The sequence below is a fragment of the Macaca thibetana genome, chromosome 7 (genome assembly GCF_024542745.1).
Source record: "Macaca thibetana thibetana isolate TM-01 chromosome 7, ASM2454274v1, whole genome shotgun sequence".
In the NCBI taxonomy this organism is placed as follows: Eukaryota; Metazoa; Chordata; class Mammalia; order Primates; family Cercopithecidae; genus Macaca; species Macaca thibetana.
In genome coordinates this window covers 55,887,975-56,032,153 of record NC_065584.1, presented here as the reverse complement: position 1 = coordinate 56,032,153, position 144,179 = coordinate 55,887,975, and the positions used below count along the sequence as shown (strand labels likewise).

Here is a 144,179-nt window from a genome sequence, read left to right as displayed (position 1 = left end):
ATTGATCAAGTCTAATGCCAGATTCTTAGGGTTCCGTCATAAAATTCTCTACATAAGTCAAAATATTCAGATTATGTGGTATGGTCCTATTTTGTGTAGAAAAGGGAAATAATACTATAACTCTCAGTTTTAAAAAAGTATATCTTCCCCAGTTCCCAGGATTAGAAATTGTTAAACATTCTGCAGGACTTGGAGAACAAAGCATTCCAAGTTGACTCGGGTGTTTGTTTTTTCAGTGGTCAACTGATGGAAAAGAAAATTAGAAAAACAACTGATGGCTATGACTTTGACTTTTCTTTCAACCTATGGTTGTGCCATTGTGTAGACAGAAGCAAAGTTTCCAAATCCCCTGACTTGCTTAAATACAGGCATAAGAGAAATTGGATGTGGGTCTTGCAAGCAGGAGAATGTGCCAGAACAAATACAATTATTGAGAAGAAATCGAGTAATCTTTCTATTGCTTCTTGGCTCTGCGATACAGGAAAACCAGGCTTTGTGGTTTCCAAGCAGGATCTCCAGAGAGTCTCAAGCCAGGAATCTCTTTGGAGAGAGGAAAAATGGAGAGGAGGAGCAGAAAGGAAAACACAAATGGGAAAGATAAAGAAATTTCTTAACTTAAATTTCCTTAGAAGTATTGTAGGGTCTTATCTTACCAGAACTTCCCATAGAAATTCAGAGTTCTTCCTAGTAGAAAGGATTCTGGCACTAAGGAGAATGGCTGTATAAACATCATCTAATCAGTTTGAGGTAGGGATTCTGTTTCTTCTTCTATGGCTCTTGAACACATTGAAATAACCAGGGCTGCTTTAAAAAAGAGTGATGCATGGATCCCACCTCTAGAGATTCTGATTTATTTAGTCTGGGGTGTAACCTGGACATTAAAATTTTGAAGATCTTCCTAAAGTACAGTCAAGATTGAGAATCACTGTTTTTTTTCATTTCCTCTTAGACTTTACTGTGTCCACAAATCACCCAAGGATCTTACTAAGACACAGATTTGAATTCAGTAGGACTAGGGTAGTGCACAAGAGTCTGCATTTCTAACAAGCTTCCAGGTGATACACATGCTATTAGTCTGGGGCCCACACTTGGATAAGCACAGGACTAGAGATCTCTAAGGTCCTTTTGAGCTGTTAATACTGTCATACTACCAACTTGCTGGATTTTGTGCCTTTATATGTCACTTTATCAAACAACTCCAAGCATTATGCCGTGAGTAGCTGATGGACTATTATGTAGCCATGAAACGTTGTGCTAATGAAGATTATATAGTGATAATGGGGGAATGCTTATGTCATGATGTAAAATGAAAAGAAAAACTGTGGCAGAAAAATGTCATATGATCACAAATATGTCAAACAAAAACTGCATAGAGAAAACCAGGAAGAATTATATCACATTTTAATAGTAATCTTGAGGTGATCTTTTTCTTCTATTTATTTTTATAGTTTTCTATTATTCCATAATGAACACCAATTATTTTCATAACAAAATATTTTCAGAAGAAATGCCTAAACATCTGCAAATTGAAATAATATAGTACACTTAATCCTTTCATATATCTAATTTTATGTTTACATCCATCCTTATTTTATATTAACAATAAATACAGGTAATTTAAATCTCTCCATTTAGTCAACTCTAGATGAGACTAGAGTAACTAGTAATTCACAGAGCAAAGGATAAAACCAGGCTCATTATCATAATATGGTTCTTCCTATGGAAACACTTCATCTATTTGTATACAATACATCATCGTTGCTTCTGCTGAATAACTCAGGGAATGCTGCAAATTGTAAACAGCAATGTGAGACAAGGGAAAGATGCCTAGGCCAACTATAAGAAGACCTGAATTCTAATTTTATCTTGCCATGTAACCAGCTACATGACCTTGGGCCTAAATTGCTTACATTCACTGAGGCCTCATTTTTCACTTCTGTAAAATGGGTATTAGTAGAAATGCCTACTTCAAAGGTCATTATGAAGATGAAATGAGATAGCAGGCACTCACTGAGTGATGACTCAACCTCTGTAGGTCTCAATTTGCTCATCATGGAATGAGAGGGCAGACTAGAAGACCTCTAAGGAGCCTTTAGTCTCTAACTTATAAAGTTGGAGAACTGTACTTTTGAAAGATCTGCACAAACAAGACTACTTGGAATTTCTCTGGATATTAAATAAACTCCTACCAGTTCTCAGCACTAGGCAGCAAGGACAAAAAGTCACAGTCAAATAAATTCAATATAACATGATAGATATGTGCCATAATGGGGATAGAGTGCTGTGAGAGTCCAAAACTAGTTATAGTTGAGCTAGTGATAATGTGGGGTTTGAAAGCAAAGGAGAGGAAAAGGAATTCAGGCAAAGGGACACACAGGTACAATGGCTTGGAGGCATGAAAGAAAACCATGGTGTGGCCGGAATGTATATGGGAAGGAGAGTGGAGACGAAACCAGAATTGAGACAGTTTATGGAGGACTTTTTGGCCAAAATGAGGAGTTTCTAATTTAATCTTTGAACCAGAGAGTAATATGATCAGATTCACGATTTTAAAATGAACTGTAACAGCTGTGAGAAAGACAATGTGGAGAAAGAGAGGCAAGTTAGGAGGTTATGACAATTATCTAGGCAGTGGTGACAAAGAAACACAAACAGGTATATTCAAGAGACTGATGGGTCTTAATGATTGTTTGCATGTGTGGGTGTGGTGAGGGAATAAGGAGAGGAGGAATTCAGAGATGCCTGTGACCCAGATAGAAAATGCAAGAGATGGAGCAGTATTGGGGTAAGAGGTGCTAATATGTTCAATTTGTAGGTGAAGAATCCAAGAAGACAGATTGAGCAGATTTGGGGATATGTGTACTTCTAAATCAGGGGGGAGAGATGTTATGGAGTCTGTGTGAGTGGTAAAGTAATGAATGGGTCAATGTGTATCTGAAAACACCAGCAATGTTAGAGGTTTCCCAGGCAGCACAACTCCAAATGTAATCCAAGACAGTTTTGCCAGCATCACAGCTCCCTGGCACTGGTCTTGATTCAAGGCCCACTGAGACAGCATATGCAGCCTGAAAGATGAGCATTCACATCTTAACAAGTCCCTCTTTGCTCTAAGAAAAAGGGCCCTTTGAAAAACTGATGGAAGCCGTAGACCCAGTACCATCCAAGAGAAATATAATGTGAGCTACATACGTAATTTTAGTTTTTTTAGTAGCCATATTTTTTAAAGTAAAAATATATAGATGAAATTAATATTAACAATATATTTTATTTTAGCCAAATACAAATATTATTTCAATATTAATCAATACAATAATTATTAATGAGATATTTTATATACTTTTTATCACTATAGCTCAAAATCCAGTGTGAATATCACATGTACCACACACCTCAATTGAAGCTACCACATATCAAACACTCAATAGCCACATGCAGTAGTGATCATTACATAGGACAGTGCAGCTACAGGCACTTCCCACTCTTCTGCCCTGAAAAAATACACATGCACACAAAATGTTCAAGAATTCTGGGGATTCTCATACCTCATGAAGCACATCTGCACTTGGTTAAGAACTCTTTTTCTAGGAACTTTGGGTTGGTTGTTTTTTGTTTTTTTGGTTTGTTTTGTTTTGTTGCCTGATTCTGGAAATAGGTGACTTTTCTTCAATGTTGCAAGGCTTAAATATTCTAGTCACATAGAATACAGGGTAACATACACTGTAGAATGAGAATTCAATCTTACAAAAAAAAAAAGATTATCTTTTTGTTTCATAATTCTACAGTGGACTGTCTACTCTAAAAGATAGATTCTTACATTTTCACCGGTCACACTATTGGTTGCAGATTTGGTTTATTAACTCTGTGGTTATTGTTTCTAGGCTAAACAGAAACAGAGAGTTATATGCAATATTTTCTGGGTGGATAATTTTAAACAGGATTTTCAATTCAGTGAATTTTTAATTGGTTTTTGTGGTCTCTTTTCCTCATGTATTGGTTATATACACATTTCAGATAAATGTCCTGAGGCACTACCACCTTCAAACTCCCATGTATGATTCCTTTAAAGCAGCACCCTCTTAAAGAATGCTTTTTTCTGGATCTCAGGCAGAATTATTTTTAGAAGCAGCATCATGTTGTAGTTGAAAGAATGACCCTTCCTGTAATTGGACTGCTGGGATGATTTGGTTGTGGTCTCACGTAATTATAGACCTGTGACAACAATCTAAAACCATCAGCATATTTCCAATGCCTCTAAATCAAGGGTCTGTGGTTAATTGCTCACAGGTGTTTTCTTGTGCTTATGAATACATGCAGTCTATGAGTTTTACAAAACTTGGCAGAAAGAGAGGCCATAAGGTTGAGGAGTTTCTTAGATTTACTCAGTTAATTAATCAGGCAGAGTAGGGATTTGACTACTCTACAGAAGGGGCTAAGCATTTAGAATATGACTGAGGAGTAACCTGTACTGTACTTTTAAAGGAGAGTTTAAGAGGAAAATAAAAGGAAACAAAAACTTTTAGCAGCTGCTGCCACTAAAAGCTCAGTGTAGTGGCCCAGCCTGTTCTAGCTGCTCTGCAGAGGTAGGTCAGCACTGCCCAGCTGCAAAGAAATGGTATTGGATTCTAAAAGAAAGCAGACTGTGTTAGGATATGAATTTTAATTTCTAAAACTGTATGTAAGAGACAAGCCACATTGTTGATTCTTATTTCTTCTGACTATTACTAATCATTATTGTCAGAGCAATGGCCTTAGAAATATGGAGATGCTAATGAGAAGATTCATATATTAGACTTGTTTATAAATTCATCCTAAGCAAGTAAACATGACATTATTCTGTGGCATAATATAAAATCCCAAATAATGTCCCAAGAATTGCCCCAGGTAACTTCTATAGCAGTTATCCATGGAAATAAAAGCACAGGGGCCTGCAGAAATGAAAATCACTTACAGCCAGTTAGACCACATCATCCTGCCCAAGAAGCTAGGTGGAAATTGTTTTATATTCACTTCGACAAGCATATGGTGAGCCAGGTACTGCTGTAACAAAGGTGAAAATGACATGGTTCCTGCCCTCAAGGAGCTGATGTTTGAAAGGAGAGGAGGGGAAAATCAAAGGAAGAACCTCACTTGAAAATAATGCACACAAGGGTCATGATCCACCCAGTGAATTCTAGAAACATTTCATGGAGGATGTAGCAACTGAGTCAAGTTATAAAAGATTAGTTCAGCTAAGAAGGCGTAGTATTCCAGGGAGAATATAACCAGAGTACAAAGAATTAAGTGGGAAGTAGTTACATGTGGAACTAGAGACACAGGTAGAGGTGATGAGTTCCAAAAATACCTTTCTAAAGATTCAGGAGACTTAAGCTTGCTTATAATCTGAAAGGAAAGATCCAGTTGAAAGGAAGAGATTAGAGATAAAAGCAAGTCCTGGAAGATCTTGGAAGATATGGTTATAAAGGCCATAGTTTGAAGTGTTATCCTGAAATAGAAAGAGGGACATACCAACCGCTAAGACTGAGGGAAGGACAGCAGGTTAAGGGTGGATGTAGAAAGGCGGATGAGAGGATAGGAAGTTGAGATGTCTGTACTTTATAGCCTTCCATTTTCTGATGAAGTGGGAGGTGATGTCATTAGCTTAAAGTAATGGCTGTAATCCTCGGCTGTACACTTACCGGGGTTATCTAGGGAGGTTTTAAAAAGTACTGATGCTTGGATCCAGTGCCAGTGAATACAATTTAAGTGTTCTAAAATGCAGCCTAGGCACTGGGATTTTTAACAGATCCTGGAGTGACTGTAATGGGTTGCCCAGGTTGAGAACTACTGGCTTAGACTAGATTAAAGGGTTTGGGACAGTTGTGGAGGGGAATGGTAAAGGGAGCTGAGGATAAGCCACATAGCTGTGAGGCTGTCTTCAAGATCAGGTGAGTCTGAAGATCATAAACGTCTGAGAGTCCCAATCTGCAAGGGCTGCTCCTGTTTTCCTCCTCAGCAGCACTGTTATGCTGGTGAAGGAAGCTGGTTGTGGGGCTGATCCTAAGGTGGGGTTTACTGGGCTGGGGTGGTGAAGAACACAGGCTCAAGGGAACTGATGCATGAGAGGAGGTTCCAGTCACTTTTAGGCATTCTAGGCTGAGCCTGGAAGAAAACAAGACAGGAAGAAGCCCATCCAGTTCCACCTTAGTCCTGTATTTCTGCTAATGGAAGTTCTAATGAACAGGAATATGAGCCAAAAAACAAAGAAGTAAACAAGCCACTTGGAAAGCAAAGGAGCCAGATATTCTACCACCTATGTAATTAGCTGAGTAACCTAGAGGTGACTTTGTGTGCATGCTTACTATGAATATGTGTGACATTACATGTCAAGAACTGCATTTCATACACTTCCCTTTTTGAAACTCACCTCATATGCTCATGAAACAAAAAGCCAGTATATGGTTTATGATGGGTATGGCTTTCCCAATTGTCATATGAAGCTTCTATAAAGCATCAGGAGTGCCATGTGGTAGTCTCCTTGTTTTCCATAGGGACAGGCAGTGTTGCTCTTGCTAAGGCAGTGACCTATTATTGAACCGTTTTGCATGTAACACAGTGAGTCATTGTTCTGGCAGAATTCCCTGCTCTCTACACACATTTTTACCTACCTTTGGAATGTGGGAACACTGACCTTGTATATGATAGCCTGGCAAAAAAAGTAGCTCTGTCACAGATTTTACTACTGAACAGCAGGGAGTAGGGGGAAGAGAAGAAAAGGTAAGAGAGAAGGCAGAGAGAGCAAAAGGGCTGGAGAAGTAGACGGAAGACAGGGAATGATGACCAAGAGGAACCAGAAATCATTCTTCCAGATGCAATGTTGCTCATAATGGAAAACCTGGTTGAGAAAAGCTCAGTATGTTAGAATTGCTTGTCAGTGAGATAATGAACATGAATGTGGGTCTATTATGCAACATATATTTAATATGATATATTGCTGTGCATATATGTTTGAGACCTTGGGCAAGTTACCTAACTAATTTGTACCTCCATTTCCTTATTTGTAAGAAAAGGATGATTATAATGCTACCTACCTCGTAGGGTTGTTGAAGGGATTAAATGAGTTAATGTTATTGGAACACTCTTGGCATATAATAAGAGAACAATAAATTTTAATCATTATAATTATTATTATTTTCTATGAATTAGGCAGCTCTGAACTCAAGGACCTTAAACCACCTTTCCTAACTTATTTTTCTTCTTTAAACCTGTTTCACTGTCTGTAGAAGGGGGATAAAATCATCTGGTCAATATGTGCATGAATTTAGGGGTATTAGAACACTAATGCACTTTAAAATAAAACATGCAATAAACAAATGCATGGCAATAATGATCCATTTACTCACAAGTATTTAAAGAAAATTTATTATATGCCTGCACTGAGCCAGCACATATGTGATATCTGCCCTCAGGGAGCTTACAGTCTATGAGTGAAGTTAGGCATTATATATATGGAATTATATATCATATATACTAATGCACATTGCAGTGAGGGTTTTGAAAGAGAAGAACCAGTTGTTATCTGTGAGAATAACAATTACATTCTCCGGGTACACTGCATTACTTGCATTGGTCTGAGTGTAAAACTTTTCTGAGGATTGACATTTTGTTAAGACCCAAGGATGAAAAGAAACTAGTCAGTGTCTAGGGCAGGGTTCAGAGGAGGGAGAGGAAGGAAATGTTTCAGATCATTTTCAATACCAAAAGAAGTCTAAGGCAACTAGAGTATAGGGAGCCAACGGAAAAGCTGCAAGAGACCTAGAATTATGTGAAGGAAGTTGGAGACAAGAGCACAGCTTGCTCATATTATTTAAAAGGTCATTCTGGTTGCTTTGAGCAGAACAGACTGGAGAGAAACAAGTATGGCAGGAGCGAGACCTGTTGCGAGACTACTGATGAGTGGTCCAGCAAAGAAATGATGGTGGCTTGGGAAGCCTGGAGTAAACGGAGATAGGAGGGAAATAGGCAGAGTCAAAATATATTTTTGAAGTGAAATAACAGGACTTGGTGATAGGTTGAATGTGAAGGCTGAGGGCTGAGAGGTATCAACAGTGACTCCCAGTTTTCTAGGCTCAGTTGTTGGGTAGATGGAGTAGCCCCTGGCTAAAATGAGGAATCTATAGGAGAAACAGGTTTGGGTACGAAAATGATTACTTGTGATTTGCTTTCAGAATCATTCAATTGAAATAGAAATTATTTTAATCCCTTGCATTCAGTAAATTATTATAATACAATTATAAATGTATTTCTATGAAGAATTGACAGTTTCATCTGATGGTGAATATATATTATTATATATATTTCATATATAATATATAATTACATATATTATAGATGTAATAATAAAGAAGTTCAGATGATTCTTGGTTTCCATATGTTTAAAGAATTTCAAATAATTTGTTGTAAGACAAAAAGTATAATCAATCATTGGGTGATTTAGAATTCCCTCAACTGTGTTTTTGGCAGTATTTCAAAATTACTGCTCTGCACATAACAGAAGTTTTTCATGACAGAGGTTTTATACAAAAATGTCCTGGTCTTGATTCAGTAAAGCCCAAGTCTTCTTGTATTTACATGAAAACATGAATATACATAGTATCTATACAGAAGCTGAACAATATGAAGAAACATTTATTTTTAATACATGTGCAGGAGGCCAGAGTTCAACAAGTGCCCAACGGGTAGAGTATCACACAAAGACTTCTGTGGATGTCTGTTTATTAAGTTAAATAGCATAGCTGGGCTTTAAGGTATGAAAGAGGAGGAAGATAAAGGAAAAAAAAAGAAGAAAGGAAAAGAAGAAGAAAGGTCTTGGCTTTCACCTCTAACAGATCCAAGGTCAGCACGTAAACAAATAGTTACCCTTTGGAAGAATTGTCATAAATATGACCAAAAAGATTTCTTCCCAAATACCTAAAACAAACCTTCCTACATCACCACCTCACAGAACCTTCCCCAATGACTCTGAAAGTACCAGAGACAGATGAGAAACCGTAGACTACTCCACACTAAGAACATAAAGGCTTTTTGCTAGTGGACAGTGTATGACTGGAACCTAGGACCAGCTCCATCCAGATGTTTAGGGAGTTTTGTGCCTTCTAGCAGCTGGTCCATGGTACCTACCAAAATGAGGTCAGCTACTTTGTATGCCCTTTGGAATATCGGAAATATCTCAACAGCTGGATTCCATGTGTTTTCTTTAGGGGTATAATATTACTCCATGAGAAAAAAAAAGTGAGAAGTTGAAAAGAAAAATGAACTTGAGAATAACAGACAAGGCCCTTCCTTATGATCGCTGTGTTCAAGGTGTCGCAGAAGGCAACTGGGTAATTCCCCTGTAGTCTACAGAGCCACCCATACCTTTTTACTTTCAGAGGTGACCAGCAAATAGCTGTGAGATAGGACAAGTTAATTCACCTTTATAAACCCCAAGTGCCTTGTTTGTAAAGTGAGGTGACTAAACTAAAGGTCTACGTGAGATTTCTTCCAGGTCTGTCCTTCTACTACTTTGACTTACCACCCTGGGAAATGCTGTGCTTAAGTGCCATGGGAATTGGCTTGACTTGCTCTGTGGAGGTCATCCAAACCTGATTTCCACTTAGCTTGGTCTGTGAATTCTACTTTTAAATTGGCCTGGGAATGTCTCCTCTAGAATTTACAACTGGATGAAATAAATCCATCAAGGGCAGCTAATTAGCACAAATACAGCTGCCAGCAGTAACTCATGAAGGAAGTTCTGTAGGGATGAAGGGAAAAGATTCCCCAGAACCACAAGGAAAATTCCACTGATTTGGTGCATGGTTGGGGATTGGGCACCAGAATGAAGGAGAGAGGGGTGATGACTGAGTCCTCACCGAGAAAGGTATGATTCCAAAGTGGAAAAGGATAAATGGGCCCCTGTGTCCTTTTATGTAGAACAAAGTTAGACTACACCAGTCAGACATTTGCTTGGGCCCATTACCACAGTGCTTCTAGAGCTAGCAGCCAAAAACTACCATCTCTTGACCCCTAGGAACATTACCTTTCCCAAGAAGTCTTGCCCACTCCACCAGCCTTTCTCTGGAGGGATGTCTTTGGCTTGGTGAGCAGTGGCAGTCCAGCCCCAGCAGGACCTGGTAAGACATGGCGATGCACAGACCCAAACCACTGACACTCCTATGGGCCTCGGCTGTTTCCAAGGGCTCTCTCACTGCAAACTGCTATGGGCCAAGGTCCCCAAGCCATGCTGCAGACATATCATTGGTTGCAAGCTGGCACCAGCCTTAGAGTGCCAGGCAGTGCACCACAGTTGTTTTCAAGTTCTGATGTTCCCAGAGACCGTTCTCAAGTAGGAAGTAGTGAATTCAGGGAGAAGCATCCAGGCTAGCTGATTTGCCAGAGTTTGCTGATAGAATCAACTTTGTTTGCTGCAATGGGGCTTTCACATCACCACATTCCAGGGCTGATGTATAATTACCTTAAACACAGAGTGGCATTTAACCACGCCACTGTTTATGTGCCCAAAGCAGCACTCAGAGGAAGCTCCCTTTTAAACTTTAATTTTTTTATGATGAACTCGACATTGCATGTGACTTTGGCAGGGAAAATAAGCCTGGTTGTTTGTGCTTGATGTTATAACTCAAAGGCTCAGAAGTGGTGGAGTTGGATCCAGCAGCCAACCCACAATAGAGCTGTCTTGACATCCTCACCGGTCCAGCCATGCAAACCAGCTTCTCGTGGGGTGGAGCTTTTCTGCTTAGCTTTTCTGCCTTTCTCTTATAGTGATGAACTGACACAGTGTGACCACCAAGGGCAAGTTATTGCCCAGATACACTTCCTTAGCTCCACCATCACATTCAGATGCAATCAGCAACCCAAGGACAGGTAGCCAGAAGATCTTTTTAACTAGGCCTGAATGTCCTGCTGTTCCACCCTGCAGGTTGTTTGAGAAGATGGGTGGATCTTCATGAAAGCATAACAGAGAGGACTACATTTACTGGATTAGATGGTATTACTTACAGATTCTTGCCTCTCTAAATGACAGGCGCTGTACACACCAATGACTGGTTTTTTAGAAAGTCTAATTTATATGATACCAACACAATACCTTTAAAGAAGACAGAAAAGCACAGCAGAACAGAACATTCTTGCAACCCACTGTAAGTAGGTCAATATGATTATCCCTACTTTAAGATTGAGAAATAGATTCTACCAGACCCAGCTGGGGCAGAAAGCCAGTGAGGGTACTAAAATTATAACTGAAACTCCTCGTCTGGCCCCAGCTTGTGTGGTCACAGAGGGGACCAACATAAATAGGTGACCACATCATTTATTGTGCAAACAAAGACTGTTTTTAGAAAGGGAATTATTAAAATGTAGACAAGAGCAACAGGCATAACCCAAGACTGTTCTGGCAAACCAGGACTTTTATCCAAGCCATCTTCCTGCAGCCTTAATCAGTGATACCACCTCTGGTTGAACGAGGAAGCTGATGGAGTCTAAGCTTCAGGTTCCTCACTTGCACAGATCCCTGTGAGTGCTAGGAGTGGCTAGGACTTGTAGAATGTTGTCTGTGCAAAACAAAAGCCAGATTACAATAAGGAAGTGTTTCTATGTAAGCATGTCTTGTAAAGATATTTTAGAAGTCCCAAATTTCCAAGCCTTCAGCAACCTGTTGTGATTTCTTTCCTTGCTCTAAATAATTATTCAATTTATATGTAATTTTGCATATATAATTTTTTATTCTTTTTCTTAAAGAGCATCCCCCTCCCCACTCCCTCAACTCCGCCCAAATTGTGTAAGTTTCAGGCTTCACACCTTGTGAAGTAGTCTGGAGAGAGAAGTAGGAATTTACACCAACAGGATGCAAATCAGGCTATTTCTCACCCTCACTACATTTATACCAATGAGATTAGGATAAAATGGTCACTAAAGGTAGCTCCAGAGAAGGAGCTGAGGGTCACAGATAAAAGAAATGGGGCAGAAGCAATCCTGACTCCTAGTCCTTGGTTATAGGAGGAACTAAAGAAGAAAAAGGTTCATTGTATGTTTGTGAGCTTCAAGTTCATTCATAGTACCAACTGGTAGAGTTATTTCCTGCCCTAGAGCTTCACTTGGAGTCAATCCCTAACCAACCCCCAACTCACATGCAGAGTGCCTGCTCAAGTCAAATTGCAGAGCATTTACTCTTATTCATAGTATCCTCAACATTCATCCCAAACTAAGCTTTTGGCAGTCCTTCAATCTAATAATTTCTCTGCACTGACTCATTGTGTGGCTTTGTTTTTGTTTTTTAAGACAGGGTCTCACTCTGTCACCCAGGCTAGAGTGCAGTGGCACAGTCTCAGCTCACTGCAGCTTCGATCTTCAGGGCTCAAGTGATTGTCCCACCTCAGCTGGGACTCCTAAGTCACTGGGACTACAGGCACGCATCATCATGCTCGGCTAACTTTTTGAAAATTTTTTGTAGAGATGAGGTCTTGCCATGTTTCCCAGACTGGTCTCAAACTCCTAGGCTCAAGGGAGTACAGGCTTGTGCCACCAAGCAGTCATGGCTTTGTTATTTGTCATAAGATCCTCTGTTTTCTTGGATGTACAATAAAAACAAATAATACTTGCTCCTCAAGAAAATAAGAGATGGAATTTTAAAATCAACTGGCTTCTGCACACACTTTAGAGCAACACCTTAGGTATATGGAATGTGAGAAAGGAATAGGTGGTTGTTAAGACAAAATAAAATAAAAATAATCTTGGAATTCTTGATCATATGTGAAGAAATGAAATGAAATTATCACATTGGAGAATCTCCGCCTCAATGAATTATGCATTTTGAACCAGCCTGTCATTATTTTTCCTGACTGCTAATCAAAGAAGTGGTCTTTAAAATGGAATCCTGAATGTCACAGATCCAAATGATTAGATTACGAAATCTAGACCTCTGGTTGGTCACTCTGAAAGCTGTAATTCTGCAAATTACTCAACTGTCTTCCAGCTCTGTTACCTTTCATATTTTTGAAAAGACACAGATTTTTCTCATGCTTCTCTGTGTTTGGACATGCTGTTTCTCCAAGTAGAAAGCCACTTTACATCTCAACCTGGATGGCTCCTCATCATCCTTCAAAGTTTTGCCAGATATCACAGTTTCCTGGAAGATCTTTCTAACCATTGTTGCCCTCCGTCACCATTCACACCTTGTTCCATTAGCATTATTGGTATCACAGCACTCTACCATGTGTTAGTGAGTTTTATTGGCCTGTCTCCCCGCACTAAGCTATGAACAATCTGAGTGTAAAGCTTGTGTTTACTATAATTGTAGTAGACATTCAATACATGTTGAATAAATTGAACAAATGAATGAAAGCAAGATGCTGTATGTCAATTATAAGGCAAGAACTGTGGTTTAGTGGTCCTGGAAATAGATTCAAAGAATTTTCTGTGAATGTGGTACATATACATGGACTACTATGCAGCCATAAAAAGGAACAAGATTATGTCCTTTTCAGGGACATGGATGGATCTGGAGGCCATCATCCTTAGCAAACTAATGCAGGAAGAGAAAACCAAATACCACATATTCTCACTTATAAGTGGGAGATAAATAATGAGAACACATGGACACACAAAGGGGAATAGCACACTGGGGCCTACCAGAGGGCAGGGGATGGGAGGAGGGAGAGGATCAGTAAAAATAACTAATGGATACTAGGCTTAATACCTGGTTGGTGGAAAAATCTGCAAAATGAACCCCCTTGACAAATGTTTACCTATGTAACAAATCTTCACATCCTGCGCATGTACCCCTGAACTTAAAAGTTAAAAATCAATAAAATTGCAAAGAATTTTATCTGAAACTTACTCTGGTGTTTCCTAGCTTAGACACTGTAGCCCATACTGGGAACATCATGTGAAAAATACTATTCAAAAATTAGATAAAGGAAGATTCCAAGGGTCTGGACGATCTGAGTGAAATATTAAAAGGGTAAATTGCACTCTCCAATTTCTGAACTTTCCCCTTCTTTTTTTCCTGGCTTTTAATATTGCTGACTTCCTAAAAACAAGATGAATTTGTAGGGTGCATGGTATGAGCGTATGATCTCATTGTGGAATTTCTGTATCTAGCCCATTGCTATCTTTTATAAAATGGCCTCTGAACGGCTCTGCTTAGCGAGCAGACAGGAGTATGATCTGGAGTGGCTTCATTCTAGCCCCTGAAGCTCAGAGGGATGTTTTTTCACTTGCCCTTCTAAACTGCAGAGCTGAGATAGCTAAACACCAGCACCAAATTGTTTATGCTCAGCAAGTTAGTAAAATGAGTTTTCTTAAGTCCAAACCGGAGCTGAGAGAGGTTGGAAAAATGTGTCGGGAAGGCTAACTTGACTGCTTAAAACTCACTAAAATAACTGTTCACCCCAATCTTGTACAAATTAAAAACTATGTAATTAAACATCTTGGGAAAATGTCAAGTTGTCCAGGTGGAAGAAAAATTGTCATGATAATGAAAGTTATATTGTATCTAGAAACCATACTTGAAGACTGCACAGTTAACACTCTGTTCCCTGTTATGCTAAAAGGTGGCAAAATTATCATAATTTTAAAACAACATAATTTACTGCCCACTCTGTCTTCAGCATAGTATAAGCCAGAAGGGAGTGAAACAGGGCAGTTTGGGGGCACCTTCATGACCTAAATCTCCATTTTGAATACTTGGCATATTACCTCCAGCAATCTGCATACTTAGAATGGGATGAATATGTGTGTGTGTTGGAGGTGGTAGTGGTGTTGGAGGGGGTGGTTATATATTTTTCTTACTTAGCAGAAACTAATTCAGAAGAGGTCCAATAATTTCTACTGTTGCATTTTCAGAAAATAGATGAGTGAAACTAAAAACAGAACCCAGGAATAAATTCAGATTTCTAAGCCTATGTGTGTCCCATGGCCCTTTTGGGATTCCCCTTATCTTTTTGTTGTTGTTAATGATGGTGAAAAAAACAGACATATTTCTACTCACAGCAGGAAGCAGTACATGGATAACTTTTCCCTGGACCCTGACTGGAACTGATTTTCGTTAGTATCGCAGTGAGCTGCTGGAAGATAAATTGATATAGCCTTCAAATCTTTCTGCTCCCGAGCGCAAACCCCATCACTCTATCCAGGTCCTCGTTGTTCCCTGATCCAACACGCTCATTCCAAACTCGAGGTCTTTGTAGAATGTTCTTCCCTCACTTCTCTGCTTATCCAAACCTTGGTCTACCTAGATCTCACATCATTTGAGGAAGCTTTCCCTATTCTTCTCAGCTCATGTTAACTGTGCCCCTCTCTAGATTTCCCTAGCATTTACTGTCTGAATAATTCTTTTTAGAACTTAGTACTCCACCATGTGTTAGGGAGTTTTACTGACCTGTCTGTCTCCCCCGACTAGACTATGAACAATCTAAGTGTAAAGGCTTGTGTTTACTATAGTTGTAGTAGACGTTCAATAAATGTTGAATAAATTGAACAAATGAATGAAAGCAAGAAGATTGTGTATGTCAATTGTAAGGCAAGAACTGTGGTTTAGTGGGCCTGGAAATAGAGTCAAAGAATTTTCTATGAAGGTGTTACATATACACCATAGAATACTATGCAGCCATAAAAAGGAACAAGATCATGTCCTTTGCAGGGACATGGATGGAGCTGGAGGCCATGATCCGTAGCAAACTATTCTATTCTCCTTTTCTCTTACTGAATTTTGAGGTCCAGAAGAACAAGGTCCATGTCTTATTTTGGAGGGGTTGTCATTTCCTAGGTTCCAGCTAGGTATTAAATAGGCAAGATAAATATTTGTTCAAGAAGCTGAAAAGTCATCAAATTCTTGGTGGTACTCCACGGTTTGATGAAGAGCATGACAACATGAGGGAAAGCACATGGATTTTGAGTCAGACAGAATCTTCTAATTCCCCTTGGTCCCAGTTATGTTTGTTTGTTTTCTGCTCTTTTTTCCTGTAAATAGGAATACGAATACCTACTTTGTCAAGTTATCATGGTTAACAATAATAAACGTGAAATGCCAAATACAGTGCCTACTATATAGCAGGCTCTCAATAAACAGAAGTTGCTATTTAACTAAGGGTGACTATTTCTGAAGAATATTTATTATCCTGATGTCTAGTTAGACCCATGGAGTAGGGATTGAGGACACTGGGTTTGGAGTCTGAAAGACCTGGGCTTGAATCCTGGTTGTGCTACTTATCAACTGCCACTTTGAACAGAGACCTCTTTATGTCTTTTCTCATCTGCAAAATAGATAACTATTATACCTACTTCAGAGTCATTGTGAAGATTAAATAAGGTGTCTGGAACATCACAAGTACTCAATAATTATTAGTTATAATTTGTAAAGTACGATAAGCTTCAGGAAAAAAAGAAACGTATATAATTCTAATGCCAATTATTCAACTGGCAGATAGGCCTGAGAGGGCATTTTCAGTTTTAAGGAGGTTTTAAAACTACTTTCACTTTTAAAATGTACCATATGCCTAATGATCTGATATTTAGTTGATTCACACAATTTCTGATTATTTTTTATATGCCTTTAGAACTACAACCACCAGTATTACAAATGTATTATATTTATCTGCATGAGATAGTGCGTTCTCCCTCTTTACAATCTTACTCTGAAGTACTGTGACTGGATGAAGTTGAAAGGGAGCATGATTAAAATGTCAAGCCCTGTGCTAGCCAAACCTCCCTATTCTTTGAGATCCTAAACCACACTTATTTTCTTCAATAACAAATTGCAAATTGATAATCTCAACTTCTTATGTATGTTTGTGGATGAGACTAGAAGGGCATTTTAGAAGTGACTGAAAAGCAATAATTGAAAGATAAGGTTTTCATTGGCTTGAAATGTTGCATATAGGGATTATGCCATGTCAGAAGAAGGACACTCTAGCCAGAGAGGACACCCTGGTATACAGGTGACTGAGGGACCAAGAGATGAAGCAGCACAGCCCAGAGGAGACCAGAAATCAACACAAAACAGGAGTGGGAGAGCACTAGGCAGAGACAGGCCGCTGGGCCAAGAGAGGAAATGGCAGGATGGACACATTGGGTGCTCGTTGTCAAAAGATCAAGCAAAGCAAGCACACTCCATTTCCATTCCTGATGCTTGAGAACAGAAGCAGCTTCTGGCCTGTGATCATCTCCCTGTGCTCTCTCTTTGGTTCTGCTGTTACCCGACCTGCCTCTCCCCTTCACTCACTGCTCCATGCCTTACCCAATTAGAAAGTTGGAGCACTGGGGCTGTTTACCATCAGAGTCACAGGACAGTGAATAATCATCCCTCTGTATCCTCTGTATCCTCCGGGGATTGGTTCCAGGCTCTCCCCTCCCTCCCGCAACTGCAGATACCAAACTCCACAGGTGCTCAAGTTCCTGATATAAAATGATATAGCATTTACATGTAACCTACACACATCTTCTTCATATACTTTCAATCATCACTAGATTACTTATAATACTTAATAAAACATAAATGTTATGTAAGTAGTTCTTAAACTACATTGTTTAGGAAATAATGACAAGGAAAAAAGTCTACATGTTCAGTATAGATGCAATTTTTTTTCCAAATATTTTTCATCTGCAGTTGGTTGAATCCACAGATGCAGAATCCATGCATATGGAGATCTGACTGTATTGGAGCTAAAAAGTAGATATGTGCCTATTTCTAAGAGTACAATCTATGATATTCTCCAGTCTCTGGATGCTACTTTTTATATGAAGATCATTTTATGAATTATATAACAATAAATATTCTTTAACAACTTCAGGTATAATTGACATACTATAAAATTTATCCATCTTAAATGTATAATTTAATGACTTTTTAGTACCCTTTTAGAGTTGTGTAATGATCACCACAATCCAGTTTGAGAACATTTCCAACATTCCCAAAGTAACTCTCATGCCTGTTTTCAATCAATCCCCATTCTAATCCCCAGTCAACCATTAATGTACTTTCTGTCTCTATAGATTTTAAATTTAAATGGCTTGGGTGTGATGGCTCATGTCTATAATCCTGTAATCCCAGCACTTTGTGAGACCAAGGCAGACAGATCACTGGAGGCCAGGAGTTCAAGAGTAGCCTGGCCAACATGGTGAAATGCCATCTCTACTAAAAATACAAGAATTAGCTGGGTGTGGTGGCACACTTGGGTGGCTGAGGCACGAGAATCACTTGAACCCAGGTGGCAGAGGTTGCAGTGAGCCAAGATCATGCCACTCCACTCCAGCCTGGGTGACACAGTGAGACTCTGTTTAAAAAAAAAAAAAGCAACATAATTCCTAAGAGCAAAATACCTAGGTAATATAGGTCTAACTTTTTAAGAAACTACCAAATTGTCTTCTAAAATAAAGTATATTTTACATTTCTACCAGCAGTGTATGGGGGTTCTAGTTGTTCCACATCCTTGCCGACACTTCTTATTGTCTGTCTCTTTAATTATACTCATTCAATGGGAACATAAGTATTCTACGGTGACTAGAGTCTACTTTTCTGAAACATGCCCTTTGATGTCTGTAGAAGCAGAAAGGGATGCTTAGTTGCTGTTTCTTGTGTTGGTTAAATAATTACAATAAATAAAAAAGAAATCTGGCACTTCATGTGGGCAGGCACACAGGCTCAGTGCTGACTAGCAGTCTTCTTTCAGCCAGCTGGCCAGTTGCTACTAGTTAGTGATATGTAACCTGGTAAAGCCACATAATTGCTTCAAGCCTCAGTTTTTTTTCATCTATAAAATGAGAACATTGGATTAAATTATCTATATGTTTCCTTCCAGCTCTAAAACAAGGAGTCAATTCTGATTATTCTTCTTCCAGAGGCTACTGGCTGTTAAGCTGATGTTGCTGCTTTCTTTTTTCAAATGAGACACAGGGCCTTGCTATGTTGCTTAGGCTGGTCTTGAACTCCTGAGCTCAAACTCCTCCTCTGCTCCAGCATATTGAAGTAGATTCCTTTAGGATAAACCTCTCAAGGCCTATGATATTATTTCAAAGGAAACAAGCAAAATCAAGAAAGCCTTTATTCTTTATTTTCTTCTCAAAATGATGGGATTGGGTGGTAAGTTATATATGCAGAGGAAAAGAGAGGAAGGCAAAGAACCCAACATTTGTTAACTGCCCATATACTAGATATGAAGTAGACATTTTCATGTTTTTAATATCTTGAAACTCATAATCCCTGAGATAGTTCTATAATCACCACTTTACAGGTAAAGAAGCACAGGCACAGAGCGTAGGCAAATTGCATAATGTTACACAGATAGTGAGTGAAGCTGGGATTCAAGCCCATGTCATCTAGTTCCAAGTTGGATTTTATTTCATTATGCCAACTGAGAATTAAAAAAAAAAAGAAGAAATATTTTAGGCTGAGTGCAGTGGCTCATGCCTGAAATGGCAGCACTTTGGGAAGCTGAAGTCAGGGAACTGCTTGAGGCCAGGCATTTGAGAGCAGCCTGGGCAAAAAAGCAAGACCCTGTCTCCAGAAGAAAATTAAAAACTTAGCGAGGCATGGTGGCATGCGCCTGTAGTCCCAGCTACTTGGGAGGCTGAGGTGGGAGGATTGCTTGAGCCCAGGAGGTCAAAGCTGCAGTCAGCCATGACTGCACCACTGCACTCCAGCCTAGGTGCAAAACGAGATCCTGTCTAAAAAATACATAAATAAATAAGCCTTAATGAGCAGGGGGAAGGCACATGTAAATGTCAACTAATGAGAAAATGTAACAATGGGATTTTACAATGGGCAATTATTACACCTAAATTATACAACCAACAGTTATCTTGTAGTACAAGGCTTCCACTCATTTCCACACTGTGCCGTCATGCTTCAAACCCTGAGGACCAAGAGTCAAATTGGCAGTTTCAGGAGGAATGTAGAGGAGTGGGATTCCTGCTTATTGAAAAGGCATTTTGATTTTCTCCCACTAAGAAAGGATTGCTCATTCTGAGTCCTTGCCCAGATAGTGCAGAGAAAATCCACAGAGACAGTTTTGCTACCCAAGGTGAGAAACTGAGAAGTTCCAGAATTAAACTGGTACATTTTTTGAGTAATAGTTCTGCTTCCTTGGGTAAGACGAATCTTTACTGATGTCATTGCCACCCACCACCACCTGGTATCTCTGCATGGTGGAAGCCAGAGCAATATATAGAAGGAATGGAGCACTTACAAGAAGTTACAGGGCACTTGGAGGAATTCTCCCACACACACACATTCGCAGATTCCACAGTGAATGCCTCCTTAATCTCTGCCTTTAGGAACATTTGATTTATGTGTCTCACACTCCATTTTTTTTCAAAATGTTTATATGGTCATCAAAAGAGGAAAAAGTAATACTTTTTATCTTTAGAATGTCTACTTTCATTAGTTTTGTTCCTTCTAGAATCAAGCTAAGGAAGCTAAGGATTGTTCATGCTTAGGTAAAGAAGGTGGTAAAAGGGACAGGGAATGGGAGGTGCAAATATGAGTAATATGCTGTGAAATCACTTTTTCTCTTTACCATTGTCAACAAAGATTCTGGTAATTGGGGATTATTTGAATTTTTAACAACTCAAATAAGACTCAAGTAAGATTTTTAAGTCTTCAAATTTTAGGGCTTTAAATGAAATCCTAACTCTGGCAGTAGATTTTACTCAGCTCGTATCATGTATTTAATATCACTTACCTTTGAATGGGAATAAAAATACTAGTTAACACTACAGGGTCTAAGAGTGAGAGGGAAAATTAGCAAAAGTGACTACATAGTGTTTTGTCACAACAAATTCTGATTGGTGTCCCTAAGAAAAGCAGTAATAATATTAGCATAGATCAATGTTCTTCCCAAACTATGCTCCCAGTGATATGACTTGGCTGTGTCCCCACCCAAATCTCATCTTGAATTGTAGTTCCCATAATCTCCACGTGTGGAGGGAGGGACCTGGTGGGAGGAAATTGAATCACAGAGGTGGTTTCCCTCATGCTTCTTGTGATAGTGAGTTCTGACGAGATCTGATGGTTTTATACCCCTTTGTTTGGTTCTCATTCTTCTCCTTCCTGCCACCCTGTGAAGAAGGATGTGTTTGCTTCCTTTTCTGCCATGATTCTAAGTTTCCTGAGGCCTCCCCAGCAATGCTGAACTGTGAGTTAATTAAACCTCTTTCCTTTTAAAATTAGCCAGTCTTGGGTACGTCCTTATAGCAGCGTGAGAACGAACTAATACACAAGAGATATTAATTCAGGTGATCTGCTTCGGATGGAACACAACTCCATAATCAAATACATTTGGGAAACACTGAGTAAAATTTCTTTGTGGAACTCCAAAGAGTCTTTAATACAGCATATTCAATGTGCATGATGAGCCTCCAAAAGGGAGAAGCTGTGTGGTGTACCACTTGAGCTGCTTGAAAAGAAAACTTAATCTCAGAAATATTTTATAGAACATTTTGGGGAAAGATGGCCCAGAAAATGCATAGTTCCTTTAGAAGGATGGTTTCCTGGCTATCTACAGTTCTCTCCATCTCACACCCATCCTGTCTTTCTAAGATCTCCAAAAAGAATGTGGTCTGATAAATCCATAAAGCATGGAAATATATTGAAAGAAGAATGTCCATGGCCCTTTCTTTCTACATCTAAATTGTCTTCTAGAAGCCTAGAGGGCCAGCCTGATTGAGGCACTGGTTAATGGTAGTTTCAGGTAAAAGGGGAATTCTTTAAAAAACAAAACTAACTTGCACAATAACTAAAGGGAATGCATGGAACTTGTTTGGACCTGAATTCCAACAAGCCAACTGTAAGATGACATTTTGGGGACATGGAAATTTCAAATGCTAAGGAATTATTATTAAATTTGTTAGGTGTGATTATGGTATCCGGTTATATAACAAAATGGCATTTTTAAGAGGCAAACTCATGCATTTCGTGTGAAATATCAAGATGTCTAGAAGTTGGTTTAAAATATCTAAAAAAATAGATGTAGCTAATAAAGCAAATGTTAATAACTGTTCAATCTAATGGGATATGTGAGGATTTTTTTAAGAAGTCTTTTTATAGTTTCAAATTTTATATGATGAAAAGTTTTTTAAATACAGACTTCTTAGCCCCATATCTACCAAATCAAACTCTCTGGAGATTAAGCCTGGGACTTTGTTACTATTTACCTCCTCCTCTCTTGCTTTTTAAAAAATTATTATTATTTTTAAAATCATATTATCAGGGTTTTTTTTGGCTGGGTGCGGTAGCTCATGCCTGTAGTCCCAGCACTTTGGGAGGCCCAGGTGGGCACATCTCTTGAGCCCAGGAGTTTAAGACCAGCCTGGGCAGCATGGTGAAACCCTGTCTCTACAAAAAATACAAAAATTAGTTGGGCATGGTGGCTTGTGCCTGTGGTCCCAGCTCTTGAAAGGCTGAGAAAAGAGGATCAGCTGAGCCCAGGAGGCGGAGATTGCAGTGAGCTAAGATCATGCCACCACTGCACTCGAGCTCGAGCAACAAAACAAGACCCTGTCTCAAAAAAAAAAAAAAAAAGTAAATAATTATTTGTCATAGCTTAAGGTAACCATAAAATTATAATAAAAAGCAATGTTTTGTTTTAGAAACAAGACATTTTAAAGAAAACAATACAAATAATAACTCTAATCAATTTCTAACCTGTATACCCAAATATAAGTTCCTTAGAGTGGAACTGTGTGTGACTGGCATAATAAAGTTACGTATTATACTTCACATACTAAATTACTATCAACTTTCAGAAGTGACAATTTGATGTATCTTTTAAATAATGCAGTGATTGACACAGAAATTCAGTACATGCAGAATCCATGTACTATTAATCCATTTCTTCGGTACTTTCAAAAATCCGTTATCATCATATTTTTAAAATGTGATGGCAGAAGGTTTACAAAACATGCCTGTGTATCATGCATGTAGTTCTGACAGTCTGCAAAAAGCGGATCAACAGCAGGACATCAGCTATGTCCTAAGATACAACATCCACAAATATGGATTTGTGAACTATCATTTTTCTACATTGAAATGACTATATAAATACATCTTCATACACTGAAGTGTATCTCATTGTTTTTTTAAGTGTTTGTCTGTTATCACCCCTAAAATCATGTGGCATACAACAAGTAGTACTCTTACTACACACTGGGAGATATTAACCTAATTTAAGACCAGAAAGAATACATCAGATTCTTTCCTAATAGGGAAAAAAGGAAAAAAATATTCCTCAAGGGGAAGAACTTTGCCATAATTATATTTGTATGACCTGTACCTAGCATAGTGTCTAAAATAGGCATGCAATACATGTCTGTGTGAATTAATGAATGAATGCTTATCATATCTCCGAATTATCTCTATCCCCTATTCCCAAAACCAATTATTTGTCAACGTGAAGGCTTTGATGAAAGCTCTTAGTCCGTGAAAATTAAACTGCTGAGTTTGACCCCTGTGTAGGAAATGTAAAATCATGAAATTCAAGTACTCCTGGGAAATCCAAACACATTTTCATTTACCAATGTCTATAAAAAAGGCAAAATAACGGATAAATGTACTAAAATACATAAATGTTAGCTTTTGACATTGTTTAAAACACTGGAAAAGGAAATGGAAAATTCCCTCTCACAAATTTGGAGGCAGCTTAGTTAGTATAACTGCGAGAATGCAGTCAGAAAGGCCAGGCTGGAATTCTGGCCCTGCCATTAGTTAGTGATACGTACCCTGGTAAAGCCACATAACTGCTTCAAGTTTCAGTTTTTTCATCTATAAAATGAAAACATTAAATTATCTATATATATTTTTTCCAGGTCTAAAATACAGTCAATTTTCTGGTTATTCTTCTACCAGAGGCTATTGACCAGTGCTTGGTTGTTAAGCTGCTACTTTTTTCTTTTTTTTTTCAAATGAGACAGGGTCTCAGTGTATTGGCCAGGCTGGTCCTGAACTCCTGGACTCCAGTGGTCTTCCTGCCTCAGCCTCCCGAGTAAGGCTTCAACTTCTTTACCAGTATTAAGCAGGCAGAGACTGGGTACTGTGGTTCACATCTGTAATCCCAGCACTTTGGGAGGTTGAGGTACAGGGGTCACTTGAGGCCAGGAGTTTGAGACCAGCCTGGGCAACACAGTGAGACTCCATCTTCAATTCAAATAAATAAATAAGCAAGCAAGCTGGGCATATTAGCATATGCCTGTGATCCCAGCCACTCTGGAGACTGAGGCAAGAGGATTGTTTGAGCCTAGGAGTTTGAGTCTGCAGTAAGCTGTGATTGTGGCACTGCACTGCACTCCAGCCTGGGTGACAGAGCAAGACCCTATCTTTTTAAAACAAAACAAAACACAGAGTCTAGCTCTGTGCTATTCAGAGACCCAATGCCATTCTGAATTACAGGAGCCCAAGTACTGGCAAACAAAATCTTCAGTATATCAGTAAAAGCCCTTGGTTATCCAATTTTTTTAAAAGTAGATTTAGAAAAAAATTTTAAGTGCTCTCATTTAGTTTAACGTTTCAAGTAAGTTTTACCATAAGGCAGGTTATTTAGCTTTTGAGAACATATTCTCTGCAGTCAGACTGGGTTGAAATCTGGCTTTAGAACTCAGGACAAAGGACTGCTTTGTGTCTCCCATTACCTCATTTTTTAAAAGTGGTAACTAAAAGAAACAAATAATGCCATCTGCTTCACGGATTTGCTGGGAGGTAGAATAAAAAATACTTGCAAAGTACTCTCCTAAGTAGGAGAATACCTGACATGTAGTAATCACTCAGTAAAGCAGCTATAATTTCTTTTCCATAGAGGCTTTATGTAGAAAAACACTCTTATTTTCCTGCTAAAGAACACAATAAAACAATCCCATAGTGTATACATAGCTCTTTACTCCGTCCTATTCATGCTCACATTCGCAGCATGAGTGAGTTCTGCACTGGGCAGGTCTATGCAGACCTACCCCCAAAGTCCCAGAAAGTGGAAGGCAAAGAAAGAGGCTGACACAAAAATTTCTTCTTTCTTAGGAAGAAACATTTAATAGGGACTTAGGAGCAGAAGTTGTGTCTGTGCCTTGGGCCTCAGGTGGTGGTGAGAGAAATGGTGGATCCCCACCCCATGACTCCCCAGAGACAGGGTTTACATAGGGAAAGGGTATGCATGATTCAGATGTGATGTGAAGGACAATTGAGGTTTGATAACATCAAGGTTATTTTGACCTGCGGGCAGGATTTATACACATTACAAAAGATAAACTGGAAATCTCAGAGTCCTTCCCAGAAAAGGTTTAGTCCTCAGTCAACATGGCAGATTAGCATCCAAGGGAGTTGCCTTTGTGAGGAAGGCTGGTGGAGATCAATGCCTGACTGTTGGTCCATATTCCTGCCCTGAAGTTCTATTCCTTTCTGCCAATAACTACATTGCTTTGGCTGGACAGCTGTAGGGAAGGAGCCCTGTGAAATGCTGACTTGTGTTGAAGATAGCTCAGGAAGTCCCTGTACTGCCTAACCTCCTCCTGTTTTTGTGAGGCAAATGAGATAATGCCGGTGGATTCAAAACTATAAAATGCTGTCCGAGTGATAGTTATCATATGAAAGGTTAAATTTGATGATAAGGTTTAGAGGGGAAAAGACCAGAATGTGGGATGTGACCCCTGAAAGGTCTTTGTTGTTACAAGGTAAGGTGCTTGTTTCCCGGGGCCACAGTTGTTGTTTATAGGTTCCCGTTAAGCTCTATGAGAGGGGTTACAGGAGGGGAGAAGCAGGGAGCTCCTTTCCCAAGAGGGCTAAGAAAGAAAAGTTAAGAGTGAGGCCACTGCAGAGAAAAAAGACCAGATTCATTCTGAAACATCTTCTCACATTAATAAACATTTTAACTAATTCGTAATTGTAGGCTGGGCACAGTGGCTCATGCCTGTAATCCCAGCACTTTGGGAGGTTGAGGTGGAAGGATGGCTTGAGCCCAGGAGTTTGAGACCAGCCTGGGCAACATAGGGAGACCTTGTCTCTACAAATAATAATAATAATAATAGTAATAATAATAAGCTGGGCATGATGGTATACACCTGTGGTTCCAACTACGTGAGAGGCTGAAGTGGGAGGATTGTTTGAGCCCGGAAGGTCAAGGCTGCAGTGAGTTGTAATCCTGCCAGCACTCCAGCCTGGGTGACAGAGCGTGACCCTGTCTCAAAAAAGAAAAAAAATTGCATTTCACGTTTAAAAAATAAATCTTCATTTTTCTTTAAAATAATTGGCAGAAAATTCTACCAAAGGAAAGGAAGAAACATTTTAAATGAAAACCATTACATCAAAATCCTTGAAAAATTGATTTTACTCTGTAATTAATTTATATGCTCCCATATTTAGCATGTAAATGAGGCCAAATATATGTCATTCTTTAATTTTAGGAACACACTGTTGATACAGGCACACACACACACAAACACACACACATATATTTGGAAGTAACAAGTGTGCTACCACTGGCTAGGAATAGTTGGGGGAGGGGGTAGGAAACAGAACTAAAGCAAATGGCATGTTATCAGCACAGATACAATTAGCAACATTTTACTGTATCACACATACTTGCAATGCAGTGTATCTAAAAACAAACTTAAAGGAAGTGGAGAACAAGGAAAACATTTTCCCCAGTTAATTCCCATAACAAGTCACAAGGATTTCATCATAAAGTAGGAATTACAAACAGTGGGGGCAAAAAAGTAAGGAATAAAGATTAAATTCACAAAACAAGTTGATATCTTTATGTTTTCATGACTGTGATCCATAAATCCAACTAAATCAGTTTTTTCAAATGTATTCCAATTTAACTCATCTTCTCCGGATCCCCCCAAAAGATTTTAATGGCTGGCTTGTCTTGAAACTCAGGGACATTTATTTGTGAGTTCTCCAAGATGCTGAGTAACATGGCAATCTTTAAGAAATAAAGTCTGCCAAGCGCGGTGGCTCACGCCTGTAATACCAGCACTTTGGGAGGCCAAGGTAGAAGGATGGCTTCAGCCCAGGAGTTCGAGACCAGGACCAGCCTGGACAACATAGTGAACCTTGATAATTAGCTGAGTGTGGTGGCATGCGCCTGTAGTCGTCATTACTTGGAAGGCTGAGGTGGGAGGATCATGAGTCCAGGAGTTTGAGGTTGCAGAGAGCTATGATCACACCACTGTATTCCAGCCTGGATGACAGAGCAAGACCCTGTCTTTAAAAAAAAAAAAAAAGTTTGCCAAATTCTTTCCAGGGGTAATGAGCTGAGTGAGAGAAGACAGCATAGTGCCCAATCCCCAGTGCAAACAGTAACTCTGTCCCTACTACTCCATTGAGACTGGGAGCCTCCAGATGTGGGTGGTTCCGCATTGTTCGCATTCCTCCTGGAGACACTTACTGCTGGGCTACTGCTCCGGCAGCCACAGCTGACAGATGAGCCTCTTGTCCCTGCTAGATTTTACAACCTGGCTCCAGCAATGATAGGGACTGAAGGCAAAGGTGATTCCAGGGGACTGCCAGTCAGCTCCCCATTTGTGACCTGGATTGTCCAACTTTCTCCTTTATAGTGTGTGTATGGCTCAAATGAAGCAATGAGAAACTTGAAGGACAAAAGCTGAGTTGCAGATGGAATATAGAGGGGTGTAGCAACCTAACTGAGAACTTTGATCATTCTTCCTTTAGTCTGATCAATTTAAGACACAGTCGAGCTTACACTGTTGGAATGGAGGAGCTGTCATCCAACGCTGCCCTATTGACTCTTCTTGCCAAATGACCTCACATAATTCCTTATAATTATTTTTAAATGTTCTACCCACTAGAAATGGGCTGAGAATTTTGTTCCCAGCCCTTCCTATTCCATATACATATCTAAGTTTGAATCAGTTTGAGCAGGGACATATCTTGGGTTCTCTCCTGGTTTTCTGATACACAGTTTGCTATCTGAAAATCAGCCCCTCTCTGCTGAGAAACTGGACACTTCAAGTGTCAGGATTTTTTTTTTTTTTTTTTAATTAAAACTAGGTGTTTCCATTTTTTTTCCACGGGACTTTTCTTTTCCTTTGTTTCTTTAAAAAATTATTTACATACTTCTCTGCCGAGTTCACACACAAAAATAATTACTACGAACTCCACTATTAATAAGCTACTAACTTTGGGTAATTTGTCTGTTTCCTGGTTTCATTATTTGTAAAACAGGAATTATGATGGTACCTATTTCATGAGGTTGCTGTTATGACTAAATTAGATAATTAACTTGGCATGCACCTAAAACACACAGTAAACAATAAATGATCAGCTGTCATTATTTTAAATGATTATTTCAAATGCATTGCATTCCTGGAAACCACCCTTTGAACTTGTCATTCATAGAATAAAACAGTATCTATCAATGCAACTTCGTATTTATCTATGAGGCATCACCTTCCAAAGCCCTGAGCAGGTCAGTACAGTGGAGATGAAATATGTCCCTCTATATACATAAAATATAGAGATGTCCATAAGGCAGCATCAAAAGAGCAAGCTACGAATGGGAAGGAGTAGAGATTGGGATGCCTGTATACCCTGTTCAGTCTGTATTCCATTTTCTCCGAGCTGCTCTTCAGCATATTTATGGAAATGTTAATTAAGAATATGATTCCTTTATACATTATTAGATTGATGTAGAAGTTTCTGGGGACTAGATGCAATTATGTCATTCACTAAGACTGGTAGGTTCCAGTGCTTTCTTTAGTTGAATGACTTCTTATTGACCAAATTAATAATTAGTTTTAGTTATTCCATTAACATCCCAGAAAATTAAAAACAGGCAGTCCTTCCCCATTCTGAATTAGATGCACTAATGTCAATATCCTTATTGTGACAAAAGATTACTAATCACATTTTACCACATTCCTCCCCCCAACATTTTTATTCCTTGGAAGATAGGGGTAGAGTTGCAATACCTAAAGCACTTTGGGGCTTCAAATTAAACATTTCAGAAATATTTTAGATCTGGCCTCTTCATTTAAAACTTGTTTTAGTATAAGCATCAACAGGGCAACTACCTATATGTCATGAATGGGTATCAAAATCATTGGGACCTTGTTTCTGATATTTTAATTGGAGATTCCTGGCCCTGTCACCAATTCTTAAATGGTACTGATACATTGCCAAGTTTGGAAACCACTTTCTAAAAGCAATCAGCTAATAAGTCTAAGTGGAAATCAAGCAATATTTGAAAAAGGTGCTTAATGATCCCCTGTTTACAACTATTCTTCTTGGGTTTTGCCTTCATGAGAATTTGAGTATATTTGAATTCGTAATTATATATTCTTTATTGTAAATGCTAGTGATGTGATGAACAACGGAAGTATAAAAATAAGAAAATGGCTTTAATCAATATGAATCTGATCGGTTTGATTTATACAAACAATTCTTGATAGCCCTAATAATCATTTCAATGTTTACTTCTACATATTTGGCAGTAGCTATTTGTTTAAAAAGCTATGGTTTAAAACACACATAGTTCCATCTATTAAATACATTTCTACTAAACCACTTAAAAATAAAATTTAGCAAATTATTTATTATAACTTTCCATGGTAAGAGCTAATATTCACTAACTTGTGGTTAAATTTTGGAGTTTATACTTTATTAACATAGCTTTCCATTTTTTTTTTCTTTTTTGACAGAGTCTTGCTCTGTCGCCCAGGCTGGCGTACAGTGGCATAATCTCAGCTCACTGCAACCTCCACCTCCCAGGTTCTCCCAAGTAGCTGGGATTATAGGATAATATCCTTCCAAGTAGCTGGGATTATAGATGATGCCAACACACCCAGCTAATTTTTTTGCATTTATTTATTTATTTATTTTAGTAGAGAGGGGGTTTCCCTATGTTGGCCAGGCTGGTCTTGAACTCCTGTCCTCAAGTGATCCATTTGCCTCAGCCTCCCAAAGTGCTGGGATTACAGGTGTGAGCCACCATGCCCGGCCTATTCTCCTCCTTTAGGACTTAATTTTTGTTCAATAAATTGATTCTTCACTGCTATTAACTTAAGTGAAAAGCTTGGGTTTCCACCTTTTTTCTTCTGGGTCTTCACAATTGTTTAATTGGGATTAAGATAAATCTGATCCTACCTCTGTTGAGAAAGAGTCTCCTATTTACCTTTCCACTCAAAATCTCCACATACTAAAAAAGAAGGTGATCTAGGACGAGATAAAATGTGTACTGAACGTCTTGGGGCTATGGGAAGATCCAAATAAAGTGAGGGGAAGGGTGGAGGCAGAAACTGAGTCCAAATATCTCACTCTCTAGGTCCCAAAGACATGATCCTTCACCTCCAGCAACTTTTCAATAGATGCTTGGCAGGCTCAGCCAGCACCCCCCAGATACTACCTGCCCTGACTCACAAGGGCACCTCTATGTTCCAGTCAAGTTCACCCTTTTGATCAGTGGCTTTCAAGTCGGGGCAGTAATTCTTTGTTGTGAGATTCTGTCCTGTGTTGTAGGATGTTGAGCAGCATCCCCAGCCTCTGCCGGCTAGAAGCCTACAGTAGCACTGTCCATCCTCCCCACTTCCCCCATGAAGCTGGGACACCAAAAATACCTCCAGACACTGCCAAATGTTCTTTTAGGGGCAAAATACCCTCTACTCAAGGGCCACTAGAAGTGACAAAATATGGCTTTGAAGGTTCCCTTGTCTCACGATTATCTCCCACCTTACAGATGCTAAAATTTATTAATAAGGCCATGCACCTTTTGTTTCACAGTCATAGACTAAAAGGCTTAAACTGTAGGTACTAGTTTGAGGTAATTTTGGTGGGATTTCAGTGAAAGTACAACTAGTCAGTCATTAATGGCAAAGGGTTGGTTTTCAGAACCTTTCTGGGTCTGCTCAGAAGGGAACATAGTAAGAGAGGGTTTTTGACACCTGAAGTGGGCTACTTTTTAGAAAAAGGAGGCCAGAGGTCGGGCATGGTGGCTCACGCTTGTAATCCCAGCACTTTGGGAGGCCAAGGTGGGGGCATCACCTGAGGTCAGGAGTTTGAGACCAGCCTGGCCAACATGGTGAAACGCTGTCTCTACTAATAATACAAAAATTAGCCAGGCGTGGCAGAGCATGCCTGTAATGCCAGCTACTTTGGAGGCTGAGGCAGGAGAATTGCTTGAACCCGGAGGTGGAGGTTGCAGTCAGCTGAGACCTCGCCATTGCCCTCTATCCTGGGTGACAAGAGTGAAGCTCCATCTCCTAAACAAATAAATAAAAGGAGGCCAGAGACTAAGAACAAACCTCCAAACCTTGATTACTTTACCTGGAATTATTTGTCCCTCTGTCAAACACGTTCCTGGTGCCTTGTCAGGTGTGGTGTTAGATGTAGCATGAAATATACAGTCACTTCAGCATTTCTGTAGGAGGAAGAGGGCCTAGGACATGGTGAGATGTTAAATATTTTAGAGTAATAATTTGAATGTAAAGCTCCAGGACTAGATATTAGGTTTTGTTTACCTTTGTTCCTAAGACCTAGTACACAATAAATACTTAATAAGTATCTGCTAAATGAATCAAGAAATCAATGATGGAGAAAGCTCTAAGAGAGCCAGGGGAGCAGGGGATACAGAGCTTTGGTAGGAGGAGATTAACTGAGAAGATTCAGGAGAGAATGGCCTAGAAGATATGGAAAAATCTGTAGGTGGAAAGGACTGAAGCTCTAGGGAGAAAATACCTGACCAAGTCTGTACCAGAAGCAAGGCAGTTTAGGGACAAAGGGCATGAGCTTAGAGTCAGATTTCCTGGGTTCAGATCCAGGCATCACCACTTATTTTCTTTAAGAACTTGGGCATCTGTAAACCAGGGATAATATCTTCCTCAAAGGGCTGTTGTGAAGATTCAACAAGGTAATACATATAAACCTCACAGATCAGTGACCAGCAAGAGTAAGGCTTGGTTGAGCATTGAGAGTGGCAAGATTTCAGAGTGGGATGAGGAACCTATGGAAAGCCATAAACATGTGAACAGTCACTGTGTGATGAAAAGGAAAGAGCCACACAGGGATGAATACAAAGTTGACCCAACAGCTATGAGTGTTTCACTGACCAAACTGTTGTCTTGGTGATGTGACTAATCAACTCATTTATTCAATTTTCTTTAGGCTTCTTCAATGTCTTTAAAGCAAAATGTAAGAAAACGGATGATTGAGTTGATCTGAATTTTGGGATTGTTAAGAAAGCTGGATTAGAAGGTCAAACGGATTGGGACACGAGACTACTCAGGGATTAAACTGAAAAAGAAAGAAGTCAAGCCAAAAAACAGCTAATAAACTGAAAGAGCAGGGCAGGGTTTGGGGACTGAAAGTCTAGTGGGAGATGGTGGACAAATGGCAGATGTGGTGGATAGAGCAGTTTCCAGTCCAAAGGTTCAGAGGTGGAGCAGCTGCAGGAAACACAAGGCCCAGTTAAACCTTGCATGAAGGTGGTGGAGGCTGAGCAAATGGAGGCAAGGCCACACGTTTTTTCTTGTTCAACTCAAACTATTCTGTTCCCAAGTGTATCTCATCAAAATGTTTTGTGAGCAAAGAATTCATCAATAACCACTCTAGTAAAATCCTGCTAATAAACTTCTTAATATCTTGAAAAGCTGGAGGACGTATAGTTAAGAATAGCTTCTCTTTAGTTGAATGACTTCTTATTGACCAAATTAGTAATTACAGTTTGTTATTCAATCATCATCACAGAACATCAAAAACAGGCAATCCTTCCCAAATTTGAATTAGATGCACTGATATCAATACAGGGGAAGGCTAAAAATAGAAATAAAATATATAATAAGGAACACCAATAGATATAGAATCTTGATTATACCATATATTGACACTTGAAAAAAATAAACATTATGTGAACTGAGTGATGTAAGGCGTCCCATTCAAATCAACCAAGTCTTCGTAAGGGATAGATCATTTCTCATCAATACCTGGGATATCTGGCCAAGAAGCTTCTCAAAAAATGTCAATCCTTTTCTGTTCTCATCTCAGTGCATCTCGCCCTTCACACACACATCCTCTCTCTCTCTCTCACACACACACACACACATATACACTCTGTCTCTCACACACACACAATCTGTCTCTCTCTCACATACACACATACTCTCTCTCTCACACACACACACTCTCTCCACTGATCTCTATGTGTAATTTATGTGATTCATTCATTCAACAAATATGTGTCAGATACTGTTCTAGACAAATGGGGCCATAGCACTTAGAGAGATTTTAGATCTGTGTTCACATGAAGCTTAAATTCTAAAAGGAGAGACAGTTAACAGATTCACAAATCACAGTAAAAACAGTAAAAAATAAGTGATGTGTAATATTTTACATTGATTTGTATATTCTGTATTGTACATAAAACTATCATATATTAATGTGTCTCATTATCCTTTAAATTGGGGTATAAGTGTGTCAAAATGATCCAATATGGACTATTTGCAGAATAGAAAATCACTAATAATGCTGATTCTGTTTTTCTGCTCAAGAAATCACATGGAATGTTTGGCTTAATTATATAGGAATAACAAATATGTAAAAATGTTTTTACAAGAGAGAGTATTTCTCTGCCCCCAGTCTTCCTTTCAAAGCTAAATCTAGTTAAGAATGCTATTGGCCAGTACTTTCTTTTCTCCATACATGTCAAAAGTAAACATCTGAATCTGGGGTCCTTTGAGATGAATCTTCCAATCCATAATTTCTAATTCAATCTCCATGGTCTAATTAGCAGAGTTCTTTCCTTGAAGAACTAAAGTATAAGAAGTCTGTTTAGGCTAATAGAATAATTTATTAGGATACCTTTGAAAAAGAACAATCTAACCACTACCTTGCCTATAGAAAACTTTCTTAAGATTTTCTGGCATTTGGTTTCATAGCCAAGCCAAACCAAAGTGAATGCAGATTTTGTTTCTAACCTAGAATCAGGTGAGAGGAGAAACAGAGATCTAATGTCAGGTGTTTCAAGGTACTGTCTTCTTTTCATCCAACCAGTTAGTATAGCTAGCACATCAGGACCTTGTTTTATAACCAAATCCCAACCACCATGGACAGGTAGGGTGTCCCCTGGAGGCTGCACCAAGTCCTTTAGCCTCAGTGAACTTCCCATGTAATTCGAGAGCTAGGAAAGCCTTTTTTTTTTTCCTTCTTGGACAGTATCTTGCTCTGTCGCTCAGGTTGAGTGCAGTGGTGTGATCACAGCTGACTGCAGCCTTGACCTCCTGGGCTCAAGTGAACCTCTACCTCAGCCTCCTGAGGAGTAGCTGGGACTGCAGGTGCAAGCCACCCCACCCAGCTAATTTTTAATTTTTTTTTTTTAAATAGAGATAGGGTTTCACTATGTTATCCAGGCTGGTCTCGAACTCCTGGGCTCAAGCGATCCACCTGCCTTGGCCTCCCAAAGTGCTGAGATTACAGGCATGAGCCACCGCATTCGGCTTAGGATACCTTATTTGTCATGATTCTTTCTTAAGCAATCAAAAACAAGTTCAAAGGCACATTTGTTACGCTTATAACCTACCCAGGGTAACTAAATTAAAACAGAATGGACAGGTTTCATAAATTGCCAGTGGAACTTTTGTTGGTATTCTCAAGAAAGCCAGCATTGGCCAGGCTGTACATGCATATTCTGAAAGATGGATGTTCACCCCTCCCACTGTTCCAGTTCAGTATATCTTAGGCACATGTTGATAAGATATCACAAAAGACTGAAGAGAGGCCGGGTGCAGTGACCCAACGCCTGTAATCCCAGCACTTTGGGAGGCCCAGGCAGGTGGATCATGAGGTCAGGAGATCGAGACCATCCTGGCTAACACAGTGAAACCCCACCTCTACTAAAAATACAAAAAATTTGCTGGTTGTGGTGGCGGGCGCCTGTAGTCCCGGCTACTCGGGAGGCTGAGGCAGGAGAACCACTTGAACCCAGGAGGCAGAGGTTGCAGTGAACCAAGATCACACCACTGCACTCCAGCCTGGGTGACACAGCGAGACTCCATCTCAAAAAAAAAAAAAAAAGAAAACCCATCACAGAAGAGAACCTCAGTGGCCTAAGATCTCCATAATGTTATCACTAGTGTTTGAAAGGACTCCTCTGAGAATATTATGTCAGATAATCAGAGCGTGCCTGAGGCATAAGTCAAAGAGTAACTAGTCTGTTACCAGACAGATTGCTGCTTCCTTTCTTCTCACGTATCCTAATGGGAGCGGAGGGAATTGTCTCCCAACTCTGGGGTAGGCATTTTTTCCCCCAGATTTTCAGTGAGTAACCAAAGAATTGGAGCTGCAAAGCTACTCTGGAACCTTTAAGACTCACACAAACAGAATACATGAGTAAGTGTCATATTGTAGGGAATCCACCCTTTCCTGCCCTTCTGCTCAACATTTTTCTGTACTAGAGCTCTTCTATCCTCAGTCTTCTGTATAAGGTAAAGTCTCATGCATAAGGCAGCAATCCCATGTTTATACATAATTCCTCCACTATATTTTAGTTAGTAGCAGTATCCCTTAACCTAGCACTGCCTTGCCACTATGCCTTTCAACTCCAAGACGCCAGTGCAATTCTCTAAGATGGGCCCTCTCTCCTACATTGTGCAACACCTTCCCAAGAGCAAGGGGCCCGGTCTGGCCCTTCCAGCCTTATCAAACCTTTCTTCTTACATCTGGAGTATTCTAGTACTCAAGCCCTCAAGGAATGGGAATGTGATGTTTGTGGTGAAACTAAAGCCACAACAGAATGGAAACAAAGTAGTTCTTTAAATACATCCCCTGTAAACTGTATTAAAATGAAACTTTGACCCTGGATAATCAAGTTATTCTACTTTTACATATTTTTTTTCCCAAAATGTGATGATCAGGAGAATAAAATTTAATGAATTTAATTTTTTCAACTCTGTATTTCTATAAATTGTATAAAAGTAAATCTTCTTGAATTAGCTTGCTACATAAAATTAAGCCCCGTGCTATGCTGCCTCTGAAAAATAATTATGCATATTCCTGGTTAGGGGCTCCTCGTGTATGGTAATTAGACAGCTGGATTAAACGAATGATAATAAATTTTCCTGACTTTTCATAAGCATTAAAGTCTCTTTGGGTACTTTATTTTTACTAGCTAAGAATAATAAAAAGAGCATTTTAAATGTTAGGCAGTGAAAACCAGGACTTTATCACTAAACTATTTAAGTTTCCATGTGAGATTATTTTCTTTCATTAGCTACAGGGACATCTAAAACCTTAAAGTAGGACTTAATTAAATTTGTTTTGTTTGTTTAAAGTACTTTTTGTTTTGCTTTTAAAATGAATCTCAGTAATTACCAAAAAGAAAAATGAACTTAATTTCTTTATTATGACTTTCAGCCAGAATGATGAACGGTATTTAATTCTGGAAAACTATTCTTTAAAAGCCAGTATGTTAAATTATTGACTTCTCTCTTAGACTAGAAGTTACATATCTGAATCCTGGATAACCCTGAATTATCATTATTATTATTATTTATTTATTTATTTATTGAGATGGAGTTTTGCTCTTGTTGCCTAGGCTGGAGTGCAAGGGCACGATCTTGGCTCACTGCAACCTCCGTTTCCCAGGTTCAAGCGATTTTCCTGCCTCAGCCTCCTGAGTAGCTGGGATTACAGGCATGCACCACCACGCCTGGCTAATTTTATATTTTTAGTAGAGATGGGGTTTCTCCATGTTGGTCAGGCTGGTCTCAAACTCCCGACCTCAGGTGATCTGCCCTCTTCCACCTCCCAAAGTGCTGGGATTACAGGCATGAGCCACTGCGCCCAGCCAATAAGCCTGAATTATACAAAAGATAAAAAATAATTATTTTTTTCTTCTAATATGCTAATCTTGTCAACATACTATCCTGGTGTCTAGAAAATACCTGTAAAGGAATGTGAATTACAGCAGTTCTTATCTCATTTTCTATATTATTGTGTTCTTTACACCAAAATGTAAAATACCACCTACCAATGTTTATACCTCTCAAAATAAGGCTATGGCCATCATGCTTTAAAGGCATGGCTCTGTATGCTTGTTCACTGTGTCCTCTGCCATATGCCTACACTTAAAATAACCTGGGGATATTTAGAACATTCCAAAGCCCAAGCCATACCACAGACCAATTAAATTATATGCCTGAGATACAAGCATCAATAGTTTTTGAAAGTTTCTAGGTAATTCCAGTGTGCTTGCAAGTTTGAGAGCACTGTCTCAACCAACTTGTTCTCAGGCAAACTTCTGTTCATCCTTCCCTTCTCAGTTCACAGGGGATGTCTGATGCTCTCCCTCCCTAGGCCTTCTCATTATTCCTCCTGTGTATCTCTACCATGGCATGCACTATGTTGTAACTGTTAACTCACATGTCTGTTCCCCAATCTACTATAAGATTAAGGAGTATTTTTATTTTTGAATCTCCGAATCTAACCCTTTGCCTGGTGCATGGCAGTACCCAATAAATTCATAGAGTGAATAACCTTTTCCTAAGAAAAACAAAAGCAAAAATGTAGAGTTGTGTTAATATTTAAATGCCATGGGGAAAGTAATTGTTTAGGATGTGTTTACAGTAATGTTTCCCTGGTAGGCAATGTCCCATATTTAGAAAAACACCGTATCAGTGAAAATAAAACATCCCAACATTAAGAACAAAAATATAACTTTGAATTATTACCCACAAAGTTGCATTTATTGTAATAAGCACAGAAAAATGTTTCCTGTGATAAGAAATATCCAAAACAACACATGCTTTCTCAGCTCCCCTTCCATCTTTACTAGATTATGTATTACTTTCCAAATCAGTCCTTTCAGAATTCGATGATGTTACAGGAGTTTACATACCTGATTTTAAGAGTTTAAAATACTTAGTTTACAAAATATTTTGAGTCTCTGTTTAAAATGGTATTTGTACTGTTAATATCATCATTATGATTCAGAAAATATTCACATAGTGAATTTTCCTACAATCTAATTCTGGACAATAAGCTGGTCTTGAACTCCTGGCCTCAAACAATCCTGTCACCTCAGCCTCCCAGAGTGCTGGAGTACAACTAATTTAAACATACTTTTTTTTTTAAACTGTTCAAAATATTTTGCTCTTTGTTTTACCTAATTATATTTGCAGCAATGTTTCACAGCCTACCAATACGTTGTTGCTTATCTGTTAGATTTTGATTCATGAAACCTGAAAATAAATCAGATTTAGGAACTGTTTTCCAAGATAGTGATATATTATTATCTAACGTATCTTTACACATGAAATGCTGGATTATCTCAGTAGATATCAAATTAATTTAAGACCTTACCAAGTAGTACTCAATATGCACTCATTCTGATGCATATAAAAGACAAAAATGAGTAAAAAGTGAAATCCTCTACTTTTAAATGCCTACACTGTCCTCAACTATTGTTATCCAATTTTTAATTTTAGTACACTAAGTACAACTCAATTTTTTTTTTCTTTCTTTTTCAGACAGGGTCTCACTCTGTCACCCAGGCTGGAGTCCTGTGGTGTAATCACAGTTCACTGTGGCCTCAACCTCCTAGGCCCAAGCCATCCTCCCACCTCAGCCTCCTGACTAGCTGGGACTACAGGCATGGACCACCAGGCCCGGAACATTTATTTATTTTTTATTTTTAGTAGAAACAAGGTCTGGCAGGCTGTCTTGAACTCCTGGCCTCAAATGATCCTGTCACCTCGGCCTCCCAAAGTGCTGGAGTACAACTAATTTAAAAGGCAGTCATTGAAACATATTTCTTGTTCTCTTTTCCATAATGGAGTCATGACTTTAAATCATAAGTACAGTATCCTTAGAAACTGCCCAGCTTTATCAGAAATAAGTTCTGAATATATTGTCAATTGTGAAAAGACAAAAGATCATAGTTCCTAATATTCAGTTCTAATGGTATGGTTCCCAAAATGTAAAAGTTGTGACTGAGGCAATTATTTCAAGAGAGCTTCAGCTGTAAATGAACACAAAACTGAATTCCTTTGCCATGCAAACAAGAGGCACACTTTCAACCAGTAACAGCTGGCTTCACATATTCATCTTTGGATGAAAAGAGCAGGGCAGTTTTAAAGTTGACTTCTGAGAGCATCAGATTTTGGATAGTGTCCTTTCTCAGGTCCTGTTTTCTTGTCTCCTCATCCCATTTTCAAAGCCAGACAAATAAACCCCCTCACTCCTTTAGCGAAGGGCTCAGTGAGGGCGTTTTGCCACCCGTGGCCAGGGGTCACTGGGTCAGCAAAGTCAGAGGAAGCCTTGAAAGGCAGAAGGCCAGGAGACTGACGCCCTGCGGGACTAGGGGCCAGGTGCTGGGTGTCTCTCCTTTCGTCTGCGGTCCCCAGCAGCAGGTCCTGGTGGGCGCAGACTGACTGGAGAGGTGCAGCTCGTCCCCTCCTCAGACCCCGAAGTGGCAATGAAACCTCCATCTCCTGGCTTGATTCTTATTGCTATAAAAAATCTTCCACTGGCCCTTTGCATCTCTAGCCCTCCATCCCCCAAAGCCACTAGCGGGAGGGGACAAAAATAATTTCTGAGGGGCCACGGGCACTAAAACCACAGCAGACAGAGGCTGTGTCTACCTGAGGAACTGGAGAGGTAGAATTAGCGGGGGAGGCTGGGCCTCCTCGGCGGCGCCCCTCCATCCAGCGTGAAACCCACGAGGCGCGGCGTCCCGAGTGGCGGGTGGGCAGGTGGCTGTGGGATTCACGAAGCCTCCTCTGCTGGGGATCGCCTCCTCTCGGAGTGGCCTCCCCTCCGGCGATCCGCTTTAGTAAGAAGACGCTCAGGCCAAACAGCCGCCTCCGGCCAGCCAGTCTCGGCTCCGGAGGGAGCGCCCCGAGGGAGCCGAGCCGGCGGCGGAGAGGGCCATTCGGCATAAGGTGGGGAGCCGCCGGGGTCCCCTCGCACCTCCGTCTCCACAGCACGGGGAACGGCCCTGATCGTCGTGGTCTACACCACCGCGTCCACCTGAGGCTCGCCTCGCTTCCTGGGTGCCCAGAAGGGTGGCTTACTCCGTTTTCCCCTGCCCCCAAGTGGCCGCACCCCTCCACGGGACGCTTGGTTGGGTCCAGGGCGGGGCGGACGGGCGCTCCCTGTGCGGTCGCTAGCTCGGCGCTCAGCTCCCGCGGCTCGGCTGTCTCCGCGGCCAGTTGGGGCGGGCCGGGGGCGGGGTCTCAGGGGGCGGTGCTTCAGGGGGCGGGGCAGGCGGGAGGCGTGGGCGGGGGGCGGGGCGGACGCGGAGTGCTCCTCTGGCTGGCGGGGCCAAGGGGCTGAGAGGAGCGGGACAGGCTCGGCGCCGGCAGGAAGACTCAGGGGGCTGACCACAGAGCCCAACGCCTGGTGCTCAATACTTTCTCCGAGGTACGAGCAAGAACCCGGTGTCTGGGCCCTTTCCGCTCTCCCCATCGCCCAGCCGCCGCGCTCCGGACGCCCGCTGTGCCCCCTGCCGGCGGGGCGGCGGCGGGACGGGGTTTCGGGAGGGTTTCTGGAAGTCGCGAGTCCCAGCGAAGGCAGTGGCCCCACTCTCCGCCTCTTTCTTCGTCTTCTTCTCGCTCCCTTAGCTCTGGGTGTCGGGCACCGGCGGGAAGGTCGCTTTTCCGCGAGTCGGAGCTCGTCCACTCCGGGACAGGCGGACGAGGCCCTAGGGCAGCCGAGCCTGGCAGCGGGGGAGGCGTGGAGCTCGGGGCTGCTTCAGCGGCGGGGGCGGGAGGCTGGTCCCGGCTGCGGACTGCGCGCCTGGGCTCCGTGCGCCGCGCCTGGTCCTCTGCATCGCGGAGGTCCCCGGATCACAGAGCTCCCTGGCGGGCCCCGGCGCCCAGGTCAGTGTCGCTGTGGCTGGGCGCCGGGACCAGCACCCGAGTCCCGCGCTCCCGGGGGCTGCGCCGTGCCGCCTGTTGTGCGCGCGCAGAGGCCGGACAGCTCGGCTGCGGGAAGGCACCCGAGCGCAGGGTCTGCCCGGAGTCCCAGGAAGTGCCCAGTCGGCGGAGCCGGAGGTTGAGCTGGGGCAGATCGGCGCCAGACTGGGGCCTGGGTGAGATACGAGTTGGGGGCGCGGCCTGCAGAATTTGGGTTTCTGGAGGAGCTTGCGGTGCGCTGGCGGAGCCCCAGGCGAATGGGACCACCGGATTCGGCTCCGGAAGGGCCAGGCACTGTCAGGTATGGACAGCTGGTGTCCACCCGTGTAAATGTAAAGTCTACAGGGATTACAACAACACCTCGAGTCCTGGGACAGCATAGCCTAATGGTGCGGGCGTTTTCTTAAAAGGCACGAATAGATGGGAAAATGTCAAAATAAGTGTATTTTAAAGTTGAAAGCTGGCAAATTTTTAGGCCGTGCAGTTGTGTAGCTAGTGTCCAAAGAAATATTAGCTCGTTTTCCCCCTTAACACCCTTTTCATTTTTATTTTTTAAGCAAAATCTCTTTTGCCAGTTTTTCCCTCAGGAGCTGTGCATTGCTCACAGCAGGGAAGGAAAACTTCAGCAAGCGTTCTCAGGTTGCTTCTGACTTCCAGCCTGTGCTCTCCAGCATTTCTGAATGTGGAGAAAAAGTATCTCGCTGGACTTTCCGAGTATGATTCCCTTCTGTTCTTCTCTGGGACCGGGCAATGTTTGTTTATGGGTTTTATAAGCATCTATTTAAATTTAGTTTTTGCACGAAATACTCCCTCTTGCCGCAGGGTGTAGTTTGGGGTTTAGAAAATGCTGTTGGAGAAAGCTGCTAGTGGCTTCATTTTCCAAGAATGTAAGTCATTTCCTTTCTGTGATTTCAGGGAGTTGATATTTCACAGCATCAAAACTTTGTGGGGAAAATTTTCCGTAATACATCTGTCATTAAAGAGGCTTGTGACTTTTGGGTTTCCTTCTTAGAGCAGTGCATGAATTTAGGTTCAGCAGTGTTAAAGGATGAGAAGTTTTTTTTTTTTTTTTTTGTTTTTTTTGTTTTTTGTTTTTTTTAGAATTTAGAGCATTATGAGACTATTGTAGAAATTTTAACAACCGGGACCTACAAATGGCCTGCAGGATGGAGAGTGGGGGAGGGGAGAAGACCAGAAGAGAGGCAGGAAAACAGATGCCTTTGCTGATGTCCTTTGTAGTATAAAACTTAACAGCACCTAATCATTTTCTCAGGTGTGGCTTTGAGAAATAAACGTTTTATGTTAAAAATGAAAATACTTCACAATGTGAGACAGCTGGCATTTGAATACTTTTCCCAGTATGTTTGTAAACATATTGGATTCATATTTCATATTAAAGTGGACATTTAGTAGGATTATTAGATGAAAAGGATCCCCCGGGGGATATCTAATATCATGTTATCTGCAGGACATCTTCTCCAGAAAGACTGTAATATGAACTAATTTTCCCCCCTTTGAGTTGCTTGCAAGAATCTCTGAGATCTGACACTGATGGGCTACAGTAATCAGCAGTTCTTGCAGTACTCAAGACATTTTAAGGGGCAGGAAATCTTTCCTATTCCCAGTATCTCCTTTTTGGGGGCAAGAAGGGTAAGCTGCTAGTTTTAAGTACATAATTTGAATTTACAGATTTATGATGCTCCTGGCTCTACAGGAAAACGCCTGAAAACAGCATGGGCCTGAATGAAGACGCTGCTTTTGAAAGCAAAATGCCAATGTGCTAGGTAACAGTTTTTAGTTACAAATTCTTAAAAAAATTGTTACTCAACTAGGTTAGCTGAAATGGAGGGGGGGTCTTTTTTCTAGTTTTTGGATTTTGTTTCCACATTTAACTATACTTATAAAGCTTTTGGCTTTCTGAACTTATGATGTAATAGACTGCATAGCTTTTTGTGGCAGATGCTTGGAATGAAAGTTTCAAACAGAATTGTTTTTGACTGAGCTGTCAGGTTCAGAGTTGAGTGTAAATGAGTCCTGTCTCACAACTAACTTTTATGATAAAGAAATTCTTTGTAGTTTTCGATTTGAATGTTGCACATTTTGATTTCTAAAGTTGTGGGTTTTTTTTTTTTTTTAAGAAAAATAAAACCTGCAAACAATTATTTTATTACATGAAAGCCAGTACCAAGAAAAGATTAATTCAGTCCAGATGTAAAAATGTATGTGAATTTTAGATTTGGATGATCTCAACAAGTTTTCCCTTTTGTTGATGGGACTGCCTGGATCCCAGATGGCATTCACAAATTATCCCTTAGGTGGTTTTCTGAGTTGAGAACGAAATTTCTTGGGCTTTCCCTAAAGTCAATTTATTACTAAGTCTTCTAAAGGATAGAAAGTTTTTTGCATTAGTACATTTTTCTGTTCGTTAATACAAACCTCATAAATGCCCTAGTTTGGTAGATGAAGCGTATTTCTTTCATAAGTGGGAAAACAGGAGATATTCGGTTAGTGTATCCTTATGGGTAAAGCATAAAAGCTTTGGCTTTCATTTTTGCAATTTCAACTTTCTTCTTTTAAAGTAAAAAAAAAAAAAAAGTTTTAAGGGTGTTTACAATCCTCAATAGAATCCTACTGCAACAGTTTGTGGTTTCAGATATAGCAATCTGTCCTTGTTTGATGATCCCCACCTCCTCCCCACCCCCAACGAGGAACAACAAACACAGTTTATTTAAAAGTCAGTATATTTTTAAACGTGTACTCCTAGTACTAGAGTTATAAAGGCTGTTTGTTGCACACATTAAAATTATGTATTTTTAGGAAGTCTTTGTATGATTATATCATTACACATTTTGAGAGTGTGTTTATGTCGTGATTGTGTATAAAACAATGGAGAGTTAGGAGAGGGGAATGGGGAAGATTTAGCGAAGGAGTTTTATGAGTAGTGAAATTTCATTTATAATGTATGTTCCCTAAAACACAAACAGGCAAAATGTTATTGTTGGTCTCTGTGGTTAAACTTTGATACAGAGGGTAGTCGAGAGGGCTTTCTGAATTGCACATTATCCTGAGGAAGAGGCTTTGGGGGCCTTTAAAAATAAGTAGAAACAAGTTAAAGGGATACATTGAGAGGAACGAGGAAGTGGAGTACTGGACATTGTATTGCAAGGAAATCTTAAAGTTAGAAGGATAAGTATTTAAAACAAGGCCAAAGTAGAGAGAACTTACTGTTTCGAAGTGTAGATTAAAGAATAAGGTATTTTTTTTTTTTTTTTTTGAGACGGAGTCTCGCTCTGTCGCCCAGGCTGGAGTGCAGTGGCCAGATCTCAGCTTACTGCAAGCTCCGCCTCCCGGGTTCCCGCCATTCTCCTGCCTCAGCCTCCCGAGTAGCTGGGACCACAGGCGCCGCCACCTTGCCCGGCTAATTTTTTGTGTTTTTAGTAGAGACGGGGTTTCGCCGTGTTAGCCAGGATGGTCTCGATCTCCTGACCTTGTGATCCGCCCGTCTCGGCCTCCCAAAGTGCTGGGATTACAGGCTTGAGCCACCACGCCCGGCCTAAAGAATAAGGTATTTTTAGCCGAGAAAAAAGGATTAGAATGATTAGAATTAAGGTGCCCTATAAAGTCTGTATACAACTTGAAATAGGGCTGCTAATTGATAGTTATCCTGGAAACTTTGCCTGTCTTAGTGTTGAATCACTAGTTTGGTGTTAAATAATGTGCAGGGACTGGATGCTTATAACTGTATCCCATACATTCCAAAAGCCACTTCCCATTTCAAAGACCAGAAACGTTTTTTGTTTAAGTACTAATGATTCTACAAATAATTAGTCCCCCAGTAGTTGAGGAAACTACTAATGTCTACCTCCCATGCTGTGGGACCAGAGGGTGCTCTACAGCAGTAATGGCTGAAGTTATTATGAAGTTTTAGGTAAAAACAAGCAATCTGTGCTTCTCATTACCTTACGTGATTTAGTGGTGTAATTCTGATGCAAGTTTGTGTATGATCACTTTTTATATACATCAAATGGAACGGAACAGTCATGCAGTATATATACCATATTGATCAAAGATGAATTACAGAACCCTGAGAAGAGGAAAGAAATCACTGCTCTCTCAGCTGATTGTATTACTTGAAGTCAAGAAGAGAGAAGTGTGCTGAAACAAACTCACAGCTGAACCAAATACAGTCCCAAGAGAAGGCAGTGTTTTCCTGGAGCTTCCTTGGAGTTGTCTGTAGCACAGCATTTTCTTTTCTTTTCTTTTTGGTTTTTTTTTTTTTGTTGTTTTGTTTTTTTTTTTGAGACGGAGTCTTGCCCTGTCACCCAGGCTGGAGTGCAATGGCGCAATCTTGGCTCACTGCAACTTGCGCCTCCCGGGTTCAAACGATTCTCCTGCCTCAGCCTCCTGAGTAGCTGGGATTTACAGGTGCCCGCCACCACGCCCATCTAATTTTTGTATTTTTAGTAGAGATGGAGTTTCACCATGTTGGCCAGTCTGGGCTCGAACTCCTGACCTCATGATCTTCCCGCCTTGGCCTCCCGAAGTGCTGAGATTACAGGCTTGAGCCACCGCCCCCGGCCAGCATAGCATTTTCTTGAATGTCTTTCCCCACCTGTATGGCCTTGCTTAGCTAAGTTAAATCAATACAGCAAGAAACTAGGTAGAGATTTGGTCATTATCCAGGTCATTACATTAATGTGCTGATAATTGGAATAATTCTGACCAGAAATATCTATTTAGACTCTCACTATCCCAAATGGATCCTCTTCAGGGGTGTTTTCAGATTTTTTCCAACATTACCTTTGTACTTGTTTTATACAGCTTTGAGCAATAATGTTTCACTGGTATATGAAGACAGAAAAACAATATTTTGTATTAATTTATAGCCACAGTTTCATGTGAGGGAGGAAATCATTTAAAAAAATTAAGCAATTTCTTGATGCATATTTTAGGAAATATAATGGAGTTTCTCACTTAGCTTTTCAGATGATTTTCTCTCTGATTGGTTTAAATAAAATGTGATTAATTTTCTCCCCACACGTAGTAGCACTTGTGTGTACAGTTTCAGTAGATGACTTTTATTTTGGTCCCTGTAGCTTTATTTCTTTGAACTTGTTACTGAATTATACACAACCAGACAAATGCACAGATCAGGAGTGTACAGCACAAAATAATCACATCTGGGCAACTAGCATCCAAATCAAGAAACAGAACATTACCAGCCTCTCTTTACAGTCATCATCCTTGTCCCCAGGATAACCATTATTCTGACTTTTATTGTCACGGATTAGTTTTAAGCTGTTCTTGGACTGCATTTAAATGCAATAAAATACACATTTTTTGGTCATCTTTAGCTCAACATAATGTCATGTGATATATCCAAATTGATGTAGGTAGCAGTAGGTCTTTTTTCTGTTATTTCTGTGAACGAATATGCCCAGTTTATCCATTTTGTTAGTGGATATTTGGGTAATTTGAGGACAGTACATGATAGGTGACCTTTTGATGGCTCTAAAAAATGTTGAGCACTTTGGGATTGAAAGCTGAGTATGGTCTTAAGATTGAAAGAAAAAAAGTAACGTCAGAAATAAGATGTGAGAGGAAAAAAAACATTCTTAAGAACACTTTAAAGGTTCAACTCAGTCACCGTATCCTAAGGATATAGTTTGGAATATACCAACTAGATATTACCAGATTTCAACTGACAATTGGTAAGAGGAAGGAGGCCTTAGGTGACATCTAGCCAGCCACATCATTTTTCAGAGATGGAGGCACTGCGGCCTCGAGAGGTTGAATGACTATACAAAGTCTCACAGCTAATGACAGCACCAATAGTACAAGCTGCTCTGACTCTCCATCTTGTCTCCTCTAGTGTCACGTGCTTGTTGGAGAGAGAGAAGGCAAGATCAGGGCTACCACCTGTAGCTGTGCAGGTTTTGCCATGCAAGGTGGGTCTGAAAACCAGCTCCCTACTATGTCGTCCAAGCAGTGAGTCCATTGGGGGGCGCACTGCCTGGAGGATGGGTGCCCTTCTCTGATTCATGCAAAGGTATTCTATGGCTCTGTTCAGATAGACTCAGATCTGCCCAGAGAAAATGGATCTGTAGCCCAGTGAGGCAGAATTTTTCTTCATTCAGTCTGCTGTACCTCTGCCCTCCATACAGAGCTCTGTTGGGGCTTGCCTTTTCCCTGTTTTCTCTCTCCCTCTCACTTCTAGGGCTTTCTAATGAGACTTTGGGTTATAAGTATCAAGTAGGAGATCTCTCGAGGTCCCTCTTGATTCACTCTTTTGTTGATCCATAAATGATCTAGGATGGACCCTAACTTCAAAGGACTGTTTTGTCAATATTTTTGGAATAATTCATCCTTAAGAAAATGTCTCAAAAATTCATTTTTTGGACTCCTCCTGCCTTTATGCTTCTCCCTCTTTTCTCTCTTTTTGTGTCTTCCTTCCACCCCCATCCAGTTATCATTTCTTAAAAATCCCTGGAAACATCCAGTCTTTGTCTACTGAGAGCAGCAGTGAAATTCTGACGCCAAAATCTGTGGCAGTCTCCAGGAAGTACTTATTGTAAAACATAAGATAATGATTTCACCGAGAGATCTAACAGATAAAACATAGCGCTTGCAAAGGAAAAATATTCATGTATACATTTTCTTTTATGTTTCCCTAAAGAATAAAGGGCAGTTTTATTATTTAAGAAAAGACTCAGAGCTTCAGCTTAGGCTCACTAAAAAGGTGAAGAGAAGGTAAAATTAGAGAATTTTGTAAGTATGTAGTATTTATATATCCTACCTGAATAAGATACTGCTTATTGCAGCAAAAATTTAGCATATGTAATGTTAACAAATAAAAAATATGCTGATCATAGGGCCACAGCTCTGACAAGTTGTTCAGTGAAATTACTACAGAACAGAGTAATCCATATTGAAGACAGCATAGAAGAGGGATAGTAAAATATAATGATAGGAATGAGGTCTTTGAGATCAGTCCCCTGGGGCCCAAATCCAGACTCCAGTATTCTCCCATGTGTAACCTTGGGGAAGTTACTTAACTCTCTGCACCTCTTTTTCCTCATCAGTAAAGTGGGAGATAATTATAATAACTATCCCGTAGGATTGTTCTTATTTTTAAGTGAAATGGTACAGGTAAAACAACTGGCGTGGTCTTTGATATATAATAAATGTCTTAAGTGATGTTAGCTATTGCTGCTTAAGACAAAAAGAAGTGATGTATAAAAGGACTTACAGTTTTATGGGAGGTTCCCAAACCTTCATTTATAAGCATTTCATGAGGTTTAACTTTGTTTTTTGACGGCATTAAGCAGGCAACAAAACCTAGTATTTCTCAGTTACAGATACTGGGAAGTCTGTGTTGCTGCAGTAGGAGCAGCTGGCCTGTCGCACTGATTACTAATTGATCGAGTTATTTTTCCTAATTCTCTTCTAATTTCCAGCCATCTCAGTCCTTCAGCTTCTGTCTGCTAGATAATTGTTTCTTTCCATATGCCAAAAAAGCCAGCCTGCAGATTTAAAAAATTCTCTTTACGGTGACTGATGTTGTGCAAAGTTCTTTTAAACTTAAAGAGTACCACTGAGTGGCCCACCATGTCTTTTGCCCATGTTCCCTGCATGGCTTCATGTGAGTACTTTTGAAGAAAGCCACTGTTATTGATATAAAGCAGTTCTTTATTCCCATCCCCTAATCATTGGCACAGTTTATATAATGTGGGTCAGAACCATTTGTGATTTTCTGTTATGAGGGCCAGAGTTTGAGATTTTAAACGATTCATTCAAAGAAACTTAGGAGAGACACAGTTAAGCACCTTAGAAAGATACATTTTCATCTAACTAGCCTAAGTACAAGCTCAGCTAAAAACGGTACAGGATCCTCTAGAAGACTTGCGCTGTATCATTCTGATCTGTTCATTCAAGGGCAGGGGACCTAGTCTGGATAACCCAGTTCCCGTTGTGATTGTGCTTGTAAAATCTTGAGCTTAGTAAACTTAACACTTTAAAAATGTTCACTAAGTCCATTAAAAACCAGGTTTTATGTCTTTATGAAGTATTCAGGACTGTGCTGAATACGTTGTGCAATTTCTGCCAATGTGTTTCATGTCTAGTTGGGGGAACAAAATACATGTGTGTGAAAAGATACTAGATGTTTCCAGATGAGTGTGAAGTTGAGCTTTGGTTTTAGGGTCCAAAATCAAGGATGGTCAGACATGGGATGTTCCCAGCCTTCCTGGGGCCACTGGATTTATAATGGATAGTGAAGTCAGGCTGAGATTTTTCTATCCTTCAAGCCCATAGAAAAGGGGCTTTTCTAGGAGCAACAGAAATGTACAAGATCTGGTAAAAATCTCAAATATTAAAAGACAACTATGAAATTAAAATTATTAAATGTTTAAATTCATGCATTCAATATAATGTATGCCTAGTATATGCCAGGCACTAGTCTAGGTCTGAGAGATGTCAGTGAATAAAATAAAGGGGGAAAACAACAAAAAAAACAAACAAAAAAAACTCTGCCTTCATGGACCTTATATTCTATTAGGAGGCAATCAGCATAACAAAATAAGTGTTATAGTATTTTGGAAGGTAATAAGCCTGATGGGAAAAAGAAAACGTGGAGCAGGCTAAGGGACAGTAGGAGTGCTGGGGAAGGGAGGCAGGGACTTCACAATTTGGAGGAGTGTAGTCAAGGTAGACCTCACTGAAAAGAGGGCTTGAAGGAGGAAGAGAGCCACGCAGAGCTAGCTGGGGGAAAAGTGTTCCAGCAGAGGGACTAGTGAAGGCATCAGGTGGAAGCATGCCTGGTGTGTTCCAGGAACAGGGAGAAGACCACAGTGGTAGAGCACTGAGAGCAGGGAGAGAAGGAGTAGTAGACAAGGTCAGAGATGTTTGGAGAGCACATGTTTGGCTTGCGTGGACTGTATTCAAGGCTTGACTGTGAGTGGAATGGGGAGCCATCAGAGGGTTTTGTGCAGAGGAGTGAGATGATTTGATCTGCATTTTAATAGAATCACTGGTTGCTGTAGGAATCTGGAATTTAGGGAATAGGTCTAGTTTGGAGATACAAATTTGGAAACTGCCAAAAGAATTTGGATGAGATCACTTGGGAATATGTGTAGTGAGAGAAAGAGGCTTATGGACCAAGCCTTGGGGCATATCAGTATTTACAGTTTGTAGAGAAGAGAAGAAATCACACACATAGTACAAGAAAGTGTTTTAAGAACATTTTTCCAACATAGTGAACCCAATTAAGTGTCTCCATTCCTTGAGTAACAATGTTATCACTAGAAGGTACTGTTAACTCTGTTGACCTACACAGTGGAAGAATGAACTATGAATTGTTTTTCTAATTGTGATGTTGGTCTTGGGCTAAACCTGGATGCTTCATCTTTTAGAGGTTGTGTTGATAAGGAGGAATCAGTAAAAGAAAATTAAGAAGGAGCAAGCAGAGGATAGGAAGAAAATTAGAAAAATGTTCCTGTAGTCAAAGAAAATATCTCCAGCAGAAGAGTGGATCAGTTAGCTCACATGTTGCTGAGAGGTCAAGTAGGGTGAAGACCGAGAGTTGCTCATTGGATTTAGCAACCTGGGGAGTCATTGGTGGTGATGACAAGAGCTGTGTCACTGGAGGAGTGGGGATGAAAACCTTATTGGAGTGGGTTCAAAGAGAACAAAAAATTTCTGAAAGATAACTATTACTTGTAATTCAGTTTTGTATATTACAAATATTTAATATTGGATGTGGGTACATTTTAATATGCCTGATGGTATGTGCAGCGGGACTTTGGAAATGAGAATGTTGGAGGCCATGCGTATCTTCAGCAGCCTTTGTCAGAGTTAGGGAGCCTTTGAGCTTTTCCCTAGTTATTATTGGTAGGGCTCTAGTATATAGATTGTAGTTCATATATTGTGAAATAGAGAAACAGTTCTATGCAGTTTTATAGTTCTTTATTAAATGTCTTTGGATGAGAACTGTATCTTGAAAATACTCATACTTTGTTTAAAGACTTTCATTTCTAGTAAAGATGTGTTCTTTAATTCAACCTATTGATCCTTGGCTTAGATTGTTTTTGGTACTATAATGGAGTACCACACATAGGGTGTTCTGTCCATAAAGAATGGAAGTTTACTATTAACATTCTTTACAGAACTAGAAAAAAAACTATTTAAAAAGTCATATGGGACCTAAAAAAGAGTCTGAATAGCCAAGGCAATCCTAAGCAAAAAGAACAAAGCTGGAGGCATCATGGTACCCAACTTCAAACTATTAGAGCTACAGTGACCAAAACAGCATGATACTGGTACAAAAACAGACACACAGAGCAGTGGAACAGAATAGAGAGCCCAGAAGTAAGGCCACATACCTGCAGATGTCTGATTTGTGACAAACCTGACAAAACAAGCAACGGGGAAAGAATTCCCTATGTGTTGAATGGTGCTGGGATAACTGGCTAGCCATATACAGAAGATTGAAATTGGACTGCCTCCTTATACCATATAAAAAATTAACTCAAAATGGATTAAAAGCTTAAATATAAAGCCCCAAACTGTAAAAACCCTGGAAGACAACCTAGGCAATACCATTCTGGACATAAAAATGGGCAAACATTTAATGATGAAGACACCAAAAACAATTGCCACAAAGGCAAAAATGGACAAATGGGATCTAATTAAACAGCAGAGGAAACTGTCAACAGAGTGAACAGACAGCCTACAGAATGGAAGAAAATATTTGCAAACTGTGCATCTGACAAAGGTCTAATATCTAGCATCTATAAGGAACTTAAATTTACAAGAAAAAATCCATTAAAATGTGGGCAAATGACAGGAACAGACACTTTTCAAAAGAAGACATACACGCAGCAAACAATCATGAAAAAAGCTTGTCATTGATATTGGAGAAAGCAAATGAAAACCACAATGAGGTACCGTCTCACACCAGTCAGAGTGGCTACTAAAATGTTAAAAAAAAATAACAGATGCTAGCTAGGTTGTGGAGGAAAAGGGGATGCTTATACACTGTTTGTGGGAGTGTAAATTAGTTCGACCATTGTGGAAGACAGTGTGGTGATTCCTCAAAGACCTAAAAACAGAAATACAATTCGACTCAGCAATCCCATTACTGGGTATATACCCAAAGGAATGTAAATCATTCTGTTATAAAGACACATGCATACCTGCATATGTTCATTGCAGGAATATTCACAATAGCAAAGACATAGAATCAAGCTAAATGCCTACCAGTGGTAGACTGGATAAAGAAAATGTGGTACATATATACCATGGAATACTATGCAGTGATAAAAAAAAGAATGCAATCATGTCCTTTGCAGTAACATGGATGGAGCTGGAGGCCATTATCCTCAGCAAACTAATGCAGAAACAGAAAACCAAATACTGCATGTTCTCACTTATAAGCGGGAGCTTAATGATGAGAACACATGGACACATAGAGGGGACACACACTGGGGCTTACCGGAGGATGGAGTTTGGGAGGAGGGAGAGGATCAGGAAAAATAACTAATGGGTACTAGGCTTAATACCTGGGTGACAAAATAATCTGTACAGCAAACCCCATGACACAAGTTTGTCTATGTGACAAACCTGTACTCATATCCTTGAATTTAAAATAAAAGTTACGCTTCAAAAAAAGGAAGTTCATTCAGCTTATGGTTCGGGAGCCCTGAAGTCCAAGAGCACGGCACCAGCATCTGGCCCAGGTCATCCCATGGTGGAATGCAAAAGCAAGGGCAAGACAGAAAGCACAAGGGGCCGGACTGGTTTTTATAACAACCTGCTCTTGTGATAAGTACATTAATCCACTCATGAGGACTTGACCCTCATGACTCGGTCACCTGTTGTTAGACCCCACCTCCCAGTGCTATTGCATTGGGGATTAAGTTTCCAACACATGAACTTTTGGGGGGCTCATTCGAACCATAGCAGTCCTTTTTCATGAAAAGTGAGACATGTGCTTTGACTTGGCTTCTTTTTCAGCAATGGTGATAGGTTTGGTCTGACTAGGCCACACAGCATAGTGCCCCACTGGCCTGGAAGCCATCATTCACAGAGTAAATGGCTCAGGTTAGTGAATCCCACAAGCCAGAGCAAATTGAGTAATAGAAAAATTGCCTCTTTAAAATTTTAAATACCTTGTTGATGACTTTCATCATGAAGTATTATTTCAAAGCATGTGATGAAGCAATTTTCATAGTCCTGTATTTTATAATTATACACCAAGAATTTTCTCTTCTGGGAACTACCTTTGAATTTTGCTAACTGTCTGTAATACTGTCATCAAAATGAATCAACAAGTGTCTGATACTAATTATCTTTTCTTTCTCTAAGCTTATTAAAATGCTAACACCTAGGCCTTTAATGCATAAGTATTGTTTTTGGATAGTTAAAAGCTTAGAGTGATTGGTAGAATGAAAACTTTGTTACATATATTTTAGTGTCTGGTAATACCAAAGTGTAGTATTAGTCTTTAGAAAGTTGCTAATTTAGAAAACGCTGGAAAGGGCAAAGACTTTCCTTTGCAGTGGATTAGGGCACAAGGTTTTTGAGAAGTGGAGCTCTGATGATTATATGTGTGTTTCTAGTGGGTTGTGGTATATGCATATAATGTCAGCATTCTCTTAGGAACTGGTTTGCCAGCACTGTTTTATTAGTATCATTCTGAATGTTTTTTCAGCTGAAACTTGTAAGTTACTCTACAGTTAGTTAAGTTACAGTACAGTTAGTTAGAATGTAATTGGCTTGTAACCGAAATACACCAGGCCAATGTGAAGTAATTTCCCAGTGCTAAGGCTTTTACATTGTAGATACTGGAGTATGCAGAGGTATAAAACTGAGCAAGTTTTGAAATAAATGTTATGTCGCTTGTCAGTGACTACAGAATAAAGTCCAGATCTCTTAGGGTGGAATTCATCATGCCAACCAGAGTTGCAAGCCTGTGGCCCAACACTAAGTTTTGGCTTTTAACACAGTTATTTGCCAACATTTAAAAATAGAGAAATTTTAACATTAAAAAAATTGAGTTTCATACCTTCTCTAGAGAAATTTGAAGGCCTGGCAAGGTCTGTTGTAGCAACATAACAGCTTCCCCCTTTATACAGGGTGTGTGCTCTGCAGTCTCCCACAGCCCCTGGCGGAGACTCTCTTGTCCCCAACATTGGGGCCAAGACACTGTAGGCATTTTTCATCCTGCAGGCTTCACTTCTTTGCTCCTGCCCTGGTAGGCATGTGAGTTTGCTAACCTTGTGTTTAGATACTTATTTTTTTTCTCAAAGTTCCTTAAATCTAGCCAAATTGTTCTTCCCATTGACGTGTCTAATGCATACACACTTCGTCTACCTCATGTTTCTGCTTCTGGCTTCTCCTTCCGCTGCATCTGAGCTGCATGTTGCCTGTATCACATCATTGGAACCTAGCACATTTCTAGCTCCCCAGCTGTACTAGTTTCTTGAAGACAATGATTATTTAATTTGCTAACACCTAGCAAATTTATTTTAAATTTTCTAGGTTAACTATTTGCTATGGTTTGGCTGTGTCCCCACCCAAATCTCATCTTGAATTTAACTCCAACAGTTCCCATGTGTTGTGGGAGGAACTTAGTGGGAGGTAATTGAATCATGGCAGCATGTCTTTCCCGTGCTGTTCTCGTGATAATGAATAAGTCTCACAAGATCTAGTGGGTTTAAAAATGGGAGTTTCCCTGCACAAGCTCTCTTCTCTTGTCTGCCGCCATGTGAGTTGTGCCTTTCACTTTCTGCCATGATTGTGAGGCCTCACCAGCCATGTGGAACTGTAAGTCCAATAAACCTCTTCCTTTTGTAAATTGCCCAGTCTCAGGTATGTCTTTATCAGCAGCGTGAAGATGGACTAATACTCTATTGTTAGATTTAACTTCCAGTGGGTGATAATCTATGATTATAGTGACACTTATAGAAGAAGTAGAACGTAATCAAAATCTTATGTGAAATCTACTTCCTCACATAGTGCTTTCTTAATTTACTATGCCATTTCCTTTGTAGCTTTGTAGTAACATTTATATAATCCATTTGAGTATTAATTCACTAAACACCTCATTTATTGCCATTTCCCTAGTTCTGTTACATAGATGGATGATGCTTCCAGATGAATGGCTCATTACTATGTGCCGTTTTATTATTTTAGATATGCTTCTTCCTAATGACTAATACTGTTTTAAATGTCTTATCTTTTTATTCATTTGGTGAATAGTGTGTCTACTGTGGTACTTTTGAAGCTTTCACTTTTTAGCAGGAATGGCAGATTTAAATAATGGAGTACATAATGACTTAATTTCAAAAACTGTTACTGAGAAGTAGAGGTGCTGTGAGAGTTTAGGGCAGTCTGATCTGGTCTAGGAGTGGGGACTGAAGTGGGGATTGTAACAGGACTGAATTCTGAATTCCTTAACTTTCTCATACATATTCCATGGTGGTTTGTAAAGTAATTGGAATGTAAAAATTTAACCTTACAAACAAATAAAGACGTAATTTTGTAACAAAATAATAGTTAAAAAGTTTTTTCCCTGAGAACTTAACTTGGCTGTTGTCATTGCATTAGTGATAAACAAAATTATGATTTATAGCTCTAGAATTTATTGTTTGGTACCTGAGTTGAACTCAGTTTAAATAAGTAAACAAAGGACAAATGGGAAATTGGGCTAGAAATTTCAGATATTAGCCTGGCACAGTGGCTCACACCTGTGTTCCCAACACTTTGGGAGGCTGAGGCAAGCACATTGCTGGGGCCCCGAAGTTTGAGACCAGCTTGGGCAACGTGATGAAACTCTCTCTCTGCAAAGATCCTGTCTCAAAAAAAAAAAAAAAAAGATCAGATATGAATAGCTTACAAAACAGCTTTTATTTTATGAAACTATAATTATTTCAAAGGTATTTGTAATGAGGAATTTTCTTATGGCTTTCAGAAATAGGATATAAAAAATAAACTTAGTAATACCCTAATAGTTACTAGTGGATAGCACCTTTATTTAATACTGCAAGTCCATAACTGAAAAATTAATACTTTATCGCTTGGAAGAGTGAAGTAATATGGTATCCTGAAAAAAACTCAGCAGTACATTTATTGACATGTGTGACCCAAAATATAGAGTGGAATTTTGTGTGGTTGCGTATGTTTTATCACAACAATCAGAAATGTTTTATGTATTTTCTTCCAAAGAAAATAGAATTCTATACTTAACCCATCTAAATATAGTGGTAAAGTTAATTTTTTGCATAGTTTAGTGACACACTGAAACAAAGGTCAGCTGCAGTGGTGCCATTTCAGAAATCTCTTTTGAGGAACTCACATTACTTACAATTATAGAAGGAGATTCAGAAAAATTGATATATTTAAGGGTTTTACTTCAAAGAAACCCAAGATTTTCAAGTGTAATATTAAGGATATTTAAGGAAATTAAAATCAGGAACAGTTTTTAATAAATGTTGTCTCATCTAGAATTTAAAATAAATTCTAATTAAATCTTAAAAATAAAATCTTTTAAAACTCAAGTACTCATTTTCTGAGCCCTCATTCATTTTAAATCTGTGGGAGAGGATGTTGAGAGCTAATGATTTGTAATTGACTAAATTATTTGTTTCTACAGGTGCCTAAAAAAAGTAAAGATAAATTTTCTTGAAATATAAGTTGTAGAGTAAAACCTAGCAGGGAAAGCTAATTGAAGTTATCTAACTTGTAAAACAACATTTCCTTTAATTACTGCCTTACATATTCTTGAACTAGGCTCATGTTGCTGATGAGTAAATTTTCAGGAAATTTTTAATCAATGTATTACAGATACAGGGTCTAAATTAATTCACATTGTCAGTCATTTGTTCAGAGCAGCTGTTACCCTGAAAAATCCTCTATTAATTTATAGAACTGGTTAGAAAAGGGAAATGAAAAGAAGGATGTTTTGAAATGATTACACATTATACATTTAAGGGTGAGATACTAAGGACAGTTGCTTGATTTACTCTTTAGAAGTTATTTATTTATTTATTTATTTATTTATTTATTGAGACAGAGTCTTACTCCTTTACCCAGGCTGGAGTGCAGTTGCACAATTTCAGCTCACTGCAGCCTCCGCCTCCTGGGTTCAAGTGATTCTCCTGCCTCAGCTTCTGAGTAGCTGGGATTACAGGCATTCACTACCACGCTTGGCTAATTTTTGTATTTTTAGTAGAGACAGGGTTTCATCATGATGGCCAGGCTGGTCTTGAACCCCTGGCCTCAAGTGATCTGCCCGCCTTGGCCTCCCAAAGTCCTAGGATTACAGGCGTGAGCCACCGTGCCCAGCCCAGAACTTAAAATGTTTAAGTTAGAATGCAGAAGGCTGTGAAGCTCGAATGAAATAATGCTGGTGTGTTTTTGTTATTGTTGTTTTGAGACTGAGTCTCCCTGTGTCGCCCAGGCTAGAGTGCAGTGCCACAATCTTGGCTCTCTGCAACCTCCGCCTCCTGGGCTCAAGTGATTTTCTTGCGTCAGCCTCCTGAGTAGCTGGGACTACAGGCATGCACCATCACACCCAGCTAATTTTTGTATTTTTTAGCAGACACAGGGTTTCACCATGTTGGCTAGGCTGTTCTCAAACTCCTGACCTCAAGTGATCCACCCACTTCAGCCTCCCAAAGTGCTGGGATTACAGGCATAAGCCACCACGCCTGCCCCAAATCAGCTTTTTAAATGATGAATCATATACAATAAAAATCAACAAATTTTAAGTAGATAATTTGATGAATTTTGACAAATGTATATATCATCATGTAATCAGCACTGTGGTCAAGATACAGAGCATTTTTGTCAAGCCAAAAAGTTTTCTACAACTCCTTTTTAGTCAGTCTCCTCCCCTGCCACTCTAGATGCTTTTGCATCTGGCATGTTTCACTTTAGCATGATGTGTTCATCCATTTTGTTGCACATATCAGTAGTTCGTTTTTATTGTTGGGTGGTATTTAGTTGTCATAATTTGCTTATTCATTTACCTGTTTGTGGATATTTGGATTGTTTCTAGTTTGGAGCTATTATGAATGAAGTTACTATAAGCATTTATGTATTATATAAGTCTTGGGACATAAGTTTTCATTTCTGAGTTGTATGGTAAGTGAATGTTTATAAAAAATTGTCAAATTCGTTTTCAAAGTGGCTGTATCATTTAACATTCTCACCAGCCACATCTGAGAGTTCTAGTTGCCCTGAGAGTTCTGGTTGCTCCAGATTCTCACTAAGATTTGGTATTGTCAGTGTTTTTAACTTTAACTGTTCTAGCAGTTGTGTAGTGGTATCTGACTTAGATTTTTATTTGCATTTTCCTAATGACTAATAATGTTGAGTATCATTTCAAGTGCTTATTTGCCATTTGTATATCTTTGGTGAAGTGACTTTAACTTTTTTGGCCGTATTTTTAAGAGTTGCCTTGTTCTTGAGTTGTAGTATTTATATATTTTTCGATTTAAGTCTTTAATCAGATATGGTTTTTATTTTTCAAGATATGTTTTAAAAATGTATTTTCTGTTCTGATGATTGTCATTTTTTAAGTGACTTTCAAAGAGCAAAATTAAAAAGCTAAATTTTTGTGGTTCATGTTTTAATGCCCTCAGAACACCAGGGCAACAAGGATCTTCCTTTGTAAGTTTTCTATGACTTTTAGAATTTTAGCTTTTCAATTTGGACCTGTAATTTCTGTATAAGGGTTGAAGTAGATTGGAATCAGATTGTGGATGTTTACCAAAAAAAAAAAAAAATTCCCTGGGATTTTTAAAAACTTTATTTTGAGGTAATTTAATTTAATTTTAGTTTTTTTAGAGACAGGTCTCACTATGTTGCCAAGACTAGAGTGCAGCGGCATGATCATGGCTCACTGCAGCCTTGACCTCCTGGGCTCAAGCACTCCTCTGCCTCAGCCTCCTAAGTAGCTGGGACCACAGGCATGCACTACCGCATATAGCTAATTTTTTATTTTTTATTTTTTTGTGGAGATGGGAGTCTTACTATGTTGCCCAGGCTGGCCTCAAGTGCTCCTCCCATCTTAGTCTCCTGGAGTGCTGAGATTAAAGGCATGAGCCACCGCACCTGGCCTGAAGTAATTTTAGACTCACAAGAAGTTGCAAAAATAGTATAGAGAGTCTCCCAGTGATAATCAACTGTAGTCTGTTTTCAAAACCAGGAAAGTGACATTGGTACAGTACTATTAACTAGCTTTGGATTTCTTCAGTTTTTATGTGTATTCATGTTTAACACTAATTGAACTTTGGTTATAGTTGCATTGAACATATAGATTAGTTATGGGAGAATTGATATCTTAACAATATTGAATCTTTCTGTTGTACATTTTTATATATTTAGTTACGGGTTTTTGTTTTTGAGATGGAGTCTCACTCTTCTGCCTAGGCTGGAGTGCAGTGGCGCAATCTCAATTCACTGCAGCCTCCACTTCCTGGGTTCAAGTGAGTCTCCTGCCTCAGCCACCTGAGTAGCTGGGGTTACAGGCGCACACCACCACGCCCGGCTAATTTTTGTATTTTTAGTAGAGATGGGGTTTCACCACGTTGGTCAGGCTGGTCTGTAACTCCTGACCTCATGATCCGCCCATCTCAGCCTCCCAAAGTGCTGGGATTACAGGCGTGAGCCACCACGCCTGACTAGTTAGGTTTTTTTTTTTTTAACTTTCTCTAAGAAATACTGTTTTTCATCGTATTGGTCTTACACTTTGTTAAATTTATCACTAAATATTTAATTTTTTTGATGCTGCCATAAATGATATTTTAAATTTCAATTTCCAATCATTGGATAGTATTTAGAAATAAAACTGATGGTTTTTGGTGTATTGACCTTCTGTTTTGGACCTTCATAAACTTAATAATAGGTTTTTTAGACATGTCTTAGGATTTTCTACATTGACAATCATGTCTGCAAATACAGATAGTTTTAATTCTTTCTAGTCTGGATGCCTTTTCTTGTCTTATTGCTCTGGAGAGGAGCTCAATAGCATGTTGAAAATGAATAGTGAAAGCAGACATCTTTGCCCATTTCCAGTCTTAGCAGAGAAAAACTTTCCATCTTTCACCATTTGTGTAATATTAGCTATAGATTTTTCATACATATGATTTACCAGATGGAGGAAGTTCGCTTCTATTACTGGTTTGCTGAGGGTTTGTGTATGTTTTTTCGTGTTGTTTTTTTTTTTTTTTTTTTTTTTTTTGACAGTCTCACTCTGTCACCCAGGCTGGAGTGCATTGGCACCATCTTGGCTCACTGCAACCTCTACCTCCTGGGTTCAAGCAATTCTCCTGCCTCAGCCTCACAAGTAGCTGGGATTACAGGCGCCTGCCACCACTCCCAGGTAATTTTTTGTATTTTTAGTAGAGATGGGGTTTCGTCATGTTGGCCAGGCTGGTCTCCAACTCTTGACCTCAGGTGATCCACCTGCCTTGGCCTCCCAAAGTGCTGGGATTACAGGTGTGAGCCCTTGCGCCCGGCATTTTGTATGTTTTATCATATGTTAAATTTTATCAGCTGTTTTTCTGCATCTATTGAAATGATCATATAATTTCATTTTTTCATCTGTTATGGTGAGTAACATTGATTTTTGAATATCAAACCAATCTTGCGCTCCTGGGATAAACCCAACGTGGTCATCATATGTTATCCTTTTGGTATATATTGCTGAATTCAGTATACCAAATTTTATTAGGAGTCTCATGTTATGTTCATGAGGGATATTGGTCATTTAAAAAATTTTCTTATAATGTCACCTAGTTTGGGAAATGATGGCCTCATAGAGTTGGGAAATATTCCCCTTTCTTTGGTTTTCTGGAAAAGCTTGTGTAGAATCGGTATTAATTTTTTTTTTGAATATTCATAGAGTTTACCAGTGATGCCATCTGAGCCTACGATTTTCTTTGTCATAAAATTTTTAACTAAAAATTCAGTTCATTTAATAACTGAGGGATCTTCAGAAAGTTCACAGAAAATGCATATTATGCATGGATTTCAGAATGGTTTTGCACCGAAATAAACTCATACTAACATGTTGTAAGACACCTGAATAGAATCTAGTTTGAGGCACTAAAAAGGGTAAGGCAGCAGTTTGAAAAGAACCCCTCTCAGAGCAACATGAATTCTGCGGAAATTGAGGCAAGAGTAAACATCAAATTTGTGGTGAAGCCTGGGTGGAAGAATAGTGAAATCATTGGTGCTTTACAAAGAGTTTATGGAGACAGTGACTCAAAGAAATCAGGAGTTTACAAGTGGATAACTTACTTCTTTTAAGAAGAGACTAGCAAATGTTAAAGATGAAACCTGCAGGGGCAGACCATTCACACCAATTTGTGAGGAAAAAAATTCATCTTGTTCATGCCCTGATTGAAGAAGACCAATAATTAACAGCAGAAACAATAGCCAACACTGTAGAATCTCAGTTGATTCAGCTTACACAATTATAACTGAAAAATTTAAGTCGAGCAAACTTTCCACTAGATGGGTGGCAAAACCATTGTGTCCAAATCAGCTGCAGACAAGAACAGAACATTCATTGGAAATTTTAAGGAAATGGGATTAAGATCCTGAAGCATTTCTTGAAGAAATTGTAACAAGAGATGAAACAGGGCTTTACCAGTATAATCCTGAAGACAAAGCACTATCAAAGCATTGGCTACCAAGAGGTGGAAGTGGTCCAATCAAAGCAAAGGTCAGGGCAACAGTTTTTTGGGATATTCGAGGCATTTTGCTTGTTGACTGTCTGGGGAGCCAAATAATTGTAACATCTGCTTATTATGAGTCTTTTGAGAAAGTTAGTTGAATCTTTAGCAGAAAAATGCCTGGGAAAACTTCTCTGGAGAGTTTTTCTCCACCACAACAATGCTCCTGCTCAATTCCTCTCTTCACACAAGGACAATTTTGGGAGAGTTTTGATGGGAAATCATTAGGCATTCACACTACAGTCTTGATTTGGCTCCTTCTGATTTCTTTTTGTTTCCTAATCTTAAAAATCTTCAAAGGGCACCCATTTTTCTTCAGTTAATAATGTGAAAAGACTGCATTGACATGGTTAAATTCCCAGGACCCTCAGTTCTTTAGGATGCATGCACTAAGTGGCTGGTATCATTACTTATAAAAATGTCTTGACCTTTTGGAGCTTATGTTGAGAAATAAAGCTTATATTCTTTATTTTTATCTTTTGATTCCATTTTTTCCATGAACTTTATGAAGTCCCCTCATATAGGGCTATTCAGGTTATCTATTTTGTCTTGAATGAGCTTTGGAGGTGTGTCTTTTAATAGATTTGTCCATTTTATCTATGTTTTTGAATTTATTGTAAAATTATTCATAATAATATTATTATTGGGTGCTGCATTTTGACAGTTTGGGCTTCATTCTAGAAGGATGAATGAACGCATTCATTGGGTTCCATTTTTCATGAAGGATAAGTGTAGATAAGTTACTTGGGCATTAAAGAGTTTGGACCTTATTCTAGCATGTAAGTAAGTTACGTGGGGTTTAAAAAGTCTGGACTTTATTCACTGTGTGGGTAAGTTACTTGGGCCCAGTTTGATCTTTTGAGGCTTGCTTCTAACCTTCTTTAGAGTTGGTTCAGGGCAGCCTTCAGACTAAAGCTTTACTTGCCCTACTGAGGTGATGTCTTTCAGATTAACCCGTCTGATGCCGTAGATACTACAGGATTTATCCTCTTGCTAGTGGAAATGAGAACTATGCCCAGCTCTATGTGAGCTTTAGGAATTGTTTGACCTGTTGCTTGTCGAAGATTCTTTCCTCTGCCTTGTGGAGTTTTTTTTCCACGTAAGCAGAGATCAATAGTTAGCCAATGTATCAAGGGAACCTCTCTGAAGATCTTTGGACCTCTCTCTGGGTTCCCCTACTTCCTCTTTGGGATTCTGTGCTGGCCCAAATTCTAGCTGCCTCTGCCTCCCAAACTTTCCTCTTTATCTTCTCAATTCAGGGAATCTTCTCAGTTCTGTTTGGATTCCTTTCCTCACTGTGGACCAAAACTGCCTCCAGTCATTAAGTTTGGGGAATCATTAGGCTTACCTAGTTTGTTTTCCTTCAGTGTCTAAAAACCATTTGATGTGTTTTATCCACTTTTCTAGTTGTTTATGGCAGAGGACAATTCCTGCAGCAATTCATATTTAATGGCCAAGAACTGAAAGTTCCTGGATGTAACAGGTTATTTTTAAAAACTCTTCAAAACTGGAAGAAATGCTTTGAAAAATGTGGAGGGGAAAAAAAGTACAGAGGTGTTTTTTGCATAATTATATGTGGAATATGGTGCTTTTTATACTCATTCTGAGGAATGGTCCCTGAAAGTAATCACTTGCCAGTGAAGGTTTGTAGATTGTCCAGAGTTTGTGGTGCATTAAGAGTCTGAAAGGAAGTATTTTTTTTTATTATCAGAATCTTTGCTTTTAATGACTTTATTCACTAAAGTGTATAACTTAGACCTCAGCTACGGTTTTCATTTATTATACATGGAAGCTTAGAAAATATCATGACGATTTTTACTTTTGGAGAAAATAATTTCCAAATCCTGGACAGACGACTTTCAATTGGAAGATGCTTTTGAAAGAAAGACTCATTAGAGGGAGTTTCAGGATTTTGTCTCCTGGTTGTTGAAACTTGTACTGAAGGTAAAAAGCCAATAGATAATTTACAACTTTGCAAATCTTGTATCTGAAAAAAAGAATCCAACTTTTCCTAGAAAGCCCACTATAAGGAGCAACACCATGTTTTCTTAATTCATTCTTCCAAACGTGAAAATCACGAAGGAATATAGGCACTCCTCTCAATGAGTACTGTTTAAATATTTGAATGATTTTGCCTGTGGGTCAGAGAGAAGGTGATTCCAAGGCAGTTAATTGTAGGCAATAGATAGTCTTTTCTAGGGTAGGATCGAGGGAGTAAGAGGTAACGATGAGCCGTTGGTGTTGAGCGGTGGTCCTGCCATGCCTGTTGACTTGTAATAGTCTGCTCCTTGGGTTTCTCCAGGATAGATGTTTATGGGTCAGTCTCAATACTTCTGCCTTTCCAGTATGTTTAGAGCCATGTGAAAAAGCAGTGCTGAGCAGAGGTAGGGTGGTTTCTGGTTTTTGTTTGTTTGATTGGTTTGGGGTTTTCTTTTTTAACTCTGACCTTCAAGGTTGAGGTATGGTTCCATTTTTCATGGAAGATTAACCCTATTTGTGTAGGGTAAGGTGTAATTCTGGTTTCCTTCCCCCACACCCTTTAGAAAGCATACTTTAAGTCTCTCTCAAAGCATCAGAGGATGATTACTGTAAGAAGGAATGTTCTCTTTTGGTAATATGGAGGGGGACGCACACCGAACAACCAGATGATCCAGTGAATAGGTAGGTCAAATGGAGGTGACTGGACTGGGCTCTTCAGTGACTCACTCCTGCTTTTTGTTGACTTCACACACCAGAGAGACCAGAGGTTCACTGCTAAGTGGCTTTATTTCTATTTCTTTTAGAATAGATGGGTAATAATTGAATTGACCTTGGTTTGTATCTTATTTCAAAACTCTAGTTGAGAAGAGTTACAGAAATAAGGCCTGTGAATTGGCATATGGGAAACAGAGTGTTACTAGATAGGTAAGTACCACTGAAAATGAGATTTCACACTTGGTATAACTGGCAAATTAATGGTAGTTATTTTCTAGAAGTAAGCTAGGAGAATGAAACACTGAGTGACAGTAGAAGAGGCCAGCTTCTGATTGAAGATTCCTCTGGGAGAAGCATAAAGGATACAGCCATCCCTAGCTCCCAGTTATGTTCCCAACAGCTACCTTAGCAGTCTTGGATCCATGTTTCTCTAGAATAACAGAAGGCACCTTGGTCTCCTTAGAGCACATTGGCTAAAGATTTGATGACTCCCCAGGGGAACTGTAGATCTTTGATTAATGGAAGGCCTTGTTAGGATAGAAGTGTCTTTTAATGTGTTGGAGACAGAATCTGTACATGCAAATGACAATGGTAAATATGTTGTGAAACTATAATAAAGCCATATATGAAAGAAACATTTTTATCATTTCTCTTAAGGGCTTTTAAAATTGTATAATGTTTTGTCTTTATAAGTTTATTTAGCAACTTGTCTCCAACTTGTGTAATCACTGCAAAACTCCTCAAGGGGGTGTTAAATAAGGACTTTTGTAGCAGTAGAAAGTCTTGCTAGATTGTCCAGAGAAATCTTTTACTTTGAAGTCTGTAGATTTTGCTTTTAATCTTCTTTACTTTAAAGAGTACCTGGCCTTGGAGCCTCACTTTGCATCATTCTGCACACGTACTGTGTGTGTGTGTGGGTGTGGGTGTGGGTGTGTGTCTGTCTGTGGGTGTCCCCACAGCAAATGCTGCTGCTTTGAGTGTGTCTGGGTAACAACATAATCTTAGCCCCATAATTTATGTAGGGTAAAAATTAAATCTAGAATCTCAAAAACCCTTTTCCGGCTTCATGAAATTTTTCACATATAATGAAAGATATCAAGGTAAAAGGCAGGTTTTATTAGCATTTGGGTATGTTTAATTTAGTAAATTATTTTAGCATGCTTCTTAACTTTCTATTTAAAAATATAAAATACGAACTTTCTGAAAAGATGCTAGACTAAGCTAAATTGTTTTTACCCTTGGGAGTTTTGGAATATAACTTAGGAAGAAAAATCCCATTAAGGAAAAGCACACCAGGGTCCTGCAGCTGACTCTCATCTTGGCTAGCACATTCTCTCCAAGTGCCAGTTTCTTAACCTATCAACTTAAAAGGTTGGATGAAGTCGTCTCTAAAATCTGATACAGTGATAAATTTTTCATTTGATTGCCCTTTGTTACATTTGTTTCCAGTTAGGAATAGATAGAAATTCAGAAATTATTTTATACCTGTCACTAGATTATAAAAATTACAAGAATTCATTAACAATTTTAGGAGCTCTAAGGCTTTTCTTAGTTTCAGATCCCTGAAAACAAATCGTGTAGTAAGTGAAATAACATTTTATAAGTACATGGTACATGGTAGTTACATGGTAAACTCTACATAGGATCTGTAATGGATTCATCTTATGTGAAATGTAGCAGGCAGTTACAGCAGCATTTCATACTTGTCCTGCCTTATGTATCTTTTTAAAATTAAATTATCGGAATGTGATTATTCCCAGCATTTTCAACCTCAGTACTTCTGACATGCTTTACAGAGTTGTGAAACGTACACATAGAAGAGTGTTTGTGATGTCTGTACATTTTAAACAATATAGTGATGAAAGAACACCATTGTATTCACTACCAAGTTTATGAAAAAAATTTCTCTAGAACCTTCCAAGTTCTCTGCTCCTTTCTGAATATATCTCCTCCTACCTCCAGCCTCCCCTGCATTATAATTTTGAAGTTAAACGTACCTTTGCCTTTCTTCACAGTCTTATCACACATATATATGTATCCCTAAATGAATCATTCATTAGCTTTGCTTATTTTTGAACTTTCCTTTTCGGTTTCTTTTTGAACCTGACATGTGAACGTATGAACTCTCTATTCGTAGAAATAGAATCTATCATATGTATTCTTCTGTTACTTTTTTTCCTTACTGTTGTTTTTTGAGATTCGCACTTGTTAATGTGTAGCTGTAGTTCATGATTTTTCACTGCTTAATGGTTTTAATGTACCATATTTTATTTAGTCTGTTGTCAGTGGGCTTTTGCGTTTCTGGCTTGTACATTTCCTTGTTGTTGTTAGGAGCCATTTGATGATGTAGAAAATCCTTTTGCAATGTTACCAGAAAGCTAGCAACTTCTCAAATATTTAGTTCAATCTTTGTTGGAGGCATTATGCTCTCTTTGGGAAGAAGTATTTCAGGGGAAAATAAGTAAAGTTGATGTTAAGATTCATATATTGCTACTAGATAATGAGAATTTCACAGCAAAGTCATTATCTAGAAAACTGCAGTTCCTGTGTCAGAGGGAATTGAGTGCAAGTCCCATGAATGAGGGAATCAAAGATTTCATTGTGGAAATTAGAAGCAGATGCTTCTAAGTTGGAGGATTTTCCCTGAGAACAGCACTTTTTGTTGGCGATGTCATGCTAGAAATTCATCTTGGTTGAAAGGAATTTTTGTGCCTGGTTGCTAAACCTGATATGACTTTTGAATACAGATGGCTGTGAAAATAGTTTCTGTGGTTTAAAATTCATGAATTTTACCATTGCCTTTGTTCTTGTTGGTTGCCTAATATCTCCTGTTATCCCCCAACTTCCCAGAGGTACCCAAGGTTTGGTTTTGATGTCCGTGTACTTCAGGGGAGGTTAACCCATGGCCACATCTAGATGTGGGCCCTAGGTGGCTTAGGTTCATTCAACTATTTCCTGCGCCTGTCAAGTGCTGAAGGACTTGTGAACTCTCTAATCAGGGAGCGTTTCGGTATTCTTGTTTCCTTCCACATTCTGGTTGATGTGGCCACTCTGAGAGATGCCAGCCTTAAGATGACGCTGATTTCAGGTTGCCAGGAGAAACTAGGTTCTATGTGACAATGTGAGCCACCATACCAAACCTCTTGTGGGCCCACCCATTTCACTTTAGGCTCCAAGTTACTCTGTTTATAAATTTCCCTTATTTAACTAGTCCTGTTGTTTACTAATAGTTAACACTTAACTAGTGCTTACCATATGCCTTATAATACCCTGTAAAGTATGTACTGTTATAATTTCCATTTTACAGATATGGAAGCTGAGATAGAGAGGTGAAGAGACTTGTCAAAGGTCATACAGTTAGTGTTAATAAATAGCTGGCTAAGAGTCAGACCCAGGCAGTTTGGCTTCGGAGTCCAGATTTGAGTTGGATATATTTGGTACTTGCAACTTAGTGCACCCCAACCAGTGTGTCTCCTTGTGTGTTTGCTTTCACTTACGTTGGCTTAACCTGACACACATGGAGACTTTTGCAGAAACTATTTTGTGGACAGTGTTGGAGGATCATATTCTCATATTATGTCCACTAAATGTGGAGACAAGAAAAAATGTACACGTTTCCTCTATAACTAACATGCAGAATATTCAAGAAGCTCTGACCAACACTGACTCCCATTGTGGGGGACAAGTGTGTCATAAAGGAACATAATTTTAATCTTAGTTGCTAGGGATTTATTCACATTTCTGGAAAGTCTAAATCGTGTATTTAACAAGTCCTACTGGATACCTATACAGAACCAGTACTACCCCGGGCATTAGTGACATAAAGATACTGACAGCCTACCCTGGAGGAGACCCCAGTCCTCCATGGGGAGCAGGAGAAAAACCGCTGTGCTGCCTAGCAACGTGGAGGCATGCTTCACAGACCAGCATCTTGAGTTTCCAGGGAGAATGAAGATATTTTGTGATTTCATTTTGTTCTTTTGGAGTGGGTGGGTGGGTGGGATAATATGGAAGGGATAATATTCTAGGCAGAGGGAACAGCATGGTCAAAAGCATACAAGTGTGAGAGCAAGACTTGTTCAGGGATCCATGAGGAAAAGAATTGCAGTAATTCAGAACATGAATTGGAAAATGCTCACACTGAGGAGGAATGGGACCCGATGGTGAAGGATTACTGTGCTTTAGTGTTAGGTGTTGTCCTGTGGATGTGCTGAACTGTTAAAGAATGTGAGCAATGGTGTGATATGTGTGATCAGATATGTAATTTAAAAGGTCACCCTGGCAGCATTGTGGGGGATGGCCTTAAGGAATGAGACAAGACAGAGAACATTTAAAAGTTTAGGTGAGAACACAGGTTGTATAGTAGAGAAGAAAGCTGTTAAAAAGACTAGACAAAAGGATATTTTTTCCTTCCTAACATTATATAAAAATATATGTGTGTGTACCTATATGTGTGTGTATATATAACATACATTTGCTATATATAATGCATATTTATAATATGTATTATGCATATTATATGTAATATGCATATATAATGCATATATAGCATATATATATAGCAAATAATATAGAGAGAGTAAATAATTTTCCCAACCTTTCAGTCATTGAGGATCACTTTCATTTATCATTTACCCCATCTTCCTCAGGCCTTATGTTTGGAAAGATTTTCTGTCAAAACAAATGAAGTCATTTGTTTTCATTTTTTTTGCTTTGGCCTGTAAAGCTAAGTGTGCTATCAAAATAAGTGCCTGAAAATAATACTAATATTACTTAAGTGAAAGACCTTGTAATTTCCCTTGAGATATTACTGTGGGAAAAGATGCCATTTCTATCAGGCTTTTTGAGATATTTAAAGATCTCCATCACTTCTTTTATGGACTTCATTGTAATAGTTGATTAACGGAATTATGCTTATTACTGTTCAGTTTAGAAAGGATATACCACACCTGTACTTTGGAGAAATGTGTTTTTAATCTCTAATGTACGACAAGTGATATTTTCATTTTTCCAAGTACCTATTATCATTAGCCTTTGCTTTGCCTCTGTAATCAAATAAATAACGTGAGTGTAGTGGTAGCAGAAAATAATGCCAAAAAAGGGGGAACGGTTGAGTCCGAACAGCACAGGGTGCAAAACTGCAGCTAAAGCTAGAGAAGGCAGTTCATTGGTTGAGTTAACAAAGAACAGAACTTTGAAAAGCAGTCCATGGTGTACGATACTGTGTGCCATCTGAGCAAATCTTGTTGGAAGCCTCTCGGGATACTGAAGAAAATGCCTTGTATTTCAGGAGAAGGCTCTGTAACCAGGCTTCTCATCCAGTCCGTCTGAGTGTGCTTGGGGCAGCAGCACAGGCCCAGGCCTCTCTACCAGGGCCCTTATCTGTATTATTTCCCACCCTTGCAATTCTTTTCTTCTCCCCCAGAACATACATGCTGTTAACCTCCCTTCATGGAATCTTTTCTGAATGGCACACTCCTCCCAGTTCTCAGCCTTTTCTCAAATGCCACAGCCTTCATTTTACCACATAGTTTAGTGTTTAATTTAAGATGTAGTTGTATTACTTCCTATTGTTTCTACTCTATTAATTTTGACTTGAAAGAGTATAAACTTTCTAAGGCTAGAATTTAGAAATGGCGTTGAGAGACAAATGTGTATGAACTATACTTTAACAAGTGCTGGAGTTGTCAAATACCAGTTGGTTTATACTTGTGCATTGACTAACAGAATTATCATGATCTTTTTCTTGCTTTTATTTTTTTCCTCTTTGATTTAGCAGCATTCTTTATTCCTGTTAGTCCTATTCTAAAATTATATAGTGAAAAGGTAATTTTTGGCTATAGTGGGTATTTGTGATTTAGGGGATGATGTGCTCAATAAACATATTTTATTATTGATGTTATTTTTTATATACTATAATTTACTAATCTGTTCCTGTCTTTCCCCTATTTATATTTTTCTCATTTTTTACTTTGATAAATAACACTTTAGTGAGTACTTTTGTTCAGAAATGTTGAATGCTTTGTTTGAATTATTTTCTTCTTATACATTCCCTACAAGTGGGATTATTGGGTGAAAAGGTATGAACATCTCTATGACTCTTACTACAAGCAAAGCCAAATTGGTTGCAGTGATTTATAATGCTAACCACAGCTTATGATTCAATTTCACTAATTTTTCTCTTTATTGCAATAGAAAGTTCTTTGCTGGTCTTTTTATATTCTCCCTTTTCTATAGTTGAGGACTAGCTACATAATGTTTTTCATTGGAATATGATGAGCATTACTTGGCACCAATTCAAGTCCACTTTAATTGGAAGGTTCTTTTTTATTCCTAACCCCAAGCTTAACCTCATTGGTTAAATACAGAAGTTAAATAATCTGTTAGCTACCAACAGGAGAAAAACACCATTTATTTAGATTTCAAGATATGATAAAATAGCATAGATAGTGACCACTACATGTTTGCAAACACCAGTGTTTCCACTTGCTTTCCACAATGGGTAGTAAATACAGTAACACATACTGTATATCAAGCTCTGTTCGAAGTGCTTCACATGTGAGTAACCCATTTAATAATCTTCACACAAATCTCATCAAAGGTGAGCAAAATTGACACAAAGAAGTATGGAGACTTACCCAAGGGTACCCAGGTGGGAAGTATCAGAGCTTAGGTTCAAACCCCAGCTGTTTGGCTCCAGAGTCCAGGCTCTTAATAGCCTATTATACTGCCTACTGCCACACAGTATTTCCTCTTCCAAAACCTAGCCTTTCTGTTGATTCAACAACTAGCCTGCATTTCAAGTGACATACACAGCCACGTACATTTGTTTAGTATAATAATGTTACAGTCAGATTACAGTTTCTTAGATTGCATTTGGTAATTAGCTTAATGATTTTCCCCTTACCACATTTATAAAATATGCCTGAAATTAAAGCTGTTTTTACTAAAATTGCTATGAGTACACTGTTAACTGATCAGTTTTCAAATTACGTATCAACCATGCTTTCCAGTTATTTTGTTTGCAGTAAAAGCATTTTTTTTTACAGCTACTCTAATTTGTTACAAATGTACAATACAATAAAAGCATATTCAGCATGATTCTGTAAAACACATTGTGGTCTTTAATAAGAGGACTATTCACCCACACATTAGTATTCAAGATGAGATATTCCTTTGTTGCCGAAAATTATTGTTATGAATTAATTGCTCAATATGCTTTGTTTGCCTTAAATGAATTTTGCATTATTTCCATGAATTATTTACTGTGTTAGTGATTTATTTTGAATTATTTTCTTCTTATATATTCCCTATAAGTGGGATTATTGGGTGAAATAATAATTTACTATTATTTTAACCCAACCACCTAAATTTTTCAGCTACTCAGATTTTATCCCCCATCTTCTTGGTCTTCTCTGCTTATGGTGAATAGTAACTATTCTCCTGTTTTTGGATTGGAGAGAAACTTTAAAACTTAGAGCGACTTTTTGTTTGTTTGTTTGTTTGTTTGTTTTTAAGTAAATACCAATGTTGGCATAGCCAGAGGTAGTAAACAGTGAATTAATGAATGAATGTATCAGGCACTCAGTCAGCTTCTTGTTTGGATGGTCTGTATTAGAGAGGACTTACTCAGTTGCAAGTGGCAGAATTGGCTTAAGATAACTTGCTGGCTCACTATATGAGAATTTCTGTGGATGGTTTCTGGCTTCAGACTGCTAGATGCAGCAGTTCAAATGATGCGATCAGGATTCTTTCTGAGCTTGTCTTTCCTCTGTGATGATATCCTTCTCAGGAGATTTCTTACCATGTGGCATCAAAGATGATTGCCAGCAACTGCAGGCTCATACTATTTTCGCAAATAGCAATACAAAAAGAAAAGCAGCTCTCTCCTTCCCAGCGTTTATATCACAAATTTCATGGAGGAATTCTGGTTTTGCTTGGGTTACATGTTCACCATGTAGACCAAGCACTGTGGTTGGAGAATGAACCCTGTTTGGCCAGCTCAGAGTTACATCCCTCTCCTACATCACCCCCATCAGCCAGGGTGGGGACAACACATTGTGATCAATAGCCCCACTGGGAAGGTGGTGCCAAGCAGACTAAAACAGGTGTCCTCTACCTTCCATTCTTTGGTCAGCCAGCACACATTTCGACCCATACACCCATACGCACTGTCTTTCAGTACATACAATTTCAAAGGAGTAACCACCTAATATAATGCCACTTTCCTATTTACAACCAACACTAGCTTAACTTCTCTACCCAAAAGTAGACTTCCTAAAGTTTAGCTCATTTGCTACATCTGGCTCTGAGGTCTAGATCTCTATATGAGTGTATTTTTGTTAACCAGTTGTAGATATTCCTTCTCATGACCTGGCAACTCATGACTGGTTTTTATTTTTTTTTTTTTGTTTTTTGAGACAGAGCCTTGTTCCTTGCTCTTGCGCAGGCTGGAGTGCTGTGTCACAGTCGTTGTTCATTGCAGCCTCGATCTCCTGGGCTCAGGTGATCCTCCTGCCTCAGCCTCCTGAGTAGCTAGGACTACAGGCATGTGCCACCATACTCACCTATTTTTAAAAAAATTTTTTTTAGTAGAAACGGGGTCTTGCTGTGTTTCCCAGACTGATCTCAAACTCCTAACCTCAAGAAATTTTCCTGCCTTGGCCTCCCAAGGTGCTGGGATTACAGATGTGAGTCAGTGTGCCTGGCTTTGACTCTTATTTTAATGAACAATCTTTCCCACCCAAATAACCTGATAGCTAATATCCATTATCTAATTTAACCCTTCCAGTGATCTTAGGAGGCCAGTACTACAGATTTTACAGATGAAGAATCAGATTTAGAAATCAGGTAACTTACCGAAGGTCACACAGCAGGTGTTGTGGAATCCAGATTAAGATCCAGATTTGACTGATTGAGAAAGGGTTCTTTCACCCTTAAATCTATCTTCTTACTCAGTAGTCTGTTTGTATTGTCTCTAAACATGAGGTTAAGCCATATCAAAGGCGATCTTAGCCTTTCCACAGTGCCTCATTTGTCCACCAGAGCAATGGTTGGAAGTGGGAAAGAGACAGCAACAGAGAATCTGATGTTCTTTCCAGAGTATTTGGCTCCAAATGGTTGATAGATGTCAACTACTTTATAGGTAAAACAGTAACTGTAAAACAGGCCATGAAGCAGAGAGTGTTCAATTTACAAGTAAATCTGTGGCTCGTAAATGTTTTGTTTTGTTTTTTTTTTTAAACAAATAACTGACCCTTAAAAAAAAAAACCCTCATAATACAGAGTATGCGGGCAAATTAAAAATTAGGTGTCAGTTGTTTCCGGGTAGGTTTTATATTTTCAGGTACTGTTATCAAAATAAAGAACTCTTCAGGAACAAGCAGGTGGGAATTATGAAAGTGTGTTTGTGTGAGAAGTTCGGCTGTATACTGCACTAAATATTTAAGTTTTAAGAAGTTAAACTTCAAAGCTATTCCAAAGCCGGAGGCCACACACATTCAAGAGGTTGAAAATTTTGTCTTTAAAGTTCAAGCCAGATTTCTGAGTTTGGCGCTCAGTTGCTGATCTTTAGTTGGAAAATATGTATTTAGTAAGAATTGTATTATTAAATAAAAAAACAGCTGGGTGGTAAAAAGTAGCCCGTAGTGTCTCTATATGGAAACGTGTAGAGCACTAGTTCTCAACCATGGGTAATTTTGCCCCCAGGGAACATTCGGGAATGTCTGAGGGCATTTGGGATTGTTACAACTGATGGGAGAGGGGCTCCTGGCAGCTAGTGAGTAAAGGCCAGGGCTGCCGCTGAACATGCTACAATGTGCAGGACAGCCCCCCACTAAAAATAATATTTGGCCCAAAACATCAGTAGTGGCGAGTTTAAAAAACCATTCAGTAGAATCTTCGTGTATAGTAAAACAGACAGCTAACATTTAATGAGCATATACTGTGTGCCTGTCATTGAAGATTGAGCAAAATGTGTAGCTAGTGAAGTGACCCTCCTCTGAGAAGAGCTAAGTAGAGGAGACAGACAACTGAGGAGTACTTACAAGGAGTATTGCACAAATAGATTATCCACAAGGAAAAACTTCTTACTGAGCAGGAGTTAGTCTCAGGGCCAGTCCAGATCCAGGGAGAGGGGAAATAGATCCCACCTGTGAATGGGAAGCATGCAAGTGAATTCGCAGGTTTCTTTAACATACCATAAGTACTTAACGGTGCCTGGAACGTAGTAAGTTTGTAGTAAATGCTAGCTATCATTAGCACTATTATTTTGCCTCTTCTGAACAATAAGTGAGTCTTGGCATGGAAAACTCTTGCCTAGGATGGATGGATGGATGGATGCATGGATGGATGGATGGATGGACGGAAGGAAATTACATCTCTTTCTTCATTTAGATGTTTCCTTAAATATTGACTCATTAGAGATGCTTCCCTTGATTACCCTACATGAAATAGCATCCACACCACAAACGTATCTCCATCAACTCTATCATCTACTCTGGGCTTATTTTTCTTCATAGTACATATCACCATCTACATCATGTGCTTATTGGCTGTTTCTATTAGAGCAGGATATTTTTGTTAGCGTACTCGGCACATACAGCAACATTTGGCAGACAGTAGGTGTTGAATGAAAGAATGAACAAAAACTACTCATTTTACTAAAGACATTTTGATACTACTTTTGGGATAGGACACTATACATTAAAAATGATACACTGTTTATTCCAGAATGATCTTAGCTACAGTATTCATAGCACAGTATTTGTATACTTAATACTGTTATCCATTATATCTTCCTTTGAGGTTGGCATGAGAGTTGACCATCAGAGTATGTGTGCTCTTAGAAATCAGGGACAGTACTATCATTTTAATCTTCTTGGCAGTGATATGTCCTTAACTAGATGGTGAACTCATAGGTGGAGGGGGAATATGTAATACTTTTGTATTCTGCTTTTCAGCAAATAAATATTACCGTACTGTGTGTGTAACACGAGCTATATGAATGTGTGATGATTAAATTGGAAAATAGGATTCTCTGCAATACAAGTTTTCTAAGATAAATTTTTGCCTTGTTTTTGTTAGGTGATAAAGATACCATATTGACTGTTGATACATGCCTACTTAGTCATGCTTCGCTTACAGTCATCTTATCAAATTACCAGCTTTTTACTTTTTTAGAGAGACAGTCCTAGAATTGAGAATCCTGCTTTGCCTACGTTCAAAATGAGACTGTATTATGTGGGTAGGAAATTTCTGGTGACCTACTTTTAATTTTAAAATTTAAAAAAAAATTGCCATAGTTTTAGATTTAGAAAACAGTTGCAAAGGTGGTATAGAGAGTTTCTGTGTACCACACAGGCACCCAGTTTCCCCTGTTGCTAACATCTTACATGATTATGGTATATTTGTCACAACTAACAAATCAGTATTGATACATTATAACTAAACTGCATCCTTTTAGGGGTAGTGACCCAGTTTTAAAGTTTTTTTCCCAGAATTTGTTAAAAATGACAATCAGTATTGAATACCCATGGGTGGTGGTGGCTTCCTGATTCTTAAAAGAAACTGAGTAATTTTGTAACCATTGAGACTTATCAGGAAACAAGGAACTTATAATAATGTGCGCTTAAAGTTCCAGGGGGAAATTGTATAGCTTAACGTATTGTTTTTGTAAGTTGGGTATTAATAAATAAAGAGGTGGGTGGAATTTGATCATTATTAAAACTGATTTTTTTTTTTGTTCCCTGGCAAATATGTTACTACCACATGGTCTACTCTTCATAGATAATTGATCCTAAGATCATTGGGCAGAAAAGGGTTGCTCTGTAGTAGTAGGAAATGTGTCCTCCTGGGACTGAGTTGAGATTTAGTGTAGGACACAGAATAAGTAGCCAATGGCTGCCATGAGGTTGACTTCTAGAATTCAAATTGGTATAAATTTAATCTAATTCTTTTCCCCAGGACTGCCCAATTTTAGATTAAAAGTTTTATACTGGCACATATTAGAGATATGGCCATTTTACCATTTCAGTGGAGCCTTTTAATCAGCTTTAATGCTGTCTTGGGTAAAGTAAAAACTTAATCTCTCTCTTTAAGCGCTTTTCTAGTTTGCCATCCTCAAAGCAGAAAGAGTAGCAGTGAAGCAGCGCTGCTTCTTATAGACTCTGCTTTTATTAAATTTGCTCCAATAATCCTCTTCCAGTCATCTTTTGTGCTGCATATTTGAACCATAAAAGAAGCAAAAATTGTACCCAAATGAAAATTTCAAGTTATTTTAATGAAGCTCTGGAAACATCCCACAGCTCAGAAGATATTTTTTCCTAGTTTATTTTTTAATTCTGGAAAGTAGGTCAGTAGACATACCCTGCTATAATTGGTTTAATTAGAAGTGAAAAATTATAGGACTAACTCAATTTGAAGTATAGATTTAAATAAGAAGAATTATACTGGGATGAATATTATTTGAGGGTTTGAATTTAAGATGCATTCAATCAAAGCTTATAATTTCTTCTTGTAAAGATTTATATTGCAAAAAGGAAGACTACATATTAGAATATATCATTATATGGGGAAAATTTTGCCATGAAATATAATATTTGATGAAATAATTTTAGAATTGTATCTCTCAATGGTATGCCTAAGAATATTGTTCTGTAGGACCTCAATAGATATGCCTTGGGGGAAAAGTATTGTGTGCTTATGTAAGTTTGAGAAACAATGCATTAAATATAAGAAGTTGCCTGCAGGACTTCTCAGAGCCTTTAACACTTTCTGAATTTCTAAGAGAGGACATATATAGGGTACAGTATTTTGCAAACCTACGTATCCCTATACCGCCTAGTAACATTTTTCAGGAAAATGTTTTGAGCACACGAATTTGACCTGTTGTAGGAATTTATACCTTTGACAATGTTGAGGACCTTGTTTTTCCTATTATAATGATGTGATATTCACATATATTACTTTTTCCCAATTCTTTATCCTTAAGATATTTTTCCAATGTATTATATTCAACCCTCTACTCAGTGCCTTCCTTCTGCTAAAGTGGTTTCCATCTGTTGCTGCACATCAGAAATACCTGGCCCTGACCCTGGAAATTCTGTATGAATAGAAATGCTGGAATACCTGCTCAGGATTCTGTATTTATTACAAACACCCAGGTGATTCTGATGCAGCCAATGCTGGTCCTCCAACTGATGCTTTGGAATTGTTGACATAAAAGCATGCATTTTTCCCTAGATGGATGAGTAGATTGGGGCGTAGTTTGTGGTCCTAGAACAACACATGGATTAACCATCCATCCTAGTGAGAACGATAGCACAGGCCTCCGATGACCCCCCACGAGGTGATGTACTGGCTATAACCTAAAATGAAACAATTATTCTTTAAGAAAAGCAGAATACTTCTAATTGGGCTTTTAGCCACCTTCCTAATAATGAAGTACCATATATGTGATTACCGTTTGTTTTAGTTTCGAGTAATTACCTTGTGGATGATGTTTTATTTATTCTTTAAAAAGAATACTAGAGTATATTTTATCAATGTGCCAACTATCTAAGAATATATTCTTTCCCCTCCTGCTGATAAGAGTTATACATTTAACCTTAAGCAAATTGGCCAAGATTCTATTTCATTTATGCTTTGATTTATGTGAGTATTAATGCGTTTTCTATGAAAATTGTATGGTTATATATACTTTCCACCTAGTAAAACAGTTCCATATTCCTAGAAATAGTCTTTTACATCCTACAAATGTAGCTGGAAAGGAATAATATAAATACTAATGGTTTGAGAGACAGCTAGTCTTGACATGTTTTGGTTGAATAGTGTTCTATTAGCAACAATATATGAAATACTAGACATACCCATTAAAGGTAGAAAACACCCACTACTGTTTTAAAATTATTCTGCAAGGTCTCACCAATGCAATGAGACATAAAACAGAAATAATGGGTGTAATTACTGAAAATTGGAGATAAAATTTCTGTTACTTGCAAACAAAATTATATCAAAAATCTGATAAGTTAAACAATACAATATGTTTAATAGAACTAATTAGATATGAGAGGCATCCAAAATCCATCCCTCTTTTCTATACAAACATGGTTTGATACACACAGTCTTGTTTTATCTGTGTATTAATTGGTTTATGAAATAATAAATGGAAAAATCAAGTTTGCATTATCAGATTAAAGAAGCAGGAGAGACAGAGCCATAAAAACTAAGAAGAATGTTGTAAGGAGGGCTTAACAACCAGGATAAATGTCATAGAGAGATCAATTAAAGTGATGGCCTAGAGATCACGGGCTTCCTTTGGCAGAACCATGTTGGTGAAGTGGAGGCCAGACCACAGTGGTTGAAGAATGAATGTAATGTAAGAGCCAAGACATTTATTTGAGTTTGATAGTAATGAAAGAGAAAGAGAATTTTCTTATTGCTATTGTTTTTGTCATTTCATGTTCAAAACCCTTTATCTCCCATGTGGAATGGAAAATTCCTCCAAGACAGGATCTCTGTTTCTGTGAGGCCTGTAGTGCTTAGTACATCCTTGAATGTGTGAGGCTCTCATTGGTTATAAGTTTAATTGTTGACTGTGGATGAAAGCTTTAAAACTTTGTGGGCAAAATACAGAATGAATTTCAGTGAGTTCCCATGTATTAAACAAGGTGGTGCTGGCTGGAGACATGCTGTCTCTGTGCCCACAGGAGTAGTAGTGCTGTGTTCATCTTCCCAACCTGCTTTTCACAGTCTTCACCGCCTTTCTTCAGGAGTCTCCCCTTTGGCTTTTTCACAGCTATGAAACCCACGTAGTCGAACACCATGATGCTTCTCCTGCAGGGCGTGTGATGAGGAGGCGAGCTTGGCTTTGGAGTGCTGGGAACCTGAGGAATTGCCAAGGACCCAGAGCCCAGCCCTGACCACCAGAGAGCCCAAAACACAATGAACAAATTGAATTTCCATAACAACAGAGTCATGCAAGACCGCCGCAGCGTGTGCATTTTCCTTCCCAACGATGAATCTCTGAACATTATCATAAATGTGAGTATATCGAGTTTTAGAAATGTCTGAATATTATGTTTTCACCAGTGACCACATTCAACTTATGACTTGATTAAGGGTGAAATCATTACAAAATTAGGGCAGTAATAGTGTGGCAGAATTGAGTTGTCAAATTGTCCATACATACATTCACTTAGCTTTCTGGCTTGTGTGCAGGTGCCTTCAATATTCTCTCACCTGGGTTAGAATTAGAGGACTGTAGTTACTATAATGAAAAACAAACATTTGCTCTTTTTAAACTTTTGATCAAAATATAACTTCTATTGAAGTATATGAATTTGTGTCTTAAATGCTTAGAGTTGTCACCCGCACACATGAAATGGTAATCATTGCTGTTAGGTTGGTGCAAAAGTAATTGTGGCTTTCGCCATTGAAAGTGATATCAACGACTACTGTTACTTTTGTACCAACCTAGATAGGTTTTTTTTGAGACAGAGTCTCATTCTGTCACCCAGGCTGGAGTGTGTTGGCGTGATCTCGGTTCACTGCAACCTCCATCTCCTGGGTTCAAGTGATTCTCCCGCCTCAGCCTCCCGAGTAGCTGAGGTTACAGGCACTCACCACCATGCCCGGCTAATTTTTGTAATTTTAGTAGAGACGGGGTTTCACCATGTTGGCCAGGCTGGTCTTGAACTCCTGACATCAGGTGATCCGCCTCAGCCTCCCAAAGTGCTGGGATTACAGGCGTGAGCCACCATGTCTGGCCTTAGATAGCTTTTTAATATGCATCTTGATTTTATTTTAAGAGTAGCCGAAGTCTAGCCAGTTTCCAGGACTAGGTGCGTAGGCTGAACATTTGAGCACTAAGCTGTTGCTTATGGTTTGTGAGTCATAGTCAACTTGCTTAGATAACCTGAACATTGAGGAATATGATTTTTTTTAACTTAAAAAAAATTGAGTTATAATTTACATACTGCAAAGTATAGAAACCTTATGTGTGCAGCTCAATGAATTTTTACAATTGTGTACATCCATGTAACCATCACCTGTTTGAGATATAAAACATTGCCAGCACCCTAGAAAGATCCTTTGTGACCCCTCCTAGTCAATATCCTTCACCTAAAGGGTAAAAACTATTCTGATCTCTGTCACCAAAGTTTTGCTTGTTTCTGAACTTCATGAAGCTGAAGTTATGTGATATATTCACTTCTGAGTTCTTTTACTCAACATTTGGCCTGTGAAATTTATTCATGTGAATCCATGTGACAATAATTACTACTTTTCCATTGTTGCGTGATATTCCATTGTACGATTAGACCCGATCTATTAATCTACTGTTGATGGATAGATATTAGATTGTTTTAAGTTTTTGGCTATTGTAAAACTGTTATGAACATGTTATGTGTATGCACATGTAGAAATATTTCTCGGTTTCTAGTGAAGAGTATTTGTGAATCATAGGTTACACTATGTTTAGCTTTGGTAGAGACTGCCAAACAATTTTCTGGTAATCAATGTCATGCCTAACATTTTTCAGCCCCTCTCTGTGTTATCAACTTTCATACTCTTTCTTTCATAGATTGTATTCTGATGGAATTAGAGGAAAAATTGCCTTAGTGCATGACTTGAATTAGTTATCTTTCCTATATGTTACTATATTTTTATTTATTTTGATTTTGATTTTGATTTTTTTTTTTTTTTTTTGAGACAGAGTCTCTCTCTGTTGTCCAGCCTGCAGTGCAGTCTCTGCCTTCCAGGTTCAAGTGATTCTCCTGCCTCAGCCTCCCGAGTAGCTGGGACTACAGGTGCCTGCCACCACGCCTGGCTAATTTTTGTAATTTTAGTAGAGACGGGGTTTCACCATGTTGGCCAGGCTGGTCTCAAACTCTTGACCTCAAGTGATCCATCCGCCTCGGCCTCCCAAAGTGCTAGGATTACAGGCGTGAGCCATTGTGCCTCGCCATGTTACTATATTTTAAATCGAATTGCTATATAAAAGAATATTTGCAGATATTATGCTGAAATGTATATGGTATTTAAATAATTTCATTAAAAAGTTTAGCTAAGAAAAGTTTCTGCTTATTACCATAGTCATTTTAGCTTTATTCTGACAATCAACACCATTTCTTAATTTACTGCTATATCCTCATTTTACTTATAGGGGTTGTCTGAGGATCCAACAGGCCTGCCTATTGGATGAACTTTGTCATCTTTTGGGCAGAATTTCCAATGATTAGCTACATTGCTGCTCAGGGTAACTGAAATTGTTTTTGGATGTGTGAAGTGGTGGGCTATTATTCTGACAGCATTTGGTTTTTTAAATTGAATAAATATCGACAATATATCTCTTTTTTCAGTGTGGGCACTAGCAAAATAAGTTATAATCTAATCCTACTTACATATGTGAATATTTTGTTTTACTTTTTATACAGTTATATAAAAGATATCCACTAAATTTTAAAAATATACATATTCTAGGACATAGAGCATAAGCACTTAAGAAACTTCTCTCACTTTCATTTGTCTTTTCACCTGGTGCAATATGTGTGTGTATGTGCATGTGTGTGTACACACACAAGCAGGTGTGGAACACCTTACTAACCACATTTAATGAAGGGAAGGCTAATCTGACTTAGTAAAGAATACTGAAAGCTGACTATAATTTACAAAGAAATTAATTTACACTAAAATCTCAGCTGAGGAAGATAGTTATAGAGAACAAACGGGAAGATAGCCAGTTCATTTGTTCCTATGGATCAGCGGTTTTGAAACTTGAACGTACATCAGAATTATTTGGGGCAGCTAAGTAATATTCAGATTGTGTAGTCTATGGCCATACCACACCAAATGTTGCCTGATCTCATGTGATCTCAAAAGCTAAGCAGAGGCGGACCTGGTTAGTACTTGGATGAGAGAAATGCTAATGTAGTGAGTCTGAGGTAGGACGCAAGGATCTGCATTTAATAAGATCCCCTAAATAGATGCTATAGATACTCTAAAATTTGAGTGAAACAGGCAAAGATCTACGTGCCAGCATCACCTAGTTTCTTTCACTCTTTGGAATTCTGGTTACTCGACTGTGTTTTTGGCACATGTCCCTGGCCCAGCTCTTAGAACAGTACGTGATACGTAGTAAGTGCAAAGTAAATGTTGGTTGTTGTTAGCAATAATAATATAATTGTCATCGTTGCTAAGAAAAAGACTATTCATATTTTGACTCTGCAGTTCACTAGATTTGTGACCTTTGGACAAGTTGATTAAGCTTACTCACTTTTTTCACTTGTAAAAGCAACTTGCCCAGTACCTGGTATGTAGTGGGTACTGACTTTGTATTCGCTTCATTTCTGTCTTCCCTTTATAGAATAATTGAGGAGTAGTATGAAAGTGAAAACACATGGATATACTTAAAACACACAGACCTGAATTCAAATCTCATATCTGAATGACTTTGGGAAAGTTAATTATACCTCTTTCAGCCTCAACATTTCACCTTTAAAATGAGAGTAATACGTATGCTGCAGGGTGATTGTGAGAATTTAGGATTAACACTCAGCATAATTTCTGATGCATATGTAATAGCTGCTATTGTCATTTTAATACCTAGGCAGAGATAAATTATACTTTTTCAACTCTCCTCTTTTACAATGTTAGTATGATAATCTCTCTGAGATGGTTAGGACTATGATCATGGACTGTGAGGTCATATATCACTATTAAGGTGGGTTTTAGAGTCACAGGGACCTGTATTGAAATCCCTGCTCCACAACTTTGCAATCTAGGGCAAATTTTCTAGTTGTTTTGTTTTGTTTCTTTGGTTTCCTCATCTGTGAAGTAGGGATAATCTTACCCTATGCACAGGGACATTGCAAGGATTTAAAGATGTCACGTGCATGAAGTACTTAGTGAAGCGCCTGGCATATGTGAATTACTCAGTAAGTGAGCCCTTGAGTATCAATTTACTTGTTTTTATTTCCTGGAACTGTTTTCATTAATGTACTCTGTTAATAAACCAAGATGAAGAGTCTGAATCCCATGTAGGCCTGTAAGAGTTCTTATTTCAGGGCAGGTCTAAGGTAGGACACAGGCATGTAGACTCTTGCTATGCCCAAACTCCTCTCTAGTAAGCGGTTGGACCAAAGAAGGGACTAGATTAAGTAGGATGGAGGCTTCTCCACTACCAGAAAAACATTTCATGGCTGCCTCGCTTTTTACAAAGTGTTATCTTTGTGTTCAGAAAATAGCAGTCAATGTGTATAGAGTTTGAGTGTAATAAATTAACTGTAGCGAGAACGATTTTATTAACTAATTTTTTTCATAATTTCTCTCTATGTATTTTTAGCCATAAAAGTTCGTTCCCTGACAGGTGTGGTTGATAGAAAGTTGCCTTTTTGCATATGGAATGAATTTAGTGTTTTGGTCATTCTGAATTCCCTGTGAGTTGCATTAATAGAAGCTATTTTAAATTATTTTAATCATCAGGCAAATATGGAAACTTGGGACAATTTTGGAAGTAAAACCATTGTAAATGTAGGAGCCATAAAGATTTGATTGATATGAATTGTGGCCACGAGCTTATATGTCTTCACTAAGACAAAACAATTCTTTTTTTTTTTTTTTTTGAGATGGAGTCTCGCTCTGTCGTCCAGGCTAGAGTGCAGTGGTGCAATCTCAGCTCACTGCAAGCTCTGCCTCCTGGGTTCACACCATTCTCCTGCCTCAGCCTCCAACGTAGCTGGAACTACAGGTGCCTGCCACCATGCCCTACTAATTTTTTTTGTATTTTTAGTAGAGACGTGGTTTCGCCATGTTAGCCAGGATGGTCTCGATCTCCTGACCTTGTGATCCACCCCCCTCGGCCTCCCAAAGTGCTGGGATTACAGGCATGAGCCACCGCGCCCAGCCAACAATTCTTTTTTTCTAGAGTATATTTTAAACATTCTTGCACAATAACAAACCTTTAACATTTAGGATCACATGCTGTTTTAATTTAAAAGTCCATACAGAGGCTGGGTGAGGTGGCTAACACCTGTAATCCCAGCATTTTGGGAGGATGAGGCAGGAGAATCATTTGAGCTTAGGAGATTGAAACCAGGCTGGACAACATAGTGAGACCCCAGTCTCTACATAAAAGTTAAAAATTAGCCAGGCATGGTGGCACTGCCTGTGGTCCTAGCTACTTGGAAGGCAGAGGTGGCAGGATCCCCTTAGTCTGAGAGATTGAGACTGCAATGTCCCGTGGTCGTGCCACTGCACTCCAGGTTGGGCAACAGAGTGAGACCTTGTGTCAAGGAAAAAAAAAAAGTCCATATAGAGTATATTTTTAGAATAAAGCTTTAATTCTTATTCTTAATACCTCATACTATATAGCACTTTTTAACATTCCCATTGCCCCTGAAGATTAAAGGACTTGAGAAATTTCGCAGTCAGCTAAAATGTAGCCTTAAAGACTCATAATATGGAAATACAGAAAACTCAAGCTTGTTTTCACAGCAGGCAAGACTTCAGAGCCATGGCCTTATTTAATTATAGTTTTTGAATAAGAGCATTGCTTACTTGATATTTGTTAAAGAGCTTTACCAGTAGGCTCCAAATACTTGATTTACTAGCAGAAGAATAATAAATGTATGGGCTGCATGGAGGAAATATGTAACGTTATTTGGTCTGCAGTCACACAAGGTTAAAACAGTTTATTTCCTATACATTTAGTTTGTGGTTTGGAATTTTAACTTCTCATTGCATTTTATCTTAGCTGCTTTGTACCTAACATTTTTAAATACAGTCAAACTAAGGATTAAAGGTGCTGTAAACAACATGACATTTTAATTCACAAATTTGTAGTATATAGTTCAACTTCAGAATTTTATGACATTTGATGTGTTCTCCTCTTCTTTATCATTGCTTAAGCCTATTTGTAAAGCAGAATTATGATGATATGGAACTCAAAATCCAGAGACCTTTTAAAGTGAATGTTGGAAATGACATAGGACTTCTGTAGGACAGAAATCTAGGATGTCAGGTGATTCATGCTAGCTGTACACAGAGAGAATGATAATGATTTCCCATTGGCAAATGTGTTCTCCAGTGGCGTCGGAGCATGGGTTTGCATTTATATAGTTTTCCTAAAATGCCGAGTGGCATATTTATAAAATGGTTTGCAGTAATTCGGGGAATGGTCTTGATCTCTACTCATGGAACAGAATGAAGGTGAGGAGGAGCCCACAGGGAATCAGATTCCTGGCTTTCATTCATCAAGCATTTAATGAGTGCCTACTACATATCCTGAATGTAAAATAAGACACTGCCCCTGCATGAGTTCCTGGTACTTCCAAGCAGCTCACTTGATGCTACTTTGGCCTTAAATATCTTCTGCTCTTTCCAGTGGGTAAGATACTTTAGGTTGGTTGCTATTTAATAATGAATGTGGAAAAGAGCAGTAAACCCATTCTTCTTACTACAATTGGAATTATCACCAGTTCTGAATTGTTTGACTTTCAAATTTCAAGGGATCTTGGCATGTCTTTATTTTCCTAATCTGAGTTTCATATTAAGATATGATAAGGAGTCATTAATTCAGAGTTAATTTTTAGAATTTATAATAACTTAAACCCATTGTCATCATTATTGAAAAAAGGATTTGAAAGCAAATAGTACTAATAAAAGGGGAGATGCCGTATGTAATGTGTATAGGTAAAATGCTAAACTTTCATGTTACAATATTTTAATACATATATTTAATAATTAAAGTATTTTAATACACAAATAAGCTGTGAGTTGCTGCCTTTGCCACTATTAGTGATATGACTTTAAGCTTTCTGAGTTTTATTTTCTGCTCCTATAGAATAAATAAATTGACCTGGGTGGTTTCTTAAAGTCTATCCAAACTCTAATAAACCTTGATAATTCTGAAGTCAACAAGATAGAATCAGCAGAATTACTGTCCCCCATAATACCTCTTTAAACATTTGAGAAAGCATTATTATGAGATAATAATTATTTGTAATAATAATTATTTGATATAATATTGGTATGATTATTATTGATATATAATAATTATATAATTATGTTATAATTATTATTTATAATAATATTGATAAAGAAAATTATATGTTTTAAAGACTATCAATTAACTTTTGACTTGTCAGAATAACTTACTTCCAGAGTTCCAAATTAATATAGTTTTATGATTGAATTATACTAAGACTCAGAAAAGGAATCTGGTTTAGGCACTGAAAATATATTAGACAATAACAGTGATAAAAGCTAGGCAGGCTGGGCATGGTGTCTCATCCCTGTAATCCCAGCACTTTGGGAGGCCAAGATGGGAGGATTGCTTAAGGTCAGGAGTTTAAGACCGGCCCAGGCAACATAGTGAGAGACCTTGTCTCTACCAAAAAAAAAAAAAAAAAAAATTAGTTGGTTGAGACTCTGTCTTTAAAAAAAAAAAAAAATGTCTAGACCAACTCATTGTACAGTAGATGAGTTTTTGGGGTAGACTATTAGGAGGAAAGCTTTCCTTGAAAAGATACTTGTTGCCCCGAGTAGACGTTCCTCAAAAGGAGATACACACATGACCCATAGGAATATGAAAAAATGCTCAGTATCACTAAATAGCAGGGAAATGTGACATGGCTGTTAGAATGGCTATTATCAAAAAGACAAAAGATAACAAGTGTTGACAAGGATGTGGAGAAAAGGGAACTCTTGTACACTGTTGCTGGGAACGTAAATTAGTAAAGTCATTATGGAAAGCACTATGGGGGTTCCTCAAAATGTTAAACATAGTACTACCATATCATCCAGGAACCCCATTCCTGGGTATGTACCCAAAGGAGATGAAATCATTATGTCAAAGAGACATCTGCACTCCCATGTATATTGCAGTATTATTCATAACAGTCAAGGTACAGAATCAACCTAAGTGTGCACCAGTGGATAAATGGATAAAGAAAATGTGGCACATATACACAATGGGACACAATTCAGCCTTTAAAAAGAGGGAAATCATATCATTTGCAATAACAGATGAACCTGGAGAATGTTAGGTTTAATGAAATAAGCCAGGCACAGAAAGACAAACCCTGCATAATCTAAAAAAGTCTGACTCAGGGAAGCAGAAAATAGAATGATGGTTACCTAAGACTGAGGAGGTAGGGGGACTGGGGATATATTAGTAAAAAAATACAGTATTTCAGTTAGGAGGAATAAGTTCGAGAGATTTATTATACAACATGGTGACTGTAGTTAGTGATGATGTATACTTGAAAATTGCTAAGAATGAATTTTAAGTGTTCTCACCACAAAAAATGATACATATGTGACATGATGCATGTTAGTCTGACTTATTCATTCCACAGTATATACATGTATCAAAACATTATGTTGTGGCCGGGCGCGGTGGCTCAAGCCTGTAATCCCAGCACTTTGGGAGGCGGAGACGGGTGGATCACGAGGTCAGGAGATCGAGACCATCCTGGCTAACACGGTGAAACCCAGTCTCTGCTAAAAAATACAAAAAAACTAGCCGGGCGAGGTGGCGGGCACCTGTAGTCCCAGCTACTCAGGAGGCTGAGGCAGGAGAATGGCGTGAACTCGGGAGGCGGAGCTTGCAGTGAGCTGAGATCCGGCCACGGCACTCCAGCCTGGGCGACAGAGCGAGACTCCGTCTCAAAAAAACAAAAAAAAACAAAAAAAACATTATGTTGTGTACTATAAATATATACAGTTTTATTAGTCAAAAACACAAATGAATTAACTTTTTTTTAAGAAAGATACTTGCCAAATAAATATTTTTGGTAATGTGAGTAGGCTATGCTGCTTACTTTCTGAAACTCATTTATCATTTATCATGCACCATGGTTTCAGAGCTTTGTCCATGTATGGTAAGATCTGTGAGTCTTTTATTACCATGTTGTAAAAACTGGTACTGTGATCATCATTACTGCAACCCAACCCCAGGTGAAAGTGATTTGGATAAAGCAGCAGTTGTTTTCTACTGTCAGCTCGTCCTTTCAAGGAGTATATTTACGATGCGTTAAATTGCCTGATTGTGGTTCCCCGGGTGGACTTAGTTGAATTGTTATTTCACGTCATGCCTTTTCCCCCTGCAGGTTAAGATTCTGTGTCACCAGTTGCTGGTCCAGGTTTGTGACCTGCTTCGGCTAAAGGACTGCCACCTCTTTGGACTCAGTGTTATACAAAGTAAGTCTTAGAGCCCTCTCTGATGGATTTAGCCAACTATCCCTGAGGAAATGATATCTTATAGCTGTAACTTAAATTGGGCATATTGTTATAAAACTGTGGTTGTCAAAATACCCATGGGCTTATCTTCATTTTTAGTGTAGATGTAGTCTTTATGTTTTTAATCTCAATTTCTGTGTATTTTTTTTTTTACAATATTTAGGATTTTAGGCATGTATTTGTTATAGTCTGAACTTAAAAATTGATTCCTCTTTAAGAATCTCGATTCCTTCTATGTGTTTGCTCTTCCATGTTTTAATGAAGCAAGCTCGATTTTTGTTTCCTTGCATTCAGGGAGTAGCTGGAACTCTTAGGAAAGTAATTTAATTTGTTTTATAATTTTTGACTTTAAACTGACTTCTCTTTTCATTTTCTCTTGCTATTAACTATATAGTATCACAAAGTAATTATTAATTTAATCTTATTTTCTATTTTTCTCTCTTACCCCTTCTCTTTTTTCCAGTCAGACTATATGACTTGGAGATATCGGGTCAGTTTCTTCTATATTCTTTATGAGGAGAAGATTTTTAAGTAAAGGACTTCATATAAGCTTTCTTCTCTCATAATACCTTAGAGTTAAATTTCTGGGACTTCTCTAAAGCCATTTATTATAAGCTTTCTTCCTTCAAATGATATTTTTAAATTTCTCTAGTTTAGTCTTCTATGTATCTTTGCTCATTTTGTCAAGAAGAATTTTTTTTGGTGCGGTGTATTTAATTCTATCTTATACTTGAATATGGTAAATTTAAAGGCTTAAGATGTCTTGGAAATCTGGTCAATACAATAACATGCTTATACCTGCCAAGTTGGAAAGTATATCAGTATAAAGTTGGTCAGCTGATAAACAAGGCCCCTTTCCCCGAAAATGTAAACTGTTTTCAGTTGCCTTTTTAGGAGAGGCTAAAGAGCATGGAGCAGGCAACACATCAGGACATTGTGAATCAGCCCTTTGCTCTTCAGTTTCTTCCTGTGGTAGTTAAAACAATAAAACACAGTTGCCAAGCTCCATCCTTCCGTTAGTGCATACTTCAGTCATTCTTTCAGAGAAGAGTCTGAGAGCCATAAGAGGCTCTAGAGATTCTAAGTAACTTTTAGTATTCCATGCTCAAGGTTAATTCTTCTTACTACAACTACTGCTAAATCCTTGTTGTTCAACAAATCAGTCCAATAAAACCAGTTTACAGCTTCCTTAGGTTTCAAACTAATTTTTAAGATGTCCTTTTTAAAAAAGAGATAATAGTATGGTGAAAGAACATTGGAACAGGAATCAGTTGACCTGGTTCTAATTCCAGTTCTACCACTAACTAGCAGTGTGGCTTTGGACATGCCACTTGAGTTCCCTCAATGTCAGTTTTTTCATGTCAAATGGAAATTACTACTCCACTGGCTTTGCAGGATTAATGTGTGTTGAGAATTCTTAAGGTATAAATCTCTGGTCAAACTGTAGGTGGCAGAGGTATAGTGGCAGTTTAGAAATATATGTATGTACTATTATGGTGAACAGTTTTAATTCTATTCATTATGTTGCTTCTTTAGATGGGAACTCAAGCCAAACACAAATCAGTTTCGACAGGAAGATTGTCTGGTCTTGTCTATTTCATGTTTAATCAGTGATATGAGATGGGAGATAGTGTTAGTTGACCTAATTAACTGGATTTAAGTAGCTATTCCTTTTTTTGTCTCTGGGATCTCTTTCCTAACCCTTTCCTTAATATTGGTTAACTTAATGTCATTTATAACTGAGTAACTTTACCCTTCCTATTTTCTTCTGGCACGTTTCCAGTCAAATCCCAGTATTCAGCTTGGAGTCAAAGTGTAGCAAAGTGTGCACATCTTTGGAGTAGTCAAAGAGACACACTTCCAGAACAGGTACATTTTTATGCAGAGCTTTCCGTGAAGATGTCTCCTTCGTGATAGAATAAAAGGAATCTAGAAAAGACTTTAAACTTTGTACAATATAGGAATGCCAAAGACTTCTTTTGTGAAATATCTTTCTCTTTTAAAAGATTATCCTTGGGACATATGAAAATGTTTGTTTTCTACCAGCTCCTTTTCACGTGTTTAGATCACTTTAACATAGGTTTTAGCAGTCTTATTTTCTGTTCACCTTATGAGCATCATCCCCTGGAAGGGATATTTTGGCATTCATACTTGTTTTTCATAAAATTTTTCTTCTCTTTTCCATGAAACTGATCCAAAAGGCAGTGTGAGTAAGGGCTTATCATTTTGTAATGCTGTGTTTTGCTGTGTGTGGAACACAGACAAGAAATAGTCTTAAAGATTAGTCTTCACAAAATGTGGGTCAGACTTCTCACTTGAAAATGAACTGATATCGTCAGTGTTTTCTAATTTCTTACATGGCAATTAAGATGGTGTTTCTGCCATGCTTTATTATTTTGTACCTATGAGAGCAGTCTTCTTTGAGCTGAATGAAAGCTTGTTTTCTTAAGACTAACACCCACAGTGATAGAAGTTAGATTATACGTCATAATGACCCTAGAAACCAAGTAAAAGCAGAATTTGGCAACTAAGATTTCTTCTAAATATTATATACTTTAAGAGTATGTGTTCTGTATTGCAAAAGCAAAATAATTCACAAGTATCTCATTAATGTCTAGTTCACAGGACCTTTTACCTCCTTGGGTTTTCTAATATGTGAATTCAGACTACATTCACACATCTTGAGGCTTTAAAAGAAACTTGTTTCTTTCTATATTTTTTTCTTTTAAAAATCTTTAGCATCTGGTCTTTTTTTTTTTTTTTTTGATGTACAGATAATGAACATGTGTATATGGAGATGTCACAAAAGCTTTACAAATATTGTCCAAAAGAATGGAAGAAAGAGGCCAGCAAGGTACGACAATACGAAGTCACTTGGGTGAGATTACATTTATAAGCAAAATTATTTTGATTTTTTAAAAAAATGTTTATTTTAGCTGTTGTACATTAGAAGAAAACTGTAAGCAATACTTTATATAGTAGAAAATGGGAAAAGAAAATTATAAGTTCTAAAGTGTCACATTAATCAAGTATTAATAGCTTATAGCAAATAATAAATAGAATCTGGATTATCTATTAAATAATGTTGGATAATAACTTTAATAATCTTGGAATAATGCTTTGAAATGAAAAGTATGGAAAAATTATTTGCTCTTCTCTTACGGCTATGCTAGGTGTCAAAATTGCTGTTCTAGAAGTTATTACTAATTTTTAAATCTACTTTTACTGTACTTGCATTTGATGCTTTGTCTATTCATTATGCTGGTGCTTTATTTCACAAACATTAATTTCCTTTACATGAGAGAAATTAATAGAGAATTCACTTCGTGTTTCCAGAACCTCCCTAGTAAGTCAGGAATAGTAATCCTAGGTCCTCTAATTTGTACTTAAGAAGTCTTGGAATAAACTAGAAGGCTACTGCAAAGCCAGCTACAAAGTAAAGAACATGAATGTCTAAATAAACAAACAGCATATTAGAATTTGCTATGTGGAATGTCAGAGGAACAAGAGAACATTTGTAATAAGGAGCAAATGGTCACCACAGGGAACAGAGCTGAGCGAGGAGCTGGATCTCAGCTAGAAATTTCCACTGGCATTTATTTTTATCTTCCCTTATGTTGTCATTGGCATTACAGTGAATGAAAATCAGATAGAGCGTGCCCTGTTTTGCTTCATAACTTCCTAATTTTATATGAACCTGGTATCTATATAGGATGACTGTCTACCTACTACAAGTCCCCACTCATTATAAGTAAATAAAACCTATTAGTGATTAAAAAGTATCTTGCAAATAATAATTGTATTTTGGTTGCTTTTGAAACCCATTTTCAAAGTAACTAGAAATAGCTTGATTTTTGTGTGTGCTTTTGTTTTTAGGGTATCGACCAATTTGGGCCTCCTATGATCATCCACTTCCGTGTGCAGTACTATGTGGAAAATGGCAGATTGATCAGGTAAAAGGACAGGGAGAGATTTCCCACCTTCCCCCCCCAACCCCCCGCCGTATCACTTTTTCTAACATACCAAATAAGTTACTTGTGTTTATTCTTTGTCTACACCTGTTAGGATATAAACTCTGTAGGAGCAGCAATTTCTTTCTTTTTAATCTTTTTGTACACTGGTATATTCTCAGTCCCTAAAAGAGAGATACAATAGGCATTCAGTAAATACTTGTTAAATGAATGAATGTTAGACTATTGATGAAAATATTAACAGTGTCATTGGCCCACATTTTCTCCACTCCACGTTTTCATAAACAGATCAGTCTCCAAAAATATGCTTATTTCAAGAAGAAACTAGCACTTTGGTGAAGAGTGAGGCGATTGATTAGAAGATTATGTTCTTTTCCAGTGGTAAGGTGGGAGTGGGTCAGAAGCAGGAACTCTCCTATAAAAGTGGATGGGTGTTTATATATGCTGTTTTCTTTTCATGTGTGGGGTCTTGCTTATATTCTTGGCAGTAGCTTTAAACCAAGATTAAGCCCAGTGAAGCTATCCTATCAGAATCTTAGGTGCAGTTTGACAAGGGCAGGTAATTGATTCTTTTTCTGGAGGTGTGTGCATGAACAGTAGTAGGCTCAGGATAAATTCAGAATTCACCATTTCTGAAGCTCAGTCTGTATAGGAGGATTTAGTGCTAGAAACTTTCAGAGGTGATTTCTTGGCCAATAGAAAATACTAGAAATATGAACTCTGTTTTGCTTATATATTTTTAAACTTTGAGAAGCTCCATGTGAAAGAAAACAAAATACATTTAGCTAGTGAGTTATATGTAAAATTAGCTCTTGATATTTTTATCAATGCCAGATGCAAGTTAAAAAGTAAAAAAATTAGCCCATAAGGATTTTTTTTTAAAGGCTAAGATACTTTATTAGTTATGTTCTCAGTTTACATACAATTTTTATTTATTTTACCTGGTAAGTGTGGCATGACCTGGAAAGAAGGAATATATATATTTAACAAATAGTTAACCCCCTGGGGCTAAGTTTTAATGTATCCGTATACTTCTGCCCCTTTTTCCCAGGCATGAACCAGTCCGGACCATCTGTGGTTGGCATTATAAAAAGAAGTGCTGTGAAAAGTACTCTGTCCTAAGGGGGGAAAAATTACATAAATGCTTTATTTTTAAGCTCTTTCTACTTAAACATGGTCTTAGTTTAAATAAACCCATATGTGTTTTCTACTAATGATATCAGCTATGAATCTCAGGTAAACATTTAACCTGAAATAATGTAGAGGCAAATGAGCTCATTAAAATATGTACACACACGTTTTTACTTTGATCACAAAAGCATCCTGTTTGCTAGTAAGTATTTTTTGGAGCTTTTACCATGTTTTCCCCAGTCAACATTTCTTAACGTATTTAATGGTGACTGTATTTATTTCTGATCTCAACAAATTGTAATGAGTGTGCCCTGTTAGTATTTCCTTTTGTGGGGAGTATTATAATGGTCATGACATGTGCCTATAAAAATGTAATGCCAATGACGTAACTTTCACTTAATAAAAAAACCTCAAAAAGAAGATTTAAGGAAAGCATTCATTTCTTCTTGGAGAAGCTTAAAAAAAGGAAAAGAACACCTTTGTTAAGCAAGTTTTTTTCCAGAAGAGTATATATGCAAATACTTATAAAGGGCCTTAAAGTATTTGTAGTGTGTTCAGTTAAAAAATAATAAAAAGAACAGCAAAACACTGAAGCAGGATTGCTCCTCAGATTTTTCCTTATTTATGTCACGTGTGCAGCATCATTGTAGCAAAATCAGTACAGATAACACATATCTAGCTTCTATTCTAGCACTTGCTCGGTGAAATAGTTACCATTTTAGAGTAGAATGATTCAGAACTTTTTCTTCTCTGAACGAATCAAATGCTGTAAGCCTTAGGAAATGTTACTTTTGTTGTCTGGATAGTGTGACTTGGGGTTCTGACCCCCTGCAACCTCAGTGAGGCAGCTATCAGATGTTAGCTACATCCGCTCCCTTTTCAATGAGGTGGGAGGGAGGAGCAGGAACAGAAGGGCTCCTGTCACCAGATGGAGAGCAGGATTTGGGTTCTGTTTACATGTCATTGGATTGTTCCATGAAAATGTGAGTTCTGTTTTCTCTTATTTTCCTAGTGACAGAGCAGCAAGATACTATTATTACTGGCACCTGAGAAAACAAGTTCTTCATTCTCAGTGTGTGCTCCGAGAGGAGGCCTACTTCCTGCTGGCAGCCTTTGCCCTGCAGGCTGATCTTGGGAACTTCAAAAGGAATAAGCACTATGGAAAATACTTCGAGCCAGAGGCTTACTTCCCATCTTGGGTAAGCACTGTTTTCAAATTTGAAAGAGTGTTTTCTTTCGGCATTTCTAGTTCGTAGTGTTGCTACTCATACTCTTTAAGAAATGGGAACACAGATGTTCTGTGGCGAAATTCTTCGTGATGCCCAGATATTTAACACTTAAAAACGTGGTGCACATCATGTCTTCATGTACTCAGTCTTTTTGTGGTGAATGGGGAAGAGGATTGCCATCCATCCTGGTAATACGGTGGAGCTTGGAATTTGCTAGCCTCCTTTTGGCATTGACATGTCCTTGACCTTCTTGCCTACTCTTACTGAGGCAGAATTTTCTCCCTTTGAAGGCAGAAAAACATAACTCTTTAAAAAGTAAGATTATCCCTCACTTTCCTTTGCTGAGAGAACAAGTATGTCAACTTCTGGCTCCGGCCTTCATGTCCTCCACTCTTGGGAGAGCAACTAACCCCTTCTTTCAGCAAGAAAATGTGGGTTATTCCAACGTGAACTGTCTCAGCTGCCCTTTGTCTACTCTACCCTGTCTGTTTCTCTCCCCATCCTTCCTCCAGGTCTATGCTATATTTTCTCTCTCTTCTGTATCATTAGCCCCTCCCCAAACTAACTCTTCTTCAGTGAGGACATACAAAACATGTTTGGTTCTCACTCACCCATCCTCGAGAAAGAAAGGCGGAGGGAAAGAAGAGCTACTACTCTTGCCTTGCCTTCTCAGTAAAGCGTCTTGAAAAGGTAGTGTATATTTGATTTTTTCAGCTTCTTTTCTTCCCACAAGTGTTCCTCAAGCCATTTCCATCTGCCTTCTTTCCCCATCAGTCCACTCATGGTGCTGCCCGTTAGGTTGTTTTATATCAATATAGTAATGAAGTAAAAAATTAAATATATACTACTTTTGCTTTATATTGACACCAGTTGCTTTATATTGACATATCCAGTAGACTCTTTATCACTAAATTTTGCTGCTGTACCTGACACTTAACCACTCGCATCTTGGGAGATCTCATCCAGATTAATGCTTTTAACGATCACCTATGTGAAGGCAAGTCCCAAATCTGTTTCTCTTCCCTTTATCCATAAGGTAGCTGTTTACCTATAGGCCCTTCAAACTCAAGATGTCCTAAATCAAATTCATCTTCTTGCCACCTCAGTTCTACATATTCCTACCTCTGAGTACATGAGAGTCATACGGAACTCTGCGTTATCACCATTCCTTCTCCCTGTCCTGTCCCATCATCTGAAACATCCTGTAATGTATGTGCTTGAGTACCAATCACCCAGCTTAAGAAATAAAATTCTCTTCTATTTTTGTTGCCATTAGCCTTCCTAAATGTCCATTGCCTCCTCTCCCTGTCTTAGTTCCTACTGTTTCTAGGTTCCTGTTCTCAGCAGCACTGTTGCAGAAGCTTGTCCCTGCTTCGGTCTTTACTCCACAGCTTGCAGATGAGATGATTTTGCTTCTGACTTAGACTTTCAGGGCCTCCTCCGTCACCTGTGGAGTGAAGCTCAGGCTCCCATGCATAACCTAGAAACTCTCCAGATTATAGTCCCTGCCAACCATTCCAGCTTCCTTTCTGGTTGTCCTGCATCTTGAACTTTAGGCTGTGGCAACATCCAGCCATTGGTACGTCTCCGTACTTACTGTGGTGTTTCATGCTTCGGGTCTTTCTTCTTGCAGTTCCTTTAGCTGGTGAAGCCCCTGTCTGTTTCACCTCGCTAACTCCTACTTATCCTCCGAGACTCTGCTCCTTCTGGGCAGACCATCTAGGTGACCAGTGCTCAAGAAGAACCTGGGTATAGTGTTTTACATCTTATTTTAAAATGATTTATTTCTTGCTCCCAATAAACTGTTTCTTAGTGTATTCTGAAAGATAGGCATAACCTTAACCTTTTCAATTTCATCAGCTGTTCATATTGAGGTACTCAGTAATTTTTTGTTGTGTGACTTACAGTGCTTTATTTGTTGGAGAGAAATCACAATGTCTGTCAAACTATTGCTGTCTGTAGCATGTTTGCATTCTCTGGTTGTCATCAGGTGCTCATTGAATATTGATTACTGAAATCCAGTTAGTATGCCAGGGCAACCAGTGTGCTAAGATACCAGTTTCCCCCACCCTTGGGATCGCCAAAACCATCTACTTTAGTGCCCTTACAAATACTATTTTCAGTGTGCTTTTGACCTGAGAAAAAGGTCAACAAATAACTGATTTAACTGATTACCATGTGAAAAGAACCTGGAAAGAAGAATCTGTAACTTGAGTTCTTAGCAGAACTTGACAACTGACTATTAATTCATCATATTTAATTCTTTGTAAAATATTCAATAGGAAGAAACAAAATATCAATATAAAGACATTTTAAAACCAAACATTCTGTAATTTTAAAATTTTGATTATTTTGAGCATGATTCTTCTGCTCACATTGCATAAGTCCTTCCATCTATTGTATTCCTTATGGAATCAGCTAAGACTTTAATCAACACCTTTCTCTTAGCCTGCAGCTGCTGGATACTATATATTTGACATCTGAAAGCCCAGAGTACTGTCTGATGAAAATCTAACTCACAGTGAATCACAATGAATGTTTGAATGAAACAGTTTTCTCATAAATATTCCAACAGTGTTCATATCAGCCTCTTATGCAGGAACCAAAATTAGAGAATTTCTCCCAGTCCCCTGCCTTCTTTTGATTAGCATTTAGAACCTCCCACTCTGTGGCTGTAATTTTCTTAAGAGTTAGGTAGGATCCAGAACCTGAAGATGTGCCTACTATAGATGTATTTCATGACACCAAGTATAAACTTGCAAGTATAAACAATTACGTGTTCAAGATTATGAAAGTTTGTATAATTTTTTTTCTTGGTGACTTTAAAGCAAAGATAACTTATTTTTCCTATTTGTTGTGATTTTTCTTCTTAGGTATTCAGCAGTACAATTAAATTGACTCTATAGCTTCTAGTATTAGCTGATTCAGCCCAGCAACATAACAGATGGTGAAAACAGAATGAAAGTGGGAATTTTCTAATGGAAACCAACTAGTTTACATGGCTATTTTAGATTCTCATTCTTTCATCATTTTGGGGGTGGGGATAGAGCTTACATCTCTCCAACAAATGTTGCATTGCACACCCCTTGTATCCCAACAGGTTGTTTCCAAGAGGGGGAAAGACTACATCCTGAAGCACATTCCAAACATGCACAAAGATCAGTTTGCACTGACGGCTTCCGAAGCTCATCTTAAATATATCAAAGAGGCCGTCCGACTGGATGACGTCGCTGTTCATTACTACAGATTGTATAAGGTACGAAACGGCAACTAAGTCTTCAGCTTCTGAGAAAAAAAAAACATCATCTCAATAGGATTGAGAAGGAAAACCTTAGGATTTCATTTCCATTAAAAATTATTTCATTTTTTACACACTTCCAAAAGAGTTTCATTGAACTGCTTTTTGTTATTGTAGGTCAGTCTTGGAGGCCATGGTGGTTTTCCTCTGGCCTGGAAGCAGGATGGAGTATTTTTTAATGGTTCTAATAGTGAGATGACAATTGGCTATAAAATGTTAATCTCACTTTTTCAGTGATTATGGCATTGTTCTTTCTCTCCTCCCCAAATCTGCTTTTCTGCTTTGGGGAATAGCATTTGCAACTTATTTGATAAATAATTTTTAATATTCCTCAAAGTGAAGCTATACCTGCATCGTTTCCATCAATTACAAGAACATTACCACAACAGGTAATGTTTATGGAGTCCTGTGTTTACTGGGCACACTTTATATTTTTTTAATCCTCGTAACTTTACATGAAAGGTACTTTAATCTTTATTTTACAGACCGGGAAACTGAGGCCTAACGAGATTAAATGAATCACCTAAGATCACAAAACTAAATGGCAAAGCCAAGATTTAGTCAAGGCCTTCTTGATAACACAGGCTGTGTGCTTAAGGAACTGTATTACACATGTTCCTCACTCTTGGAAGTTACTCTCCTTTGTGTCCCGTGTATCTCTAGCCTCGTTTTTTCATTCTGGGGCAGAGGTCACACACCCAAATGACAACTGGGGCCATGCTCTGCAGGGAATCACTCACAGTACTCTATATCATCTTGTCTTCTCTTCCCCTCCTCTCCTAACCCCTTTCACTATTCCCTAAGTGCCACTTTGCTGGCAAGAACTCCTGAATACCCATTTAAGTATTCAAACGTATATTCTCAAACCAAATGGATGAAGTGGTTAAGAGCACTGTCAGTTGAGCCTAACTGCCTGGGATTGAATCTCAGTTTGACTTCTTACTGTGTGACCTCGGGCAAGTTATTTACTTAACCTCTGCGTACTTCAGTTTCCCCATAGTTAAAGGGGACAGCAACATACTTGCCTTTTAGGATTGCTGGATACTAAATGAATTGTTGGATGAAAAACTACTTAAAACAGTGCCCAGCACATGTTAAGCATGATGTTAAGTTTGCCGTTGTTACCATTGCCATTGTTAGTGTTATGCTTGTTATCTCTACTATGCCTTTTGTGGTAGGATTAGCATAGCTAGACTATTGGAAACTGGACTTTAGTTTGGATGTATTGCTCAGTAATCTTCTTAGCTGGTTCAGAAAACTTAAGGGACCAACTGATGTTTTTTCTATCTCTCTTCTGTGCCTAAGAGATGCATTATTAATGCCCCATCATCCTTGAAAGCCATAATTGAGTTCCATAAGATCTCTTTGGCTAAATTCCTAAAGGACTGAGTTGTCATTTTGTTTTTAGCCTTAAGAGATTTCATTTGTGACACCTCAGTTGACACGAGAAGATGCAAATAAATGACAGTTTTGATAATTAGTTTATATTTTAAAATGTATTAGAAGTATGAATTGGAAAGAGTAAGAGTGTGGCTTTGGAATCAGATGTCAATTAGAAACCCTATGTCACTACTTGCTATAGCTGGCATCCTAGGCAACTATAATCCTGAGCTGTCTATTAAGTGGGGATGATACAATATGCTTCACAAGGTTGGGAGGCTTCGGTGAGATAATGAATCTGAAATAATGAGGTGGAATACCTGGCACATTAGTGAGTGCTCAATAACCATTAATTGCTTTTTGCCTTATTTGCTGGGGAAGCTTGCTATTTTAAAGAATCCTATTAAGAAATAAGAATCTTTTATTGAAGTAGATATCCCCAATTTATCTTCTGTATAAAACTTAATTTTCAAGTTTACTTAAAGTATGGAGCTTCTAAATTGCATAGAAAATGACTCTTATCTGCTGAAAACAAGATTTTTAATAAAAAGGTAACAGAATGAAGTGGGGGAAAAGATATTGGCTGATGCACAGTTTTTATTCTTTAGAGCAATTCAGTGGCAGCCGTTAAATCTGCTTCATTTAGGGGCTGCTCATAAACTGGAAATAAGGTAGACAAAGGACAAGGGAACATTCTGGGGGAAAAAAAAAAAAAACCATTTTGTGTCCCTTTTCCACCAGTATATACCTTATACTTGAAAACCAGCATTTTTACGAGCATAGCCTTATTCCAGAAAGCAGTCAGTACAGCCTTGAAAGCGAAATTGACCAAAACTCATATAATGATGGATTAGTTTCTCCTCTTAAAGCTTATACTATATGTGTCTTTGTTGATGTAAAAATATACTAGTTGGAAAGAAACAGCCTAAATAGTAGAAATGGTCTGTGTCTTATAGTTATAATGCCAGTGAGGATACATTTTGTAAAAATATTTCATCCCATGTTCCTGGGGAAACTGGCACTAAACTTAAAAAGATCTGCATATTCATTGTGTTTGTTGAGAAATCTCATAATGAGAATATTTACTTAGTAATTTCATTTCTCTTCTATTTTGAACTTTATACACTACATATACTTATTACAGTTGAACACTTAAAGGATGTGGCTGAATTTTAAAGTACATTTTTAATTGTGGAGTTTCTTTTTCCCTTACGCTTGTTGTAGTTTATTTTCTACAGTTTATGGTTTAGCTGGTAGACCGTGTATCATATTGGCGAGTGATCATTGAACTTCTTAAAAATAAGTATTTCCAAACTAACTGAATACAAAGCTTATACAACTTTATTATCCTCATGAGAGAGCCTTAAATATTTGGTCACTTGCCCCTAATTTTGACTTAAGAGCTGGAAGATGTGCCCAGTTTTAAACACACAAAGTCTTATGCATCTCAGAGTATAACTATTACATTAGATTTAAGATTCTAACATCTGAGAACAGAGTAATGAGATAGAAGACTAAAAAAATCAAATGATGCAAAAGCAGCAAAAATAGCCTTGTTTACTGGAGTTTTCAATAACAAGTGTTTAGAATATTGTCAGATACAAAAGTGTATGTAATATAGTAAAAACACTAAACCTTTGAAATCTCAGAAATTTAAAAAGTAGAATATACCATTCTTGATTTAATATGTGCCCATGGTTTTCTTAATTCTTGTAGGAAACTAGGTATGTGGAAAGCCTTGAGCAAAGTTATTTTAAGTTCAAAACTTTTCAGTCCTGAATTTCAATCCTGAAATGTTTCTTTGGTGCTAAATTGTCCACTGTAGAAAAAATATATAGAAACATTTAATTTTCTATAAAATTCTATTCCTACAGGATAAAAGGGAAATTGAAGCTTCACTGACTCTTGGATTGACCATGCGGGGAATACAGATTTTTCAGGTTAGTAAATGAGAATTAAGTGTCAAATGCTGTCGGCCATGTCTTATGTTTACAGCATGCCTCTGTGGTCCTGCCATAGCTTCAGTAGTTCATTTTGGGCCACTGGCTGGTCATTTCCTATTTGTCTAGCACAGATGTGGATGATGTAGGATGGATGAAGTGACTTAGCCCGATTGTTGACAGTAATAAGTCCTCTATAACAGAAAACAGTAAGCCAAAGATTAGCCCAGGTTCATCACTAACAGATCATTAATATCCAAACATTTCTGTTTGTCTTTGATTTTAGATATTCTTTTATCCTTTGGAGCATTTGTAAGTGGAAAGAAAAGCAACATTTTGATATTGTACCTGACCAGACATTTTAATTTCCGTTACACTTTTCTGATAAAACTTACCCCTTAAATAAGTAGTAACTTTAGCAGGTGGGACAGTGTTATCCTGGAGCCATCAAAAAGGGAGACAGATACCTCTCTCTGCAAGACACAGGAAAGTAAAAGCATGTCTTATCTTTGGCGTAGGCAAAATATCCAATTATGAAAGTCTGAGCACCTTACTGCATCTCTTGAATGCCTGGGTCCTTTGGACTTTTTATTTAAATTTAGGCATACGCCAGAAGGGAAAAGATTGCCTTAAAAGGGTTAGTTAATACAGTCACACAGGAACCAAAAGCCACAGAATCGTTATCACGATATCTCTTAATTACTGTCTGTGTTTCTCCAAAGAGATATGGGGGCTTTTTTCAGATTTTAATTACTGTGTTTTGGTTTTCAGGGAAAGAAGTTAGAGCCAGTTTATAGTATCATTTTTCCCATTAACTCCATATGCATATTCTTTTCACAGAATTTAGACGAAGAGAAACAATTACTTTATGATTTCCCCTGGACAAATGTTGGAAAATTGGTGTTTGTGGTAAGTTTAAAATAACTGGCTTAAAAGAAAAGTCCCATTAATTGCTTATTTTTGTGGTTTTTAATTTTTTTGTTTTTAAACAATATTGTCTTAGGCACAAAAGCTGCAATTTTTAAGAAGTTGACTCTGAAGATAATTGGCTTTCTTGTATTTTAATGCATGTGCTATATATTCCATTGTCACGCATATCAGTGGTGAAATTAAAATCAAAGAATCTTATAGTGAATAATCTTATAGCAAAAGAAGTTAGTAATTTTAATTTGTGTTTGGTCCCTAGCACATGTCCCTAAGTTATTCTAGTTGCAGAAGATATTTCATGTAGAGGTTAGCCAGTTCTTTTGAAAGTTACCTCTTTTGAGCAAAGAATAAAGAATTATATAAAAAGACGTTTATATTAATATTTGACTATTTAAAACTCATTATTTTAAAGAGAGGTCTACAATTCTTAATGGGAAAGCTACTCTTACAATATTGAGAATGATACATTTTCTTTTGTTAGAGCAACGCCTTGATTTTTCCCAAATATTTCTCTCTTTGCCAGTTATATCTATTTTTTTGGTAGGTTTCAAAGAATTAGTAATGTGTATATTTGGTCATAAAAAGTCATAGTTCTGGCCGGGCACAGTGGCTCAATCCTGTAATCCCAGCACTTTGGGAGGTCAAGGTGAGCAGATCACCAGAGGTCAGGAGTTCGAGACCAGCTTGGCCAACATGGTGAAATCCTGTCTCTACTAAAAATACAAAAATTATTTGGGCATGGTGGTGGGCACTTGTAATCCCAGCTACCCGGGAGACTGAGGCATGAGAATCGCTCAAACCTGAGAGGCGAAGGTTGCAGTGAGCCGAGACCACACCATTGCACTCCAGCCTCGGCAACAAGAGCACAACTCCGTTTCAAAAAAAAAAAAATTCATAGTTCTGCTATGTTCAGAAATTACTGGAAAAAATACGTGAAGAAAGGAAGATAAGGGTTTGTAGACATGGGCTTCTCTCCTGTAAGAAAGATGGCCTATGTAAATAAAGGGCTATATTGCAAATAGAATGTGGGCATTGACTCCACACTGCCCTGTAAGTCAAAAGATTTGTTTCTGACTTCACATTACTTTAATTACTTGGGCACAATTCAGTCTGATTTCACTTTACTTATACTTACACGGGGCCTAATCTGTCTCCAACTGGCTCTTTTTTGTTTCAAGCTAATTGTGAAAGGATCTGAGCTGTTTGAAAATGAGCAAATTAAGACCCACTTGCCCCTTTCATGCCCCAAATTAAGTTATAATAAAGTACATTTATGAAATTGAGGGTTTTTTAGGGTCCTGGACTTGGTGCTTACTGAATCTATTTGTGTATTGCCCTTATCTGAGGACCTTTTTTGCCTCATCCTCCTCCTCTGGGAGATTTTTGACTCAGTGGGTCTGGAGTAGAGATGAGGAATCTATTTTGACAAGTTTCTCAGATGATGCTTCGTGCAGCCAACTCAGCCCTGTCTAGCTGTATGACCTTGAGCAAGTTACATAAACTCTGTGCCTTGGTTTCATTCTAAAATGTGGATAATTAACTCTCTCCCTTGACTTGCTGTGAGGATCAAATGAGTGGATACATGCTTAGTGCTCAAAAAATGTCAGTTGTTACTATTTCAGTATTGGGATCCACTGGTAGTTCCTTTAAAATGAGGGAAAGCTCAGAGATTTAAAAAAAACAAAACACCTCCACCTTATCCCTATCTGGGCTACACAAGCCCATACTGCTCCGTACGGACTTTCAGTGTGTAGTTAGAATATGCTCCGTCCTTGCTTTACCTCCTCCCTCTGGCTGAGAATCATTATATCTGAATTACTCTTTTTTGTATTTCAGCTGCCCCATTCATTATTAGGAAAGTTGAAAGAGTTCATAATATCCCATAACTGTAAGAAACTATGTCAAAGCCTTGCCCTCAACTTAGGACTTTATCTTAGTGATCACGAACTTGAAGAAGGAGATTCCTTGTATCTCTACTGATAGCTGTTCTTGTTCTTTCCCGTCTCATCCCTCCAACTACCAGCTCTCTCTATGTCCAGCTAGGGAAGTTTTCCATTTCTTCTAAACCCTAAATAGGTATCCTGTATTGTTCACTATATAACTCCTTATTTATTTATTTATTTCCAAGAATTTATCATAAACTGTAATTATTTTGTGTGTTTCTTTCTCCTGCTGGGATATATAGCTCCGTGAGGGTGGGAACCTTGTCTGTCATATTCACTGCCTATTTGGTTTTTTTTTGTCAGTGCCTAGGAAGGTGTTTGGTCCATATTAAGTATTCAATAAATATTTGAATACATTAGTCTTTTTTAGAATTGGTCGCCTTGTTGCTGCGTTAGGGTGTTGGGATTACATTTGATGGTTCTTTTATGATGGACCCTTCTCTTCTCCATTATACAAATAACCTGACCAGCCAGAGAAACCAAAGACACTCCTCAGCTGTTTGGGATAGTGAATGTTTACTGACAGACCCTTGTGGCTAGATGCTTTCCTGAATTTCTGGTCAACCCCTGTCCTATGACATTTTTGAAAGGGAAAACAATAATTTATCCCGCAAGGAATTTTAAATGAAACTTTATACATTTCAGAATCTATAATCTTCCTTACTAAATAGAAAACAAAGAGGATTTTGGCAAATCAGAGATTTTTTTTTCCTGAATTTGATTCATGGTTTCCTTCCAAAGGGTAAGAAATTTGAGATTTTGCCAGATGGCTTGCCTTCAGCCCGGAAGCTCATATACTACACAGGGTGCCCCATGCGCTCCAGACACCTCCTGCAACTTCTGAGCAACAGCCACCGCCTCTATATGAATCTGCAGCCTGTCCTGCGCCATATCCGGAAGCTGGAGGAAAACGAAGGTATCCCAGGGTCTGGGGCGTGGAAGCACATTGTACCTTTGCCACCCATGGCCTCTTACTCTGAATGGGGGTTTTGAACTCCTACAGAATTGGATTTTGGGACTGGGACTCTCCAGATTGAGAGCAGCATTACTATTTACATCTCAGTATTTCCAGAAGGCAAAGGGTTAGGCTTGAGCCCCATCTACCGTAGCACCTATTCAGAATATCAGAGGTGACTCCATTTAGCTATCTCTCAGGTACAGTCTCTAAGGTTTTCCCATGCCTGACTTGAAAATCCTTGCAAAAAGCCACCTGTAAAGGCACAGGGCAAGGGTTTATCTGCAACTCAGATTTTATATGCATTTCAGAGCTTTGTATGTACACTGACCCACCTTAGTGCTATTATCCACAGGTGGTCTGGAATTCTTTCCAATGTGATTCTTTCTTAGGGTTAGAGTGATAATAAAGGTGGGTCACAGATGTGTCTCCAGCCTCCGATTGACAACTGGGAGGCCCCCAGGTCTGGTCTAGCAAGAATGCCAAACAGAGGAGAAGGAAGTCAGCTAGTTCTTTGGGGGCTTTGCTGAGATGCAGATGAAATAAAGCAGTCTATCTGGGGCCTCAGAGTACTGGGCCCTGAAAAGGGAAGCAAGTCAGGGTGGGAAAGAAGGCAGTGTTAAGGGTCTGTAACATCTGGCTTCAACTTTACAACATTAATCTGATAGCCTTTTATCTTGAGTTGTGGCACCCTGGATTTCCTCCATTTAACACACCCCAACCCTAATCCTCAAAACTGCTGCATTACGTATTTGGATTTTTGTTTTTTGTTCTTTTGTTATTTTTTTTTAAATGCTTTGGGGTTTTGTTTATGCTTTCAAAGATTTTTTTTGCAAAAATTAGTTTTACAAATTGTAGTAATATCTAACAGTAATTTGATTAGATTGGATTCGGTGTTTTTGTGTGAATATCAGGGTGAAGATTCATATTTTAGGTTCATGTCTGAGACAAGTTTTGACACCTCAGACCTCATCTTTCCTGTAGAAACAAGACAAATACCCATCCTTTCTTAAATAAACAAAAGACCTTATAGAAGTTTGTGCTTCTGATTGATTTCTCTCAAAAATTCTCTCTCAATCCAAATGAGACCCAGTTTGGCAATTCTCTTGTAATTTAGTAGCGATTAGAACATGAATCATTCCTCACTGTCTGCCACAAACTGCATGTGTCTTCAGAGAGAATTGGTATAACTGTCAGGTGTATTGGCTTCCGCTGCTGCTAGACTGCCAGTTCTTCCCCACCATAACTCATCAGTGTAACAAATATCTCTCTCCTATGCTGACATGAATATTAAAAGGAATTCAGATGGGGGCAGGAAGAGGATGAAGAAGCAGGAGAACCTGTGAGAATAGGTGACATAATTAGGTGCAGAGCCCATAATTTGCCAAGTCAGCTTCATTCCTCAACGTCTAACATGACACCTTGAGAAGGTGATTTGTTCTATTAGCTTTCTTCTGCCTGCAACATTTTAGTATATTTTTTGTTCAGATGACCTTAAGAGATCCCTTTAGAGCCTAAAAGAATTAATGGCCTTCATCTATAGGTTCTAAGGTAAAAATTACAAAGAATTTTGAGTTTTCAAAGAGAGCTTGGTTCATTGCCAACCATAGTACCAAGTATATTTGGAGGCTGAAGTGAGTAGGTGTCTTAGTTTGTTTTGTGCTGCTGTAACAAAAGACCACAGACTAGGTAAGTTCTAAAGAACAGAAGTTTATTTCCTCACAGTTCTAGAGGCTGGGAAGTCCAGGATTGAGGAGCCAGCATCTACCGAGGGCCTTCTTGTTACTTCATCCCATGGTGGAAGGTGGAAGGGCAAAGAGAGGGTGAGAAAGAGTAAAAGGGGGCCAAGCTCCCCCTCTCATAATGAACCCACTGCTGCAATAATGGCACTAACCCATTCACAAAAGCAGATCTCTCATGATCTAATCATCTCTTTAAACTCCCACATCTTACTACTATGATATATGATGCATATGATTTATGATAGCAATTAGATTTCAACCTGAGTTTAGGAGGGAACAGATATTCAAACCATAGCAGTAGAGGAATGAAGGAATGACACATACTTAGTTTCTTCTACTTAGAGGTTTTTCAGGTCTGAAAACGGCCTGAAATCAAGTTTCTCTGGGTCAACTTTGGCCTGAATCCAATGATCTCACCCCCATTTAAGGGCTCTGTCATTTTAACATGAAAAGCCCTTTTTTGGGCATTAGTTTAGCAAAAAACAGCATAAAAAGAGTCTGTGTTTTTCTTAATTTTATTTAGAGTCACTTTGTCTGAAACACTATGTTAGCATTTTAGTAGAAAATGATCACAAGGATTTTTCTATAGGGTTTAGAAGAGAAAGAAAAACATGCCTCGCATCATTAAAAAAAATGTTTAAGCCTAACTTTATTCAAGAGCTGGAGCTTATTCTTAGGAATAAGTAGTCACATTTACTGCATTATTTTCTAAAATAGTGTATGAAAAACCTCATTGTCTCTGATCTTTTACAACAGAGGGAGTAAAAAGAGCACAGGCATATTGATGATCTGTACTGTTGACACCAGTGATTATTAGGTGGATGAGAGGCTGCATTTTACATTTCTTAGAAAACATTTCAGAATTATTTAATGTTTCTCTCAGTTTGTAATTGAACGGTGTGAAGCTTCTTAAATGTCTGGAAAGGGTGTGATACAGCACTAGGGAGGGAACAGAAAAGCCAGGCATGTGGAACACCCAGGCCATGCTAACATGTAGTCGGGAATAGTTAGAAAACAGGCTGGCAAGTACTTGTATACTCATTAGTATACTAGTGAGTATAGAGGAACTATACTGACCTCTATCAGGAAGTTGGGAGTAAAAAGGCTATATGTAAAGATGCAGAATAGCTTTTAAATGATTAGGTCCACAGTTCCTAATTATTTTAGAACAATGGAACTCCAACAACTTACAGACTTTTACTTTTTTCTCTTCACTTACCACTCATCCAAGGGCCACATGGCTATTACTGTGAAACCACAGTGAATAGGAACTACGGTAATTTTTGCAAACTGTTTTGACTGTCCACCTTCATCTCACACCTGCTGATTCAGAAGATGGGGATTGTTAGGCCCCAGTCTGCTCCCTGAATGACAAGTTGTCCCTGGATGCATTTTTGTTGTGATGATGTGTGCGTGGAGCTCTGGTGTCTGGTTTCAGCCTGCTTTCTGTGTAGCAGTACATACTCATCTTTGTGTTTCAGCCAGTTCCTTAGAAAGATGTGAATGGGCTGGAACCTGGAAATGTGCACATAGCCTTCTCCAAGCATTTTTTTGCATTTTGCATCCTAGAAGGCGCATCTTTTCTTTCTCCTGCTGCCCATTTTCCCTCTGGGGACCCTGTGATGATTATACTTCTGAGCTGGATTCAGATATCAGGCATGCAAGTATTTTAACCAAGAAACAAGACAATTAAAATCCATTAACAGGCCCCTGAGAACCCAATTAGTCTACTAGTTAGCAGTTTCTAAAATTAGATCAACTTAACAGTCCCCAAATACACTCTCCCTTTTTGACATTGTTGTATTGTATTATTTCTCACCAGTATTAAAAAGGCAAGGAATCTAAACTTTTTCCTTGTTTTACATTTCTGACCTAAAAGACAAAAATAATATTTTTGTGTCAGTCAAGTTGTAACTGGCAGCTGGGTTGTAACTTTGTGCCTTAATGGAATGGTTAGTTTAGTATGTAATAAAAGAGACTTTACAGTGTTGTGTTTTTGATTGCGTTCAAGAACAGCACTGACATGTTAAATCAAAGAACAGCTTTACCAGTCAGAGTTGGAAATCATCAAACCAGTAGTGATTACTGGTATTTTCTAAGTAGATGATAAAACCTCACTAATTCAGCCTAAGTGGAGAAAATCAATCTTATATTAATGAAAATCCAAATTTTAGAATCTTCACAAGAAATTCTCAGAAGAATAGTTTTATATTAAATTGTATTCAACAGCTAGCGCTAAGCTAACAATGGAACAAATTGAACAGATGAACAAATAAAATGAATGGCAATTAGCATAATTATATTTATTAAGTAGTCTTCTAGAGCAGTGCTTCTGAAATTATCTGCAGAAAAGGGCCAGATTTTTAAAATATTTAATATGCTGTGGATACTTTCGCAAAATACAAAATCACATTGGTGGCTGTCATGGCAATGTCACAAAGCTCTGGAAGTTTCTAAATGTTCATATCACTCACTGAACTTATTTCACTGTGGACCAATAAATTTGCAGACAAGAAGTGGTCTGTAACTACACTTTAAATACCGCTCTTCTTATACTGCTTGAATCTTTAAAAAAACTGAGTAATTTAAATATCCCCCTCAAATCTGTTGCACTGGTTTTTAGTCATTTTTCAGTCTTCTGAAGTCAAATTCCTATCTAAATTATTACTACTTTCCAGTCACTAGATTCTGAACTTCAAGTTATCCTTGTTCTTGGCCTGATGAGTCACTTAAGCTCACCAGCCGTTCCTTCTGTCTTGGTTGATGTAATAATGAGCTGTGTTCCCCACCACACAGAGAAGAAGCAGTACCGGGAATCTTACATCAGTGACAACCTGGACCTCGACATGGACCAGCTGGAAAAACGATCGCGGGCCAGCGGGAGCAGTGCGGGCAGCATGAAGCACAAGCGCCTGTCCCGTCATTCCACCACCAGCCACAGCAGTTCCCACACCTCGGGCATTGAGGCAGACACCAAGCCCCGGGACACGGGGCCAGAAGACAGCTACCCCAGCAGTGCCATCCACCGCAAGCTGAAAACCTGCAGCTCAATGACCAGTCATGGCAGCTCCCACACCTCAGGGGTGGAGAGTGGCGGCAAAGACCGGCTGGAAGAGGACTCGCAGGACGATGGTAACAGTACTGTCCTCACTGGCTCTCTGTTTAGTCTCCCAGTTTTTCCAAGCATTGATTCCACAGAACTGGTGTCTGGAGAGCAACGTTAGGCAGTAGTAACAGGGTGGAAGTGGTGTCTTGTCTTCCCCAGTGACTTGGTTGAATTGCTTGTGTTTGGCTGTGAACAAAACATCCCTCTAGTTGTGATCCTTTGCGGCCACAAGATTGGATGGTTGTGGACTCAAAGTCTTAGCTGTTTCTATGAAGTAGATTGGAGATTAGTCCTGCAGCCATTGTGTCTGTATTTCTAATTCCCAGATTAAATAAAACAGTAGTTAGGACGACACAGTGGAGTGCAGTGATGGTGACAGAAACATCTTGAACTTCTGGACCCCCCCCCACAAAATAAAAATTGGAGTCCACACCATTGAGTTACTTAGTAATGTTTTTCTTAAGCGCCTCCCATGTAACCAGAACTATAGAGAGGATAAAAGAAATATAGCACCTGGCTGATAGGAACTTACTGCGTGTTAAGGAGATAAGATGAATCCTATGGCTTATCTCAGCCAAATTTAACATTTGTGGCCCTCTTTTATATTATTTTCCTCTCTCAAATAAGTGCTGTAGCATTCAGGCTTAAGGGAAACGATAGACTCAGTTAAAGAAAAGTGCAGACCGTCTGTTTGGTTTCTGTAGAATTTGTGTGGATCTCAAGTCACTGAGTGCCCTTGAGAGTAGGCAGCTATGGACATGGGGGCTTTGTGAACTGCTCATCTGCCTGTGTCAGTGAGCCTTGCTTTGGCATCAGGCAAAGGGCCCATCAGTTTCGGTTTGCCCTTTGTCATTGCAGCAAGGTAGTGTAGTTTTTCTTCTTAAAAAAATACAGAATAATTGGCAAAATATAGTATTAGAAAATATGTAGGTGATACAGCAGTCCTATAAGAAAGAGCAAGTAGGCTGGGCGCGGTGGCTCACGCTTGTAATCCCAGCACTTTGGGAGGCCGAGGCAGGCGGATCACTAAGTCAAGAGATCAAGACCATTCTGGCCAACATGGTGAAACCTCATCTCTGCTAGAAATACAAAAATTAGCTGGGCATGGTGGCAGGTGCCTGTAATCGCAGCTACTTGGGAGGCTAAGGCAGGAGAATCGCTTGAATCCAGGAGGTGGAGGTTGCGGTGAGTGGAGATCACACCACTGCACTCCAGCCTGGTGACAGAGTGAGACTTCGTCTCAGAAAGAGAGAGAGAGTAGCACCTGTTGAAAATGATCTCTGGAGTTTCCTATTGGAGTCTCATTAGCAAATTTATTTTCAAATATGAATAATTACATAGCCACCCTCAAAATATGGTCGTATATTATGATGGTCATTTCCCTTTTTGTTATTAACTGTCGTTTCCTTCTTCTGTGTCAGAAATAGAGATGTTGGTTGATGACCCCCGGGATCTGGAGCAGATGAATGAAGAGCCTCTGGAAGTCAGCCCAGACATGTGCATCTACATCACGGAGGATATGCTCATGTCACGGAAGCTGAACGGACACTCGGGTGAGCTCTTACAGGAAGTTATTCTTCCTTGGCAGCGGGTTATCCAGGACTGAAAAACACGTGCCTCAGAAAATAGAAAGGGTGGGCTGGGGGCTCTCGATCAGAGACTGGACTGCACTAAGAGGCTTTTCAAGTCAGTATTGTAAACTGCAGGATCCTGTGCCTTCTGTGGAAGGAAGGGAAGAGGAGAAACACCCAGGATTGGGAATTAGCATTTTCTGCTCCATGCTTTGGACAAAAGGTAGTTGTGCAATAGGGTTCTCTTTATGTTATGCTGTGTCGAGAATCATGTAATGTATCTGGAAGGCCTGGTAGACCCCTTCAGTCTGGCCTCCTTTTTACAGATGAGTTAACCTATAGTTCAAAGAGGACAAATCCTGCATGGCTAGAAACAGAAGCAGGCCTCCAGGTCTTTGTTTGTTGTTGTTGTTTCCCCACTGTGTTATACTGGTAGAGGAGTCTGGGAGGACAAATGTCAAAACGGGTTGACCTAAAAAGACACTCTTAAATTCCATATTTGTATGAATTCTTCTAGAAAACATGCATTCACTCTAATCCTATTATAGTTATATAATACACAGTATATAATTTCTGTCACATGTAAGATACTATCTTTAAAAAATGGCAGCAGTATGAGTTTTGTTTATAGACATCAGTCACATCTAACTGCTTTTGTCACACATCATGAATCAGTCTGTTCTTTAGAGAAATATGCCTCAGGAACGAGCGCTGTTGAAATGGCCCCTTCCAGCTTTCATTGAATGAAGGGCCAGCCTGGGGTAGCCTGTCCCTGCTCTGGCAGATCCATACCTCCTGATGTTCATTGAGTCTCTTCCTCCAGGTGCCAGGCATTGGAAATCAGAGAGGAACCAGACCAATACACAGTCACTACCATCCTGGCACTTAGTCTTCAAGAGCAGGAGACATCTTTTATTTCAGGATTCTGTTTGCTAACCCGACAGAACCCTGGCTTCCCAGACCTGCCTGTGGCTGCAGAGAATCATCTCTCTGACCAGCACTGACTCATTAGGCTGCTTACTCTAAACATGCTTAGAGTTCATATACCAAACTTTGCCCCTTTTTGCCCATTTACTTTATGATATTGAATTTTCTCTTTACAATTACACTTTAATTTAAATTAAATCTAAATTCACAATTATATGCACATTATAGGTCCATGTATATAGCTCTATGTATGTATGTTTGTGGAAAGGAAATGGTCTAAAAACAGTGTATGCCACAGTGCCTCTGGGAAGGGAGGTATGAGGGAAGCTGACCTGGACTTTGCATTTATATATTTCTGCATTTAATTTTTATAAGACTGTTAATTTTAAATAGAGATAAAATGTAAGTAAAAAGTCTGGCTGTTTAAGAAAATTTATATATAAAAAATGTTTATTGAAGTGTTATGAAAATAATGAAAGAATGAGTGGTAAGGCCAGGTGCGGTGGCTCAACGCCTATAATCCCAGCCTTTGGGAGGCTGAGGTGGGTAGATCACCTGAGGTCAGGAATTGGAGACCAGCCTGGCCAACATGTTGAAACCCCATCTCTATTAAGATACAAAAAAAATAAAAAAAAATCAGCCGCAGGCCTGTAATCCCAGCTGCAAGGGTGACTGGGGCAGGAGAATCACTTGAACCCAGGAGGCAGAGGTTGCAGTGAGCCAAGACCACGTCACTGTACTCCATCCTGGGCAACAGAGTGAGACTCTGTCCAAAAAAAAAAAAAAAAAAAAAAAGTGGTTAAATTATACCATATTCATTATTCATATGGTATATAACCATTAAATTTGAGATTTTTCAAACAAAATAACATAAGAAGGATAGTTATGGTAAACAGTAAAAATTATATAAAATGTGATCTAATTAAAAACAAGCATATTTATCTGTGTATTTAAAAAACATAAAACTGTTAATAGCCTTTTCTTTGGATGTTAGGTTTATAGATATAGATGATTTTATTTTCTTTCTTATGTCATCTTAGTTTTCTAAATTCTCTATAATCTGAGCATTTAAACATTGCTTATAAAACATTCAGCTAAGTACTCGCCCTGGCAGCACATACACTAAAGTTGCAGTGATACAGAGAAGATTAGCGTGGCCCCTCTGCAAGGATGACATGCAAATTTGTGAAGCGTTCCATATCTTTCCAAAAAAAAAAAAGAACACTCAGCTAAGGTTGAGTAGTGATGAAGTATACCACTCTGTCTTTCATTCTTATAGAGTGTGATAGGAGTTGGTTAAGTGTTTTGAGCACCAGCTTGGTACTTACTTTTTCAGTGGTAGATCTGGATTTGGAGAAGACTCTTTACAGGCATGATAGCCACGGGCACATTTACCAGGAAATTCAAAAGGAGCCATGCCAGTTGCCAACCAGTGCACAAGTCCACATGTCTCTATGATGATTTGTTTAAAGGTTTAATGCTCTTTAGAAGATAAAGATCATTCTAGATCCTCTCCTAAAGCAATTTGTACTAAACCCTAAAACATGAGTATCCCCTGAGTTTTTAAAATGTCTACTTGTAAACCAGGAATGTCTTCATATTTCATGTTTCAATTGAACTAATTATTGAATGCTTAATATATTTATGGCATATGCTAGACCCTGAGTCATTATGAGATGTTTCTGAAGAGTTAAGGGATAGAACACAAGTCATTCTGTAGACTACTAGCAGTAGTTGAATAAGAATCACATTACTTAAGGTTTTTGGTTTTTGTTTTTGTTTTTTTAAGAAGCCATTTGGCTTTATGGATCTAGGGTTTGACCTGTAGTACACTTGCTTCATTCATTGGCAAGAAAAATTTCAGTGGTGTTCACTTATACCTCTAGTTCTTATTGGTAATTTTAACTTCTGAGACATGTTTCTACTCAATGCTTCACTCATATGCCGGTCACGTAGGGAAATGTCAGCCCTGGATTTCTGCTTCTGAAATTTTTGTGGGTTTCCACTGAGTGCTCAGGTGGTTAGGTTAGGGGCTCTGTTGTTCTTAAAGACTCAGTACTGAATTTTCACTATGGCCTCCCAGTTTGTCTCCTACCGGGGGGATCTGCTGCAGGAGGTATGTGCCAAGTATCCCATCACCCAAAAAGAGCTGCCGTGAACTGAGTGTATCCATGTATAGTCTCTGTACCTTATCCTTTTATGCATTCACTGTGTAATTGTCATTAAAACTAGTGGGCAGGTGCTGTTATTGGCCCGATTTTATACGAGAAGGAGATTGAGACACTGGGAGGCTAAGTAACTGGCCAGGATACATGGCTAATTAGTTGTCTGGGCCAGGATCCAGCCAGATCTGTCTGACTTCAGAGGCCAGAGCCCCTACAATTCACCAGTATACATCCAAGCCGAACCAAATCTAGAAGGTGTGCGTTCAGTAAGGGTTAAGTTTAATGTTGCTGCTGCATAGAAAGGGGAGGAGGGGAAGCTTTATGAGATGCAGTAAAGAGGCGGCTTTACACCAATAGTCTTTGCTTCTTGTCTGTAACGTCATTATAAATAGCTTAATTAGAAGTTTTAGAAAATTCAGACTCTAAACATCTTCCTACACTCTAACTCTACATTGACTCATTAATCTCTATTTACTGTAAGATGAGAGAGAGTGTGGGCTGTCCTGGTTGTCTGCCACCAAAGAGTCACAGTGAAACTTTTTGGTAATGGTTAATATTTGATTTTTCATTCCTGATGGCAATATCTCAGAATATATGGCAAGAGGCTTGAATAATTTGAAGTATTTATTGTTTCTATCTCTATGTTTTATTTCAGGGTTGATTGTGAAAGAAATTGGGTCTTCCACCTCGAGCTCTTCAGAAACGGTTGTTAAGCTTCGTGGCCAGAGTACTGATTCTCTTCCACAGGTATTAAAGGAATTGAAAAATATCAATTAGGAAAATGAAGTTATAGAAAATTTTAGGTAGTAACTTATACTTACTTTATACAGATGAGCAAAAATTAAAAACCCTAAGGAAATGATCCTTCCTAGATGCATACATTCTAGCTTTATTCTGAATTTATTTCCATCTTATTTGCTAGTTCTGCTTATCTTTGAGTTGATTTTTACTTAGGTAATTATATACTTTGCTTCACACTTTATATGGTTGGGAAGCCTCTGGTCCTCGGGCTTCCGTCGAACCACGTGTGCACGTGCACATGCACGTGTCTGTGTGTGTGTTACTTGTCCTCAACCTGGGAGAATAATATTTTTTGTCAGGGTGTTCTGGCAGACATGTTTCCACACTCTGGTGATTCCATTCAGATTGAAATTTCAAAGTATGCTGAGCCTAGAGCATTTGACAACCTGTAATCATTGGTTAAACTATTAAATGTCCAGCGATATAGATAAAATACCCTGAAATGGTTTCAGCATTTGGATGTAATGTGTGACTAATGGCCCTACTTCCTGAGCACGTCCTCCCTCCTCCTGCCTTTCTTTCTTGGGCTCTCTTTGTGTCTTGTTTTTTTACCTTCTGTGTATGTTTCTCTTTTCTCATTTGCATTCTGGCTGTCCTTGTCCCCTACTTTTCTCCTCCTCTTTCCTCCCTTTTTTTCTCATTTGTCTTTTCTTTCTCTTACTTCCATTGAAGTAACCATAATGTGAAAATGATGTTTATGAAATATTTTTCTGAAAACTCCAATGAGTAATCTACTCTTAAGAGATGTTTCTGGGACACAGCTGATAGTCAGATTCCACACCCACACTGTGGGGAGAACATTGTGTGCCTTCCTTGAGAGTCTGTGGGGATGACCAGATGATTCTATGTGTGAAATCCCATTGGAGCCTGGGAAGACTGCATCGGCACAAGGAGTCACTCAGATGTGACACTTCCTAGCAAAACGTGCTTCTGGAACTTTTGCTTCTAGCAGAAATTGTATCTTATTCTAACAGGGTTGTCCTTTGTGGTGGTAAGCAGCAAAATTTAAAGATAGAATGCCTGGTTTCCTTAAATGACCTATTACATACCTTCCATTCATGTAATTATCAGAATCATTTTTAACCTATTTCTAATACCACCTCTTGGGTTAATAAAAAAGTCTGCCCCCCGCTGGGTACAGCATTTGGCAGAACCCCGCCCCCAGCCCCGTGTTCGGGAACTTAGTCTTGGTGCCTGCCTCCCAGCCTCTTCAGCACCAAGAACGCCCTGTATCCGACCCAGCACCAAGGACCCTTTATATTCAACCCAAGAATTCTGGGCTTTTAAAGAGCAAAACTGTGTTTCTTGATAATTGGTTTATTTTCCCATTTCTTATTAAAATAATAAAACAGACCTTGGCCTAAAAGTGTTGCCACATTGAATTGCCATATCCTAGTGGAAAAAAAAAAAAACAAAAACACAAAGAAACCATGTCTTTACCTATACGACCTTATTTCAAGATAATTACTTGATTTCTGAAATGCTAGGGATAGTTGGATTTCTGTTGTATTTGCACCTCTGTGTTTTGGATTATTTATCTGTAAAATGAGGAGAATGATAGTGCCTGCTTCCTAGGACTGTTAGGAAGATTGAATGAGTTAATACCTGCCGAGTATTTACATCAGGGTCTGGAACATAGTAATTACTCGGTAAATGTTAGCTGCTATTATTACTGGTGGAGGTGGTGTTGATGATATATTTCCTCATAGGGCCCAGAAACCACAGATTGGAAACCACTTTCTAACATTTAAGGATTACTTAACCTTTTGTGGTTCTGTGGCATCTCTCTTTACAAGGCAGATATTCTAACCTGTCCCTTTAGTCTATAAAGTTGTTTCAACCTTCCCTTATCTTGCAGACTATATGTCGGAAACCAAAGACCTCCACCGATCGACACAGCTTGAGCCTTGATGACATCCGACTTTACCAGAAAGACTTCCTGCGCATTGCAGGTCTGTGTCAGGACACTGCTCAGAGTTACACCTTTGGATGTGGCCATGAACTGGATGAGGAAGGCCTCTATTGCAACAGTTGCTTGGCCCAGCAGTGCATCAACATCCAAGATGCTTTTCCAGTCAAAAGAACCAGCAAATACTTTTCTCTAGATCTCACTCATGATGAAGTTCCAGAGTTTGTTGTATAAAGTCCGTCTGTGTGCAGCTGTACAGGCAGCTTACTGTTTGCTAGAGGATGCGAAAGTCATGGGTTCTTTACATATTACTTGTGCCATATCTTCTTCACCCTAAACATAGCTCTTTCTTTATAATATTTGTGATGATGGAAACAAAAGCCTTGGAACAATTGCACTTTAAGTATTACACAGAAGTAAAAGAACTACAGAAAATGTACAGCAAGACAAGTGCCCGGAAGTTCACTGATCCTTCAGAAGGAAATGCGCTTTACTGATTGCAAAGCCTTCAGAATATTGGAGTGTGGTGTGTTTGCTCATCTGATGCTTTTTAGTTCAGTTACATGTAACATCACATCTTTTTTATCACGTGAATGATGTTAGATTTATTTGTTTGCTTGTAAATTTTTCACCATTCCCTCATAAAATGCTCATGGTTTGGGAGAGGAAAGAGGGAAGATTCTCTCTTCTTTTAACAGAGAGACGGTTGCTCTGTATACCCATTGCTTCCTCCCTGAGGCTGTCCCAGAGTGAACACTGATGGAGTGGTCAGAATCATGAGGTTGTAGCAAGCCAAAGATACATATGTGACAGAAGCACCTGTGCAGTCAAGACATGAATTAAGCAATAAGCAGAAAACCAGAAGTGCGTGCTGTGGTGTCTGTGACTCCCTCACCCCGCTCAGTGCCATGTCCTCTTCTGTGATCTTCCAGAAAGCTCCAGGATTCAGTTGAGTTCCACATCCAAGTAACAGATGAATTATATTCATGTTGTAATGCATTTTGTGGAGTTTACAAAACCAGTGTCTGTTAAAACTGTGGAAAATGTCTTAGAAAACGTTGGTGCTTGGTGATGCTTTATTTGTTTAATTATCAAGAACAAATTACGGCAATGCTAGTTTCTGCCTAACCAAAATACTCTATGTATATATTATACATATATAAATACATGGGATTGTGTATGTTTATATGTGTTTAAAGCTTACTATGTCTTCATTTTGGCTTCCATGACTATCTTTTATAGATGGAATTCCTTAAGATTGAGAATGTGTCACTGAGTGAGTGATACCTGCAGACATCAGTTGATACATGTAGAGTTCAGAATGACTGTTCCCTCATGTGCCTTTGGCCATGATTCTCAGCACTGATTGTATAACAGAATTTGGCAGGGGAGCTTTTAAGAAATAATGACTGAGTCTTCCACCAGACAGAGTACATCATTCTCTTGTGGCGGGACCCAGGTAGAATTGCCTTTTCCTTTAAAGTTCTCCAGATGGAGCTAATATGCAACAGAGTTGAAAACCACTCATCCTGGGGTTGTCTTTTGTTAATTTTGAAGTAAAAGTGTACAGAAGACGTAGTGTATGAGAAAGGGCCATTTTTAAGACAGTTACCTGCTGTGCTGCTGTTACAATATATAATGAAACCAAGTCAGGGGAGTGAACTTATCAATCTTTTGATGTACAGTAAAAACGTTGCTCACACTTCAGGAGAGAACTTCATAGCACAATGTCTTTCTATAAGATATTTTTAATGATTTAGTATTTTACAACATTTGTTTACCATATTTTGATATACCATTTTTTTCTATCTGCCAGGTTTTATTAAAAAAGCTATATATTATTTTCTAAAGAAACAATCATATTTTTATACAAAATTATGTTTTCAGGTAACGAAATAGATGTAGGGTACAGCGGAACATAAGCAGTGTTACCCATGGCTGGGAGTCAGTATTATTACAACAAAGGGTGAGCTGGAACATGCCCCGCCTGTGCTGCCCCTCCCGTGCTGGGTCGCGGATGTGTAGGCAACATTGCCTCATCACGTTAGGTTCACCTGACACTTTAAAAGGAAAAAAAGTTCCGTAGAGTTCTGTGGTCAAAATTATTTTGTTTTTATCAAATACTTTAATAGAACCAAAGTTGTAGATATTGGAATGTATGGAGGTATCTCAGTCTCTGCATAAAAGGATTAAAGTATGAAAGGATCATTTAATGACTGTTTTACTTACAAGTCGTTAAGTAATCCACCATTTCTTATGGATGATGCTTAAGCCTGGTGAGGTTTGTACTCTAAGGAGCCCAGATCATAATGCAGTGCATTTCCTTAGCCCTTGGAGTTTCTTGCAAACATTAAAAAAAAAGACATATTTAAGAAAGAAAGATAAAGAAAAAACATATTTAATTACTGTAAACAGGTACTGCTTTATACTTTATTTTCTTTCTACTTCAACCAAAATCAGATCTTTAAGGTTTTGCTGACATTGTTGGTGGTTTTGCACACGCTCTTTCTAATTGGATTTATGAATAGTCCTATGGGTTTTCAAAGATGAATCATGCTAAGAACACTTTTGCTTTTTGATCCACTGTTTGCAGCAGAATTATATATATGTATATGAAAAATCCACTTTGAATAGTCCATATTTTGTATTTGGAAATTGTTTTTAAAAATAAAAAGAAAACTATAAAGCTGTTATTTATTCTGCATTTCTTACACATCTATCGCTTGTCCGTATACCCGTTTGGTGTATATTGCCTCTGCACATCTACATTTGTATTTGCAACAGTGAGCTTTATATCTACATAAACTGTAAATAATCCTTTCTGTGAAAGGATCATCATATCAAGATGATACCAAAAGTATGTAAAAAAAAAAAAAAACCCGCATTATTTTGTAATTATTTCTTATAGATGTTTCATGGTAAGTTTAGCAGTCAATAAAGTTACTTTTTTGCCTTTAAATTGCCTTTTTGATTATTAGAGCTCTCCAGCAAGAAGCACTAAGGAGTGACAGTGTTTTCTTCATGTTCTTTGCCGTAATGGAGCACAGTGAAGGACAACAAGATTCCATGTGATAGCATTCGAAGCAAAACAGTTCTGGTGGTGACGATGGTAATAGCTGATGCTGAGCACTACCATGTGCCAGACCCAGTTTCACGTGTATTCAGAGTTCATGTGTTCAGTCATTTAATGCTCATATCCCCATAAGGCAGGTACTATTCTTCTTAGTTGCAGATGTAAAGGAATCAAGCTTCCAGGAGGTTGTGGTAGTCAGCCACTGTTGAGTCCAAATTATGGGGCTGAAAAAAACTCTCCTTTAAAAAGAAATATTTTAATTAAAATAATTAACTTAGACCCTGAAAACCGTCATCATTGGACTGTTGCTTTAATCATAAAATAAACAAATGGTTGCATTTAAAAGCATGCATTCACAAGCCTGAACATGAGGGCAGCGTGGCATTAAGGAAAGAGCCCAGAGCTAAGAGTCAGTCAAGAGGATTCTGAAAAGCCCCAGCTCTTTCTGAAGGGAAATCCATTACCATCTCTTTGCTCCACTTTTCTTGGCAACAAAATGGAGATGATAATTCAAAGGACTGTTTGGAAGATCAGATAACGGAATGGTTTAGTATGCCCCTGATGACTAGGTGGGAAAAAGGAGGGCTGTCAAATCTAACATTTAACTTCCGTGAAATAGAGCCATTTGGATTCACACAGTCCAAAACAAGTTTTCTAGTTGAGTGTTACTCATGAATTTTGCAGAGTATCTGGTAAATTGTAAGTGAGTTGGAGTCCAGGAAAGAGAATATCTGGTACCTACTATGTGTCTGATATCACACACGCCATGTCTAATCCTCACAACCCTTCGAGGAGCTGTCACCCCTATTTCACAGCTGAGGAAACAAACCTGCCCACGATTCTACAGCTAGTGAATGGTAGAGCAGAGTTTTAAACCCCAACTTTTCTCCAAAAGCCTTGCTTTTTTTTTTTTTTTTTTTTTTTTAAACTGTGTATACCTTGTTACCCACTGCCCTTAAAGAAAGATCAGAACCTAATAGGGAAGACAGACTCCAATTTTGATAGTGTGATAAATGAAATTTATTTGCTAACTTGGTTATGTTTTTTGAGCATCTACTGTGTGCCAGACATAGAGAAGGCTTACATTGGCATTGTTTTGGCCAAGAGGCAGTCAAGACCTGGGAGGTGGGGCATGGGAGGCAGGAAGATCAGAGAAGATTTTACTGGAAAGACAACTTTACTTGCATGGGGACTTACGGCAGGATGCAGTAAGGGGCAAACTATTCAGGCAAAGGCTTAGAAGGTGGCGATAACAGTGGTCAGTCAAGGGCCTGCAAGAACCTCAAGGGGCCTTTTGGCTTGAGTAATCACGCTCCAATCTAGCCATGAAAGCCTTGGACACCCAGATGAGAACACAGATTTTTTTCTGGATGGAAGGGAGCTATAAAAGGAAGAGCCGTGTGTTTGGGGCTTGAGAGAAATAATGGGAGCAATGCTAACAGAAGGTGGGGAGACAGTTGGAAGGTGATGAGGGTCTGAACTGACAGTGTGGTAGAGAGAAAAGGAAAAGATTGAAAAGCAGAACCAAGGGACTGTGTTACACACAAACAGAAGGTTGTCATCTCCTAAACTAAATACTACTACCAGAGAAACAGGCAATCTTCCCTTACTTGGCAAAGTTCTTGGGAAGACTAAAGTACTGCTTTATAATATGAATTAAAATCCACTCTTGATAAATTTGTTGAATGTTAAAAATTGGCACAATGGCAACAACTGCTGTAGTCTATAGCAGCGGTTCTCAACCCTGACTGGACATTAGAATGACCTAGAGAGTTTAAAACAGTATAACCTGGGTCCCAGCCCAAAGCTTCTGATATATTTGGTCTCAGGGTGGTTCCACAAGTGATGCTAATGTGCATCAGGGTTGCAACCCATGGGTCTGTAACATGAGCCCGAGCCATACAGACCAGCCAGGCTATCTGCTCCTGAACTGGTATGATCTACAGTTAGGATGGGCTGGGTCTCCAAAGTGTCCAGGTATATTGCGTTTTGTTAGAATGACGTTTTCTTTTGCCAGTAAAGCTGTCAGAGAGTGGACCAATGTTTGAGTGGGGCAGTCAACTCACCATTTCAGAAAGTCTGAATACACCCACATTCTAGAGATCAGGGTGTTACATATGACTGTTTGGCTTAGTATGAGGGTGGGGATAATGTGACTACAGTAAAATATTTAAAAATCTCCTCCCTATCATTCTTCTATTTGGCTTGTCATTTCTCTATTGCTTTATACAAGCTGATCCCCACACAGAGGAATAATGAAAATAAGAAAGTTAAATTCCACCCAGCCCTTAGATTTTTAAGACATATATTTTGAATTAATGGAGAAGCCTGACCTCTGAGAAGTCCTGCTCAGATGCTCAGATGAGCCATTGTAGGGGATAAAGTTATATATTCTCAAGAGATTAATTGAAGGTCTATGAACATGGCGCAGCTATAACTAACCAACTCATTACTTAGGATGGGTGTTTACCCATCTGGTGTCAACTGCAATCCGCTGAGGGCTCCTCAATTTATTACTGTCATTACTGCAAGACAGATTTCATAAGAACAGATAGTTCCCAACTTAGGAAGACTCAGTTCCAAATTTGCTTCTAAATTGGTTGGTTGACATTTAGAACACACATCCCCAGCCTCCCTAACTAGCCCATAAATGCCTGTTCAACCCAGAGATATTATTAGAGATGATTTTTTTTCTGTGTATTAGTAATCATCTGTCAAAGAGGCAGGCCCACAACATAAATAAGGTAGGTGGAGTGACCCCACAACCAGATGGAGATGATAGCACCCCCTGTAGACCAATAGTTCAATCTTCTGGTTTTACTTCTCATAGTACATTCATGCCCTACTATGGATAACAGTAGAAGAAAGCTTCAGGCAAGCCATGCCAAGATGAAGCAGCTCTAAGCCAGTTTTCCCTTGGGGTTCCATGAGGGATGCATCCACTGTTTTCTCATCTATACCCTCTAGTCCAGAGCTGCTCAAGCTGCTCTGCCATCATGAAAGAGTAAGCTAGAACAGGCCCTTTTCTCCTGACCTGCAGAGGTGGGAGGAAGAGGATAGGTCTAGAAGCTACTCTAAGGAGCAGAGTCCCCAGGGTCTTCTCTAGACCCTTGCTGAATTACTAGAGTAAGAAGAACATGCTTTAAGAGAGAAGGTAACGAGCCTGTATTGGGGCCTTTAAATGCAACATCAATAGGAATGTGTAAGACCATAAAGTGCACTGGAGGATTTCAAAGAAGACTGAAATAAATTGATATACCCTATTCCTAAAAGGAAAGAATGATGTAAGTGTCAAGTTGTCCCATCAATTCCGATCAAAATCCCAAATGAAACATTTCAGCCATGATGGAAAGATGGGGATTACTTTTACCCTCCCACCTTGAATAATTAAAAACAGAAAAAATATGAATGAAAAAAAATGTTTTTTAGACATTTGACAATAGGTAGAGCAGTAGAGTAGCCCCCAGAGAAGGAAACTAAACAAGGTGAACATGATCAATACCTCGTCTCACAGCCTGAGAGCTCCCAGGCCACGGCACAGACAGAAGGCAATTAAATGGGTCCCAGCAGTCTCCCTGAATTGAGAAGGCAGAGTTGAGAATTTAGGTAGGCCAAGGTGGCCAGAGTTCACAGGGCAGGGTACCAGAGAAAGAGAGAGCTCTACAGAGTGAAGGGGAGGGCCCTGAAGATCCACAGAAGGTTCCTCTCCCGCCTTCTGCTCAGTGCTGATCTGTAAGTACCTGTGAGGAAAGCACCAAGGCAGGGAGTGAACCGGGAGAAAAGAGCAAAACCATCCCTGGAGGTCATGTAGGGCCAAGAACAGTTTCAGTCCCCACCAAGTAGAATGAAAAAGCCTTGAATACACGGGACACCTCATAAAGGACTCAAGGGTGTTGCTCGAGGTTGCTCTGGTCCTGCCTAACAAAGCTTAGAAAGCAACCAGCCTTTTTAAATATTGAAAGAAAAGTGCTACCCACTTAGAATTTTATACCTAGCAAAAATCTCTTTCAAAAACAAAGATGAAATAAAAACTTTTTCACATGTACAAAAGCTGAAAGAATGCAACACCAGAGCTGCACAAGGAATGTTAATGGAAGTCTTTGAGGCAAGAAAAAAAAAGCTGGATGAAAAATCTACATCCACACAAAGAATGAAGAGCCCCAGAAATGGTAACTTGTGGGCAAATATAAAAGTTTAAAAAAATATTTTAAATCTCTTTACAAAATAATCGACTATTTAAAGCAAAAATAAAAACAATGCATTGTGGGGTTTATGACATCTGTAAAAAGCAAAATCTCACCACAATAGCAGAAAGAAAAAAATGAAAGTATACTGTTGTAGGTTTCTTATGCTATATTTGAAATGGTATAATATTATTTAAAGATGGACTATGATAGTTTAAAGATGTATACTATAAACTCTAGAACAACCACTAGAAATAAAACAAAGAGGCAGCCGGGCGCAGTGGCTCACACCTGTAATCCCAGCACTTTGGGAGGCTGAGGTGGGAGGATCATAAGGTAAGGACATCAAGACCATCCTGGCTAATACTATGAAACCCCGTCTCTACTAAAAAAAAAAAAAAAAAAAAAAAAAAATTAGCCGGGCGTGGTGGCGGGCGCCTGTAGTCCCAGCTACTCAGGAGGCTGAGGCAGGAGAATGGCATGAACCCAGGAGGCAGAGCTTGCAGTGAGCCAAGACTGTGACATTGCACTCCAGCCTGGGCAAATAAACGAGACTCCATCTCAAAATAAATAAATAAATAAATAGATAAATAGAGGCATAAGTGTTAAAATAGAATAAAAAAGAAGGCACACAAAAAGGGAAAAAGGGTCAAAAACAAATAGGACAAGTAAAAAAATAGAAAACTGGTACATTTAAACCCAGCCATATCAATAATCAAATTAAATGTAAAATTTACCCCAAAGACATTACAACGACTAGCCAAGAATATTTTGAAATATAGTCCCAATGAGGAGATATTTACCTTTCCAGATGCAAACACATTATAGGGTTCCTGTTATTAATGATACTAACACAACAATAGCCATTTAGGGAAAGGACTGGCAAAGTTTTCCCATAAAGGACCAATGAGTAAATATTTTGGACTTTGCCATCATACCGTCTGTGTTGCAACTACTTTAACACTGCCATTGCAGCCTGAAAGCAGACATAGTCAATATGTAAACATGAGCATGGCTGTGTTCCAATAAAACTTTATTTACAAAAACAGGCAGCAGGCTGGATTTAGCTCACAGGCTGCGGTTTGCCAATCCCTGATTTAGAGCAATGTAACAGACAAAGAATCCAGGAACAGACTAATCTACAAATGGGAACTAAGTATATGAAACGCACAGCATTTCAAATCATAAAGGGAAAGACAGATTATGCAATAGTTAATGCTAAAAAAATTAACTTTCTTTTGAAAAATAAAATTAAACCTCAACATTTACCTTACACAAAAATAAAGAACTAAATACTTAAAAATTAAAACTATCAAACTATTACAAAGCAATAGAGAAAGTTTAGGGCAAGGAAATTTCCTAAAGTCCACACATTACTCCCAATCTCACAAAAATGTTTGATAAATTTGAGTGCAAAAAAAGGCTGAAAAACTCTTTATGCCATTACTTGAAGATAGGTGACATGGGGAAAATATCTACAACTTTTATAAAATGCAAATAATTGGATCTATAGCATATTAAGAGATTCTGCAAACTCCCAAACAACACAGTAGAAATATTAGAGGGATCTATGAATGGGCAATTCACAGAGGAAGAAGTTTTAAAACAGTTTATAAATGTGGGAAAAGCTGTTCAACCTTACCAGTAACAAGGTAACCAAACATTATATACTGATTTTTTTGTCTATCAAATTGACAAGTTAAAATGATTGATAATATCTAGTGTTTGTAAGAGTGTGAAGAAATAGGTACCTTCATAATTTTTTATCATAGTGTAAATTAATATTGCGTTTTTATAGGACAATTTGGTAGTTTCTACCAAAATTTTGAATAAAATTACCTTGCAACTCAGCAATTTGATTTCTAAATATTTATTTTATAGAAATAAACATAAAAATTTAACAGTATTAATTTGAAAAGAGAAACATGTTATACAATCTAAGTGTCAAATAAACATTGGCACAATCTTATTATGGAGTTAAAAATAATAAATGATTCAGATGTACAAACATTAAAATATCTTCAGCATTTGTTATGTACAAAGAGAAAGACAAGATGCAGTTCACTAGTGTAGAATGAAAAAATAGAAGATACATAATTATATGTGTATGTTTAAATGTAAGTGCCTGAAAAATGACCTTGAAAGACATCCAACAAACTAAACCATTAAAGTAACTCTGAAGAAGGGAGTATTAAAGAAAAGAGGGGAAAGGGAACTTGCCTTTAAAAATCCAAACCAAAACAAAACAAAAAAACAGAACTCCATCTTCTCAGGAAAAAAAAAAAAGCACAGATTATGCAGAAAGTAAAAAACTTCTGGAGAAAGCAACCTGATAATAATATTGTCAGAGAGATAGAAGATATTGCACTCAGAAAATTGGAGAGGACTGCTATATAGATAGAATTATGAGCTCTTCAAGATATAATAACCAGAATAAATGTTCCAGTGGTAGAACTGGAAGATAAAGGAAATCTCTCAAAAAGCAGAACAAAAAGACAACGAGATGGACAACAGAAAGGATAGGAAACGAGAGATTCCCAACATCTAGGGGGCAAATGTTACATACATGCATACATAGAGATAGGTAGGCAACTTATGTACATAGAAAAAAATAGAGGAAAAAAAATGTTAACAAGGAAATTCCTCAGAACTGAAAGCCATGCATTTCCAAACTGGAAAAACAAACAAACAAAAACAATGCAAGGAATGCCTAGAAAATGAGGAATAAAGACCAGTCCAGGACACAACATCATACAATGTTAAATACTAAAGATAAAGAAAAGACCATAAAACCTTCCACAGACTTTTTAGAAAAAGAGAGAGAGGTTTTACAGTTCTCTGAAGAAAGTGGGAAAAGTTGCTGATGCCTACATAGAATAACTGAGCGAGCAAAAAGAGGAGGTTATTAACTCTTAGAACAAAATGTTGAAGAAAAACATACAATCATAGTATAATATATGGGTTAACAATGAACAAGACTTGTAAATCATAATGTAAACACTATTATAATGTCAACTTATTAAAAGTTACATTATAACTTTAAAAGTTACAAATTAAATAAATTAAAAGTTACAAATATAACATAAATACAGGAAAAGAAGGGAAATTCTATGTCGATAGTTAGAGAGGAGTAAATGTGTGTAAAAGTGCTATATTGTCATTTTCCATAGTAGGAAGTTGATAATGTCCCAAATTGAAAAAGCATGAAGAAACAGTACACAAATATAAGACTATTACTTCGAAATGTGGAGGTCAATGCATTTCTGCTAAAACCACTTCAAGAGTTGAAAGTGTCAGTGTTTGGGGAAAGAAGGAAGAAAAAGCTGCTTTTTTTGTTGTTTGTTTGAGGCTTTGTAGTATATTTGACAAGTTGTGTAGACGTGTTGGATAAAAATAAAAAGTTCCTTTTTATAACAAGAAGATAAAAACTATTTTGGTCACTAGCATAGACTCCTGTTAATAACCCCGGGTTCCTGGAAACCATAAAGAGAAAAGCACCAACAAGTGGAAGGAAGTGGGGATGAGTGGGTGTTCGGTCTCTATTTTGAGGAGTGGGCTGTTAAATTTGTCTTGAATGAACAGAGGACGTGGGCGCCCAGCCAGGAGATGGAATGGAAGAGGGAGGCTGCTGTTCCTTTGGAGTGGGCTCTTGCTGACAGCCCACTCAGGCTGTTCTGGGAGGTGTTAGGCTATTCACGAGAAGGCTTTGGGGAGCCGTCTGGGAGCTGTTTGTAGTGAAGGCGCCAGAAGGTGAAGCGGATCCTCTTCCCCCCTGCACACGGGGACACGTGGGGTTGACACCCAGTAAGAGTGATCTGACTCCCGTTTCTTTGGAGAGAACAGCCAGCAGATGGGTGTCTGGTAACCCAAAGCCTTTGTTGAAATGACCCAAGTCAATTGCTCCACCTGGCACTGGGGCTGGGGCAGACTCCAGTTTCAGCCACAGGCCTCTAGGGGCTAATGACAAAAAGTGGAGTGAAAGACCAAACCTGAGGCTGGTGTTCAGAGGGAGGGGTTGGAGACACACAGAGTGGGGAGTTTTGGAGTCAGGAAGGGAGGAGAGGCTAACCAGGAGATTGTTGATCAGTCTAGCCCCTAGTTCTAGGGTGTACAAACTTAAATGATTCTCGGAAGCTCTAGAGGAGCTTTGCGAAAGTATAGATTTATTTCCAGGCCTTAGCCCGCATCCACTGATCAGAACCTCTGAGGGTAAGGCTGAGGGTTCTGATGCACCCATTCATTCTTTGACCTCCCTTGGGAGCCAGCCGTGCCAGTTCCAGACCACCCTGCCCATTTCCCAAGGCAACCCTCTGCCTATTTGAGCTCTTTCTCTTCATCTCCCTTCATCAGAATTTCAGATGCAAAGAGAACTTTCTGAAACCCAGTGTCTGCGAGAATACTGTTAAAAAGTTGCTTTTTGCTAGGGCGTCGACAGCATCTGTCAGTAATAAATTCATGCTATCAGAGAAGCAGGTGCTTTCTGGGAGGGGTTGTAGCAAAGCTTCACACAGATTGTTGCCATTTTTATTCCCATCATTCATCTTCAGTGAGAACCTCTGAAGGGCAACTCAGAGGTTCAAAGACGAATATTTCTTGCCCCTCCCACAGCCTCCAAGGTGTGGAAGGTGTGTTGTGGGGAACATCAAAGGGCCAAGCTGCTGTGGTTTTGCTCAGCACCAAGAGATGCTACCAAAAATGAAGATACCTGAATGGGCTGAAAATAGAGCTTTGCTTTTGGAACTGAATTTCTTTTCCAGAACACAGAATACTGGGAGAGTACGAGGAGAATGCTAGAGAGCCGAGAGAAACCTTTCCCCTCCAAAATGGGGGGAAGGTGGTAGATGGATTTTTAAAATTGGAGCCACTAGATGCTGTATTCAGCTGCCTGGGACCTCCATTGCTGATTTTCCTTTTGGGTTTTGGTATTTGTAGTCACAAAGCCCTCCCCACCAAAGCCACCCTAATTCAAAATCCAGAATATATATATTTTTTCTTTTATTTTCTTTTTGAGACAGGGTGGCCCAGGCTGGAGAGCACTGGCGCAATCTAGGCTAACTGAAGATGCAACTTCCTGGGCTTAGGCAATCATCCCACCTCAGCCTCCTGAGTAGCTGGGACCACAGGCATATGTCACCATGCCCAGCTACTTTTTGTACTTTTTGTAGAGATGGGGTTTCACCATGTTGCCCAGGCTGGTCTTGAACTCCTGAGCGCAAGCAATCCGCCAGCCTCAGCCTCCTAAAGTGCTGGGATTACAAGCGTGAACCGCAGCACCTGGACCAGAATAGATTTTCTATGATGAAGAAGATCCAGACCTTTAGAAATTGAGGGTCGGCAGAGCTTTAGCTTTCATTAAATAACAAATGCACCAGGTTATAAACTTCATGAGGGCAGAAGCCATGTCTCCCTCGTTCTCAGCTTCATCCTGAGGAACTAGCACAATGCTGCATGGAAAGGGTGCCCAATAAATGTAGAATCAAGCAGTGAGTGAAACTTCTGCACCTGTGCCGGGATGCCAGGTGAGCCTCGTGGAAACCCCCAAATAAGTCCTCCTTACCTATATTCTTCATTCTGACCTCAGTTCCATGACCCCTCCCTAGAAAGTTCTTCCATGACCACCCATTCCAAAATTGGTTCTCCACTGTGTCTGTACCACAGAACCCTGTTTATTTGTTAACACCAGCAATCACAACTCTGATTCACTAATTCATGTATTGATTATTCTTTGCCTGCCTCTTGTACCATAATGTGGACCTGTGAAGGTGAGACCCTTGTCCATCTAGCTTAATCTAGCTTAACATACGCTAGCACTTAGGGCAGGTTCTTGGCACAGCAGGCACTCAATGAATTGGGGTCGAATGAATATAGTAACACTGGATCATTAGAAGAGGAGAGAAAACTTCCTCAATGCTAAAATGCACTTTTTATCTATTCTGGAAGGGGGCTGCATCTTCCATTGGATATGGATATTTAATGTCATATTTCACTCCCACTCCTCTCTGAAAAGTTGCTAGTACAATCATGTGGTAGATTGCGTCTTAGCACCAAGGAAGGACGACAAACAAGGATTATTCTGGGAAGGGAGCTTAGCTGCCTCTAAATCCAGGATGCTTTTTCTGAGCAATAAGGAGGATGGAGGCATATCAAAGGGGACAGAATAAGGAAACCAGTGCTCAGAAATGATGAGAAGGAATGTGGAGTAGGAAGGCATCCGGAGATGGCAGGCCCAGCCTGCAGTGGTCTTCATCCTGCACAGAGCAGTATGAATTTTCCTTCCTCCCACTTGGGAGTGGATGGGGCCAGGAGTAGCTGCCTCACTTCAGGTGTTCCAGCAAGCATGCATTCAACGGCCTACAGGCCTGAGGTAGCAGGGCACGTAGGCCTAATCCCATCTCCTGCTTGAGTCTCGGGTATGGCACAAAACCAAAGTCTGTGCTTAGCGACTGCCCCAGGTTTGAGCAACTGCATAAAGGATCATCTGCTCAAAGTATAGCCGTGCACCACCAAGTCAGAACCTCTTGATAGAGCTTGCATAAAACGCAGGGGATTGGGCCCAATGCCCAAGCTGCAGAACCGGCCTTCACAAACAAAGCCCAGGAATCTGCTTTTTTTTTTTTTTTTTTTTTTTTTTTTTGAGATGCAGTCTCACTCTGTCACCAGGCTAGAGTGCAGTGACGCGATCTCGGCTCACTGCAACTTCCACCTCCCGGGTTCAAGCAATTCTCCTGCCTCAGCCTCCCGAGTAGTTGGGACTACAGGCGCGCACTACCACGCCGGCTAATTTTTGTATTTTTAGTAGAGACGGGGTTTCACCATGTTGGCCAGGATGCTCTCGATATCTTGACCTCGTGATCCGCCCGCCTCGGCCTCCCAAAGTTCTGGGATTACAGGCGTGAGCCACCGCGCCCAGCTGAATCTGCTTTTTTTTTTTTTTTTTTTTGAGACGGAGTCTCGCTCTGTCGCCCAGGCTGGAGTGCAGTGGCCGGATCTCAGCTCACTGCAAGCTCCGCCTCCCGGGTTCACGCCATTCTCCTGCCTCAGCCTCCCGAGTAGCTGGGACTACAGGCGTCCGCCACATCGCCCGGCTAGTTTTTTTGTATTTTTTAGTAGAGACGGGTTTTCACCGCGTTAGCCAGGATGGTCTCGATCTCCTGACCTCGTGATCCACCCGTCTCGGCCTCCCAAAGTGCTGGGATTACAGGCGTGAGCCACCGCGCCCGGCTGAATCTGCTTTTTAATCAGCTCCCGGCTTCGCGGGATTCTTAGGTGAGTGGTTCTTAAACCTACTAAGTGGAAGTGGGGGATGACTCATTCAGGAAGCTCATTCTCCTCCGCGGCGCCTCCTCCAGCCCTCTTAGATGTCTCTTCATCTTTCTTCTGCACCTTCAGTTTCTCACACTCCAGGCAGCTGCTGGTGTGCCTGCCCGTGTCAATTACAGAGGAGAAAGGAATCCCACAGGCCCCTGCTGGGCGAGCTTGGGTGAGTCTGGGGGAGCTCCAGGCGTGCCCCATAGAGCCTGGGAGGAAGTAGGCCGGAGCTCTCCTTTGGGGACCTACTGCCTGTTCCTAACTGCAGCCTGACCTCTGGTGGTCAGAAGGGAGTCGTTTGGTAGGAAGAACCCCAGGAAGTTGTCTTTTTGCGATTGGGGGCTTGGGGGAGGAGGAAATTTAATCCTTATAAACTCCATCTCTACTTGCAGTGGTTCCTTTGCTAAGCATGGGGTTATCTGAGGAGGGGGTGGTGTGCAGTTTATGGCTCTTCCAAGTTCCTTGTTTTGCCTCGGTTGCACACTGACTTGCCGGCTCCCCTGTACCTCAACATTTGTGGGAGCACTTCAGCTGCATTGCTGCATTTCATCTGAGGGTGCAGAGGAGAGAGAGATGGGCAAGGAAGGAGATATTGGGTCTTTTCATGTTTTTACAGGTGTTTTATTTTGTTTGTTTTGTTTTGTTTTTTAAGGCGGGGTGGCCAAAGTTGAAAAGCATAGCAAGCAGACACAGCTCTAGAAGGTGTGCCTGTGGCCTCCATTATTCATGTCTTGACCTTCCTTCAGCAGCCAAGCGCCCACTCTGGCTCTCACTTGGTTGGGGCACCTGAAACCGCTGAGGCCTGAGAGCTCTGGCTCCACAGCTGCAGCAGCCCTTCCTCTGCCCCACCAGGCCCAGGTGTGGCTTTTCTGGCATCCAGATCCTTAACCTGGTCACCATGCTAAAGCTCAGTCACACACAGGATGAAAATGGCCATAAAAACACTTAGAGAAGCCTCTCCAGCAATAAATCATCCTCTCCTTTCCTTTTAATTCTTAGGAATTAATTAACTTAATTATTAGTTAATTAATTAATTATTAGTTAATTAATCAATTAACTAGCAGAACTAGATCACCTGACTTCCATGATAAACAATAATGTGCTTTTGCACTTCCAGAACCAAAATATAGTGACCAATTCAAGGAAGTGTTACTCTTTAGTAATCACAAATAGTGTAACAGTGTTGGTAAACAGAGAAGTTAAGGCTCGACCAAGAAAGGTAGTGCGGTAGAATGGGAAGTGCACAGTCTGGCAGTTGGGAGCTGGAGCCATGGTTGGGTTGACTGTGCAATTCATTTAGTCAGTCATTTAACAAACATGACTGAGAGCCCTTGATGAAGCAGGCATTGCACTGAATGCCGGGAAGACCAAGAAAAGCGAGACATATGACCCCTACCCCCAAGTTATTTTCAGTCTTGTGGGAGGCAATTGAAAGACATATTAACTGTTCAGACCGTGAATCTGTCTGGCATATTTAGCTCCTCGATTTGCTGCACGGTCTTTATCATTGTCAATCTCCTTCAGAGAATGCATGGAATCTCATTCAGTTCTCGCAATAATCCTCTGAGGGAGGTCTTCTTATCATCCCCATTTTATAGGGAAACTGAGTCCTTAGAAAGATCAGATAGTTTGCCCAAGGCCAAATGGCTGGTAAGTGGTGGAGCTGGCACTGCAATCTAGGTCAGCCTGACTCCAGAGCCGGCGCTGGTGGCCACCAGGCTACACGGTTCTCCAAGGTCTCCCACCTCTAATCTTGTTTCACCTGCTCTCTTGCAGAGTCCACTTCCCGCCCTCTCACTTAACAAAGTCATCCCTGCCCATCCACCCAGCCTGATGGTCTTCCCTCCAGTCTCAGGACAAGGCTCACACCCTCCTGCAAAGCCCATGCACCTCCCCTGTGCCTCCCCTAGCCCTCTTTGGACCACGCCTCTGCATCTTCCTCCTACGCCTTCAATTTATCACACTCTACTCATTTCTTCCCCCTCAGTCCACAAATGTGTAGAGGGCCCTCCTGTTCTAAACAATCCCATAAACACAACAAAAGAGCTTCCTTTGTCCCGTACCCAGCTGAACCCTGCCCAGTCCCCACCCCACTAGCTCTACCTCAGCAGCCCCACCCCATCACCCACCTCTCTCCTCTTCCCATCCAGCGCCATGCAGAATGTAATTGCTCTCCCCATCTCTCCTTCCTCAGCTTCCGTTCACTCTTCAGTCCATTCCCCTCTGACTTCTGCAGCCTTTTCACTGCCACATCCCATGGAGAGTTTTCAGTCTTCACCTTGCTGGGTCTCTCTGCCGTATTTGAAACTGTGGGCTCCATCCTCTCGAGGGTCTCTAGTCACTTGGTGTCTAGGGCAACACTTTGTGCCTCTCTTTATACCTCTCTGACATTCCTTCTCCCTCTCCTTTATGGACTTCTCTTCCCAACAGCTTCTCTCTGCTGCTTATCCCGTAAATGTTGATGTTCCCAGAGTTTTCTCCTTGACCACCTGCTTTTCCCCCTCTTCACCTGCTTCTGGGGCAATTGCATTCACTCTCCTGGTTTTAACTGCACCCAACCATTGGTGTCTCCCAAATCAACGTCCCAAGCCCAAGCCCTCTCTCAGGCTTCTGCTGTGTATTCTACCTGCCTGCTGGTCACCCCACCTAGAGGTCCTCCAAGCACCTCTGTCTCAGCATACACAAAACCATTTTCATCACCAGGGTTCCCTTCTAAACCAACTCTTCCTTAAAAGTCTCTATTTCAGGTGGTGATGCCATCATCTCCTCAGTTCTTTAAGCTAGAAACTTTGAAGCCACCCTTGACACTTTACATCCAACCAGTTGATGGGGTCCTCCTGAGTGGGCTCCTAAATGCCCCTCTGTATCTTGTCCCGTACCCTGGCTCTGACCCCTTTTGTCTCCTTCCTGCATTACTGCAACAGTGCCCCCAGTGGTTTTCCTACTTACAGGAACGGCCTTCCGAAATATCTCCTCCACCTTAAGGGTTCAGCAATCTGTTTGAAATATGAACTGTCTTCGTCAAACCCTTGAGCGACCATCCATCACCTAGAGCAGGAGCCCCAGCCATTTGGAATGGCGTACAAGGCACCCTGTGACCAATATTGCCTATGGCAAGAGCCTCTCCATTACTGACTCTCCTCCGCGCTTCACTCTCTCGCAGGACAGAGCTGCCTGTGGTTGCTTGCTTGCATTTTGTTGTTTCTCACTTCCACCCCTCAGGTACTGCTCTCTGAGGAGAATGTCTTTCCTCACCCCGGCGCCCCCCTCCACCTAAGCCTAGATAACGCCTGCTCACTTCTGCACTAGGAATCATCACTAACCGACTCTCCCCACTCCCTCAAGTGTTTATATTCCGATTATTCGTCTATGCATCTGTATCACATTTCCTCAAGACCTAATGGGAAAGATGGTGATTCCCAATTTAAGCGCAGAGCTTCTAGTTACTTTAGGTAATCAAAATATTCTTTTGCTTGAAACATGAGGTTTATGAAATCCCCACATTTGGGAGGCCAAGCTGGTGGATCACTTGAGGTTAGAAGTTTGAGACCATCCTGGCCAACATGGTAAAACCCAACTCTACTAAAAATACAAAAATCAGTCAGGTGTGGTGGCGCACGTCTGTAATCCCAGCACTTTGGGAGGCCGAGGCAGGCGGATCCCCTTAGGTCAGGAGTTTGAAACCAGCCTGGCCAACATGGTGAAACCTCATCTATACAAAAACAAAAAACAAAAAATTTAGCCAGATGTGTTGGTGCATGCCTGCAATCCCAACTACTCGGGAGGCTGAGGAAGGAGAATTGCATGAACCCAGGAGGCGGAGCTTGCAGTGAGCCGAGATCACACTACTGCACTCCAGCCTGGGCGACAGAGCGAGACTCCATCTCAAAAAAAAAAAAAAAAAATTTATGAGCTCCCAAGGAATTTAAAATGCTTTAGGTGCCACTCTGCCCTTCAGAGGTGTTTACATTCCAGGTGAAAAGGAAGAACTTGGAAAGAAGATGAGAACCTGTCAGCAGAGGGCTACCTGGGCCTGAGGTGCTGAGGGTAGCCAAGACTACTTTAGCTCAGACCTTGGTGTGTCTGAGGTGGGATGGAGATTAAAATCCACACTGTCTCCTGATATCGGCATAACCACAACAATGAATGATGTCTGAAGTGGACGTGCAGCAGCAGAGAACATGCAGAGACATGTAAAAAACAACAACAACAAAACCCCGTGCCCTTGATATTATGGGAAAAGAAATAAGGAATACACACACATCTTTATGGATATAGAGGAATTCATAATTTTAAAGCCTGGTCAAGGATCAGATAGACTCGATCAAGGGCAGAGACCCCTAGAACAGTTCATTTTGGAGTTCTGAGCTCTGGCAAGGATGTGAACAAAGAAGAAAGCAGCAACAAGACCTTGTGCAAATACCAAGAAGGCAAATCCTACAGCTTCCAAGCACCTCTACAGGGTCTGTCTACTCCAGTCTTCCCTTCATCCCTAATCCTCATGCCTTAGCAGTCTCCTTTTGTGTTCTTTGGTTTATGCTTACCATTTGAAGGGTGACAGAGGCAACTTTTAAAAATATATTTTCATCTTAATTGAAACGTGCCGGGTTGCAAAATTCCGCTGCTGCAGATTTCTTTTCTGAAAGAAGAGAGTCGTGTGCTGCCATCTTGTGGTTGAGGGCCGCCACAACAACAATTATGTACTCCCAACATCCCGCCCAGTCCAGTGCGGGGGTGGCGGGGGTGGCGGGGGTGGGGGAGGGTGATGCGGTTTCCAGGTAGAAAGTTCTGGAAAGGGTTCTGCTGCAGGCACAGTAGCAAACAGGGAATGGCCAGTGGAGACACAGGTTTCACACTGGGGACTGACCTGGTAGTAATTAGTAGCACTGGAATAGGGTCCAAAGGGATTTTCCCTGGTCCCTCAACTAGTATGATTACATCTCTAGGTACCATTTCCCCCTAATTAATAGATTCTCATTAGTGATGATTTTTAAAAATGACCTTGTGCAGTGGCAGCAACACCAGACTGAGAGTTAAGACACCTGGTATCTAATTGCCCCTCTGCCACAGACTACCCAGGTAAACCAGCAACAGAGGATTATAGAAAAATTATTGACCTGGGACCAGGAGGTTTGAATTCAAGTGTGATCACAATCTGGTGTTACCTCAGGAAAGCTGTTTCACTGAGCACCCTCCTGTGCCAGGTACTGTCCTAGGTATTTTACATGGTTTTGTTTGTTTTATCCAGTTTCTTACTCCAGGATAGTGTTCTACAAGTGAGGAAACTGAGGCTCAGCACGATTGAGGGAGCTGTCCAAGGTGTCACGAAGTTAGTGAGTCAGGATCTGATTCAAGGTCTGACTCTAAAGCATATGTGTTTTATTTATTTATTTATTTAAGACAAAGTCTCACTCTGTTGCCCAAACTGAAGTGTAGTGGCGCGATCTTCCTCCGTCTCCCTAGTTCAAGCGATTATCCTGCCTCAGCCTTTGGAGTAGATGGGATTACAGGCATGCACCACTACGCCCGGCTAATTTTTGTATTTTTAGTAGAGATGGAGTTTCATTATGTTGACCAGACTGGTCTTGAACTCCTGACCTCGTGATCTGCCCGCCTCAGCCTCCCAAAGTGCTGGGATTACAGGCATTAGCCACCTTGCTCGGCTGTGGTTTATTTTTTATAATTATTTTCCCTTCATAATTGTGTATCATATGAATATGATACGTATATTCATGTGTGTGTGCAGGGGTTACACATAGGCCAGATGGCTTAAATTTATTGTGTCCCTTGAAGGTAGGGCAAGCCCAGTTTTCACAAGTGCTCAACAAAGCTACAGATGCTTATGCTGTTGCTTTTTAATTTCCTGTGCGTTCTCATTTTTTCCCAATCTAATGTTGTTTCTAAAGGCATTTAAGAGATCTAAGGACTCTAGCTTCAAAAGTCATGTTCTTTGATTTCTGAAGATAAAAGGGATGACCTAGAGAGGGAACACCGCCATTCTGCTGAGGGATCAATCAGAAAATTAAGTTCCTTACAGGGAAGACAAGACTCTTCATGGCATTGATTTAGTGCTTTTTTCGGGGTTGTTGCTACAAGATCTCGCCTGGCATAGCAACCTTGTGAGGTGTGTGTTATTCTCCTCGTTTGACCCTTGAGGGAACTCAGGTGCAGAGAGGTGAAAACACTTGAGATTACACAACTGTGACTTGAAGACAGACCTTTATCTTAAACAACTTTATTGAAGTATAATTGACATACAATAGACTGCATGCACATATTTAAAATACAAAATTTGATCTTTGATCAGTTTGACAGTATAAACCCATGAGACCAGCACCGCAATCAAGATAATGAACATATCCTTTATCCCATCCATTTCCTCATGCCCCTTTGGAATCCCCCAATCTCCACCCCCACGCTGCCATCCCCAGGAAACCATTGATCTGCTTTCACTACAGTTTTCATTTTATACAAATTTTATATAAATGGAAACATACAGCATATATACATTTTTGTCTGGCTTTATTTGGCATAATTATGAGATTCATTCATGTTGTTTTGTGTATTATTCCATTTTATTGTTAGAGCATATGTCTTTACATGGGTATGCCACTATTCATTCTCTTGATGATGGACATTTAGATTATTTCTACTTTGGGGCTAGAATGAATAAAGCTTCTATAAACAGTGATGTGAAAATACTTGCAGCAGACCTAAGTTTTCATTTCTTTGGGATAAAAATCTAAAAATTGAATGTCTGCATTATTAGATCAGTGTATGTTTAGATTTTTCACAAACAGCTAAACGATTTTCCCAAAGTGGTTGTACCAGCATGTATGAGAATTTCAGTTTCTCCACATCCTTGCCAATACTTAGTATGTTTAGTCTGTTCCACTTTGGACACTGTAATAGGTAGTAATATCTCATTGTGATTTTAATTTGCATTTCCATAATGATTAATGATGTTGAACAGATTTTCATGTGCCTATCAGTCATTCAAATATCTTCTTTAGTGAAGGTCTATTCAAATCTTTTGCCCATTTAAAAAATTGGGTTGTTTGTTGGCCTATTATTGAGTTCATGAATTCCTTATATATTCGTATAAAAATATTTTATCAGATATGTGATTTTTCAAATATTTGCTTTCATTCTGTAGATTTTCTTTTCATTCTCTTAATAGTGTCTTTTGAGGAATGGGTGTTTCAAATTTTAATGACATCCAATTTATCAAAAACGTTTTTTGGATCACGTTTTTAGTTCTGTATCTAACAAGTCTTTGTAACCCAAGGTCACAAGGATTTTCTCCTATATGCTCTTCTAAAGGTTTTGTAGTTTTGGATTTGCTTTTAGGTCTATGATTTATTCTGATTAATTTTTTATATGATGTGAGATGTGTATTGGAGTTTTTAAAATTTATTTACTTTTTTTTCAAATAGATATCTATTTTTTTTCAGCACCACTTGTTGAAGACTATCCTTTCTCCCCTGAATTTCCTTTGCCCTTTTGTTGACTGTCAATTGACCAGATATACGTAACTCCATTATTAAAATCTCTATTCTGTTCCATTGATCTATTTGTTTATTTTTATTCCAATACCATACTGATTACTGTAGCATTATAATAAATAGTTTTGAAATCAGGCAGATAAGCCCTCCAAGTTTGCTGTTCTTTTTCAAAGTTGTTTTGACTATTTTTGGTCCTTTGCATTTCCGTACAAATTTTAAAATCAGCTTGTCAATTTCTATTTAAAAATTTCTGAGATTTTACTTAGAATTGCAGTGAGTCTATCGATTGTAAGGCTCACTTCATTTTTTACCATCTCTCAAGTGTCACAGAACTCTGTTTCCTATTTTCCATGTTTTGAAAAACATTCTTTCATTTATTTCCCCCTAGTTTTGTGGTTGTTTCAGGTAGGAATTTTAAATCTCATTCCTGTTACTCCATCTTGGCTGGAAATAGCAGACTAACCAAGGCCTTTAGACCGCAGATCCCATGCTCTTTCCATAAGAAGCCTCACGTGAGAAAAGAAGGGTCAAGTCTCACCTTTAAACAAAGAAAAAGATTTTATAAAAAGTTAAATGTTACCAGTCTTCAACAAATGCTTAAAACGCTGATCCCTAACCCCTAATAAGACTGAGTGACTACACACTAATTTAAAAATTCTCGAGTTTTGATTCTCACAGATCAAATCTTTCTTTTGTTCAACTCTTTATTATGTAAAACCACAAAAACTCTCATCTCATGGCAAATTTACTCATTGGGAGAAGATGGACAGGGTCTGTTGCCTCTGTAATTCTGATACTTCCCAAGTGATTTTATAATACATGAATCAGAGGACATGGCTGTGTCCTCTGCATTTAGAAATAGGAATTCATTTTTCTGATAAATCCCCTTGTGACCCCAAACAGAAAGTGGAATACAAGACTATGGGATATTGGTGACTGTAAGCAGAAATCCTTATGATCTACCATATATGCTTAGCTTGACTTCATTAACTTTTTGAAAATGAACCTGCTGGGAAGACAAATCTAATGTCATCCATTAAATAAGAAAAATAAAAATTAGATCATAAAAGTGAATGTGGCTGGTGTGAAGGCAAACAAAATGAAAATGTTTTATTGCACTTCCTTATTTCAAAGCAGCCTTTTAATTAAGATTTCCTCCAACAGCAATACTAATTTGATAAGTTTATACAGCCAGCACATTTCAATTTACACTTTCAGAAAGTGGCTCTTTTTCCCTATAAGGAATTTATATACAATCTCCAGGAAGGAAATAAGGATAAAGGCAAAGGGGCACACCTCCAAGTGCGATGTGAAGATTCTTCCTGTCCAGGTGGAATAGAGTGAACAGTAACATTTTCCATTTCTTAGATTATATTTTATCCTGTCTGTTTTTCTCATTCCTAGCCATTAGGCTGGTGCAAATGTAATTGTGGTTTTTGCCTTGTTGAAATCTGCCTTTTGATATTGGAATACATTCTTAAATGTGGTTATGTTATACATCATTTTAATGCGCATTTCTTGCTTTATGTTTTTTTTTTTTCTAATGACTTATTACTTGCTGTTTATTTTATGTTTATTTCAGACTATGGAAATGATGTTAGACAAAAAGCAAATTTGAGCAATTTTCTTTTCCGAGTTCAAAATGGGTCATAAAGCAGCGGAGACAACTCGCAACATCAACAACACGCTTGGCCCAGGAACTGCTAATGAATGTACAGTGCAATGGTAGGTCAAGAAACTCTGCAAAGGAGAGGAGAGCCTTGAAGATGAGGAGTGTAGTGGCTGCCCACTGGGAGTTAACAATGACCAATTGAGAACAACCATCAAAGCCAATCCTCTTACAACTACATGAGAAGTTGCGGAAGAACTCAATGCCAACCATTCTATGGTTGCTTGATATTTGAAGAAAATTAGAAGGGTGAAAAAGTTCAATAAGTGGGTGCCCCATGAGCTGAGCAAAAATTTTTTAAAAATCATCGTTTTTAGTGTCATCTTCTCTTAGTCTATGCAACAACAATGAACCATCTGTCCATTGGATTTTGACATGCAGTGAAAAGTAGATTTTATTCAACAGCCAGCAACAAACCAGCTCAGTGGTTGGACCGAGAAGAGAAGCTCCAAAGCACTTCCCAAAGCCAAACTTGCATCAAAAAAATGTCGTGGTCACTGTTTGGTGGTCTGCTGCCAGTCTGATTCATTACAGCTTTCTGGAAGAAAGAAAAAAAACACGTAAATCAATGAGATGCACCAAAACCTGCCACACCTGCAGCCGGCATTGGTCAACAGAAAGGGCCCAATTCTTCTCCACAACAATGCCCGACTGCACTTCATACAACCAGCGCTTCAAAAGTTGAACGAATTGGACTGTGAAGTTTTGCCTCATGTGCCATATTCACCTGACCTCTCACCAACCAATCACTTCTTCAGGCATCTCGACAACTTTTTGCAGGGAAAATGCTTCCACAACCAGCAAGATGTAGAAAATGCTTTCCGAGAGTTTGTCTAATCCCAAAGCACACATTTTTATGCTACAGACATAAACTTATTTCTCATTAGCAAAAAAGTGTTGATTGTAATGGTTTCTATTTTGATTAATAGAGATGTGTTTGAGCCTACTTATAATGATTTAGATTTCACAGTCCAAAACCTCAATTACTTTTACACCAACCTTAAGAGTTTGAGAAATATTGTTGGAGGCATCAGGCTAGCTCTGGATTTTATCCCTCCTTGGACTTGTTTATGGCGGTGGGGTTCTGAATACCAGTAGCATTTTCAGTTGCCAGTTTCTATGAAAATGGGGCAGCATGCATTTGATAACTGCTCGAAATATCAATTCAAGCTTTACCTTGATAGCCAGTGATCACTAGAACATATAGTACTGACCCAGCTTCTCGGCTCTCTTAGAAGGACTTAATTACACAGTTGAATAGCTGCTAGAGTCAGCCAAAGATACAGGGGAAACGACAGTTAGAGGAGAAACAAGGCAAGATTAATTTGTGGTCTAACTCATTAAGACCTCCTGCTGCCATCTTTTGCCAAACCACTGAGGCTTCAACTTTTTAGAAAATGATCACATACCTCCAGCTACTCTTATTAGTTCTCTTGATTTTGCAGAAATCACAACAACCCCAGATGTCATTAAAAGCACCTGGAGCATGTAATTTGTTCAAAATGGGGAAAGCCTTCCTGGAGAGACAGGGACTGGTCCACAGGCCTTTTGCCCTTCTCTCTGATGGTGGTCCCAAGTACCTCTTGCATTCTTTCCATTCTTCCCTCCTCCTTCTCCTACTTGCTCTTCTCTCCTCTTTCCATCTTTCTCCCTATCCTTATCTCCCTCTGGCTGCCATGTTGAGGCTAAAGATGGGGTATCAGGGACATAGATCTGCAGCTACTTTCAATGTTCTTATTGAGCAATCTGTATCCACTATCTCACTTAATCCTTACGATAACCTTGAGAGGAGGTATTTCTCCCCCTTATACAGGTATAGGAATTGAAGCTTAGAGAGGCTATGTAATTTACCTAAGGTCATTAAGCCATTTTCTTTCTGTTGCAAACCCGCCCTTTTGTACTGTGCTTTGTGATGCCGAGGTGGGGATTCTGCAAACCACATTTCTGTATGGTCAGCTGGCTGGTGTTTTGTTGGCATGCCAGAAGGACATTGAGGCTGGATGAGGGAGAGGAGACTTGTTCCCTCCTGTTTGCCTCCTGTTTCTGTCTGTATCATCTCAATAATGGTTTTTCACCTCAGCAACAGCCGTTTTCTCTCTTGTTAAACTTTTATTTTATGTTTGAGGGTACATGTGCAGGTTTGTGATATAGGTAAACTCATGTCAGAGGGCTTGTTGTACAGATTATTTCATTATCCAGGTACTAAACCTAGTATGCAATAGTTCCTTATCTGCTCTTCTCCATCCTCCCACCTTCCACCCTCAAGGAAGCCCCAGTATCTGTTGTTCCCTGCTTTGTGTCCATGAGTACTCATCATTTAGCTCCCACTTATAAGGGAGAACATGTGGTATTTGATTTTCTATTACTGCATTAGTTTCCTAAGGATACTAATCCATCCATGTTCCTGCAAAAGACATGATCTCATTATTTTTTAAGGCTGCATAGTATTCCATGGTGTATATGTACTACATTTTCTTTATCCAATCAGCAGTCATTTTCTGCCCTCCCAGAATGAACTCAGAAATACCAGCTCCAGTCCACTGGCACCTACTCCCCAGAAATCCAGGTCCCAATTACAAAGAATTTCTACTCTAAGCCTCTAGGTTCTAATAACCTCATCCTCTTCTCTTCGTTCCCCTTGCCCTTTTTGGAAACAAGTGCTCAGTGCCAGAAAGAAGAACCAGCACTCAGACAGAGAGCTTCTCAGCAAGGCAACTTTACTTCTGCAGAAGGGTGCTGCTTGTGTCCGTAACAATTGCAAGAGCACACTGAACAAAGGAGATAAGGGATTTTTATCCCTAAAGCAGTTCCTGTTTCTGTGTTCTTCCCCTATTGGCTGGGGTTGGACCACACAATCTAAGCTGATTGCGATTGGCTAAGACTTAAACTTTTCCAAAC

The 144,179-nt window shown here is 39.2% G+C and overlaps 1 protein-coding gene and 1 non-coding gene across 10 annotated transcripts; both read left to right on the top strand.

Moving 5' to 3' along the window:
• The first annotated feature begins 40,235 nt into the window (after window positions 1-40,235).
• FRMD6 (FERM domain containing 6) lies at window positions 40,236-120,501 on the top strand. Of its 9 annotated transcripts, XM_050796897.1 has the most exons (16): window positions 40,264-40,375; window positions 42,559-42,653; window positions 60,139-60,256; window positions 79,105-79,349; window positions 88,418-88,508; window positions 91,322-91,425; window positions 92,424-92,500; window positions 94,662-94,848; window positions 97,979-98,134; window positions 101,431-101,496; window positions 102,337-102,405; window positions 105,108-105,282; window positions 109,860-110,195; window positions 111,591-111,722; window positions 115,488-115,579; window positions 117,492-120,501. In XM_050796897.1, exons 4-16 carry the CDS (start codon window positions 79,251-79,253, stop codon window positions 117,774-117,776), a joined length of 1,869 nt encoding a protein of 622 aa, XP_050652854.1. In that variant the 5' UTR covers window positions 40,264-40,375; window positions 42,559-42,653; window positions 60,139-60,256; window positions 79,105-79,250; the 3' UTR covers window positions 117,777-120,501. The 9 variants fall into 9 exon arrangements, with proteins under 9 accessions (XP_050652858.1, XP_050652852.1, XP_050652856.1 ...); XM_050796896.1 differs by lacking the exon at window positions 42,559-42,653; XM_050796898.1 differs by lacking the exon at window positions 60,139-60,256.
• Window positions 113,766-113,872, top strand: LOC126960176 (U6 spliceosomal RNA). Its single transcript, XR_007727765.1, has one exon. It is a non-coding gene; the product is annotated as a U6 spliceosomal RNA (small nuclear RNA).
• Window positions 120,502-144,179: the final 23,678 nt, after the last annotated feature.

What these genes read in the sequence shown, in the direction of transcription:
- FRMD6 (XM_050796895.1), top strand. Translation starts at nt 79,251, where the DNA reads ATGAACAAATTGAATTTCCATAACAACAGAGTCATGCAAGACCGCCGC. An exon ending in GGGGAATACAGATTTTTCAG is followed by an intron (nt 101,497 to 102,336) that starts GTTAGTAAATGA and finishes TTCTTTTCACAG; the next exon opens with AATTTAGACGAAGAGAAACA. An exon ending in GAAGCTGGAGGAAAACGAAG is followed by an intron (nt 105,283 to 109,859) that starts GTATCCCAGGGT and finishes CCCACCACACAG; the next exon opens with AGAAGAAGCAGTACCGGGAA.